We start from the raw sequence: 144179 nt of genomic DNA on the forward strand, positions 1-144179 counted from the left end.
ATTTCTCGGACATTTGTAGAGAATGGACAAAACCAGTCTAACCAGTCCTACCTGTGGAACCAAAAGGGAACGACGGCATGGATTACGGAAGTTCGTAAAGATCTAGAGAAGTCCAACATCCAGGAAGTTCAGATTTTAGACAGGAAAACATTTCAGACCATGATTTAAAAAATTTGGAAGGGTTTCAAGTCGAAAAAACTGCAAAGACGGGAAGAACCTTCACGGATGAACAGAAGAAACAGCATAGCGCCCATATGAAGGAATTCTGGAGGAAGAGGATTCAGACAAAGAAAAAATGAAATTGTATTGTAATCCTAAGCGGTCAATTCATAAATAAATAAATAATTAAATAAATAAATAAATATTCGTTTTACGTCCCATTACATATTTTTGTGCTTATTTAAAGACGCCTAAGTGCCAGAAGTTCGACCCCTGGGAGCTCTTTCATCCTGGCGTTGGAGACTAGGATACAGTTACGGACGAGGAATTACAATAAACTTTATTCAGCTTATCCCAGCTATTTCCGCGACCACGGGAATCACCCAGGCTCATTTTGGTTTCGGTCGGGGTTTAAAGGCCTTTGTGATTAAAATATTAACCCAGGATCGAGCGGGATTAGAACCTCAGCCTTCCGGGTGGGAAGTCAGCAGCTAAGCAACTGAGCTAACCACACCCTTATACAAAAATTGACAATAGCATCTAATAATTTATTGATTCCCCCAATGAAATCTGTTGTTCAGTACTTTAGAGTAAAGAATGGACTCCAGAGGTTGGAGACTAGAATACTTCAGACGATTAAATAGGGTACTCTTATGGACGTTACTGAGTTCTAACGTGTTTATTGACTACGGGGCCCTTAATTGAGTTTGGTATCCCTTCCATGTACTCGTGCCAAAGCTTGTCATATTTGTTTACAGTTATAAGCAATATTTAGCGATATATTATAGCCTATTCCTTAAATTTATGGCATGCCTCCTTGACTGAATGGTAGGGTAATGGCCTTCAGACAAGAGGATCACAGGTCCGATTCCCGAGAGGACAGCGGATTTTATCAGTGCATGGTCAATTCCTCTGGTTGTGGTGGTAGTGATTACTATTTTCAGAGGAAGTGCAACTGGACAGTCATCCTCTATTTAACACCAATCAAAAAGAAAATGGAAGAGGACAGATATTTCGAATAATGATATTATGGGCTAAAGAAGGGGAAAGGCCACGAAGTGCGTGAAAATTAAAGACTTCTTAGGTCTCGCAAACCTTATAACATCGGGGTAGGAAAAGAACAAGAGTGGACCAAGGGAGGTCGGATAGGAAAGATGTGGATGAGTAACCTGACACAAGAAAGTGGAAGTAATACGAGATTCAGGTAGACGAACCATGGCCGCCAACCCACGCTCCAAGTCGGAAACACCTCGTCCCCCTTGAAGTCGCCTCTTACGACAGACATGGCTGTATTCCATGGTATCCACTCATAGGAGGGTGAGGCCTTTAAGAAGTATGATTAACACAGATCAAGGGACTATAGTTAACAACGCGATCGGTTTGGCGGTAGGTCGACCTTATAAACCTATCCCAGAATTTGACGCATGGGAAATAGTTTCACTCCGGAAAAGCGCACACAATTCAGAATAGACCAGGATCGAAACATGCATCTTTGTCTCCTTCTCCCATTTATATTTTTTATTTAGCACCTATGACTATGCCTTTGCTGACAAGACCTAGTGTTTTCTGTGCACTATGTCTTATGGCATTACCACAAGGTTACAGACTTTTATAATTGGTGTTTGAGGTACATTTTGAGAATATGGTGGCCACAAACCATCTCAAACAAAGACCTTTGGGAGGCCACAAGTCAAAGTCCCATACAGGAACAGATAATGAGAAGAAAATGGAGATGGATTGGGCACACCCTGAGAAGACCACAAGAGAGTATCACAAGGCAAGCATTGAGTTCGAATCCACAAGGCAGTCGCAGGCAAGGCAGACCGAGGATTACCATAGACAAGGAGATTACTGAAGGTAACAAGACATGGAGGGGGGTGAAAGTATTGGCGGCAGATAGAACAAGCTGGATAAATTTCATCGAGGCCCTATGTTCCACATGGAATTAAAGGAAATAAGTCATGTCTTATGGTCTTCGCTAGAACAAGTTATTACATTCACTGTCCTGTTTCAGTCTCATCCTTGGCTTTGACAACATGAAAGTTACTGTGGTATGAGTGATGATGCTATTAATGCCATTCCTTATTCAGCCAGTCCCTCTTATGAATGATGTGAAAATGTCGCTCATAGGGTCAGTTGGTGCGTACATGTCAGTGGGCTTGGCACACTGAGATGCAATAGCAACTTCTGGCTCAATGAGAAATGTAAATGGTAAACTACTTCACTCCTCATTTCCCTAGTATGCCCCTTCAGTGACGCCTGGTCCACCTATGATGGCTGAAGGCGAAGCTGTTGAGGTCCAAACCAGTCTCCGGGCTGAGCACTCAGCACACATACTACGGAGAGAAAATTCCTTAGTGATACACAACAAACACCTGACAAGGCAGTGCTCCTGTCTCACTGCAAATGAACAAGTGTTCGGCTCATTAATAGACTGCTCTTAAATTTTTAGTACCAGTTCAGTGCGTGGCAAAAGTCTCTCCGCAGTTAGGTGGATCCGCTAGCACATTTAACTACAATCAGTTGCGTTTGCAACAGATCCAGCTAAACTTATCGACATACATACGTTATTGGGAATGAAGATGAAATTAAATTAAATTAAATTGAGCAGATGTACTTACCACTGTTACAAGAGATGCTAGAAAGGTCCTCGCTGCTGAAGTAAGAGTTCGACTCTTTCTCTCTTGTTTCAGAAAGGCGCTGGGCGTGTAGATAATAAGTGATCAATACCTTTATGAAGTAAAGAGAATGATTCTATGATTCAAGTTCTGTAAATGGCGGTCTGAACTCTGATATTTGTGCATATAGTTGCGTTCCTTGCAGTGTACGGGGTTCAGTTGTCGCCCAGACACGCGTGTTCTGGCTATTAATTAAAAAAATGATCTGTCCAGAAATTCAATTCCTTGTCGATTGATGAACAACTGGAACCACTGACAATATTGTACTCCCTTTTCATGATCTGCTCCCTTTCATTCGTGGATAAGTTGAAATATTTATAGGCTAAGGCAGGGGTTTCCAAACGGCGGCCCGCAAAGCCATATTTCACAGCCCACGAGGGGTTTAACAAACATATATTTTAAGAAATATGAGGAAAATTTACAAAAAAAGTATTAATAGCTCGTTCAAAAATGTATTAATTTTTATTCCCCTTATACACCCAAGTCAGAACTAATTCATACTTTAATACTATTTCTTCTTAGTATTCACTAGATCTGAATAGATTGTTTTTAATTAAAAAAATGTAAAATCCAAAGTTCGGCGGAAAATGAGCCCTCACAAATGCCATTATAACCATTAACCATTATAAAAATAGCTATGGGATCCATACCAAATCTTGAACTCCATGCCAACGTCACTGTGAACATTTCATGAAAAGTAGAATTAAATGAATACCAAGCAATACTTAAATTGCCATTGGTGTAAAAAGCTGTTTCAATTCTTCGTTCTTCTCTCACTGGTAGTGTACCGGGGGTACACCTTCTCTGGCCAATTAAATTGAGCGCCTTGTCTAGGGCATCTATGTAAACAAAGTTGAACGGGTGTATTACAAGATACTTTGGTTTCAACTGTTAGATGTCTCTAGCATCGGTTTAATTGCTCCCTCTAGCGGAATGAACTCTAATTATTTCACTAAGAAATGCTTATTTTTGCAGTTGGCAAAACTTAGGTTTTGAGGATTTTTTTATATTTATCAAAGTTGTCAACACTTCAGCTGGTCTCTTATTCAATAGTAATCAACCTATCAGAAACTTGTAAATATTTCCTCTAGTCAATTAAAATTGGGGATGTGTACTTGAACCTAGCCTATCAGTAAAGAGTTCTGGAAGCTTCCCCTTAAAATACTATAAAAGCAGGGCGCTTTAGGGCCGTATTGTCTTAATTGCTCCAGTGTGAGGAGGGTGAATTGACGTGAACCAGGAGGCAGGGGCGCAGCCTGCGTTAGAAAAGCCCAGCAACTCAAGGTCATGGCAGAATTTTCATAGCTATGTGATAGCTCTTGCGGATAGCTTGAGGGGAAGGTTTCAACCTCTTTTATTTAATGTAAATTTCTAAATTTGGTGGTTTAAATGTAGAATTTTTGGTAAGTCTGAGGACTCTGTTCTATTCCCGACTGGGAAATATGTAATGTAAGGGAACAAAGAGTGATTACCCTCTGTCGGTTCCCATTCACCTTGGCATGGAGTGACTACAGTCTTCAAACCTCTAAATTTCTTTAATCATATTTGGCTTTAATATTTCTTATTTAGTCACCCCGGTGTAGAATAGGTTTAGACTCTGTATCATCGGTCCATAAGCCCACTTAGGTTTTTAACTATTTCTGGAAGGAGGACAAGTGTTTCGCCTCCTAGTCTGTTGTTTATGGCCATTCATGTTCAACTTTTCTTTTTACATTAAGGCCATTTAGTATGGGCAATTATGCCCCTGTTTATTCGATAACTGATTCTGGTGTTCGTTCTCTGTAGGAACGGTGAGTATTAAATTGAGCAATATATAAGCAAACATCGGAGCAACTTGGTATACATATTTTAATTGAGGACAACCGATAAGTTGCCTGGTGTCACTAACTTAAGTGCGCCATAAGAAATTGATACCTCTGCGAGACTGGACTACGCTACCCTTTGGAGCGCAGGATCATATGTCGCATAACTGATCGGGGCAAAACATGCTTTTGTAAAACAGTGTTCCTGTCAAGAGCAATACTGCTCTTTTCTATGTAAATTAACTGGACTGCTAACAGTTGTAAATTTTGTACCTGATTTTTGGACTTTAAAGTCATTGTTATTGCTAGAGCTGACGAGCTCCTTAATATTGTCGTTATTCATTCAGATTTTCTATTTATTAACTTTTAAATTAGAAAAAAAGGAAAGAAATAAAATTTCATAGTTTGTTGTGTTAAGTTCTGCTCTAGTTAATTCCTTGTTCTCTCATTCTCCCCAGCCGCTTCTTATCCCTCTGTGATCCACGGAAACTCCGGAAAAGGTAGTATTGGCTGGTACAACGTGTTACACATGCAAAGAAATATTCAGGGAAGTATTCCTGGAAGAATATTACTGGGATTTTAGGCTCTTAAACTGTATATCGTTGCTCCCTACACACTACTCCCACTAAATTGCCCTCATTTAAGTTTTGTTTTGACTACATTATTAATTTCAGTTTGTTTTCATGGTGCTTACCCCCCTTTTTTCGTCATTTGTCAAGTATTAATTCAAATGAACTGTTAATCGTTTGGTGCTCTCCTTCCAAATTCAATTGTCCAAGGTGTAATACTGTTCATTTTTAATTTCACTCCTTTATGCAATTGTAAAATAGTGTTTTAAGCAATGACAATTATTAAACCTTCACTTCAATTGAACTATGCATGCTATTTCATACCGGTGCTCAAATTTTATAAAATATGTCCTATTATTAAAGTGCGACCCGCCATTTTGCCAATATGGCCCTCGAGCTCTTACTAATTGGAAACGCCTGGACTAAGGGTACAATTTAAGTTCCTAACGTATGGTTCTATATGCTGACCACACAGAAATGTTCGTCTCTTGTGCTAATTTCCGCATTGATTAAACGGGGCTCCTTAATATTACGTCAGAAATTTCCTTCAGTTTTTTCTCGGTTCAAATTTTAGACCCAGCACTTGTCGGAGCGTCACTTACAGATCCGCTTTCGTGAATTTTAATTCTCTCAATGTATCACGATTATGACGCACAAAATTTGGGAAACATTCACGAAATTTATGTTTTACAGTTTCCGAAAACGTATCACCCTGTACAGAAGAAGTACTCCACAAAAGATACTCCCTTCAATAGTTAATACATTGACTTCAAAAGCACAACCACTTGTTAAAAGTATAACTTTCATATTAAGCTCGAATTTTATTCATTTCAAGGATAGTACATACTCGAGGTTCAAGGTCAATGCTCCGTTGCCTCGTTGTTGCCAATGGTGGCGTTTCCTGGGCCAGACGTTCAGGCGTTGTTTTACAGGCTGCATCCGTGATGATGTTACATACTTTCGTTAAGCAAAATTCTACTCATTTAAGTCCGTTTACCTGCACAAGTTTTACAAGCTGCTAAATTTACAACAAATGTTCGAAATGGCGTCCCCCTGCTTCAATGCAGGCATGACTTTTGACTTGCCGGCCCCAGTGGTATAGTGGACACGGCGTTGGTCTACTAATCCCAAGTTAACTGGTTCAAACCCGACTGAGGTCGGTGCCTTTTATGGGTGTTTAAAGGTGGCAACCCCACATCGTTGGTTTCCGGCACGTTAAAGAACTACTGCAGGACGAAATTCCGACACTCCAGCATCTGTTAACAACGGACAGATGTTAAACAACTTTGATTTTTGACTCAAGCGTTTCCGCAGTACGGTTCCTTATCTCAAACTGATCCATTTGAAGTCCTCCATCATCCCTGAATGTTTATAACATCATCATAGATACACCCTGTAGATGACAGCAATGGATTATATATAAGCCCTAAGATATTGTCTCCCCCAGCCCATTTCTTTTACCACATTATTCAGATCTCGAAATGAATTAATGCAACGTGAAGCCATGGAGGAAAAAAAGATAAAGTCTGCAGAGTATGACGATGGTTTTTTAGAAGTGAAATACGTTATTTGGCCTTTAAATCACTTCCTTATTGTAAACTGTATACTGTAATAATATAATATTGCAAAATTAAAGCACAGAAAATTAAAAAAACCACCGTTGGCTGGCCTGAAAATTGCAGGACATGTTCAGCTGCTGTCAATCATTAGTTTCTTTTCACTCTAAGAAATCTAGTGTTTAATAATTGTTTTTCTATGTTTTCACTGCCCATATTAAAACATTTAAATCTCCAACTTGATTGCGTGAGCAATAATACACTCGGGCAGGACTCGAAGACAAAATGTGACACAAAGCACTAGAAACTGAACCAGCGCCTTGATCAGGTTTAGCAAGCACGAGGCAAGGGGAGTTAGAACGTAAACGCGCATGCGTGATTCCAGGGAGTGAAGCTGCTGAGTTGTTGAAAACAGAACCAACGCTCTGGCGGCGGGTCGGTAGATGCAGAGTGGGTCTCGGCCCTCAAGTTCCCACGGCTGGTCCGTGGTCCAACAGCTCTGCACTCTGACCGGCCAACCGAGCAGAAGAGGGATCGCCACGGCTCTACCGTGGCTCAACGCCTCTACATTCGGGAGACGGGGCAGGGTGGGACCTCATGGCTGGCTCCAACCGTCGGCTGTCCTGAGAATGGTTTTCCGTGGTTTTCCATTTTCCTACACTAAGGCGAATGCTGGGACAGTTCGTAGTATAGGCCACGGCCGCCAACCCCCTCACCTTTTCCAAGCATCTCCTTCACCGTAACAAATCTCCCGGCCTGAGAGACGTCGTCACCGTCTAAGAGGCCCGCCTCCCCCTTCAGGGGAGGAATGAAAACATTTTGGTAGTAGTAGTTGGTGGCGTGGCAGACGGTTCCGGATGGTGCTGAGAGTAACTACAATACATGGAGCAGAGCATCGAGCGATAAGGAAAGAAGAACAAACCATAATGTATCATTACATTTAAACAAATGAACTGAAATAAAAATTCTACTTTACGTCACACCGACATAGATAGGTCTTATGGTGACGATTGGATAGGAAAGGGCTAGGAGTGGGAGGAAAGTGGCTGTGGCTTTCATTAAAGTACAGCTCTAGTATTTACCTGGTTAATGCCACTGGTTGCCAACTTAAGCGCACCCGCCATACATATAGGTTCACCAAGAAGACACTTTTGCCACCGACTGTAGTAGTGGAGAATAAAACACTAGCAGGTACTATCTGCGTCTGACGAGAAGTCGCGACAGCTTGTAGGAACGGCACGAGTAACAGATACTACACTCTTAGCTACAAACATTACTTGTGACAGACAACGCGAACTCTCTGAAAAAGATGCATGTCCATTATGGGGTACTACAGTAAATGTGTACCTAAAGTACAATTGCACAACCACTTTGAAAATTCACAACAGCACCTCAGTTAGCATGAACAGCTGCGGACGGAACAGATGTTTATTGTCAGGCCTTGAGACTTGATATTGGCACATGCGCAGCGGCCATACTTACCCCTCGCACCCTTTATCCTACATCTACGCCCCTTCTCGTCAGACGACTAAAGTAGGGAATGGAAGGTATTATATCAATAATATTAATTAAATAAAACAACTGATAAACTTGAAGTATTTATTGTAGCCAATAGTCTTACATTAAACAATACCATTTTACGAAAGTGGCTTTGTAACTAGTATCAGCGTAACGGAATTTGACGGACCTCTAGATTTAGGCTTATTTCCAGAAAAGATCTTGCATTCTCAAAACCCATGAAGGCTAATTTAGGTATAAACATTTGAAAAATTACACAAATAATCAAAAACTTAAGTGGGAGGCAGGGGATTCCCTAAAAGTGGACAGCAGCGAGGATTCAGCCTCATTTAAAATATATACACAAAAGAACAGCATTTTAAATGTATGCAATGTCTCTCTACTTCCACCTGACAGAAGATCCTACAGAAACCTTCGAGTTGCCTGAACCTATTTTAAATTATATAATTAATAAACGTTTCAGCTCTTAAATGGGGTTTACTTTCCTCTAAATTACTTTCTTACATTCCAAAAATAATGCATAATCATCAGGAACATACTTTTAACACTGTAGTTAATTCAAAGACATAATATTGTGAGTTTTAAATGTTCTACACAGAAAGCTGTGTAACAAAGGATGTTACCACATTTCACTCTTAAGAAATTTACATGCTGATGAATGCTCCGAGATAAATGTTTTACCTTCACTGCTTAGGTATACAGGATGTGTTTGAAAAGGGTTCCAATATTTACGGAGGAGGCAGCACGTAACAAACGAAGGAAGAAAGGTCCTATAAACATCGGTCGCAAACCCAATATCTTCGGTGTTATGGTCCACTACCATCACTGATCACGAGATTACAATAATTCATGGAGGGTCGTATGCAACAAAAGACGGAAATATGTTCCTACCTAACCCTTTCGTGGCTATTGGGTGACCTGATTGCCACATTTGATTTATGCTGCTACCTGGTGTGGACAACGGGAAATCTAGAAAAAATTCTGCTCTGGTATATTTGCAGTTTCTAGGTTGGTGGACATGTTTATGTACATGTGTGTAGTGTAATGGCTTCCAGGAGGGCGCATTTTTGAAAAGTGAAGTGATTTTCTGCACCAGAAAGATGGATGTTAGTAAATCTAAGCTATTTACGTTTTCATAAATTATTCTGTAGTGCTTCAGACATAGATTGAGCATATGTTTTTCTCAGTATGGGTAAATAAATAGGATTCATGTAAAGGTGAAACATAGGAACATAAGTTCTTCAGCTTGCCATGATTATTCATCTCTTTTGTTATTTTATTTTATTATTTTTCTGAGTTCCAGAAATTCCATGAAAATTAAAATGTAATGTATTAGTAGCTTGTTTCATGACAAATAAATGTGTTCAGATTACCTTTCCAATATATAATTGTGGATGTATTATTCGTTTGGCTTTCACTTTGTACACCCCTTATTCTACCTGAAATGATGGTTACAGCTGTATTCAGTGTAAATTAGATATAAGTTACATCTGTGTGGTATAAGATGATTGCACACATTCTATGTCTTGATTTGTGTGTGCTAGCGTTTGGTTATTGGGAAGTATAGTTCCCACATTTGTATCACTTAGGCATGCTGACAGCCATTGGGATATATAGTTCCCACATTTTTTTCATAGTTCCAGTGTTTGATTAAAAAACTGTCATTCCTCGACATTCCATCACTAAAAAACATGTTCAGTTTCCAAAAATTAATTTCTTAAATAATTTGAGCAGGAAAGGGCACATTGGTCGTGAATCTACGAGTGTGTTGCATTATGGTGGCACAGGCCAATTTTCATCGTAGGGTTAGATGATACCTAACATGGATCTTCCATAAGCGATGGATTGGTCGGGGAGGGCCAATATCTTGGCCTGCGCATTTGCTTGGCCTTAACCCTTTTTGATTTTTGGCTTTGGCGACGTGTACAGACGATGGTGTATGTGGTCCCCATAAATGGTGTGGATACAATATGAGAACGCGTGTTCAATGCATGTGATGGAAGCCAGGACTGTTCCAACGAATGCGTGATTTCATGCGACGTAGGGTGGAAGGCTGCATAGCAATGAATGGCGGGCACATCGAGCACGTGTTGTGAAGGGTAGATCAAAGACATGTGATCATTGGTGGTGGTGGTGGTGCTAGCGGACTATAACTATAACTCCGAAGAGTTTACGACCAATGTTTATAGGACCTTTCTTCGTTCGTTTGTTGCGTGATGCCTCTCTTTAAATATTGGAATATTTTCAAGAGCACCCTGTATAATATACAATTATGGCAACACAGATCCTTTTGTATATCGAAAAGGATGGTTAGTACTTTTAAGAATCCGCACATTTGACAATATAACATTTTATAGCTCTGCAGACTACTTCACAATCGATCATACTGACGACGAAGATGAATAATCCAGAGATGCACTAAGAAAATTGTTCATTACTGCTGCACTAGTGGCACCCAGAGACTTCACCTGCGTTGATATGGGAACAATAAGATATGAGCCTGAAAATAAACATGGTTTTCAAAGGAAATACATGAAAATAATGTACACGTTTCCTCAATATGATCAATACAAGATTAGGTACCAAAATTTGCCTACATGGGCAGTGGTGAAGTTCAATATGAATCATGGGTTAAACGCTTTATGCAGAGACAAACAGACGTACTGCTAAGCGGTATGGACGGTATTGTTATATTCTCTGTATTTCAATATTTCTCTACCTCTCTGATCATGCAAATTTGGGGAAGGATATACCAACTGAAGGTGAAGAATGCGTACTGGCCCACTAAATGCCTAAAAATTGATCATGTAATATTGGGGCTAGGAGGTACTGCAGTTCCTGTGTTACCTGGTGATATCTTCTTTAATGCGCAAAGTTCTTAAAGGTTCCGCTGAGATGTTTAAATTACTCCTGAGGTGTCGAAAGTTTTTGGTGTTATACTGTAATAAGATTAAGCTTAAAATCTAACAAGGATACCATGCCATATGTACCCACCGATACGATCAATTTTCAATATACGTGCGGGCCATGTTGAGAACTTTCACAGATTCAAACTGCACGTCGCACCTCCCACCTAGTTACGAGAAAATTGAATTTTAATATTTCGAGAGCCCTTCACAACACCAGCACGTGAGTCCTTCCCATAGCGAAGGAGCAAGATATCCACTTCAAAAGCTTTTGATCCACAGATAGAATATTTCCTTTACAGTGTTTTTTCAAATATTATTGTTTTTTTCAAGAGTCCGCGGTATTTCGCAAATCCTCTTGTCGGTACTTGCAACACAACGATGTATACGGTATTGTACTATACAGTCGGCTTAAGCTTAAAGGGCGTTTATTTCCTAAACTACAAATCGCATATAAAGGGTGGTCGGAACAAACGCGAACCGGATATATGAGCGTTTCAGGGTTGGTCATACTGTTAAAAAGAATTGAACAAAATTAATTCGATATCTCACGCCTTTGTCATTTTGTCAGCCGCTGAAGTGAGCGAATCAGATCGCTTCGCAGCGAATTCAAATGGGCTTTGCGCAGCGGTGTTGCTAAATCTGTACGTGGTTTAGACTGGTTTGAGAGCCATGCCGATAAATTAGCATCAAACACAAACACAACGTGACGCCAGCCGACGTCACCGGAGCGTACTTGCTGAGGCGCGATCCTCTCAGCTCGCAGGTCCCTGTTCAAATCACTCCCATGGCGAAGATTCTTCATCGATTGGTTCTCTCAAGCCGGTCTAATACCACGTTTAGATTTCGCAACACCGCTGCGCAAAGCGCAGTTATTTTTGATTGACTCCGGCTCCATGGCTAAATGGTTAGCGTGCTGACCTTTGGTCACAGGGGTCCCGGGTTCGATTCCCGGCAGGGTCGGGAATTTTAACCATCATTGGTTAATTTCGCTGGCACTGGGGCTGGGTGTATGTGTTGTCTTCATCATCATTTCATCCTCATCACGACGCGCAGGTCACCTACGGTGTCAAATCAAAAGACCTGTACCTGGCGAGCCGAACATGTCCTCGGACACTCCCGGCACTAAATGCCATACGCCATTTCATTTCATTTTGATTGACTTTACGTCGTACCGACACAGATAAATTCTTATGGCGACGACGGGATAGGGGTAGGAATGGGAAGGAAGCGGCCGTAGCCTTAATTAAGGTACAGCCTCAGCATTTGCCTGGTGTGAAAATGGGAAGCCACGGGCAACCATCTTCAGGGCTGCCGGCGGTTGGGCTCGAACCTTCTATTTCCTTGACGCAAGCTCACAGCTGCGCGCCCCTAACCGCACGGCCAACTCGACCGGTAGAGCGGAGTTTAATTCGCCCGCAAAGCGATGGGATTCGCTGACTTCAGCAACTGATGAAATGACAACAGACCCAAATATCGAACTGCTTTTCTAATGATTTATCAGTATGACCAACTATCTAACTCTCATATAGGTCTATGCGGTTGACGTAGTTTCCGACAACCCAGTAGGTAAGGTAAGAGTTATTCTGCCCGAAGGCAGGTCCGAACCTCCGCAGAGGTGTTCCTGAGCCGGAGTTTACGTGCGATAGTGTACTGGCCGCACTTAAGCGACTGCAGCTGTCGAGCTCAGTCCGGTGGTATTTTAAGAAGCTCAAATACGTCAGGCTCATTTCGGAACACTTACGGCATATAAAAGAGCTCCTGTAGGACTAAATTCCGGCACCTCGGTACCTCCAAAACCCGTAAAAGTAAATAGTGGAATGTAAATACCAATAATATTGTTATTATTAACTATATCGCAGATTTTAAGGCTACATTTTTAAAGGAAATGAAATGAAATTACGTATGGCTTATAGTGTCGGGAGTGTCCGAGGACATGTTCGGCTCACCTGGTGCAGGTCATTTGATATGACTCCCGTAGGCGACCTGCGCGTCGTGATGAGGATGAAATTATTATACACACACCCTGACCCCGTGCCAGCGAAATTAACCAATGATGGTTAAAATTCCCGTCACTGCCGGGAATCGAATCCGGGACCTCTGTGACCAAAGGCCAACACGCTAACCATTTAGCCATGGAGCCGGACTACATTTTTAAAGTAAATATGATACTGCTAATTCGCCTAGGACAGGGATGGCAAACCTTTTTCAACTAGTGTGCCATTTTAAGTCTGGTTTATTATTCTCAACTCTCTACTGTGCCACTTGTTATTTTCCTTTCTAATTGCTACAACAACCCCACCCCCACCCGCCTTCCAACAAAATTCCGAATTATGATTCATAACATGTTATTACATACCCTTCTGCTGCCCGCCTTGTGGGTGCAATATATTGTAAAATAATACATTTGATTGCATGTTCCATGGTTGCATTTTGCCAATACCGCAAAAATACATTTTTAAACAAGTAGCCATTTTTTAAGAATACCTAACATTATTTGTAAAACAATACAACAATCACCCATTGTAACACACTTCGTAATTAAGTATTATTAGATATGGAAATGAAAAATACTAATATTACTAAAGGACTTTAAGTAAAATCACGTTCTCAACTTTAGTGTGAAACTTGTTGCTGAATCTTAGTGGCCATGTCATTTATGTTAGGTTCATAACTTTTTGTCATCAGTAACACACAAGAAGCACCTAGGTCTGAGCCAAGACGGTTTCAAACTGTTGGACTTCACAACGTTCATTGTAGAAAATAATTGCTCGCAGGCGTATGAGTAAGTAGCGCTGTAGCAAGTTTCTTCATGGCCGAAAACTTTTGTGGGAGGCTGTTCCACTGGTTAAGTACCTATTAAGTTCTCCGGTTTCTGGAGAGAGTATTCATCATCAACAGCACACTCGATTTTAACCAATGCTTCATCAGGTTGTACGAATTTGTTCACCCATGTACTGCGTTCTTGAAATTCAGTCAACACCATTTCAAAACTGTGAATATCCAACCACTAAAAAACCGGACCGTAATATAATTCCTTTTTGCAATATGAGGTTTTGAAATAAAGTGCAATAATTTCCCCAAATCTCGAAATTGGGAAATCTCTTGACAACTATTAGTCTTAAAAAATTCAAAACAGTAGACATTTACACACTAAGAAAACGTTACGCGCTGCTGGCAACCACACAAAAGCCAAACTTCACTAAATGACTGACGTGGGTGAGCGAATGGCTCGCCGACCGCATCAAACATTTATCTCACTTGACTTCCGCACCTATCAGTGTTGTAATGTTGCCTTAACGCACTTCCGAATGGAACTAGAACTTAGATTTTCTTAAACCTGAAACGCTATTACTATAGATGCACGAGATATGTATAGTTTTTGGTACAAAACGTATACACACGTTAATAGGTGCATGTGGTGTGCCACCGAAATCCTGTTTGCGTGCCATTAGGTGACACGCGTGGCATAGGTTCGCCATCCCTGGCCTAGGATGTCAATAAACAGTTCAACTCTCTATTATCGTTTTCTTCACTTTCTAAATGAGATACGGCTACTTTGATGAGGGGATAGGTAGAGTGACATTAAAAATCTTCTATGATGTTCAGTATCAAAGGTCAATTCCACGTCAGTCCTATTGTTAATATTTTTCGGGCCTCTTACCCGGGCATCAATAGCGAGACACTCGGCATGTTTTTCAACCAGTATCGTGACGAGACGTCGAGGCACTCAGCCGGATAGTGAATGTGAATGCACTGTTCCATTCAGTGCATTGCTTTTGTTTCATCAGCGATGCGGTCGTCGATGGTGATATCCATAGCAACCCATTCGGCATGTTTTCACCCTATTTTGCGTGCTGAGTTCTGCCGGTGGTTTCTGGAGGAAGTGTGTCAGAACTTTTGGATCCTCAATTTTTATTTCTTCAGATAAGGTCATTTGTAAAAACTATAACCCAAAAATCTGATATCGGGCCTACCTGCAAAAATTCGAAAACGTAATCAAGTTGTTTCTAATAAATTACATAATTTCTGAATCACATACTTAAGCAACATTTTACCTTCTTCTTAATTACATTCATATTAATTATCTTCTAAAATTACAGAAAGCACACATTTCAGTCGAGATTCCTTTTAACTCTGCTACGAGCAATATTTAGTACACAATGAAATATACATCACTAATTTAAAAAAACATTAAATGGCCTATCTTTTTGAAATGGGCAATATTTACGGGCTTAATAAAATCTAATATAGGAGGTAAAAGCTATCCACATATTTATTAGACTTCCTCTAGAAGTCTTCAATTGCTACGTGAGGTAAAACATAATTGAGAGCTGAATTTCACGATTTTCAATTCAGAAATCAAAACCGTATAATTGAAACAGTACGAAAATTAATCATAGCAACTTGCTACGTAAACATTCAGTTACTCGAATTACCACACACGCACACATACTTATAAATTAATGTATTATATTATATCACACGTTCACTGCTAAATATTCTGCTTGACACAGGTCCGTTCACAGTCTTCTTGTGTCTTGAATCTGTAACAGACGATAAGAAAAATTGCATTAATCACCATTATGTTATCTAGGCTTGCAAAACTTCCTGGACTAGCCCAGACAGTCTTGGTTTTGCGCTGGTATCCTGGATGCTGTCGGGGTATTTGGGAACCTGAACGTGAAAATAAATCTTGAATGTCAGGGATTTTTTGAAAGAATATTTTTAATTATGGGGAATTTGCCTACATGGTTTGCAGAAAAAGGTAGATTTCTACTACCTTCTGTTAAACACTTGCTGAATGTTAAAATCAATTCAAAACCCTCATGTTGTAAATTTAATGTTATTATTAAGACAAACAAAACCTATTTGCAAAAATAATTTCTACTGAAAAATATACATGACAGGTGACCTACAGCAGAAGATAGAGCAGCAAGCATCTTATGATTGAGAGAAGTTCGCTAGGAGGAAGATTGCTGCTAAGGGAATTAATTCATTTGAGCAAATGAAAAGTGGGGTATTGCAGAATAATGTTAATAATTTTTCTGTGCATATTCAATCTTCTAGCCTTTGCTGGCGGGATGTAGTGTTTACAGTGCACTATGTCTTCTGGTATGGGCTAGAATAAATTTGTTACTTTCATTGACCTATCTCAGTCTTATACTTGGCTTTGACAATATGAAAGTGATTCTAGTAATACCGTTCCTTATGCAGTCAGTCTCTGTTATGAATGGTGTGAAAATATCGCTCATAGGGTCGTTTGGTGCATGCATTTCAGTGGGCTTGGGAGAATGATATGTAAGAGAAACTTCTGGCTCAGTGAGGAAAGCAACAGGAAACTGCCTCGCTCCTCATTTCCCTAGTATGCCTCTTCAGTGACACCTAGGCTATCTATGACAGCTGTTGGTAGAAGTGTAGAGGATCAAACCAGCCTTCGGGCTGAATACCGAACAACATACATTCAATCTTCATTTTTTTCAGTGTTCCACCTTTAATAAGAGTTAGGCCTATTAAAACTTACAACATTGCTTGTGTGTCTAACTGTGAAATACCTAAATTGCGAAGGAATAAACATTTTGAGTAATTTAAGTTTTCTTGTATTATTAGGGAAATCAGTTGGGCCTTTAAAAAAAGTTGAAGTGAAATTCAGCTGTAACAAGTCAAATATATCCTGGGTTAGACCCAAAGAAATATAGTAAGCCCAGCAATAACTGAAATATAAAATCAACAGTACTTATGATATAATCTAGCGAGTGTCCGATTGTGCTTTGATTCACAATTCCGAGCATAAATCTGTGGCTTGGTTCTAAAAGGGCCAATGTCATTTTTTATCGAAATTGAGATATTAACTGATACAAACGCGTTTTATCCTGGCTTGCAACATGTTAAAAGGGCCAATGTCTCTGTTAAGTACTAAACGAACAGTTAACATTTAATTAAATAAGCCCTTGCCAATAATGTTAGATTACCAATAAAGATTAGAGACCTGGCAATTTTAAAAGAATACGATAGAAAAAATTAGCGTTTAATAAGGTGACTTCCACAAAGAAAGTTATTTAAAGTTAGTTGTTGACAAAAATAACTGGAAAACTATAAGCAAAACTTCAAATGCTCATAGCTCAAAAACAGGTTTATTGGACATTGGCCCTTTTAGAACCAAGCCACAGAAATATCTCCTTTATTGGCCAGACAGTTTGGGAGCAAACATGCATGTCACTGGCGATTGTTGATACCAAAAGATAAAAACAATGGGTATTGCAACAATGAAGCTGGGAGTGATAGTATAGTGTAGTTGTTGCTTTTTTCGTTACTGCTGCATGGTATATAGCGCATAACTGTGCATGTCAATACTTGTGAAGATTAATAACACTGATTTACAAGGGGTAGATATCTTACATGATGTTTACTGTTTCCAATGCAGTTTTTTTATGCTGATAAATCCGAAAACCTTTGCTCTATAACGTTTACTTTTTTTTTATGAACAGCGTCCATCTAGAACGGTTTTCATTGTTTATCGTTATTTTTCATACAAATCCGAAAAATCTCATTTCCTTCTTTATAATTGTCAGTGACAGTGGACATTATGGGGTCCAGAGGTTGCATAAATTCAACAGATCTGTTTTGCTACGTGTGAGGTAGGTTTACAAACAAATCCAATATGTGCCATATGGTGCATACGCACTAATGTTAGCTAAAGCCATGTTCATTAGTACTTCTTGTAACAATCACTGCTCTAGTGAAACGTCTGTCTGTGAGTTGTTTTCCTTGGTACAATGTTAAAAATATGTAAATGGTTAATGTCGTATATTTCAATAACGGTGGGTGAGATAGGCAAATGGTTTGCATATTTTGTAATTAGCGTGGACTGCAAACCTGGCTAACATACGAACTTCTGGGATAGAGGTACACAAAGGCTTGGAAGAAGTGGATGTTGAAGAGGGAGAGATGCAGCAAAGATCGATCTTTAGGTAGAAAATTGTGGAAATGAGGGATGCAACCGAGATAAAAAATGCCAAGCCACGAGATATCTCGGTGGAAGAGCAAGAAAGAGGAAGTCGAAGATTAAAAGATTGCCAAGAGTGTAAAGAAAAAGGCGTAGGTCTGAGCGATAGAAAGTCAGGTAGGTTGTGTAAAGGTGTCCTACAGATAGCCGTAACGATGGATGAATGAATGAATGAATGAATGAATGAATGAATGAATGAATGAATGAATAATAACAATAATAATACTATCTGTTTTGTGCTCGATCTACAGGCTAACTGAGAGTAGCGGCGATTAGGAAAGGCGACGGCGGCCCTCTCCCCCCACTTTGTTGAGAAAACATTAATTTTTATTCCATTTTAGCCACCTGTAACTAGGAATAATAACAATTATTAAAAAACAATTGTCAGCTAATTATTAAGAAACCGGGTACTTTTCCCCCACTTCTAATTCCCAGTCGCCACTACTGGGCTAACAGTCTTATACGCTGAAATATGAAACGTCCCATAGAAGTTGGTTTCCATCGTTTCGTAATCTAATATTTCCTTCATCACTGACTTTACTACACTGTATTCCATTACTATGTTTTGGATTTCTTTCTTTCTTTCTTTCTTTCTTTCTTTCTTTCTTTTCTTCATTCTTTATTCAGCACAGGCCCTGTTACTTTTAGTGCCCCGAGTGTTCGAAGGCATGTTCGCCTCGACCAGTAGAGTCTTTCTCATTGACGCTCATGGGTGAGTTGCGCGTCTGGGTGCGAGAAGATGATAGTAAGGTGAGGAGACGGTGACACCTGGTGTCGGCACATGGTCTACTCCTCATAAAATATCAAAATCATTATATTAAAATAGTGCTAATGGTTGTATTATTATTATTATTATTATTATTATTATTATTATTATTATTATTATTATTATTATTATTGTTGAAATCAATCGTATCAGCATGCAAGTGTTCAGTTCATAACCACTTTTTGGATACGAAGGTCATTCATCGGTTATTTAAAAGGTATTTTAAAATACTAATCCACATAGGCGGTCGTCAAGGAAAAATGGAACGCAATGGAAATGTAAATGAAAAATTCACAGCCCGCTTACAGTCATTTGACCGGGTTTGGGATGGAATAAATGAAGCGGCCTTTCTGTATGACTTGCGCCGAGTAAAATTTGCGCCGTGGAGAATCCCCGCCGGGAGTAGAAGTGGTTTGACAGCTGTCTTAAGCATCTGCTACCTGCGCTGCACCGCAGGGGGTTATTTCCAAGTTCAAGGAATGTCTGTGAATATCTGTAGTACTGAGATTTTGAAATTAATATATAAAAATATTATTCATTCTATCTTTTTTTTTTTTTTTTGCTAGTTGTTTTACGTCGCACCGACACAGATAGGTCTTATGGCAACGATGGGACAGGAAAGGGCTAGGAGTGGGAAGGAAGCGGCCGTGGCCTTAATTAAGGTACAGCCCCAGCATTGGCCTGGTGTGAAAATGGGAAAATACGGAAAACCATTTTCAAGGCTGCCGACAGTGGGGTTCGAACCTACTATCTCCCGAATACTGGATACTGGCCGCACTTAAGCGACTGCAGCTATCGAGCTCGGTATTCACTCTATCAATGTTGGTTTCTTGCACATTTAGAAAACCTGCATCGTATTTATATCAGTGGGTGAAATGTGTATAACTACATAGTTTGACTTAATTTACAAACCAAGTGTGGAAACATGGAATCAGTATTTCAGTCTTATGAAGAATATCCACAGCCTGTTTGTAGCTAACTGACAGGGTCAGGAATAGAATGAATGAAGAATGAAACACCGCTAAAGGAAGAAAATACTGTCGAATGCGATATCTGACGTGCTTTTGCGGACAAAGATTAATGGATGGCAAATGACATGTAGCGAATTTGTTGAATAAAGAATGACCAGTGAAAACAGAAAAATCTGTCTCACCCTACGTTTCCCCGACATGCACCCCTTATGAAGTGATAGGGCTCAAGAATGAACCATAGCTACTGCCAAAGAAAGGAAATTGTGTGCCCTGGCGAGGCCTGTCACATTCCCCTGGGTATAAAAGATTAATAAATGACAAATGAAATTGTTTCAAACAGTGATGCTGATATAAATATGAAGAAATCAGGAATAATATTTTGAACGCCAGCTTTGTCCAGCATAAACGCTGCCTAAAGTGATCGTAGATTTAACCCCTGGAGCAGTGATGGGAAGCCTACGTTCCATCAGCGTCATGAAGAAGCTTTTTTAATCTTAACAATAACTGAAATTTACAGTTTTCCATCGCAAATGTTCATTCTATCAGCGTTGTTTCATTCCCTGTGGAATTCCCAAACAAGACCTCTAGTTCCTAGAATGATTAATGACCACGGCGCAAGTTTTACTGATTTTTACTCGGCGCAACTCATACGACACCGAAGCGGCGATGTAGCGGATAGAAATTATGCCGGCTGCCGATGCCTGTTCGCACTCCTCTGAGGCAATGATTAATGACAGACAGATGAAATGAAATGATATCGGTGTGTGTTGCTGGAATGAATGATGAAAGGGAAAACCGGAGTCCCCGGAAAAAAAATCGTCCCGCCTCCGCTTTGTCCAAAACAAATCTCACATGGAGACAGCGGGACCTGAACCACGGAACCCAGCGATGAGAGGCCAGCGCGCTGCCCCCTGAGCCACAGATGGTCTCCAGATGAAATAAATTGTAAAAATAAATTAGTGTCAAGAAATCGGCTTGTTTCAAACACTAGTGCGCGGATACGACTGTTTTGATGATAATAATAATAATAATAATAATAATAATAATAATAATAATAATAATAATAATAATAATAATAATAATAATAATAATAATAATAATAATAGTACCGGTAGGTACACCTCTACGCCGCACATTTAAATATTGCGCCAATAAAACCTCCTCTACTGGAGGAACAGTGAACTTGGAACTAGCCCTCCTTAAACTTTTACTCAGAAGATGTCACTACCTTAATTTTGTGATTGTGAAGTCTCCAGGACTGTGTGTATTTCAGCGTGTTTTGGTTACTATTTATCAAGAAGTTTGGACTTTCTACAACAGATGTCACTACAAAAACTATGATCAGGCACCTTCGTACGAAGTGAAAGAACATTTTTTTGAAGAAATTTTGTATTCATAAGTTTTTTCTTTACTAAATTTCGTTCATTCATTTGTGGGTTCCACCAGTTTTGAATTCAGCCAATCACTAATTTTTGTAATTAATTTTCGACCAATCCTGGATTTCTTCTTCAAATTTGAGTGTAAATTTTGTATGGTCCAATAAAATTGAGAGGGCGTGGCTTGATTATTCATGAAAGGTCTCGAACCTTCCCCGAGGGTTTATAAACTGCAGATTTTCACGTCTCTTGTCCATTTGATCAAGATCTAACTAAGTGTGTGTATAGGAAGCAGGAGGCGGGAGGTGCCTCTTTCTGCAGGCAGCAGTTCTTCAGCAAGGTAATGGCCGTTTAACATCTTTATTTCTTGCTAGCTCCACAGTTTAACCCGAGGGATAGGTCCGAAAATTTAATATGTAACCAACTTCTCTAAAATGTAAATTCTGCCGGCTAATGTGAAAATTTCATAAAATATGTAACTGTAATTCGGGGATAGAGAGTGATTTACCTTCTCGAGCTCCCCTTCATATTGGTTTGAGGTGACAACGTTTTGTAACTGGTTTTTTTATTTTCCGTAATGTATTAAATTATTCTTATACAAATCACCCCCTTAGTTTAGGAAAAGCCCCTGTTTCATCGGCCTAGTGCTTTTAGGTTTTAAGAATGCATTCAATTTGGTGTTTCGGGCCATTTACTTAACCTGCTCTTTTCTGCTAAGGCCCAGTAGGTTGGGTACAAGATACCCCTTTCTTTTTTGTAAGTTGTGCCTTGATGGCAAATAATTGTAAGTTTCTGGTATTGCCTTAAATAGGCTTGAAAAACTGAGAGCGTGTCAGCTCTTTTTTAGTGTGGTAACTGTGCCTCTGGGAGGCTTGATATTTGAAGTTGGGAGCAAGTGCTCCAGGGATTTCTGCCTTTTGAACAATTTGTGCTCGCCTTTAAAAGTTGAGCTAGGAGCTCAAAATTATAATACTAGGGCTTGTAGCCCAAGAGTGTTAAAATTCTGAAATCTTGGATCTTTCTAAGTCTTGTTTCCAAATTGTTATTTCACCAAGTGAAAAGTTGTTATAATTTTGTTGTTTCTTCTGAAAATATAACCTTTGCTTAAATTTTGAATTAACTTTGACCTTGTAGTTAGACCCATTCATCCCGGCACCTTCTTTCGCCTCTGCTGGTCCACCAAACCTGAGTAATAATAATAATAATAATAATAATAATAATAATAATAATAATAATAATAATAATAATAATAGCAGCAGCCTACTCCTGTCGAATAAACTAAGGGGTCTGTCCCAAGCTGTACGTCCCCATCCGGTGGAGGAGTCTTCATCAACAGCCTCATGTTGTTGGCTTATTAAGAAAAAATGGTATCTCCCAATGCTCTTCCTAGTCATCATTTCTCTTAAAACTGGTTACGCCTCCTAGCCACATATGGATAGGCAGTCCATCAGAACAATTTTCGTTGGGTTCATTTTCCTATGTTAATGTGTAAAGGAAAATGAACCTTGCCATACCGTACAATGTTTGGGGACGTATTTACGCTCTCCTACAGTATAAGACATTTAAGGTTCATTTTCCTTCACATATTCGCATAGGGATATATGAACACAACGAAAATTGTTCTGATGGACTACATATCAATATGTGGCTGGGAGGCGTGATCAGTCTTAAGAGAAATAATGGACAGAAAGAGCATTGAGAGATACAAGTTTTTCTTAGTAAGACAACGATATTATGTCCTCACTCCATTTGATTGGAAATGAATTTGGACTGTATACTAACAGCACCTCTACAAGCCTGCTGATCAACACTCTGGTGGTGAATATTTCTTCCACCAACGGGACTCAAACCAGCTAACAGCGGTGTCTGGCCATAGAGACATCACGCCTTAACGATCACGGCCACCAGGCGAGCTACGATGTACCTGTCATTCAGTCATTTCTTCCAGATATTGTGCACACATTGACCAATCATAGTTTTGATTTTCTCTCCATGAACCGATCCTTTCTTTTCAAATTAGTTTTGAATCCCTTTACTGCTTGTTCGCCAACGGCCGTAGCCGTGTTGAAGTACCGGATTCCTTGAGATCTTCGAAGTTAAGCAACATTGGGCGTGGTCAAGATTTGGATGGGTTGCCACGCGCTGTTGGTGGGGGGCAAGGGAATGGAGGAGCGGAAAGGAACTGGCCACCCTACCGTACGTTAACTCCGGCTCAGGCACACCTCTGAGGAGGTTCGTAACTGCCTTCGGACAGAATACACTCTTACCTTACTGCTTGTTCTATATGAACATTGGAAATGTTGGGGGACCATCTGCAGAAGTACCTCACTCCCTTTTGTGTAAGCTACTCCTTTCTCATAGCTCTCGATTCTTATCACTGTAGATTGCATTTTGCTCAGATCGTAGGTAACAATTTTTTCCCGAGCACGTTGATAAATTCAAATAGCTTCATCCAATCAACGTTATAAAACTTATTTTCTAAATGTACAAATGTGACGTGGGCTTGGCCTTCTTCATTAGATTACAATTCAAATTACTAAAATATCAATAACTAGTCTGTCTCTATGGTGCAGTGGTTAGTGTGATTAGCTGCCACGTCCGGAGGCGTGGATTCGATTCCCGACTCTGCCACGAAATATGAAAAGTGGTACGAGGGATGAAACCGGGTCCACTCAGCCTTGGGAGGTCAACTCTTCGAAGTGATTTTGCGTGGTTTCCCACTTTTCGAGGCAAATGCTGTAATGGTACCTAACTTAAGGCTACGGCTGCTTCCTTCCGTCTTCCTTGTCTACCCCTTCCAATCTTCCCATCCTCCACAAGGTGCCTGTTCAGCATATCAGGTGAGGCCACCTGGGCGAGGTACTGATTCTCCTTCCCAGTTGTGTCCCCAACCCAAAGTCTTTTTTTTAGTTGCTTTACGTCGCACCGACACAGATAGGTCTTATGGCGACGATGGGACAGGAAAGGGCTAGAAGTGGGAAGGAAGCGGCCGTGGCCTTAATTAAGGTACAGCCCCAGCATTTGCCTGGTGTGAAAATAGGAAACCACGGAAAATCATTTTCAGGGCTGCCGACAGTGGGGTTCTAACCTACTATCTCCCGAATACTGGATACTGGCCGCACTTAAGCGACTGCAGCTATCGAGCTCGGTCAACCCAAAGTCTAATGATCCAGGACACTGCCCTTGAGACGGTAGAGGTGGAATCCCTCGCTGAGTCCGAGGGGAAAAACGAACCCTGTAGGGTAAACGGTTTAAGAAAGGAAGGTCAATAACTTACTTAATAATAATTTCGTGTGGCTATTACTAGCCGAGTGCAGCTCTTGTAAGGCACACCCTCCGATGAGGGTGGGTGGCATCTCCCATGTGTAGGTAACTGCGTGTTATTGTGGAGAAGGATAGTGATATGTGTGGTGTGTGAGTTGCAAGGATGTCGGGGACAGCAAAGACACCCAGCCCCGAGCCATTGGAATTAAACAATGAAGGTTAAAATCCCCGGTCTGGCCGGGAATCGAACCAGCGATCCTCTCAACCGAAGGCCAGTAAGCTGACCATTCAGCCAACGAGTCAGACACTTTAATTACTACTATACTAATTTGTAGCAATATGTCTGAATAATTAATTAAAGAATCATACTATGTTGTTAATTAACCGAAGTTTAGGTAGTTAATAACTTGTAGAGTAATATGGGCATTGGAATGATGAATTCAGTAAAATATCTGTTGTGTACTAAGGATAGGCATGCAGGCCAGGCATGGAAGAGTACTGTATTGATCGAATACGGCCGTCTGCTGCAGAAATTCCTGTGACATTTAGAATATCTGCTGTTTTGTATTCATTGAAGTATATTTCTGTTGCATGACACACATATGAATGTAAACCCCGCTTCTTCGAACAATTTGATGAGAAAAACATGCATGGAATTCTGTGTTCCTTTGTAATTCATTTGAAGAGTAAATAGTTTAGATCGTTTAAATGACTATTTCCGCTGATGATTTAAAGAAGTTCCGAGGACTGCAGGTCGTTTAGGGAGGAATTTGAAAGCGAAATGTTCTGAGTGATGTAATTTGGTATCGAACAGGCAGTCATTTTTCGCACTGTGTCTTAGCGGAATGCACAAATATTCAGTTTCTTGCCTTTGACCGGCTCTAGTCTAGGGTAGTGTTTCTCAACCAGGGAATACGCACCCTTGGGGGTACTCGGGGAGGACGGAAAGGGTACAGATTTTTTTGCCTATAATATTGCTAATAATATATTTCTAACTTTAAAACACAGAGCTTGATAGCTGCAGTCGCTTAAGTGCGGCCAGTATCCAGTATTCGGGAGATAGTAGGTTCGAACCCCACTGTCGGAAGCCCTGAAAATATTTTTCCGTGGTTTCCCATTTTCACACCAGGCAAATGCTGGGGCTGTACCTTAATTAAGGCCACGGCCGCTTCCTTTCCATTCCTAGACCTTCCCTGTTCCATCGGCGCCATAAGACCTATCTGTGTCGGTGCGACGTAAAGCAACTAGCAAAAAGCTTTAAAAGTGAATATTGGCCGCTTCGGGACATCGAAATGATGGAATTTTTCCTTTTGCTTCCATATATTTATGGGAGTCCTGTTTTTCATATCTTACATGAAAAGTAAGGTCCAAAATCGTTTAAACCCCCTAAAAACGATCTAATTATAGCTGTTACTACAGTAAAGAATGAACCAAACTTTATCACGAAAATATGCTCAGATTTCCCATTATGCTAACTTTTCTTAACCACCCTCACATTTCTTTAATACCATAGTTTGCAAAAAACGAGGCTCTGAACTTCATCATCATCATCATCATCTGTTTACCCTCCAGGTTCGGTTTTTCCCTCGGACTGAGCGAGGGATCCCACCTCTACCGCCTCAAGGGCAGTGTCCTGGAGCTTCAGACTCTCGGTCGGGGATACAACTGGGGAGTATGACCAGTACCTCGCCCAGGCGGCCTCACCTGCTATGCTGAACAGGGGCCTTATGGAGGGAGGGGAAGATTGGAAGGGATAGGCAAGGAAGAGGGAAGGAAGCGGCCGTGGCCTTACGTTAGGTACCATCCCGGCATTCGCCTGGAGGTGAAGTGGGAAACCACGGAAAACCACTTCCAGGATGGCTGAGGTGGGAATCGAACCCACCTCTACTCAGTTGACCTCCCGAGGCTGAGTGGACCCCGTTCCAGCCCTCGTACCACTTTTCAAATTTCGTGGCAGAGCCGGGAATCGAACCCGGGCCTCCGGGGGTGGCAGCTAATCACGTTAACCACTACACCACAGAGGCGGACGGCTCTGAACTTACTTTTAAATATTTTTGAATTAAAAGTGGTCGCGCTACGGCTATGAAGCCAGGCTCCGCATTCAGGAGAAGAGTGGATTCGAACCCCGTCGCCGGCTGACCTGATTTCTCTGGTTTCCCATTTTCACTTCCAGGCAAATGCTGGGACAGTTCCAGTTCATAGGCCACAGCTGATTCCTTCCACCTCCTTCCCCAATTTCATTCACAATCTTCATTAACTCGTCAAATGAGGTTTGCGCCAGGAAGGGCATCCGGCCTTAAATGCATGCCATTTAAATTCATCTCACCTCATCTACGACCCCGTATCAAGAAACAGTACAAAGGGGTAGACAAACAAGAAATGACATCGACAATTTCACATTTTATATGATATATTTATCGCGTTAATCCCACCATGACTAAAACAGTTAACATAGAGTATAATAATAATAATAATAATAATAATAATAATAATAATAATAATAATAATAATAATAATAATAATAATAATAATAATAATAATAATAATAATAATAATTGTTACCGAGGTTTGGTGGATTAGCAGAGGTGAAAGAAGGTGCTGGGATGAATAGGTCTCAATATACGAAATTAAAGTTAATTTAAAATTTAACAAGATTATATTTTCTTTTTAAGATCAAGAAATAACAAAATATAACAGGTACTCAGTAGCCTAGCAACAAATCGAGAATGTACAATTACAGTGTTACAGGATTTGGGCTCCGAGAGCCAGACACATAATTCTTGAGCAATTAGCCCAACTTTAGCCAGATACCAGGTTTGACAAAGGGGCAGAAAACCCCAATCATGCCCAGGAGCTCTTGCTCGCTATTACTCAGTAATGCCTGCTCGAGGCACACAGAAATCAAAATTTTAAGAAAGAGCAACCCGCTCTTAAAGTTCAAGCCTATCAAAGGCCACACCAAACTCCACCTTCAAGCTGACCTCCAAGCACATGAAAACAGGGGTAAAAATACCCAACCTACTGAGGCCTACTCAATAACGAAACAGGACAATTACATGGCCTCCAAAATACCAACTTGAGAGGAGGCGTCCTTGCACTCCTAATACACTTTATTTAAAACCTATTTGGCACTAGGCCGCATATGCAAGGGCTAATCCCATACAAAAGAGGTGACACGATAGGAAAACTTATTACATTACGAAACGAAGAAAAATGGTTGAGAAAACGTAGTCACCTCAAAAACAATATGAAAGGGAACTCGAGAGGGTTAGGCACTCTCTATCCCAATTTGTAGTTTAAAGAGATAGAATTTATACCAAGGGTCTATTACATTTTAGAGGAAAGTTACATGATAAAAGGTATCGAACCTGCCGCGAGAGTTAAACTGCTGAGCTAGCAAGAAAAGAAATTATTAAAAGGCCATTACATTATTGATGAACTGCTGCCCGAAGAAAGAGGCGCTTCCCGCCCCCTGCTACATAATTTACAAAATGATAGATGTTACTGAAGTGGCGCAGAGACCCGAAAATCAGCAGTTTATATACCCTCGCGGAACATTCGAGACCTTTCATGAATGATAACACCCGCCCACAAGCATTTTATTGGACGTCCAAAACATTACAAGTCAAAACTGAAGAAGACATCTAGGATTGGTGGAAAATTAATAACAAAAATTACTCATTGGTCGAATTCAAAACTGGCGGAAAGAGAAGGGTTATACAGCCAACCTAAACAATGACTGAAATAAATTTAATAAAGAACAAACTTAGGCATACTAAAATTCTTCAAAAAAAGTTATTTCACTTCGCACTAGGGTGCACCGTTGTATTTCTTCAGTAGTGCCATCTAGAAGAGAATGTTCACACTTCTCACTACAGAGAAAACAAAAATAAATCGAAAAAGACACAGTTCAGAACTCTTCAAAATTTACAGATAGCGACATCTTCTGATAACCTTTAGAATTAACGTGGTTGTTAGAGTTCAGGCTTCCTCCAGTAGAGGAGTTTCAACTGGCGCAAAGTTTGAATTAGCGGCGCGGAGGTGTACCGCCTGGTACAATAATAATAATAATAATAATAATAATAATAATAATAATAATAATAATAATAATAATAATAATAATAATAATAATTGTACCAGTAGGTACACGCGCCCCGTTCATTTAAATGAAGCGCCTTGAATGCCATCTGATTTATGAAGGTCGCAACACTAGCGCAAGAACTTTGGACTTTTCTCTACAGATATCTCTACAAAAAAAAAAAAAAAACCTTATATTACGCTCTCTAATGTGAAGAGGAACTATTAAAATCCTAAAGTAACTTTTTATTTTCAGATTTACGACACTGTGTTGATTATCCTTCATTTTTGGTACGATAAAGTTGTCAATACTTCGATCTCCTCTCGCCAACTTTGGATGCTGGCCAACAGAAATTCTTTTATATTTATTTTGTAAACAATCAAATCTGTCTTGTGGCTATTTAATTACCCAGTGAAAATTTGGGGTGTGTCGGGCTTTAGCCCAGAGCTCTCTAGCACCTTCCTGTCGGGCATAAAAGATGGCACATTTTTCGACCAGGTTGTGTTATTAATCGTCCAGTCTACTGAGTGTGTGCTAATAGAGGAGGCGGGCGCGTATCGCCCATCATCGAGTTTTCCAGCAGGTTAAGGTAATGGCAGCCATTTCATAACTAAGTGATAGGCTCTGAAACCCAGCTCGAGGGGAAGGTTTCCAATTTTTAAGTAACCGTAAATTTCCAAAACTATAAATTTCTATTTCTAATGTAAATTGCAAACTAGCCGAAAAGACCTTAGCTGAAATTAGGGAGTAAAGAGTGCGATACCCTCTCGTATTTCCTCTCAACTTGATTTTGAGGTGACTATGACTTGGTAACCGTTTCATATTTCTGTAACTTAACTTTCCTCCATCTAGTCACCTCATTAGCATAGGATTAGCCGCTGTCACTTCGGCCAGAAGCCCAATAGGGTTTTAATCTTTAATTGCGAATTTCAAGGAGTGCAATTGTCCATTTTGATTTTTGGGCCAGCAACGTTAACCTTGTTTTTTTTCTCACATAGGACCGGTACATTGGATAATCGTTACCCCTGTGAAATTCTATTTCTTTCTGTATAAATATGTTAGACTTTTGAACATCTACGACAGTAAATAGGCCTACTGTTTGAATTGTAAATGTAGGTTGTGCCTTTGATAGGCCTGGACATGTTGTTGAAAATGTAAATGATATAGAGCGAAGACGCTCTGGGTGTTAATGTAAATATTGAAGGATGCCTTTGGAAGGCTGTAATGGTATAATGTTCGGAGAATAGTCTCCTAGATAACCTTGTGGAGCAAAAGGTGCTCTTAAAACATTGTATATTTTGAATACTCTGTAAAGAAATTAGAGGCTGCCTGGCCGAGGCGGTAAAGGCGTGCTCAGTTCGCCCGGAAGGACGTGGGTTCGAATCCCCGTCAGGAAGTCGTAAAAATTAAGAAACGAGATTTCCACTTCCGGAGGTGCATATGGCCCTGAGGTTCACTCAGCCTACACAAAAAATGAGTACCAGGTTAATTCCCGGGGGCAAAGGCGGCCGGGCGTAGAGCTGACCACTCTACCCCATCACGTGCCGAGGTTAAAAATGGTGGAAGCCTTTACCTTCCACTCCTCCAAGGGTCTTCCTGGCCTGTACGGAGGTGACTTTGCTTTGTAAAGAAATTGGGAGGTTCGTCTCCTTGACTGTTTTTGAAGGAACCGCGGAGCTCAGGGAGTGTGTTATTAGGGAGCTCAAAGCGCACAGTTGTTAATTCATTGTTATTCGATTTGCTAAAATGTTTGTCCAATATTATGATCTTTTGTACCTGAATTTCGTAAAGTCTTATTTTTGAAAAAAAAAAACTTTTTGAAAAAAGAAATATAATCATAACTTTTCAGTTTCAAATCAATCTTCTGATTGTCCTTTCGTGACCCATTCATGTCCGCACCTTCTTTCAACTCTGTGATCCACAAAAAAACGGTAATAATAATAATAATAATAATAATAATAATAATAATAATAATAATAATAATAATAATAATAATAATAATAGCTTCTTTATATAAATGTATATGAGTATTCAGTCCGAAGGCTGATTTGATCGTCAACAGCTCCATTATAAGCAGCCGTAAACGGCCTAGGCATCAATGAAGAGGGACACTAGGGAGATGAGGAGTGAGGTATTTTCCCCGTAGCTTTCCTTATAACGCCAAACGTTTCTAATACGCATCAGTCTGCCAAGCCCAATGAATTGCATGCACCAACCGACCCTTTGATCGATATTTTCACATCGCTCATCACAGAAACTCGCTGCATAAGTAAATGATGTTACCAGCATCGCTCATACCTCAATCACTCATGTTGTCAAAGCCAAGGATGACATTGTAACAACAAGTGAATGAAAGTAACAAATTTGATCTAACACAGTAGTATTTTCTATAAGGGTAGTTCACAAATATCGAAAGCCTAAAGAGGTAGTCTACACTTACAGAAAAGCAATGAGAAACACTGGCCTAAAGTATAAATAGCGAAAGAATTAGCACAGGGCAACTCTGTCACGAACAATAATTGATTTGTGGGAAATGGGAACGTGTGCCTTTTAATTCTTGTTTGCACTGAACAGTGTAAGCCAGGTGTTCCCGAAACAGATGGTATGATTACCTAGAGGGATATTAAGAGGTAAGAAGATAGCAGGGTATTTTAGGCTAGAACCAAAATGTAAAAATCTTATCAAACGTTTCTAGCCGGCCCCGTGGTGTAGGAGTAGCGTGCGTACATCTTACTCGGAGGCCCCGGGTTCGATTCCCGGCCAGGTTACGGATTTTTACCTAGATCTGAGGGCTGGCTTGAGGTCCACTCAGCCTACGTGATTGCAATTGAGGAGCTATCTGATGGTGAGATAGCGGCCCCGGTCTAGAAAGCTAAGAATAACGGCCGAAAGAATTCGTCGTCCTGACCACATGACACTTCGTAACCTGCAGGCCTTCGGGATGAACAGTGGTCACTTGGTAGGCCAAGGGCCTTCAGGCCTGTAGTGCTCTGGGGTTAGTTTTTTCAAGCGTTTCTGGTTGTTGAAAGAGCTCCTCGCTACCTATCCTTCATTGCAGGGGATGGTTAAGCAGCCCTCATTTCAGTTACATAACCATATTTGGTGTAACTTGGTTCCAGTGCGGCCTAGTAACTTCTTTCGGAACAGAGAAATCGACTCCAGATAATTCAGCTTGGAGATTTAAGACCCCTGCAAAGTGATATTAAACTAGACATACGAAAACTTGCATCGCAATAAGCCCATTCCTCATATTTACGATTTTGTTTTGTTTTGCTAGTTGCTTTACATCGCACCAACACAGAAAGGTCTTATGGCGACGATCGGACAGGAAAGGGCTAGGAGTCTGAAGGAAGCGGCCGTGGCCTTAATTAAGGTACAGCCCCAGCATTTGCCTGGTGTGAAAATGGGAAACCACGGTAAACCATCTTCAGGGCTGCCGATAGTGGGGTTCGAACCTACTATCTCCCGAATACTGGATACTGGCCGCACTTAAGCAACTGCAGCTATCGAGCTCGGTCATTTAGGATTTCTTGAACATTGAATAGTTACTATTGAATAAACAAAAAGGAAGCCGAATGGCACGTCAACTCTAATGGGCCTTGGCCTACCAAGCGACCACTGCACAGCCCAAAGGCCTACAGCCTACGAGATAACGCGTTGTCAGCGTAACGAACCCTCTCGGCCGTTATTCTTGGCTTTCTATACCGGGCCCGCTATTTGAACGTGAGAACTGTAATCATAAAGGCAGCGTCGACCTCGAACAAGCCCTCACATCTTAGTAAAGATCAGATTTGGGCGGGAATTGAACCCGGGTCCTCTGAGTAGGAGGAAGCCTCATTACCCCTTGACCACAGGGCCGGCGACTACTGTATAGCATTTTTTTAAATGTTCGAATTTAAATGTACTGTAACGCTGATTTTAAAGTTTTGGTTTTGACCTAGAGTAGAATAATATATACTGTATGTCAATACAACAAAATGTAATGGCCAAGGTGGAATAATTATATATTTTATTTACTATATAGTTAATACGGAATAACCCAAATATGAGATTCTTAAACTGCGCATGCGTAACTAAGGAAAGCGATCTGATAGATACAATTTCTAGGTGTCGCTTGTTTCGTCTCCGCGAGATCTGTCGATAGAATGACATTTGTGAGAAAACTTGATTAGGTACCTGAAAATAGTCGTGAAATTCGTAAAAATTTCAGAAAAGCCTCTATATCTGAATTTAAAGAAGGTTCTTTAATCTGAAAAAGAAGAAAGAATTGATTCAAAAGAAATCGAAAGTAGAGCCCGGCCAAATGTTTTCCTAATCCAAAATTTTTACGCATTCAGTTATTTCTAACACTCGCGCCACGTAGACTATTCTACGCCCAAAACACCTGCGGCCATGTCTCCGAAACAGCTCTAACCCCCACCCTCCGTCCTTTTGTTTAATTTAAACTAAACGCAAATTTTGAATTGCAATTTGTTTGAAAACATTTATTTCCGTTCTTTGTGAGTGCTGTGAATCGCTTTTCTGAATGTAGGGGTGAGTCAAGTACTGTACTGTGGTAGTCGGACGAGAAGTCACGTGGTTGTGTGATAAGGGGTGCGAAGGTTAACCGTAGCTACCGAGCATGCGCCTATTTCAAGTCTCAACGCCTGACAATAGACATCTGTTCCGTCCGCGGTGACTTGCGAAATAAAGTGCTGTTCTGATGCTTTGGTTACACATTTACTGAACATGAACAAGTTCATTATGAACATGCATTTGTTTCAGAGAGTTCGCGCTGTCTTACATGTAATTAATCTCATAATGGAACCGTATTTAAGTTGATATATTAAAATTATAAAAAAATATTACAACCACTTATTCAATACATTACAATATACTATTTTTAAATTCGTTTTTAATAAATTTGAAGAAATTCCAACCTCACAATTTGAATTAACCCACTCTTCACGCATTGACGTACATTTTAATTCCACAACGCCTACAGGGACCGTGCGTAACAACAAATTTTCGACCGCAGCGCCCCTAGCGGAAGAGACGATTATTCACCGGTAGGAGAAACACCAGAATAACATCAGCTGTCGTTGTTTACTTATTGAAATGTGTTGTGAATACGTATAATTTGAATTAATCAGCTATGTCGAATGCTGTTATTCTTGTGGGTTTTCAGAAAATTATGTGGAGTTCTCAGTATTTTAGGAATTCTACTTTGAGGAAAGGAAGAGAGCTTAATGATAGCCATCACATATATATCAGGTGGAAGAAAAACTTTCAAAAGAAGTATCTGGTTTATGTTTGAGAGAGACAAATGTTAGTCGAACCCCATATAATATTAACATCAAGATTAGAATTTAAAAAATCTTAATTTAGATCCTTTGCTTACGTGAACGAATCCGATCCACGAAATGTCACGGTATTATTTGCTAGGGGCTTTACGTCGCACCGACACAGATAGGTCTTATGGCGACGATGGGATAGGAAAGGCCTAGGAGTTGGAAGGAAGCGGCCGTGGCCTTAATTAAGGTACAGCCCCAGCATTTGCCTGGTGAAAATGGGAAACCACGGAAAACCATCTTCAGGGCTGCCGATAGTGGGATTCGAACCTACTATCTCCCGGATGCAAGCTCACGGCCGCGCGCCTCTACGCGCACGGCCAACTCGCCCGGTACGGTATTATTTGTCCCAAATGGAAGATAATAATTGTTTTTACTCAAATAAAAAGTAAAATCTGCGGTAAATTAAGAAAAAGTACGAAATATTTTACTCGAATAGAGTAATATGGATACATACTTTAGTACCTTACAACTATTTTTTCTGCTACATCACAGCGCTTCCGTACGTGTTTTGTTTGTCTAACACCATCGTGTGTAAAATCACATTTTGAATTATCACTGGACAAATATAAATTACAAAATAGTACATTTACATTTCCCTGGTCATATGAAAATGGTAAATTATCAGTCTGAATACCTATACTACAAACAGTTAGGGGAGATTGTGATTCAGGAACAGAATTCATGTTTCCTTGCATTTCACTTTGTCTCCCTTTCCTCCTCTTGTACCTGACTGTCAGATTACTCTGTATTTCGTCCTCATTAGTTCTTCGTGGTAACATATGCAAAGTAGGTTTATATCCAGGGCTATCAGGGTCTCTGGTAGGTGTTCCATCAGTAAAGTGTCGGATGCAGATTCTGGAATTACTGGCAGGAACCCACAGTTTTCCATCAAGTGTTGAACGTTTAAAATATGTTATCCATGCTTCCCTTCTGATTTATGGGCAGCTGCGGCTGGAAAAGGAAAAAAAAATCGTTCCTGGTGGGCTGTTTTAGTAGGTTAAATTTCAACCGTACACGGAACAGTTCACGTGACATTTACTGCGTTTACTGGTGCGGTACTATGAGTATCGTGCATGCTTAGAGAATATGCTGAAAGAACCTAATCAAAATGTAGGCTACCTCATTAAGCAATGTGAACAGTCAAAGACGTACTGCTAGTAAAATGAAAAACACTATCCAATAACTCGATGGTGAAAAATGCTCCTACCAGTTACTTCAGATAAAGCCACCAGATGGCAGCACTCGCTATACGCACGGTCCCTATTGTCATACTTTAACAACCCCATTATTGTTTTTATTTCACAGATTGTTTATTGTTAAAGCATTTCACGATAAATACTTGTTTTTATTTTGCACATATTTTGTCACAATCTCAAGTCTATTGTTTATATTATGTTGATCGTTGATCATCACTCTTTTATTACGACACGGTTTCTCTTTTGATATGAGGATACTATTTTGATCATTTTTAAACTCAGGGCCCTGACCTAGTCTTTGTGTATTAATGGCTGACGATGTTCGCTTTGCCGAACGAAACATGTCCCATTATTTAAGGTACTTCATGATTATATTATAATCCAATGAGTATATTGTAATGTATTGAATATGTGGTTGTAATAAAAGTTGATAATTTTAATATTCGGGCTATCTTCACGACGAATGTTTGTAGCTTAGAGTGTAGAGTAGTATCTACAAGCTGCTGCGACTTCTCGTGAGACGCAGTTCGTACGGAAGAGCGGCATTGACGATAAGGTTATGAAGTTCAGGGGCAATGGTCCGAAAAATGTTCTAAGCATTAGAATTTGGCCCCTTAGCTGAATTGTCAACATTATCGCTGTCGGTTCAGAGCGTTCCGAGTTCAATTCGCCAGGCTAAGGATTTTAACTGCATATGGTTAATCCTTGTGGCTCGGGGACTGGCTGTTTGTGTTAATTTTAATACACTTATCTTGATCTACACACAGCATATCGCACTACAAACTACCAAATAACACACACAAAGGTGAGAATATCTGCATAGGGTAGGCGTCATGAAGGGTATCTTGCCGTAAAACTGAGCTAAATCCACATTTAACTGCCAGCCCAATAGACTGGGAAGAAGGTCAGTAAGAAGAAGATTTCTTATACTAGTTGCTTTACTTCGCAACGACATAGATAGGTCTTATGGCGACGATGGGACAGGAAGGGGCTAGCAGTGGGAAGGAAGTGGCCGCGGCCTTAATTAAGGTACAGCCCCAGCATTTGCCTGGTGTGAAAATGGGAAGCCATGGAAAATCATCTTCAGGGCTGCCGACAGTGGGGTTCGAACCCACTATCTCCCGAATACTGGATACTGGTCGCACTTAGGCGACTGCAGCTATCGAGCTCAGTAAGAAAAGAAGGTCTACGCATTAAATCCATGCACTCGATGCTAATAAAGGCGTGCTCAGGTAATAACAGCGGGAGTTTAATACGACCCATCAAGGAATATTTATAGTCAGTATGAGGAACATGCTTTTGTTAAAAAGATCGTTATGTTAACTTGTAACTTAATCTCATGTTAATTACGGAAAGTTAATGAAGCCCGCATAAAGGACGTTAAGTATATATGCGCTTAATGTACCTTCTTAAGGGAAGATGACAGAATCAGTGCCATGTGATGATTTACTGCGCGTTCCTAAGCGCACATATTACATCGTGTCTTCCGTAACTGGATCCCGCAGCGCGCCAGGAAGTGTAGATTCGCTTAATATCACGCTCGTAAGACGTCCAAGCGCCGGAACTCCAGGAGAAAGAGAAGCAGACAAAGAAAAGAAGAAGATGGGAAACGTAACGGTTGTCGAGCACAAAAGCAAGAAGAAGTCAATAGCGTCCATCGTACTGCATATCATGTAGTCAATCCGAGAAATGTACGGGGAACATTTCTGTCTGGTGAAGTTGTATTGACAGATTTCCGGAAGACAGCTTTCTCTCTCCCATATTCATTATACTCCATGCTTAATTCTGAAACTCATTCCTCGCCTCCCTGATCATTTGACTTCATGATTCGGTTAAACGAAAGTATGTTAATGAATGTTACTCGTTTTTCACCCCCATTAACTACTTTCACGGTTTCTGCAGGTGCTGGAATTTTGTCCCGCAGAAGTCTTTTACGTTCTGATGAATACAGGGTGACCGGAAACAACGTGAACCGGGTTGTATGAGTGTTCAAGGTTGGTCATACTGATAAATAATTTGAAAAAATAATTCTATTTCTCACACGGTTCTCATTTTATCACCTGCTGAAGTACACGGCTCCTTGGCTAAATGGTTAGCGTGCTGGCCTTTGGTCCAGAGGGTCCCGGGTTCGATTTCCGGCCGGGTCGGGGATTTTAACCTCCATTGGTTAATTCCATTGGCTCGGGGGCTGGGTGTTTGTGCTGTCCCCAACAACCTTGCAACGCACACACCACACATAACACTATCCTCCACCATAATAACACGCAGTTACCTACATGGCAGATGCCGCCAGCCCTCATTGGACGGTCTGCCTTACAGCAGGTGCCGTCTCGTTGGTGCAGGTGAGTATTTTTGCGTATCAGCCTGTATGCTTTGAGTGCTATTTCAGAAGGTTCTTAATTCCTGGGCTTGATTGTATGTTTTGAGGCTGGTTGTCGTAGTTGATCATGTCTGGTCAGAATATGACCTGCGCCCTTTTGAGGGGACGGCTAATGGATGAGACCTTGGAGCTCTGGTGTCGGAGTCCGAGGATGCTCTGAAGGCGGTGTAGCGAAGCAATCATAGACGTATTGTCACCCATCCAGTAGGTGGCCAAGCCCGACGTTGCTTAACTCTCATGACGCTTATAAAGTTGTAACAGTGCTTTGACGAGGAAGGTTGAGATGTTGAGGGGATTGAAAGTTGGCAGGGCGAATGCTGCGATGGAGGGGGATACTGAGCGGAGGACTCGGCTAGAAATAGTCACACGAAATTATTACCTGTTGAAGTTAGCCAATCAGATCGCTTAAGGACGAATTCAAATGGGCTTTGCGCGGCACTCTTGCTAAATCTGCATGTGGCTTGAGATCCATGGCGAGAAATTAGCCATCAACACCGTTGGTTTCGGCCCGTGTCACCGTTGCGTACCTGCTTTGGAACGATTCTGTCAGCTTGGAGGTCTATATTCAAACCCCTTCCCTGGCAAAGTTTCATTTTTCGACTGGTGCTCACATGCCAGTCTTAAGCCACGTAAAGCTGATATGAATTCGCCCGCGAAGTGATCTGATTGGCTAACTTCAGCGGCTGATAAAATGACAACAGTGCGAGACATCGAATTATTTCTTTCGAGTTATTTATCAACATGACTTACCCTCTAACGCTGATATATCCGGTTCACGTTGTTTCCGACCACCCTATATATATCGACACGAGGCTGGCGTACTTAAGCACCTTCTCATACAATCGGAATAAGCCGGGATCGAACCCATCAACTTGAAGTCCGAAAAAAAGAGCACATAGTAGACTTGTTGAAGTTCCTCACAGGCACACCTTTCTCTGTCACAATTGAACTTAATAGATATAATGTTTGTGGTGGGTATCCACAGGGTTTGTAACGACCTGCACATAGGATATTTAAAAAAAAAATGCTGATAAAATATTAAATACCATGCGCTCATGGTAACTCTACAAATTATTTTTGTCGTTACTTGAGGTGAATCTTCGGTCCTTTCGAATTCATGTGGCTAAACTTCGTCCGTTTTGTAGCCACGATCAACAGGAAGCGTAAACATAGACAAAGATAAATGCATTTATCTCCTAGGAACGAGGATTTCTCAGCTTGAGTACACAGTACGGTGAAGAGAACTGGATAGAAAAGAAAGCGAGTAGCCTATATGGTCTCTCAAAAAGTCTGTACCGGGCAAGTTGGCCGTGCGGTTAGAGGCGTGCAGCTGTGAGCTCGCATCTGGGAGATAGTGGGTTCGAACCTCACTGTCGGCAGCCCTGAAGATGGTTTTCCGTGGTTTCCCATTTTCACACCAGGCAAATGCTTGGGCTGTACCTTAATTAAGGCTACGGTCGCTTCCTTCCCATTCCTAGGCCTTCCCTGTCCCATCATCGCCATAAGACCTATCTGTGTCGGTGCGACGTAAAGCATCTAGCAAAAGAAATGTCTGTACAAACTTATTCTTCTTCTTCTCCTATCACTTTTCCCACAGTCTATAGGGCCGTGGGTGTGAACTGTGTCGCATATGTGAATTTGGTTCTACTTTACGGCCGGATGCCCTTCCTGACCCCAATCCTGTCTGGAGGGATGTAATCACTATTGTATGTTTCTGTGGTGGTTGTTGGTGTGGTGTGCTGTCTGAATATGAACAAACACAAATAACCAGATCTCGAGCCAGAAGAATTAATCACAGGCAATTAAATTCCCATCCCATCTGGGAATCGAACCCGGGACCCTCTGAACCGAAGGCATCCACGCTCACCATTCAACCAAGAAGTCGGAAAAATCTGTACAAATTAATCAAGGTTATTAATATAACATAATCATAATTTTATAAACTCACTACAGATATGTGGAATTCCCCTGTGTTGGGGGATGCTAGAATATATCCACGGTATTCCATGCCTTTCATGGAAGGCGACTAAAAGGGAAAACCGCAAGGGCTCTCAGCTACGGTACGTGGGTTGGTGACCACGGGTTGCAGGTTCCTCACTTTTATTCACATCACTCGGTCAGCTCTTGCTATCTATCGGCCTCGATTTCATTAGATGTGCGAGATCTAGAGAGTATTTCAGTTTCACGTCCTATATGCCAATTCCCTTTCCTTTGCTAATAACATATATATTGGAAAGTTCGGACTCCTTCCTTTTCCCCTCTGATTAGTGATAATTAATTAATTAATTTATTATTTAAATTTTGTTTCGAATTTGCTCTACATACGTCACACCGACACAGATAGGTCTTATGGCGACGATTGTATAGGAAACGGTGATGAGTGGGAAGGCAGAGACCGTGGCCTTAATTAGGATACAGCCCCAGCATTTACCTGGTATGAAAATGGGAAACCACGGAAAACCATCTTCAGGGTTGCCGACAGTGGGGTTCGAACACACTATCTCCCGATACGCAAGCCACGCGGCTACTCGCTCAGTGATTAATTTTAACAGAGGATGGTTGTCCAGTCGTACTTCCTCTCAAAATAATAATCGCCAAAACGTGTGAGGAACAAAAACAAATACAATATCGATAGCAATTTTAGTTCGATCAATCGTACAGAAACCTTTTCGAATTGCGTTTTGGACTACCAATAGAAAATATATAAAGAAGCGAAAAAAATATTTTACAAATCAGAACGAAGTGGATATCTAATCTGCAGGAGTGAACAACACGGTTTATTGCATGAAGTAAAGAAATCTTACCCCTGTTCCAAAGACGGAAAAGCATTTCATTTTAAGATTATGATACCAGTGTTTCCTGAGGCTCTACAATTCATAATCCTTATAGAGCTAGGTTTCTGCCGTTGCTCAGCAGTCACGGTATCGGATTACCGGCCCATAAATAACTAGCCACAGTGGAGAAAGGGAATGGTCGCGTGCTCCACAGCAGTGGTGAAGTGAAAGAAACAGGAAACAAAGATAAAGACGGAGGGCGACGAATAGACTGGATGAGCTTCAGCAATATCGCCAGTCACCCATTATCCTGGCCTTCATTTCCTGAAATTGAACTTTCACAATGGGATTCGACTGAATTGGAGGGAATTCCATTTCTTGATTACCCTTTTAACAGAAACAGTATGGTCCTTAAATACGGTCCCTGCTGACAACTGCAGGTCTATTACTTCAAAGGAAGAAGCTCAAACATATTCTCTCTCTCTCTCTCTCTCTCATATTACCTCTGAATTTTCTCATTATAAAACACCAAAAACATCTTATTACCAGTGCTGATAGTAGTACTGAATTTTGTATGTTATATTTAGTACTATCACAACATTTACCAATGTGTACCATGAGGTGCTACTTTCTAAGTTTGGCATTCATCTGATGGTTTTACAAAATCGCATTTAGATCGTCTCTGGTAATTCTAAACGACGAAAGCAGTGTGCTACAGAATGTAGTCCTTAATATCACGGAACCACAAGGATCAACGTTTGGTCCTCTATTGTTGTACTCTTTCAGCGATTCAAGTATTTAATTTCATCACTGCACTGAAGGTAACGTACAGCCAAGAAAACAGACGTTCATGTTCCTATTGAACTGAGCTTTTTAAATCCCATTTCGCTTATTTCTAGTAGCGGAATTATGTAAAATAACACATCTTTGTTACGTGCACTAATTCCTACGCAACTGTGTTAGTTACCAAGACCTGTAATGATGTGAACAAATTATTAGGCGTAGTGTGTCATTTATCGTGTATAGCGAATAATCTTATATTACTTTTATCCTACTTATACAGTGACTAGCGTATTTGAGCACCTGCCAAGAGCCACTGTACTACTTCTGCTTCTTTCTGGTTCCGAGGGTCCTGGATTCCATTACTGGCGAGGCCAAGCATTTTAGCTACATATGTTTAATTTCTCTGACTTGCGGCCTAGGTTCTGGTTTGTGTTGAAATGTCGTATGGCTTTTAGTGCCGGGATATCCCAGGACGGGTTTAGCTCGCCAGGTGCAGGTCTTTCTATTTGACTCCCGTAGGCGACCTGCGCGTCGTGATGAGGATGAAATGAGGATGAAGGCAACACATACACCCAGCCCCCGTGCCAGTGGAATTAACCAATTAAGGTTAAAATCCCCGACCCGGCCGGGAATCGAACCCGGGACCCTCTGAACCGAAGGCCAGTACGCTGACCGTTCAGCCAACGAGTCGTACTTGGTTTGTGTTGATCCCAGTACACACCTCGTTATAAATATACAACACACCACCCAGAGAAACACTAAATAGTGAGCAAATCTCTCCAATGGGGTTGGCGTCAGGAAGGGTATCTAGAAAGAGCCAAATCCACATTTGCGACACAGTTCGACACATATCCTGACAGTGTTTTGGAGTAACGGAGGAGAATAAGAAGAAGAGTAAAATAAGGAAAATGAATTCATTTTATGCAATAAAGTCATGAAAGTGGAACCTGAGCTAAAGAAGCAAGAAAACTGAGAGGAAAATATGTTGATTTGAACTACATATATCTCTACATCGTTAAGTTATCGGAGTAGAACAAACCAGGAAAATTATTTAACATTATAATAGTAAGTCTAAGGAAGGTGAGTACGTAGATTGTACGAACTGTAGTAAATGTAGGAGATATCGTATACTCTGTACGTTAGTTGAATATTGATTATTACTCCACAGAAATTCTAGAACAGCAACTCACCGGATTTCAAGGTTATAAAAGTAAATTAAAGTGCAAGCTTGTAACATTTGCTCGTAACATTTTTTTGGTAGTTAAATACCTTTAGCTGATATAACAATAACGAAGAGCGCTAGTTTTATGTAAAGGAATACGAAGGCACAGAGGCGATTTGTTTATTCACAGAAGCTTGCAAACTAAACAACGACAGGTAAATCACTTCAGATGAATGAATAAATTCATGTAATAATAATAATAAAACCCGGAGAGTTGGTCGTACGGTTAGGGGCGCGCACCTGTGAGCTTGCATTAGAGAGATAATGGGTTCGAACCCCAATGTTGGCAGTCCTGAAGATGGTTTTCCATTTCCCGTGGTTTCCCATTTTCACACCAGGCAAATGCTGTGGCTGTATCTTAATTAAGGCCACGGTCGCTTCCTTCCCACTCCTGGACCTGTCCTATCCCATCGTCGCCGTAAGACCTATCTTAGCCGGTGCGATGTAAAGCAAATTATTTATTATTATGACTATTATTATTATTATTATTATTATTATTATTATTATTATTATTATTATTATTATTATTATTATTATTGTTACGGAGATTTTCCGTGGTAGGTAGAGGTGAAAGAAGGTGCGGGTGTGAATAGGTCTCCAGCTACGAAAGCAAAATTAATTTAAAATTTAACAAGGTTATATTTTCTTTTTTAAAACAAAGAAATAACAAGCATGGCAGGTACAAAGTAGCAAATCAAAAGGGGTAGTTACAATATTTACAGGATTTGGGCTTCGCGCCCTGATTTTACACTGCTTGGGCAATCAGCTCAATTTTACCCCCAAACACGAGTTTTAACAGAGGGGCAGAAAACCCCATTCATACCTAGGAGGCCTTGCTCCAAATTACACAGAAAAGCCTCCACGAGGCATACAACACCTTTTTTTTTTTTAAAGAGCCACTCGCTCTCAAAATTTAAGCCTCTCCCAGGCCACACCAAACTCCACCTTCAAGTTGTCCTCACCGGACATAAACACAGGGGTAAAATACCCAATCTACTGAGGTCTATTAAATGAAAAGCAGGTTAATTAAATGACCTCTAAAATAACAATTTGAGAGGAGGCGAACTTGCACTCCTAATACACTTTGATTAAGACCTACTTGGCACTACGCCGTTAATACAAGGGCTAATCCCATGCTAAAGAGGTGACTTAAGAAAAGAACAATTTGTTTTACATTAACGAAGAATAGGTTGAGAAAATAAGTTCACCTCAAGACAATGTGAGTGGGTGCTCGAGAGGGTTAGCACTCTCTATCCCAATATGCAGCTTAAAAGAGAATAGAAGAAAAGATCGTTACATTTTAGGAAAAGGTTACATGGAGGAACGCTTCGCACCCGCCCCGAGAGTTAAACTGCTGTGCTAGCAAAGAAAGAATTTATAAATCGGCCATTACCTTATTGATGACCGCTGCCGAGGAAAGAGGCGCTTCCCGCCTCCTGCTATGTACTTTATACACTGAAAGATGGAACAGAAGTGGCCCGGAGACCCTAAAATCAGCAGTTTATATCCTCTCGCGGAAGGTTCTAGGCGTTAGGGGAATGAAAACACCCTCCCACAAACTTTTTATTGGCTCGGGTACAGAAACATATCCAAGTTGGGGGAAGATACATCGGATTGGTCGGAAATAACTCAAAGAAATTCAGGATTGGTTAAATGCAAAACAAGGGGAAAGAGAGGGGTATACAGCCAACTTAACCAAAGACTGAAAAAAAAAATTAGCAAAGACCAAACATTTGAAATAAAAATTTCTCCAACAAAATAGTTCTTTGACTCCGCACTAGGTTGCACTATTGTTGATCTTCAGTAGTGTCCTCTAGAAGAGAAAGTTCACACTTCTTACTTCAAGCGAAACAAAACCACATCAAAAATGACACAGTTCAAAAACTCAAAACTTTCCACGTGGTGACATCTTCTGAGAAAGTAGAGAATTAATAGCGTAGATAAAGTTCAGACTTCCTCCAGCAGAGGAGATTCAACTGGCGCACATTTTAAATTAGCGGAGTGGAGGTGTACCGCCCGGTACAGACCTCCCCCCCCCCAAAAGTTCCTCCCGGGGTGACACATGAAATTGTTTGAAAACAAGGTCCCAGTTTTGATGTAGATATGGAGATTAATTGCCAAAAAAAATTATAAGATTTTCTTAATTTGGTTTGATTTAGTTTCAAAATTTTGTTGTTGCAGATGAAGAATAGTTTTTAAGTTTGTAGAAGTAGAATTCTGAGGATAAACTTTTAATACTTAAAAGTGACGAAAAATTTTGCAATGTCCACCAAATATTGCTGTTGAATTCCCGAGTGTAGTCATTGCTTATAGTAACTGTCCAAGTAGTTGATGTTGATGAAGTAGGATGGCCAGACCGGCCGTTGCAGCTTGCGTCCAAAGGAGGCCGCTCGGACCCCTCAAGTACCCTGAGATACCGCTCGCCCGCACTATGAGGGGAGCAGAGGTGTTGAAACACGCCGCGCCCGCGGTGAACATATACAGGCTGCGGGCAAGTAGCAGGTCGTGCGCCGTACATCAGCCTTGGCCGGGAGGAGAGCTCCGGCTCGCCGTGCACATGTCGTCCTCGCTGGGGCCGAGGGGGCCCGTCCTCGAACCCAGCCGCGGCACAGCGCCGCGCGGCTGCGGGGGCACTGAAACATTAAAGCTAGGCGGCAGAATTGTGTTGGACCATCATGTTTCTTTTGAGGGTACAGGCATGTAGAGAGATAGAGGGGCCAGCGGCGTGCAGATATCCATGGCATTTCATCTAAGCCAGCCACTGTGTGTAGTGGAGCAGGAGACGGGAGCGTGGTAATGGCCGTGGCAAGGACAGGATGGCAGTTTAACAAATCGGGGGAGGTTTACAAGAAATGCTTAAATATAGAGAAATATAATAGAAGGAGCAGAAAGCCTTAAGAGTGGAACTCACAAAAAAATATAACCTTCATATTCCTATCAAATTATATGAAGCAAGTTGACACAAAATTTACACCGGTTTCACCTGGGACAGGTGAACCCTAAATATCCTCTCGGTGGCTGGATTGCTTACTAACAATGTAACCGGAGTAAGAAAATCGAGAATGATGCATGGCCCATGAAATCTGGGGGCAAGCTTGCCCGCGGGAACAAAATTCTTGACCATCACCTGGTCACCTACCTTCAAAGTGGTGGGTCTCCGTCCACGATCATACTTTTCCCTAACCTTTTCATGAGATACCTTAAGATTGGCTTTAGCCTTCTTCCAAAGATCTTTAATATTATCCGGATCTATTGTCTCGGGTAGAATGTCACTCAGAGACCAAAGGTTAGAGAGCGGCGTGTTGGGAACAAACTTGAACATCAAGGAAGCTGGAGTGAACTTATGAGATTCATGAACCGCCGAATTCAAAGCAAAAGCTAACCAATGCAGGGACGTGTCCCACCTGGAATGATCTTCATGATGATAGGCAATAAGTGCGGACCTGAGATTACGATTAACCCGTTCAGCCAGAGATGGTTGAGGGTAATAAGCAGAAGTAGTTACATGAGAGATGGATAAGTCAAAACAGAATTTACGAAATAAGTTAGATGTAAAAGCCTTAGCATTATCAGATACAATATATTGGCACGGACCAAAAGAAGCAAAAATAGAATTTAAGCAAGTAATGGTAGACTGAGCGGTAGCCAGCTTAGTCGGAAATAACCAAGAAAATCTGGTAAAACCATCTACACACACAAGGATGAACTTGTTGGCATTACCCTTTGACTGGGGGAATGGTCCTACATAATCAATATACAGGCGTTCCATGGGGCGCGACGCTTGCTGAGAAGACAAGAGGCCTACCTTGGTGGACATGGTCGGTTTACTAAGCAAACAGGATTTACAAGCCTTTACTAGTTCACGGATTTCACCGTCCATACCTTTCCAGATGAACATTTCACGAATCTTTTCACGAGTTTTAAAGATACCAAGATGCCCTCCTAATGGGGTCTCATGATAATACTTGAAGATCATAGGTACAAGAACCGCTGGAACAACAACTTTCATCATCTTATCATGCCTCGAAGGGCAATATAGAACACCATTCCTCAGAACATAAGGGACAACATGTTCCCCAGAAGAAAGGGTTTCCATTATCGGAGCCAGCGTCGGATCTTCACGTTGGTATTTCTCGATATCCCTAAAGAGCATGGGAGCATCTGTTAGGATGGCATTAACCTTAGATAGTATGGACTCGGAAGGTGATGAACTGTCGACCGGTTCGTGGGTCTCGACGTCGTTAGAAAACATACGGCTGAGTCCATCAGCAACAACATTTTCGGTACCTCTGATATGTCTAACATCAAACTGGAAGGCAGAAATACGGATGGCCCAGCGGGCTATACGACCAGTACGACGCGGCCTCCCTAAGACCCAGCTTAAGGCTTGATTATCTGTCTCCAGGTCGAATTTGACATGTTCCAGATAGAGACGGAATTTCTCTAAGGCGAATAAGACTGCCAAACCTTCGAGCTCATAGATGGAATACTTGGCTTCTTGAGCCGACAATGTCCTAGACGCATAGGCGATGGGGCGCCTCCCTAGTTCAGTCTCTTGAAGAATGACTGCAGCTACCGCTGACGACGACGCGTCGGTTTGGACGATGAATTTCTTCGAGAAATCAGGCATAGCAAGTACAGGGGCATTATAAACTGCTAATTTAAGGTCTTCAAAAGCGGCTTGTTGAGAAGGTCCCCACTCGAATTTGATGCCTTTCCTACGAAGAAGGTTTAAGGGCGCCGCTCTATTAGCGAAGTTAGGAATAAACTTCCTGAAGAAATTCACCATACCAATGAACCTGGCGATACCTTTAATGTCCTTGGGAGGTTTAAAATCACGGATGGCCTGTGTTCTAGAATGATCGACTGCTACACCATCAGGTGACACAATATGCCCTAGGAAAGACATAGAGGGCTTAGCAAAGGCAACCTTGGACAACTTAACAGTTAACCCAGCCTTACGAAGGCGATCGAGAACTTCTCGCAGATGATCTAGATGTTCTTCAATAGTCTCTGAAAATACAACGACATCATCCAGGTAGTGATATAAGTACTCAAATTTGATGTCGGAGAAGACCCTATCTAGTAGCCTAGTGAGTACAGCTGCTCCCGTGGGGAGCCCGAAAGGCACGCGGTTGTATTCATATAAATTCCAGTCCGTGGCGAACGCTGTAAGATGTTTAGATTCTTCGGCAAGGGGAATTTGATTATAGGCCTGATTCAAGTCTAAGATGGTGAAGAACTTGGCCTTACGAAACCATGAAAAACAAGAATGTAGGTCAGGAAGGGGCACAGATTGCAACACCACCTTCCGATTGAGAGCCCTGTAATCAATGACAGGCCTGAAGCCTCCTTGGGGTTTCGGGACTAAAAAAATAGGCGAAGAATACGCTGACTTAGAGGGCCTAATAATACCGTCCTTCAACATCTGATCGATGATTTCATTTAGAGCCTTCATTTTAGGTGGAGATAGCCTATAAGGTGGAAAACGGACAGGAATCGAATCCGTGACCTCAATTTTGTATTCAATAAGATCAGTAACACCAAGAGTATCAGAGAACACCTCGGGAAACGACTGACACAATTTACGAATACTATCAGCCTGCTCCTCAGGTAGATGTCTAAGGTCTAACAACATCTCATCCTGGGTAGGCGAAATAGAAGAACATGATGCCGAATTACACTTTAATAGAGGGATATTACAATTAGAGGCGAATTTGAAAGTGCAAGACCTACTCTGAAGATCGAGCACAAGACCAGTGTGAGAAATAAAGTCCGCTCCCAATATAATGGGGCAAGACAAATGCTTGGCCACAAACAATTTAACTTTCCATGTGAATTGAAAAATACGAATTTTGACATATAAGGAACCGAGAATTTCTAATGGAGAGGAATTAGCCGAAACGTATTGGATCGCCGACAAACAATAGTTAGGAAGCTTACAAACAGATTTCAATTTTGAATACCAATCAGCCGAAATAATAGAACAAACACTACCTGAATCTAAGAGAGCTGTTATAGGCTCGTTATTTAACTCAATTTTGAGAAAGGGGACCGGTGCGGGGGAATCCGCCGCAATCCTAAGACACTCTTTGGGACCTTCAAAAGATGAATTTGAAAATTGCTCGTTCCCTGAATTTACAACCTGTTTACCAGGGGCTGAGTCTCGGGAAGATGGATTAGTCGACTCAGCCGAAGCCACTAGTCACTTTTTATTATTGGCATAGGTGGAATTTGCACCAGAAGTTGAGCAGGAGGGGGTGCTATTCGAATTGGGACAATTCTTGGCGATATGTGAGAAAGCCCCACATTTAAAACAGCCTTGTGATGACCCGGCTCCATTCCTTGTCCCACTTGACTTGATCAGTGGACACTTGTTGCGCAGATGGTCAGGCGACCCGCAAGCATAACATTTACGGGGATTGACTGGTCGGCGAGGTGGAGGCCGAGTATTACTAAAGGAAGGCGGGGGTTCTTTCGCGACACGCAAAGAATCGGCGTATCTAACTCCTTCCGCTGAGACGGCCAATGCTTCAAGTTCAGAGAAAGTTTGCGGGCACGCCGCGAAACACAAATATGACCTGTAGGGTGGTGAAATCCCTTCCACAATAGCTTGTACAATCTGATCCTCAGGGAAATGAAGAGCAAACACTCTAGTATAAAACTTAATGTCCTGTATGAAATCAGCCAAGTTTTCATCCAAGCGTTGTACACGGTAATAGTACTTCTGAATAAGGGAGGACCTGGCCTTAGCCGGGATGAAGTTAGCTAGCAAATGGGCATGGAAATCCTCAATAGATGATTGCTCGGCAATGGCTCTTACGATTTTATCTGAGAGAATACCAATAGCATACGGATAGATAATTTGCAAAATTTGACATGGAGAAAGAGAAAACACAAGTGCATGATCCTGAAATTCAACCAGAAATCTTAAAAAAGAAATTACATCACTGGTGGTATTAACGGAAAACTTAGAGATTCCTCTGAGCAACATTGCCAATGGATGAGGCAAGCTGCCAAACCCGGGTGACATAGTAGGTAAAGGTTTCAATGGCAAGGAAGTTAATTCAGAACGGATGTTACTCAATGATGCACGGCGTTCAGATTCGTTGTCCAATGGGGCAGGGATAGTTTGAGCAGCAACGGTTATCCTATTAACTTCTCCCTTGGGAGGCGCTTCCTCACTACCTGCATTCACTATGGTGGGTTGATCGGATTTGGGAGGAACTTCCCCAGTTAACAATTGAGTGACCTTGCTAGATAATTCAGACATATTTTCAAGCAGCGTACTAGCTTCCTTCTTCTGAACGTCATTCAACTTTAGAGACAACAGATCGTTAACTCTATTTGAAAAGTGATATAGCCTAGCTTGCATACGCTTAATTTGATTGGGAGAAGGATCATTTTCATCAAAAAAACTAACTACAGAAGCTAGCCCAGTAATATTCTCCGTGATCGTGGAAAGAGAGTCGTCAATTTCTTTCTCTCCCAAATTGGGGATGGAAATGGGCAAATCGAGGGACTCTCTAAGCTTGTTTGTGTCTACTGCAACCGTGCCTCCAGATTGTACATTTCTAATAGTCAATTCATAGATCAACTCCTCCTTGCGCAAATAGTTAAGATGGTGAACATCGCGAAGGCCGGGCATGGTGACAGAACAATTTTGAAAAACTCAAAAAATTCCAGCAACTGGGAAAATAGTTAGAGTTCGGAACAAACAATGTTTAGCCGTCAAAAGGGGCTAAATTGAGACCCATTCAACCACGCTCTGCTACCACTTGTTACGGAGATTTTCCGTGGTAGGTAGAGGTGAAAGAAGGTGCGGGTGTGAATAGGTCTCCAGCTACGAAAGCAAAATTAATTTAAAATTTAACAAGGTTATATTTTCTTTTTTAAAACAAAGAAATAACAAGCATGGCAGGTACAAAGTAGCAAATCAAAAGGGGTAGTTACAATATTTACAGGATTTGGGCTTCGCGCCCTGATTTTACACTGCTTGGGCAATCAGCTCAATTTTACCCCAAACACGAGTTTTAACAGAGGGGCAGAAAACCCCATTCATACCTAGGAGGCCTTGCTCCAAATTACACAGAAAAGCCTCCACGAGGCATACAACACCTTTTTTTTTTTTTAAAGAGCCACTCGCTCTCAAAATTTAAGCCTCTCCCAGGCCACACCAAACTCCACCTTCAAGTTGTCCTCACCGGACATAAACACAGGGGTAAAATACCCAATCTACTGAGGTCTATTAAATGAAAAGCAGGTTAATTAAATGACCTCTAAAATAACAATTTGAGAGGAGGCGAACTTGCACTCCTAATACACTTTGATTAAGACCTACTTGGCACTAGGCCGTTAATACAAGGGCTAATCCCATGCTAAAGAGGTGACTTAAGAAAAGAACAATTTGTTTTACATTAACGAAGAATAGGTTGAGAAAATAAGTTCACCTCAAGACAATGTGAGTGGGTGCTCGAGAGGGTTAGCACTCTCTATCCCAATATGCAGCTTAAAAGAGAATAGAAGAAAAGATCGTTACATTTTAGGAAAAGGTTACATGGAGGAACGCTTCGCACCCGCCCCGAGAGTTAAACTGCTGTGCTAGCAAAGAAAGAATTTATAAATCGGCCATTACCTTATTGATGACCGCTGCCGAGGAAAGAGGCGCTTCCCGCCTCCTGCTATGTACTTTATACACTGAAAGATGGAACAGAAGTGGCCCGGAGACCCTAAAATCAGCAGTTTATATCCTCTCGCGGAAGGTTCTAGGCGTTAGGGGAATGAAAACACCCTCCCACAAACTTTTTATTGGCTCGGGTACAGAAACATATCCAAGTTGGGGGAAGATACATCGGATTGGTCGGAAATAACTCAAAGAAATTCAGGATTGGTTAAATGCAAAACAAGGGGAAAGAGAGGGGTATACAGCCAACTTAACCAAAGACTGAAAAAAAAAAAAAATTTAGCAAAGACCAAACATTTGAAATAAAAATTTCTCCAACAAAATAGTTCTTTGACTCCGCACTAGGTTGCACTATTGTTGATCTTCAGTAGTGTCCTCTAGAAGAGAAAGTTCACACTTCTTACTTCAAGCGAAACAAAACCACATCAAAAATGACACAGTTCAAAAACTCAAAACTTTCCACGTGGTGACATCTTCTGAGAAAGTAGAGAATTAATAGCGTAGATAAAGTTCAGACTTCCTCCAGCAGAGGAGTTTCAACTGGCGCACATTTTAAATTAGCGGAGTGGAGGTGTACCGCCCGGTACAATTATTATTATTATTATTATTATTATTATTATTATTATTATTATTATTATTATTATTATTATTATTATTATTATTATTGTAGTGCCTTTTCCATTACTGGAGGTTGGCCACTATCACAGTGAATTTTACACGATGTCCGGCTCTCCTTATCAGTCTTATCGAATCTGGTCCTGCCCACTCCCTAAGTTCCTCAGCCACAAGAGTTGCATCGACCACGACCTATATGTCCATCAATTTTACACTGTAATGTTACGAAGTTGCTCTTATTATTACTCATATCATGCCCAACGTAGGATGGCTTTCTTTTCGTAATTGTGCACACCAATATTCGTTCCCTCCTCATGTGCCTGAGTATGACAACAGTAGTCAGTTCACGAGATCCGTAAAATTCTTCGGAAGACCCAAACCTCAAAAGTATTTATTGTCCTAATGGTGTGACATTTCAGAGCCCATGTTTCAGTTCCGTACAAAAGCAATGATTATACACAGCATCTGAAGAAGTTGCGACCTGTCTTCAAGATGACGCTTCTGTGATAAAGTAGATTCCTCATTTTCAAAAAGTTAAAACGAGCAATTTCTATTTGTACTCGGATCTAAATTCGGGTCCAGGTCCTCAGTAATCCAAGGCACTTTCGTCCTTGTTCAACTTGTTCCTATAAATGTTCATAAGAATGTGAGTTTTACGAGTTCTAGTAATGGCCATAAACTTTGTCTTGTCTATGTTAATTTTAATCCGAGTTTATTCCTTTCTTATACATAATAATACATGAAATAATGACTGAAATAGAACTGATGCACCGAGAGCTTGAAGAGTCAGTCATATTATCCAGAATTGCAGACAAGAAAAGATTAAATGGAGCAGCTTTCCTTTGTAAATACTCGGGTGTATGGAGTAGGCTGGCATGTAATTCATCACAGAAGGAAGGATAAAACGCCTCGAGAGGAAATACTTGCACTACATTCCATTATCTCACAAACGTCGGAACTGAGACGAGTCTACATTCCAGGATCTCTCGCTGTAGCAGGAGAGAGAATGATATTACCTCTGCGCTGAAGTCTGTAATTTGCGTGGTTCCTCAGAATATATACAAAGGTAATCATGAAAATGATATAGAAGAGATACTACAGTGTACACCTAGCTGGTTTGAATAGAAAGTTGATAAGGTATGCTAATATTCCAGGCTTCAAGTCTCAGTCACCAAAATTACCCAGTTTTTTTTTTTAAACCCTATATTTTAACGTACAATATTAAAGTTCCATTTTCTGCTTCTTGATGACTGGAAACCAAGTGGATCGTATAATAATTTCATGTTGCTATTACAGCCGTATGCAACCCTATTAAGGCAGATATTCGATGAGTGTGGGTGGTGTCTTCCTTGACCTGAAATTGCGTGCTTTTGTGGTGGAAGATAGTGTTGTGTGTGGCCCCGAGCCAAGGTAATTACCACTTCACGATAAAGAACCTTCACCTAAGCTGGGAATCGAACTCAGTTCTCCAAGGCCCTAAGATGCTGACCACTTAGCCATGGAATCGGACTTCGAATGGTCATATCGGTCATCAACACTTTGTATAGATCCCATGCCTTTCCATTCACCTCCTGTCATTATAATATGCGTCCTAGCCTTTGGTCTAGTGGGTCCCTGGTTCGATTCCCGGTCGGGTCGGTCATTTTAACCTTCATTGGTCATTCTGATGGCTCCGGAGCTGGGTATGTGTGACGTTTTCAACATAGGTAGAGCCCCATCCTCACAGACGCATAGGCCGACTATACGGGGTCAACTCGAAAGTACTGCGCGCCATTAATCTGTAACAGCCTGAATTCTTGAAGTAGGTTGTTTGTCCTCAGGAACATAAGAAGAAGTAAGAGGGACTCAAACGGTGGGTAAACTATTGAAACTATTGAGATGTATACACAACTTGGATAAGGAGTAATCACTGTAAGTACCTAGGTGTTCTATGTGGCGATTGCTGCCGCTCTTTAGCTGAGGTAGAAATTTGAAATTACCGAGCTGTTCCGTCTCACATTTCAACATGACTTGGGGACTCTTAGCGCGTGAACTGTTGGTATTGTTTGGTACGTTTAGGATGTTGTATTGTTGTGTTTTTAAACCTATATTTGAGGTAGGTTTAATTAGGTATTCATTATTTATTTATTTTGGATTAGAAGTTAGTTTGCTTGGGATGAATGACAGTTCTTATGGAGTTCGGAGGGACTGGTTGTTGTAGTCACGGGGTTGAGTGTAGGGTTTGAAGGGAGGGATATATATGTGGGTTTCATTTGGGGGGGGGGGTGTCATGCAGTATTTAGGAGGGAATGGAGACATTGGGTGAATTTTACTGTACAGTGATACTGACAAGCTATATATGTTTAAATGTTCTAGGTTTCTTATTCTAGGTATGTGTATCGTGATATGTATACATTTCAATAAATATATAAAGTTTGAGTGATAAGTATATACGATGTATGTTCAGGTTAAGTTATATATATGATAAGTGTTTATATATGCAGAGGTTAATCAATTTTGTTTAGTTCCTATGCACATATGTACATATACCCTTAAGCGCGTATGGCTGGGTGTATTTGGTCATAAGTTAGAAAGTCTCTGCTTCCGTAGCGTAACAGTTAGCACTATGAGCTGTCGTCCTCGGGGACCTGGGTTTGATTCCCGGTACTGCCAGAAATTTATGAATGGCAGAAGGACTGGTATGTGGTGCATGCAGCTCACTTACATTGGGGTGTGCCTGAAAAGAGCTGCACCACCTCGGCATGAGGCTTACTTAGTAAGTGTATGTATAAATATTTGTAGAATTCCATGTTTTGCGTAGCGTCTCTCAGGCCAGAAGATTTGTATCTGAGAAGGAGATGTGTGTAGAAGGTGAGAGGGTTGACGGCCGAGGCCTGTACTAGGAACTGTCCAGGCATTCGCCTTAGTGCAGGAAAATGGAAAACACGGAAAATATTTTCAGGACACTGACGGTGGGGACCCGTCTCTCTCCGTCTCCCGAATGCAGAGGCGAAGAACCACCCCTCCTTTGCTCGGTTGGTCGGTCGGAGTGCAGACCCGTCGGACTAGCCGAAGCCCACTCTACAACCGCCGACCCCCGTATGCCATCAACTAGATAACCCCTATGGCACATTTGTTGGGCGTGTGTAAAGTGACTATGCTGTAGGAGTGGCTCGTGAGGTAGTGCCGGTGTGCCATGGCACCACAAATGTAATGAAGAAAGAACGAGAATTTTCTATCAAAAATTGTTAATATTACATTTACATTTCAAGAAAATGCATGCATTATATTATTCTGCCTGAATTTGAACGAGCGCGCAAACCGACGTGCGCTCTGCCGGCGCTTGTCTGAGCGTGTGTTCCAGACCTCACGGGTACCACCTGCGCGCATAAGGACACTGTGTAGAACAGGTGTGGAAGAATAATTTGGCTTGTGCGTGTGTGCTGTTGAAGGTGGAGGCAGTGCCAGTGGCCGCGTGACCCAACCAGGCCCCGATTTCAAGTAATTAGCGCCCTGGGCAAACAATATTTAGCCGCCCCCCATCCCCTGCTCGTTTTCCTGTTCCTCTAAAAATAATTGTTTACAAATTAAATATTACAGTTTTCAAGATTATGAGTTTTAAAACAGCACATTATGCAAATACAGTTAATTATCATAATTAAACTTATCAAGCCAAATAAAGGTAACAGCCAAATAAGAATCCGGCTGTTTTAATTTTTATTTAAAAAGCTGTTGATTTGTATGTAAGTAATTTTAGAAAGAAGACACAATTTCCTTTATAAAATTTAAATATATAGATTAAATTCACGTTTTACAGTTAGAATAGTTCAAAGTGTTTTATATAGGCTAATAAAATAATTGGAATAATTTGTGGAATGTAAAATTAATTTCAGTGTAATGAATTTAAGACGTAATTCACGCAGGCCACAATTACTCGATCCGCCAGCCGCCGCCCCTCAAAAACTGGCGCCCTGGGCAAATGCCCAGTCCGCCCATTTGTAAATCGGGGCCTGGACCCAACGCTTTAATTTTACTCACTAGAGTGCAGCATCTAACAAGCACAATGCAGACAACACCCAGCGCTACCAATTTCGCGATTTTGTCACTATATCTGACGACTATTAAATACTGTAACCTTTAATGCTAAGATACTCTTACATCTATCGTGCTAAAACATACATTTAGTGACTTGTTTTAAATCTCGTATTAGAGACATCAATAAATCTTTGTACATCTGTAATGTAACTATGTAGGATTTTTGTAATTTTGCTGTTTCTTTAATGGGAGCCAGCGACCATGTTACCTTTACCTAACAGAACGCTAGCACAAAATATCATATTTGATAAGTGTTCTGTTGTTTATTTCATGTATTTTTGAATAGCGTCGTTAAATTACGTTCAGGTATAACTATATCGGGTACGGAATATATCGTTTCGAAATTCATATACTGCATGTGAGAAAAGTAGCCTTGAAGTTTTCAAGTTGAAAATAAGTCATTCTGTTAGTTAAATTTTCGCGGCAACTTAAATTGTGACCAAGTGTTCGTGTTAGCTTATTTACTCCTGAGTGAGGCAAACATGTGTTACTTTCGGTACTGTTCTTATTAGTACATTTACTGGTTTCATTCCAGGTTTTATAACAAATACTTTCGGCGAATAGGCCCTACGTACGAGGCTTGGGGCATAAGTCATAGCAACTACATAGGTTGGTTTTTAAGATTGGGCAACCATGTTCCAGCACAGCCGCGTAACGTTGCCGGGCTCTGTTATTCTTACCAAAGTTTGCTGACCTACGTCTACTTCCCAAGAGCACATGAACTCACTTGTCCCCTGCCACGTCCATTTACAGTGGCCAGGTGAAGATGAACAGTTGTGAATAAGCGCTCGCGAAAGGCAGTCGCCATGTTTACCAAGCATGAACAGAGAAGCTGGTTAAAAATTCAGTGTGCTAGAGTTTGCACCAAGGACGCGAACGCGTGTTGGACATGTCTCGATCTAGTCACCCACCACCTACCGTGTGCAGACATTTCAACAAATGTGTCACCAGATATCTTTTACATGACGACATCGTACGAGATGGAGTGTCGAATATACTTTTTTCCGCCCTTCAAAAATCTGACTACCCCTGTCGGGTTTGAACCCGCTATCTTGGCATACGAAGTCCGACACTCTACCACTGATCCACAGAGATACCTACCCAGCAGCATGTGACGAACATGTACAGACTGTGGCCGCATTAGTGGAGATGCATCGGATGCGATCTTAACACACACTGTTCCTCCACGGCATATCGTTAATCATCATCATCATCATCATCTGTTTACCCTCCAGATTCGGCTTTTCCCTCGGACTTAGCGAGGGATCCCACCTCTACCGCCTCAAGGGCAGTGTCCTGGAGCTTCAGACTCTTGGTCGGGGATACAACTGGCGAGTATGACCAGTACCTCGCCCAGGCGGCCTCACCTGCTATGCTGAACAGGGGCCTTGTGGAGGGATGGGAAGATTGGAAGGGATAGGCAAGGAAGAGGGAAGGAAGCGGCCGTGGCCTTAAGTAAGGTACCATCCCGGCATTCGCCTGGAGGAGAAGTGGGAAACCACGGAAAACCACTTCGAGGATGGCTGAGGTGGGAATCGAACCCACCTCTACTCAGTTGACCTCCCGAGGCTGAGTGGACCCCGTTCCAGCCCTCGTACCACTTTTCAAATTTCGTGGCAGAGCCGGGAATCGAACCCGGACCTCCGGGGGTGGCAGCTAATCACACTAACCACTACACCACAGAGGCGGACCATATCGTTAATGCTGCATCTTAATGTTCATTTTTGCAAAAGAGTCTGAGAGCAACTCTGAGGAGAAAACGGCGACACTTCATGGATAACCCACCCATCGTTCAGCATGACACAGCAGGAGTTGTGTCTGAATTGTTCAAACGCTAGGGGTTGTCTATCACCCCCCATACTTTCTGGATTTAAGTTCCTATGACTTCGATCTAATCCCTAAGATGACGGAGTCGCTACGCAGGAAGCGCTTCCGTACATATGAAGACGTTTTTCAGGCCACCGAAAGCTCTCTTCACACCATCGACAGACTGGGCAGTGCCAACGGGATCCAATGGCTTTCTCATCATTGGGAACACGTTGTACGCAACGCTGGTGACCATATCGAAGGACTGTGGAACTTAGAACCATGTACGTATGGTATGTATAAATAAAATAGTTGCCAAAACTTAAAAGCCAATAGTTGTATTTGCCAACAATGTTTTGATGTTTCCCCTAATAAATATACATAAAATCCTTTATTTAAGAAACTGACCCTCAACGGGTTTCCCATAAGACAGAGTATTGCACAATTTTTATGTTTTTAAATATAAATGGTTCCTTAAAAGAAGCACGGGCCCACACGCACAGCCGCGTCGGCAATAGTGGCTAGGTAGCTTTCCCTGAGGGCAATCCTCTTCCACAACTCGGCCATCATCCCCGGTACGGTGTCTCCTCCACCCACTTACAATCCGTAGACGTGACGGAGATCACATTATATTTCTCCCTGAAATGAAATGGCGTATGGCTTTTAGTGCCGGGAGTGTCCGAGGACAAGTTCGGCTCGCCAGGTGCAGGTCTTTTAAATTGAATTCCTTAGGCGACCTGCGCGTCGAGATGAGGATGAAATGATGATGAAGACGACAAATACACCCAGCCCCCGTGCCAGCGAAATTAACTAATTATGGTTAAAACTCCCGACTCTGCCGGGAATCGAACCCGGGACCCCTGTGACCAAAGGCCAGCACGCTAACCATTTAGCCATGGAGCCAGACATATTTCTCCCTGATGTAACTGGATACTGGAACGTATATTGCCTGCTTCTCAGAGTGTACATCGTGCGATTGTTTTACGTCTGATTCTAGACGTACTGTTGCATCCAATATTCACAGAAGGATCGCTCTGTTTATCTTTTTTTATCTATTTTTTTTTTTTTGCTAGATGCTTTACGTCGCACCGACACAGATAGGCTTTATTGGCGACGATGGGACAGGGAAGGGCTAGGAGTGGGAGGGAAGCGGCCGTGGCCTTAATTAAGGTACAGCCTCAGAATTTGCCTGCTGTGAAAATGGGAAACCACGGAAAACCATTTTCAAGGCTGCCGACAGCTCTTTTTATCGGGGGCTGGAATATCTACTCTTCTCGTGCTACCGTTTTCAGCTAAGCAGTTCACTTCTTCATATACTTCCCACCTGTTATCGCGAAAGACTTTTGCAATAATGCCGCGAATTGTGTGCAGACGAGTATTCCTAAGCAATGAGCCGAATGGACAGTAACCGAGAACATGTTCCAAATATATAAGCTTTCCTTGTAACAGCAATCATCCTGAACCAATGGACTTCATCTCTGCACTTAATATTTCGCGACCGTGATATTTTCCCTACAATACATAAAGTACTAGAACTGTCTGATGTCTCACGACTGCCACGCCAGAACTCTCTTTTCCATCCCTGAAATATTTAAAAGGTTATTTTCAGAATATGACTGCACAGGAAAGATTGAATGTGTTAGCTCTTTTGTGTATATACACAAAAAACGTGAGGCCGTAGAAAATATAATCCATTAGCTGGCCAAAGAACCCAGGAAAAGTCTGCTATTGTAAATAAATTTCTTTCTTTCTTTCTTTCCTTCTTGGGGCCAATGGCCTTCGATGTTAGGCCCCTTAAAACAACAAGCATCATCATCATCATCCTAGCAGATTAAGAAAAGAAAAACGAAGTGTAATAATAAAATCAAATTTACACGGAGTAAGATGGTCCATGGTGCTTGGATGAACATGTCTAAAGAAACAATATTGTGAAATGTGTTAACTGAGGAATTTAGATGTCTCCCTGAAGTCCTCCACAGTGAACTGCGAGACTTTCATGCTTTTAGTGATTTCGATAATGTGCTGGATGTCCATGATGATATTCTTGGAAAAACTGATGGAATTATTACAAAAAGTAATTTCCTCAGGAGAAAGATTGACTTCAGCATAAGGAGAAAAAGAAGAAAGTTTTTCTCTACAAGGAGTCATTCATCCAAAAACTGTGCATTGGAACTTGAAAATAGGTGCAATGAGTATGGTATGAAAATTAGCCTCTCGAAGACTAAATTGATGTCAGTAGGTAAGAAATTCAACAGAATTGAATGTCAGATTGGTGATACAAAGCTAGAACAGGTCGATAATTTCAAGTATTTAGGTTGTGTGTTCTTCCGGGATGGTAATATAGTAAGTGAGATTGAATCAAGGTGTAGTAAAGCTAATGCAGTGGGCTCACAATTGCGATCAGCAGTATTCTGTAAGAAGGAAGTCAGCTCCCAGACGAAACTATCTTTACATCGGTCTGTTTTCAGACCAACTTTGCTTTACGGGAGCGAAAGCTGGGTGGACTCAGGATATCTTATTCATAAGTTAGAAGTAACAGACATGAAAGTAGCAAGAATGATTGCTGGTACAAACAGGTGGGAACAATGGCAGGATGGTACTCGGAATGAGGAGATAAAGGCTAATTTAGGAATGAACTTAATGGATGAAGCTGTACGCATAAACCGGCTTTGGTGGTGGGGTCATGTGAGGCGAATGGAGGAGGATAGGTTACCTAGGAGAATAATGGTCTCTGCTATAGAGGGTAAGAGAAGTAGAGGGAGACCAAGACGACGATGGTTAGACTCGGTTTCTAACGATTTAAAGATAAGAGGTATAGAACTAAATGAGGCCACAACACTAGTTGCAAATAGAGGATTGTGGCGACGTTTAGTAAATTCTCAGAGGCTTGCAGACTGAACGCTGAAAGGCATAAGAGTCTATAATGATAATGTATGTATGTATGTATGTATGTATTAACGAATTGAAACGTTATACGTTTGAGTAAAACCACCCAGAAATGACTGAAACTCTTTTTGGATTACGTAGGAAAATTCAATCAGAATGAGTACGTACAAAAGTAAAAAAATAAAGCAGTTTGTCCTTTCCTGCTCTGTCAGTGCACTTTTGAAACACCGCACACCCACCCTGCAGATTAGACACCCTACTGTACTGGACACATTTTTAATGAACTGTAGGTGTCCAACATATAGGGGTTTTACTTTGATATATTTGCTTAGTGGTTTTGAATTTTCTGGCACCACCAATAGAATTATCACCGATCACCAGAGCTATGCCGTAATTTACAGGCTGCTCACTTTCCTAATGTTAATTAAGCTTCTAAAAGGGGGTATATACCGAGACCATCCCGTGGCAACCCAGATTCGCATAACTGCAGGCTCAACACCAATAATCCACAATTCAATTAATGTATGCATCCAATCAGTAAAATAGAATTGCAATCAATCCAATTTTATTCATCAGTGAATATCTGCAACGCAAGTGTATGCAGGGAATAATGCAAATTTATACATGCAATCGTGCATTCTCAAACAGATTTCACTCCAACCAACACGAGTAATCACGAGTAATTTCACTTACAGTTTCACAACATCCATTAATTATTTTTGGAAGGGTGCATGATCCAGCTCTAAATTATTGCCACCTGCCAAAATTGAAATAGTTGTATATTTGAAGACTTTAGTTACGCGATGTTTCCAAAATGAAATGAATAATCAGCATTTACTGTTCTAGATCAACCCATGCTTCGTACCATTTCTATTAAAACGTCATTTGTCTGATATGACAAATAATGAATTGATTACAAAATAAATCCTGTTAAACATCTGATTGAAATTAAATAACATTAATTCCAATAGAACTGACCATGCATCATATATTAATTGTTGCCATCTACATGCTAACAGTCATGGTAGGGCGTAGAACATCACTTGCATCATAACCACTGATATGTTTTTTAGTCTCAAAGGAGAATATGTTGCTGATCTACATGCCCTTTCGGCCATCCGAACTGTAGGGTCGGTGGCTTGTACTTCCTTGTTCTCTGTTTAAATATTTTATAGAAATGTCTTGTCTTGTTTTAGTAAAGTTCTCATCTAATTGAATAAGTATCTGCTTTTCGTAGGCGTTTTTAATTTTTTGATATATTTATTGACCATCTTTCCGATAATCAAGAATTTTTGTATATTGCTTTCCGTTCGTTGCGACTGCCATTTGTGCCATGCTTCCTTCCATTGTTCCAACAGATTGTCACATTCTTCCAGCCACCAAACATGTTTTTTGACTAATTGTTCGGATTTGGATAATTAGTTTTATTTGATCCCAGTCTTGTTCGTGTATATCTTTGTCGCAAGATGGTATTCTTTTGAATTTAAGATTTCCTCCGGATCATATCGTTTACTTGTGTGTTTAAGGACCTTGTCATTCCTTCTGGAAATGATTTTAATCTTTATCTTCGACAGGGAATGGTCCGAGTCTAAATTAGCTCCCATGAGGACTGTGACATTTTGTATCTCCCTATTGAACTTCCGTCTAAGAGCCACATGGTTCAGTTGAAAATTACCCTAGTTAAGGTTTGGTGAGATCCACATTTTATGTTTTCTAGGAAAGTTTTTTAAAAGCTGTGGATTTCAGTATGAAACCATGGGCTTGGCACAACTCTATTTTGATTGGTTCTGTTATGTGCTGGGTATTCCCCAAGTACATGTTGATACTTTCTCTCCTTCTCTATCTGGGTGTTGATGTCTTCCATCAGTATTGAACCCTTCAACTTACCATTCCATCGTTGGTCAGCCACGGCTGCTACAGCAGAACAATCTCGAACTCTTAAATCATGGGTCGTTGCGGGAATAAATTCGGTCACGATCTTAACCACGCGATGGGGTTCAGAAGAGAGCCTAACTACTTGAAATGAGGAGCAAATGTGCTTACTAACTTTTATTTAATCGAAATAGCACAATAACATCATTAAATTAATATGCATTCTTGAAATAAAAAAAATATGAATTATTGATTTTTGAATGTCTCAAACACAGTCACATTACATAGCGTTGATTTGTTTCTTACAATATTGAAGAGTTGCTTCGGAGAAGTCAATATATTAGTGGACAGCGAAACTGAAAAACTGAAAAAGGGAAGACCTGAAAACCGGGCACCTATTATTCCAAACGAGAACTGAGAGTTAATCCACACGATCCGTGGAAAATCTGACTTTCAACAAGTAGAACGCCTGATTTTCTCTCAATTAAGGTTATCCACCAGTCGAATACCCTTCACGGATACGGAACACCCGCCGAATGGACCCTTAATCGAGCCAAACTGACTATCAGTTGCTTTGGATAGGTTGCGAAATATTATGGGAAAGCATGGTGTTCACTACGAGTTAACAGCCTCATTCACAATTGAAATAAAATCCCACCATGTATTTGTCATTCATGACACCCTTAAGTGATAAGGTAATCCCGATGCTAAATGTGCATCACCCAAACAGCTGTTCGGAAGGAACCAACAACAACATGATCCGTGAGGATCCTACGTTATGTCGTTCTAAAGGAACAAAACTGCGAAAAGCAGGAATCACTTATTCATCATGCATTTAGAAGAAATGCCAAACACTGAAGTTAATTAAAAAGTGGAAAGTCACTTGAAAAGTATTATTATCGAACCGATTTTCAGGTTAGAAATGGTTTCGTTACGCTAAATAAAATTACCAGTCCACGTTAAAAATTACTACAACTTTAAGGAATTCTTTCCCTTGAAAAACAATGCTACCAGTACAGATCTATCTATTTACTGTCTGTCCCAACACACTACTTATAAAGTGATTACTTAATTACTTTCAACTATGAATAAAATGAAAGTACGACAAGATTGAAAATAAAATATTGTCACTGGCTGACGAATCGAAACCGCATTCGCAACTCAAGTCTCACACTAATACACTGAGTGTCAATATGCACACTATCAAACGAAACGGACGTCAAACGATAAAACAATTAAGTCCGTAAAATAAATTAACATATCGAAGTTATTAAAGCTCAACACGCGCGGAGAATTACAGTAAAATATTTAATCTATATCGGGCCGATATCCAACGTTTGGGCAACCCTCACTCACTAGTGGTCCCGTTATCTCAAGGAGAGCTACACACAGACCCTCTTCATAAATCATATCATACTGTAGATGCTACCTTCGTCCAGGCCACTTCAACAAAAAAACAAAAGAAACATCTAATCTGAGACTTGAGTGTGTATAGCTGCCATCCCAGACCTATCGTCGGGCTCACTTGAAATCTGTACATCCTAACACTAACCACTATGTACATGATACCTTCCAAATTCTATCGTCGGGCGTGAACTAGGACGTCTCATCATCAGTGACTCCAAGGATAACATGTGACGTCCTAAATCTATCGTCGGGCGTCAAAGTGGGTCGTACTACGCCTCCCTTAACATATCAGGCGAACTAGCAATTTCAAACAACTCCGACATTTAATACTAAACCTGGTCAGACAAATAACGCACGACGGAACCACTTCTCTTACTATCAAACGAATGAAAGTCGAAAAATACAGTAAGTCTCTACCTCGTTACAATACGTGAACTCAAAAATAAATATACGTGACGAACAAATCTCCACCTCAAACACAATCTCAGCCTGTGCACTGAAGTTTTAGGGAAGCAATGCTAATTCCCAACGCACGTTTACCATTGTGGATGCCTTCAAAATAATAATCATCACTACCGCATTCGAAACTCTCAAATCGCCTATCGTCAATTCCAACTATTTATATCCATGACCTATCCAGTGAACAAATTCAATACACCCCAACCGTGTGTCCAAAGTGCTCTTTTATCCTTGAGGTCGCATTATCTTAATATTCATACGGGCTTTAAGTAACATATCGCTGGACGTTTACTACCAAGATTTTAACCTTTTACTAGAGTCGTTTTCACTTGGGATCTTACTAGAAATCTACGGTGCTTCACACAGTAGTCGTCTCAAATTCGGATTGGTAGCGGAAAACAATACAGCCTGCCTCAACACAGCCTGTTTCCTAAATACTTCCTCTGCAAAAATATAGCCTGTCTCAAACTCATTCTCCTCGCTTTATTCCAGCGGTATCACTTAAAATCCAGGCTTCATTTCATCCATCTCTCTCATCTCCACATACATATAAATTCGTCGCTCTCAATCCCTTTTTCTTATATTTCCAAGACCCTTTTTCATAATTCAATCCCCTGGTGAAAACAACAACCACTATAAAACACATCTCTTACTTTACTGTTATTACGACTTTCGGACCTAGAGAATCCAAGAATACACCGCGACTTTTCGTATCATTGATATACACGATGTCTCAAAATTTTACATCCCATGAATAAATGTAACTCTACCGAATTTTACTGAAATTATCTAAATATGCCTGCGATCCTTGTAAAAATATACTGGTTAAATGCACTTTTAACATGAAAAAATTTCTTTATCCCGCGGTAGACATTATTATTATTATTATTATTATTATTATTATTATTATTATTATCGACAAACATTTACGAATTCAACTGATATTTTGAAATTTAGATATTCGCCACGACTAATTTATAACTTATAACTTCCCCAGAATTCCACGCTTTGGACAATATCTCATCGAACATTAACACCAAATTTTAAGCGTCGCATTTTACCGTTTCTTGACATGAAGTTTACACACTGAAAGTTTCACACGCTGACCAAAAATTACAACACCTTTCGCCTGATAATTACGTATATCAACCCGACAATCATCTTGAAAAATTTGTTGGGACAGAACAAATAAAACTAACTACAACATAATATAAAAATAGACAGACCTGCACATGGCACCATTCCCAGTATTCTGGTTACATCGTCACCAGCTGACCTCGCTCCTTAGCCGTACATTTTCACAAAGAACATTATCATTTCCAACATCTCACTCTTACAAACACTACCCTTCTCACACACGATATTAAAATTACCACATAAACCACGCACTTTTCTCTGTAATTGGCACCACGAACTTCCCTCGTTCTGCAGTCCTCTACGACTGTCTGGATCGTTCCCAGAGTTGTCTCTCTCCGTTACTCCAATAAAACAGGTGTTCAACAGATAAAGGGAGCAGAACTACTCTGAATAGCTTCCCCAACCCTCTTCACTTTCAAACGTACATGAGATGATATAAATAAAATCTGCTGTGTATATTTTAACCAACGCCTACACTTTCCTAGTTCGTCGGCAAACGTTCAGAACTTTTCCAATCACCTTCTCTTCTTAACCGAGTATGTGGACCTTAGCCACGGACATGTATTTAGTTATTTGTCGATTAATCTGGCGCGAATTTCCAATGACGACGGGCACAAGCTCCCGCGGCTTCAAGTTCCAGATCGACACTCAAAAATATACGGTGGGGGGTTTCTTTTATAATCTCAGGAGGGACGCTATCCCCACTATTAAGCTTGATTGTGTAATCTGCCAATTTTGCGTCCAATAGACCGATTTTGATGAGATTTGTCCCAGACTTCCGGACAGGCTTGGAATTATTTTAGATGTTAATCTTATAATTTTACCACCCTCACAACAGGGGAAATAAATTATTTCTGCCCGTGCGTTTCGCGCGTTTTCTTCATCCCCTGACCTTGGCACGTGTAGCTGGTTCGCTGATCTGACGCTAACATGTACTTAGGCTTAACTGCATTTATGTTTTTCCCTCGGGGCTCTGTCTTCACGTAGGGTGTACGAATAATTTAACTTATTTATTTCTTTATTTGCTGTATTGCCAAAATCCCTCGTTATATAGAATTCCATGAATTGAAAGAATTGTCGGGCACTCGAGTTCCGCCGAGGTGTCCCGGTATTTCACGAGCTTGCCGTGAGTGAGATCCTCCCCACGCGACATCGGGGCTCTTAGGAGCGCAACATGGCTGCCCACAAACATAAAAGTAGATTCTTGAGACCAAATAAATATTGAGAAAAAAGTATTTTTTTTTCTCCGTAGAATTATGGGTTCAGTATGATGATGTGTTTTTCAGGTACCCTTTGTGTGACATCGTCCAACTGATCCCAAAAAAGTTCCACTTTCTCATTGTTCTTTCTGTTGTCCTCATTTATGGGTGTATGAGCATTCACGATAGTGTATATTCTATTGATAGATTTGAAAACCAAAGTTGATAGTTTTTCAGATTGAGATTCAAACTGGACTACGGAATCCAGGACGTTCTTCTTTGAAGCCTGTTCCTAGGTGTGGAATGTTTTTCATTACTCTTTGACCAACTTTTCCCTTGCATATCCTGAACTCTTCAGAGTCGAAGTTGTTTTCATCTATATATCGGGTCTCCTGAAGTGCCGCTATGATAATTCGATGATTTCCGAGAGTGTCTGTAAGGTGTATTAACTTTGCAGTTTTAAGAAGAGAATTGGCATTGAAGGTGGCTATGGAATTCGGGTATTTGCATTTGATTATGTTTGACGTTCGTCCCTGTGTAACGCTGCAGACTCTCCAGTATCCGAATGTCTACTTGTGCACAACGGTGCACCTGAGGTAATTTGTTTCACATTACACTTTCCTATGAACGATAAACATGAGTTTGGGGTAAATACTTGAGTCACCAGTTTACAACCAAGGTTGTGAGCCCCGGAGGTTTCTTCCAGCTGCCCCTAACCTGGAGTACAGACGCTGACCTAAAGCAGCCCAATCTGGGAACAGACGCCTGGGGAATTTTATGTTCTTCAACCAAGATTCGATTCTTGGAGGTAGCTCATCCGCCCTCTCTGCCGCAGGGAGATTCTTCTCTTCATTCGCCATTGAGACCGTTGAGCAGTTTTCACCTAGTAACCCCAGGCAAGGTTTACTCCTTCCGCCATCTCCACCGTGTCGAAGGTCATATTCTACGCCAAAGATGCCGTTGAGGACTTCACCATAACCCAGGCTAAGGTCCCTCCATATTTATGACCCCTGGAGAGAGGGTGTCCCAGTAGTTTAAAGCCCTGCATTATAAATAATTCAATTTTTCTTTACTATTGTAACTGAGCCAGCTCTTTAGTGTACTGTTCCAATACGAGCATTAGTCACGGGATCTTTGAAACAATATAATAAATAAAATAAAATAAAATAAACCAATAAATATGAATTAATTAACCAAATTAAATACACGTAATTTTCTGAGTATAATACCTGTTTCCATGTCCATGGCAGCCACCATAGATGAACTGGATACACTTGTTGTCTCTATTGATGTATGTGTACGTGATGTGTATGCCCGGACAGTACTCTGTACTCGAGTAGTAGAAGTCCACACTGCAATCACGTTTCTCGTCAGTTACAGGAACGGCCAGCGCGCCTGTGGGCATAGCAGTAGGCTATAGCAAAAGGAACTGTTAAAAAACGACTATGGACTACAATAGGCGCATCGTAGGTAGCTACGGAGAGGACTGCTTGTTTTATTGAACTTAAAGAAGTGTGGATGATAACAAGCGCTAGTAAAGCTTAGTATAGAAACAAATCATCTCATATAAACTAAGTCCGTCGAAGGGGTCGTATTGTTCTCCGATGCGTAAGCTGCAAGTCGCCTGCACGTGTTCGACCTGGCAAGCATCAGCCGCCAGTCTGCATTTCAGCTGTTAACATGATGAGACAGTTATCATTGCAACGCACCGTGTTTTCGTATGTAAAAGTCCTGATTTCATCTCAATGCTCATGTGCGTTACAACTCTCACTATTAGTGTGCATAAAATCCTAATGGTGTTTATAAAGTCCCTCGTTATGATAGGAATATTGGTGTTAGGTGTGCTGTTAATGCGACGAATAATTGGGCTTTCGAGACGTCAGTAAATGCAGAGGGGTACCAGGATGGCATCAGTTAATGGAAGAAGAAAAATTGCGTGGTTGGTTTGAGCAAGATTCAGCTCCTGCTTATACAGCAGAAGATTCCCATCTTAAAATCTTAGAAGTGTTTGCAGACAGAGTGATCAATGCTGGTCTACTCTGATTTTAACTTGTGGGGTAAACTGAAAGAAAAAGTGTATCGAAAAATCCTCACACATTGGAGGAACTGAAGGAAAATATTACGAATGAAATCACAAATATTACAGTGGCAGAACTCATTCGCGTCACTCAGAATGTGGTTACCAGATACAATGCCTGTATATCCCAGGAAGTACGACACTTCCAGCATATTTTATAAAGTAAGGTTTCATGTAAGATTGTATACACGCTTAAAACAGGGAGGCCGCGCGCGACCTAAGTTCGGTTGAGGCAACGGCCGTAGCGCAGCGTACAAACACCGTGCGATCGGTCTTAGTTTATATGAGTATTAGTATAGCCATGCCATGAAAATTTCACGAAAACGTTTTTTAAAACAATTGAGACTCGATTATTTTGAACTACGATAAAATTCATTCCCCTAATCAACAGAAACCTGCTGGAATCGCAAATCATTTTTAAGTCCTAGTGATCGTTATTTTATGGGGAAGCGCAAATAGGTAACCATCCTTTCTGAACAAATTAGGTGGAAACAAAATTCAAATAAAATTAAATGTTTGTGTTGAACGGAGGAATTATAAAATAAAAGAAAAAATGTTTTATTAAGCTGAAAAGTACATTGAAAACTTGAAATTTAGAACCCCTTAATTTACCCACGCTCACACGTGAAGTGAATAACGAAATCAGCAGGATTCTCGTCATCGGCTAGTATGAGTTCGAGTGACTCTTGCAGGCTGAGGTTCCGTTTTAGGCCAGAGAGATCGGCTCACTCTATGAAGATGTGGGCCACGGTGAATTCGGCACCTCAAGAACGCACTAGGGGGGAGGCGGGAGTCTTTCCTCTTTAGGAGGTAAGAGTGCGTAGATTTGCCACGACCTATCCTCAGCCTACACAGAACTACGACCTCTCCCCGTGAAGGCCGGAAAGAGGACTGCCACACAACAATTGTCTTCTTAATTTCTCTCAGCTTGTTGTGGGGAGTTCGGATAGCTAGGCACTCCCTGTGACACCTTTGCCATAAACCGAAGAAAACCTAGAGAATTAACAAAGACTAGGAACATCATATAGGGTAAAGGGAGGTATATTCGTGATGCAGGTAGGTTCGTGATAGTAGTTCCCTGAATTCTCAATAGATGTCTCTAACTACTTGTATTGGTATGTATCGCGCTTTACGGACACGACATGTATTCAAAGATTTATCACGAACTACTATATGTACATAATGGCCCTCTGCTCTCCATCAGGACTAGACTATATCATAGATTAGAAGGAATAAGATATTCATACTTGCGTTGTTTTCCTAAGGTGGCCTCCGCTGTCTAGATGGAAGGAGCCGGGCATATCAGGGAATTTTAGCTGGATCTGAAGGCAGGTTCAAGGTACACTCAACATACGTACAATCAATTGAGGAGCTATTGGTGGTGAGACTACGGTGCCGGTCTAGAAATCTATGAATATTTGCGAAGAGGATTCGTCGCACTGATTACGATAATCTGCTGGCATTCGGGCTGAGCAGCGGTCACATGAGAGAAAAAGGCCAATCAGAGCTGTTGCGCCATGGGGTTTGTTTTGTTCTGTTGTTTCTTAAGTGTGCTTTAGTCGATTATTGCATGGCCAGACAATGTTACCTAACAAACGTGAAGGCTATGTTTTATGGCTGATGGTCATACGAAAATAGCCGCCGTTGATGGATGACCATGACTTGGAGACATATTTATGATCATTTGATTTTCGTTAAGAGAAAAGTGGTTTCTTTTTTATATTATATCGTACCTTGTGCTGCAAACGTACGTCCTGAAAAAAATTCACCGCAAGTATAGGAGAAAGACAGTTGCTCGACTGCACTGCCTTCTGGCGGTTGGTGGTCCATGCCGACATGACCCGTGTCCAAAATATCCTCGATACACTAATGCTTAGTTTAAACGATGCCAGTTTCTGAGACAATAATTGTTGACGACAATTATCCTCTAATTATTGTGGGACAATCGCTAGCCAATCCAGTTGAACGAGAATCCGTTCACACGAGGAAGCTATTGCCATGCCAGTAGATGACGAGAAATGGCTGAGTGCGCAACGTGTGTAGTATCCCGTGAGTCATGCAACGTTTCGACCTCAGTCACACCTAATTCTTGACAGTAATACAGTGAAACCTCGGAATGCGAGTAACTTGGTCTACGAGTGTTTTGCAAGACGAGCAAACATTTTAAATAATTTGTAACTTGATAAGCGAGTAAGGTTCCGCAATACGAGCGTCACGCGTGCCTACGTTTTCCCCTCCCCTGTTCGTTTGTTGAATGGATGAACGAGGTCTTTGGTCCTGCAGTGAAGAAATACCTTTCAGAAAATAATCTGCCGCTCAAAGTCTTGCTGGTTACGGACAATGCTCCTGCTCATCCTCCAGGCCTTGAGGCTTGAGGACGACTTACTGGAGGAATTCAAGTTCGTTAAGGTTAAGTTTCCTCCTCCCAACACTACTCCACTTCTCCAGCCTATGGATCAGCAAGTCATTTCGAACTTCAAGAAGCTATACACCAAAGCACTATTTCAGCGATGAGCTGGTGGAAGAACATAGCCAGAAACTGAGCACCAACGAACTGATGGACTTGTATCGCGAACAACAGGAGGAGGTTATGGAGATCTCGTCCGGGGAAGAGAAGGAGGAAAAGTCAATGGAATGTCTCACTTCAACTGAGATTCGGGATGTGGGAAACGGTGCAAAATTTTGTAGAAAAACACCACCCGAATAAGGCTGTAGCAGTGCGAGCGATGAATCAGTTCAATGACAATGCAATGTCACATGTTCGTGAAATCCTCAAAAAGAGGCAAAACCAACAGTGATTGGACAGGTTCCTCGCTAACGTTGCACGAAAATAAAACAATTAGAGTGAGCCAACAGATAGCAGTGATTCCGTTAGTGAAATTCGTGCTACACACTAACTCTTCTCATGTCATCTTTCGTCTCCCTCACACCAACAATGATTCTATTGTAAGGAAAAGTGCATTTTAATTTGTTTTACGTTATATTTTGTTTTAGAAATGGTATGCGAATACATGTTTTTGTGTTGTGGACGAATCATCCGCGTTTCAATTGTTTCTTACAGGAAAACTTGCTTTGATATACGAGCGCTTTGGATTACAAGCATGTTGCCGGAACGAATTATGCTCGCAATCCAAGGTTCCACTGTATCAGAAGCAGCTTGATGAGCATTTTTGTCTTTGTACAAGTCTTCATGCTGATTCCCCAAACATCATCGTTCCCTACACAGCTCAATGAAACTTACGTTAGTATCGTCAGCCTCCTTTGGAGCCATAATTACGTGAACAGCTTGCAAATAATTTGAAAAATTAAAATATTGAAATTATCAAGACCACGCAAGCGGCTGCACCTCTCGGTTGACACAAGCGAACTGGCACAAAATAAATACACTGACTGACAGAGCAAATGCAACACCAAGAAGGAGTGGTCAGAACTTTATGCCAATTGCAGGGTAGACTGACGTCACTGAGGTATGTTCATGATGTGAAATGCGCCGCTGTGCTGCGCACGTAGCGAACGATAAATGGGACACGGCGTTGGCGAATGGCCCATTTCGTACCGTGATTTCTCAGCCGACAGTCATTGTAGAACGTGTTGTCGTGTGCCACAGGACACGTGTATAGCTAAGAATGCCAGGCCGCCGTCAACGGAGGCATTTCCAGCAGACAGACGACTTTACGAGGGGTATGGTGATCGGGCTGAGAAGGGCAGGTTGGTCGCTTCGTCAAATCGCAGTCGATACCCATAGGGATGTGTCCACGGTGCAGCGCCTGTGGCGAAGATGGTTGGCGCAGGGACATGTGGCACGTGCGAGGGGTCCAGGCGCAGCCCGAGTGACGTCAGCACGCGAGGATCGGCGCATCCGCCGCCAAGCGGTGGCAGCCCCGCACGCCACGTCAACCGCCATTCTTCAGCATGTGCAAGACACCCTGGCTGTTCCAATATCGACCAGAACAATTTCCCGTCGATTGGTTGAAGGAGGCCTGCACTCCCGGCGTCCGCTCAGAAGACTACCATTGACTCCACAGCATAGACGTGCACGCCTGGCATGGTGCCGGGCTAGAGCGACTTGGATGAGGGAATGGCGGAACGTCGTGTTCTCCGATGAGTCACGCTTCTGTTCTGTCAGTGATAGTCACCGCAGACGAGTGTGGCGTCGGCGTGGAGAAAGGTCAAATCCGGCAGTAACTGTGGAGCGCCCTACCGCTAGACAACGCGGCATCATGGTTTGGGGCGCTATTGCGTATGATTCCACGTCACCTCTAGTGCGTATTCAAGGCACGTTAAATGCCCACCGCTACGTGCAGCATGTGCTGCGGCCGGTGGCACTCCCGTACCTTCAGGGGCTGCCCAATGCTCTGTTTCAGCAGGATAATGCCCGCCCACACACTGCTCGTATCTCCCAACAGGCTCTACGAGGTGTACAGATGCTTCCGTGGCCAGCGTACTCTCCGGATCTCTCACCAATCGAACACGTGTGGGATCTCATTGGACGCCGTTTGCAAACTCTGCCCCAGCCTCGTACGGACGACCAACTGTGGCAAATAGTTGACAGAGAATGGAGAACCATCCCTCAGGACACCATCCGCACTCTTATTGACTCTGTACCTCGACGTGTTTCTGCGTGCATCGCCGCTCGCGGTGGTCCTACATCCTACTGAGTCGATGCCGTGCGCATTGTGTAACCTGCATATCGGTTTGAAATAAACATCAATTATTCGTCCGTGCTGTCTCTGTTCTTTCCCCAACTTTCATCCCTTTCGAACCACTCCTTCTTGGTGTTGCATTTGCTCTGTCAGTCGGTGTATTCAGCTATTGCACTGTCACGTTCACACAGCGGCAATTGTCCAGACAACTGGACCGAAGTGTTCACCCGTATCCAATAATTGTAAGCCAGTCAACGGTCTTCTGACAATTGTCTCATCAACTGGCATCGTGGAACCTAGGCATTACAGTAATAGGCACTGACTCGCGCGGAGTGACCCACAATGCAAGCATGCGAGCAGCTGTTGTCCTAGGACAGTCCAGTGGCTGAGGCCAACTATACACTGTTTGGAAAGGGTTCACATTTCATGTGTGACAGTGAGTGTGTCGTGACTTAACTTGAACCTTGAAACCAATCATATATTCGTGCTGACGCTGTGATGTAAAGTATGGATCTCTTGTATGATATCCTTTAAATCTTAACAGTATGTTACCTAGCAACCGTGGAGGCTATGTCGTACGACAGGGAGTCATCTCAAAATTTGCTTTATTATATTTAGCTCTTTCCGGTCTAACTGCGAGCATAGTAATATTTTCGCTATTTTATGATATATTATAAGTTTATGCGCAAATGAACATATTATTGACATATGAATTCGAAACAATTTGTTACATTTCATTATGAATGGAGTTCGTTTTACGGCCTAGCGCATGTTTCCGCGTATTTCAAATTTGCGTGAATACGTAAGATTGTCTACATATTACTAAAGTTGTCTGTTTAGAAGACTGTATTTTCTCTTTCTCAGAAGTCATTTGTGGTAAATGGAACAATATTTTTACATTTGAGTAACTTTTGACAAAATTTATCAATTAAAATAAAATTTCATATGAGCTCCCATTTTCTTTATTATTATTATTATTATTATTATTATTATTGAAAAATTATTATTTTATATCGTACTCATTATTGTTGTTGTTCTTCATTGCAATGCACATTTTATATTAGCAAAATAGGGTAAATATAACAGTATTTCAGAAAACTGTACTTGCTTAGTTATCCGTGAGACATTTTTCCGTTCGCAAAAAATGATAAAATATATAAACAATTTTAAAATCTCAAGTGATAGTTGACATAATAAAAACATCGTCTTTCAAGACTAGATGTTCAAACAAGCACAAAGAAAAAAGAATCATGCAAATATCTCCTAAAGGTACAGAGATATAATGTTTTAAATATCCTTAAAAATGTCCAGTCCAGAACGTTTGTTAGGGATATTAAGGCACAGACTGGAATGGGTTAAGAAACGTTGCTCAGATCTCTTGTATAAAAGATGTGTTTAATATCACGTCGTCCATGCTCAATACATTAAAATTACCACACCCAGTTTTACATTTAGGAAAACCGAGCTCGATAGATGCAGTCGCTTAAGTACGGCTAGTATCCAGTATTCGGGAGATAGTGGGTTCCCCCACTGTCGATAGCACTGAAGATGGTATTCCGTGGTTTCCACTTTTCACATCAGGCAAATGCTGGAGCTGTACCTTAATTAAGGCCACGGGCGCTCCCTTTCCACTCCTAACCCATTCCCGTCCCATCGCAGCCATAAAACCTATCTGTGTCGATGCGACGTAAAGCAACTTGTAAAAAAAAAAAAAAAAAAAAAAAAATTGTTAGGAAAGCGCCCGTGGCAGTATTAATACACATTGCCATACACAGAAAGTACTGCACATGAGCAATTTCAAACTTTCTGCTATTCATTTTACAAAAACAAAATCCCTTACAATTTAAAGAGTGCTTTAAATATAATTAAGAAAGATCTTATTATTTTATCTTTACAAGAGTGAGCTACGAACGAAATGCTTTCAAGCTTTGAGAACTTCCTCTTATAAAATGCCTACAGCAGAGTGTTATTGGTCTTCTTGAATGAAGTTAAATGTGAACCAGTATCATGCAAAACTCTCGTTGTAAGCTATATTTTATGATTAATACCACTGTTTATGAGGTCGAATGACCGGAAATGAATTAATCAAAGTGCTGTAATACAACAAAATAATAGTTATTTACGTAACAGCCACAGAGAGTTACGTTCTCCTTACGAGTGTGATGGTTATGTCCGAGATGGCGGTGAGGACCGAATTTCAAAAGGAGAAAAGTAAACTTATCACTTCAGTGGCTGTTGCGTTCAGTATTTTAATCCATACTACGGTGAATTCACTTAATTTAAGTTAAATGTTTACTTCTTTTCTTAATCCGTTTACCCTCCAGGGTTGGCTTTTCCCTCGGACTCTGCGAGGGATCCCACCTCTACCGCCTCAAGGGAAGTGTCCTACAGCGTGAGACTTTCGGTCGGGGGATGAAACTGGGAAAAAGGACCAGTAGTTCGCCCAGGCGGCCGCACCAGCTATACTGAACAGGGGGCTTGTGGGGGGATGGGAATTTCAGAAGGGATATAAAAGGAAGAGGGGAGTAAGGCCGTGACCTTAAGTTAGGTACCATCTCGGTATTTGTCTGGAGGTGAAGTGGGAAACCACGGGAAACCACTTCGAGCACGGCTTAGGTGAGAATCGAACAGCCGTCTACTCACTTGACCTCCCGAGGCTGAGTGGATCCCATTCCTGCACTCGTATCACTTTTCAAATTTCGTGGCAGAGGCGGGAATTGAACCCGGGCCTCCGGGGGTGGCAGCTAATCATACTAACCACTACACCACAGAGGCGGTCGTTAAATATTTAATCATTTTTTCTTTCTTTCTTTCGTTCTTTCTTAATCTGTTTACCTCCATGGTTGGATTTTCCCTCGGACTCAGAATGAAGTGGCCGTGGCCTTATGTTAGATGCCATTCCGGCATTTGCCAGAAGAAGTGGGAAACCACGGAAAACCATTTCGAGGGTGGCTGAAGAGGGAATCGACCCTCCACGCTTCTCAGCTGCTGACCTCCCGATGCTGAGCGGACCCCGTTCCATCCCTCGTACCATTTTTCAAATTTCGTGGGAGAGCCGGGAATTGAGCCCGGGCCTCAGGGGGTAGCAGCTAATCACACTAACCACTATACCACAGAGGCGGTCGCCAAATATTTTTTATACATAATTTTGACACGTCGCCACCAAATCATGCATGATCCAGGCGGTCGTGACTAACACAATCGATACAACAGCACGTGAATTATTTGATACATATGGAGAGGTCAATAATAATAATTGTACCGGGCGGTACACCTCTACTCTGTTTATTTAAAAGTTGCGCCAGTTGAAACTCCTCTTCTGGAGGAAGGTTGAACTTTATCTATTCTATTAATTCTCTACTTTCTCAGAAGATGTCACCACGTGGAAAATTTTGAGTTTTTGAACTGTGTCACTTTTGATGTGTTTTTGTTTCGCTTGAAGTAAGAAGTGGGAACTTTCTCTTCTAGAGGACACTACTGAAGAATTACAATAGTGCAACCTAGTGCGAAATCAAAGAACTATTTTGTTGGAGGAATTTTTATTTCAAAAGTTTGTTTCTTGTTAAATTTCTTTCTGTTATTGTTTAAGTTGGCTGTATACCCCTCCTTTTCCCCTTTGTTTGGATCTAGCCAATCCCGAATTTCTTTAATTAATTTTCCACCAATAATGGGTTTCTTTTTCCTCTATGTAGGGGTTTCTTTTCCCGAACCAATAAAGATTTTGTGGGAGGGTGTTTTATTTCCCCTAACGCCTAGAATCTTCCGCGAGAGGATATAAACTGCTGATTTTGGGGTCTCCGGGCCACTTCTGTTCCATCTTTCAGTGTATTAAGTACATAGCAGGAGGCGGGAAGCGCCTCTTTCCTCGGCAGCGATCTACTACCAGGTAATGGCCTATTAATATCTTCTTTTCTTGCTAGGTCGGCAGTTTAACTCTCGCGGCGGGTTCGAAGCGTTTTCCATCATGTAACCTTTTCCTAAAATGTAACTACTCTTTTCTTCTTTTTCTTGTTAAGTTACATATTGGGATAGAGAGTGCTAACCCTCTCGAGCTCCCACTCACATTTGTTTTGAGGTGAACTTATTTTCTCAAACTTTTCTTCGTTTATGTAATGTAAAGTGTTCTTCTCTAAGTCACCTCTGTAGTATGGGATTAGCCCTTGCGTTAGTGGCCCAGAGCCAGATTAGGTTTTAAAAGCAAAGTGTATTAGGAGTGCAAGTTCGCCTCCTCTCAAGTTGTATTTTAGAGGTCATGTATTAATCTTTTCTCACCTAATAGACCTCAGTAGGTTGGGTATTTTACCCCTGTGTATATGTCCTTTGAGGACAACTTGAAAGTTGAGTTTGGTGTGGCCTGGGAGAGGCTTAACTTTAAGAGCGAGTGGCTCTTTTCTAAAACTGAGAGTTGTATGCCTCGAGGAGGCTTTGCTGTGTAATTTGGAGCAAGGGCTCCAGGGTTTGAGTGGGGTCTTCTGCCCCTTTTGTTAAAATTGGTATATCGTAAAGTTGAGCTAGTTGCTCAAGAATTGTGTTTTCAGGGCTCGAAGCCCAAATTCTTTAATCCCTGTAATTGTACATTTCAAGTTGTATTTCGGCTACTAAGTACCTGTTCTATTTGTTGTTACCTAATTTTGAAAAGAAAATATAACCTTGTTAAATTTTAAAATTTAATTTCTCTTTAGTAGCTTGAGACCTATTCACCACCCAGCACCTTCTTTCATGCTTAACTACCACAAAAACTCGGTAACAAGTGGTAGCAGAGCGTGGTTGAATGGGTCTCAATTTAGCCCCTTTTGACGGCTAAACATTGCTTTGATTCGAACTCTAACAATTTTCTCAGTTGCTGGAATTTTTTGAGTTTTTCAAAATTGTTCTGTCATCATGCCCGGCCCTCGCGATGTTCTCCTCCTTAACTACTTGCGCAAAGAGGAGTTGATATATGAGTTAACTATCAGAAACGTTCAATCTGGAGGCACGGTTGCAATAGACACTAACAAGCTTAGAGAGTCCCTTGATTTGCCCATTTCCATCCCCAATTTGGGAGAGAAAGAAATTGACGACTCTCTTTCCACGATTGTCGAGAATATTACTGGGCTAGCATCGGTAGTCAGCTTTTTTGATGAAAACGATCCATCTCCTAATCAAATTAAGCGTGTGCAAGGCAGGCTGTATCACTTTGCAAATAGAGTTAATGATCTATTGTCTCTAAAGGTGAATGACGTTCAGAGGAAGCAAGCTAATACGCTCCTTGAAACTATTTCTGAATTGTCTAATAAGGTCACTCAATTGCTAACCGGCGAAGCTCCTCCCAAAACTGATCAACCCGCCACGGTGAATGTAGGTAACGAGGAAGAGCCTCCTCAGGGAGAAGTCAATAGGATAACCGTTGCTGCTCAAACTATCTCTGCCCCATCGAACAACGAATCTGAACGCCGTGCGTCATTGAGTAACATCCGCTCTGAATTAACTTCCTTGCCCTTGAAACCTTTAACGACTATGACACCTGGGTTCAGCAGCTTGCCTCATCCATTGGCAATGTTGCTTAGAGGTATCTCTAAGTTTTCCGTCAACACCACCAGTGACGTAATTTCATTTTTAAGATTTCTAGTGGAATTTCAGGATCATGCCCTTGTGTTTTCTCTTTCCCCATGTCAAATTTTGCAAATTATCTATCCTTATGCTATTGGTGTTCTATCTGACAAAATAGTTAGAGCCATTGCCGAGCAATCTTCTATTGAGGATTTCCACGCCCATTTGCTAGCTAACTTCATCCCGGCTAGGGCCAGGTCCTCCCTTATTCAGAAATACTATTATCGGGTACAGCGCTTGGATGAAAACCTGGCAGACTTCATCCAAGATATTAAGTTTTATACTAGGGTGTTTGCTCTCCACTTCCCTGAGGATCAGATCGTGCAAGCTATTGTTGAAGGGATTTCACCACCCTACAGGTCATATTTGTGTTTCGCGGCGTGCCCGCAAACCTTCTCTGAACTGGAAGCATTAGCCGTCTCTGCGGAAGGAGTTAGGTATGCCGATTCCTTGCGTGTGGCGAAAGAACCCCCGCCTTCCTTTAGTAACACTCGGCCTCCACCTCGCCGACCAGTCAATCCCCGTAAATGTTATGCTTGTGGGTCGCCTGACCATCTGCGGAATAAGTGTCCTCTGATCAAGTCAAGTGGGACAAGGAATGGAGTAGGGTCATCACAAGGCTGTTTTAAGTGTGGGGCCTTCTCACATATCGCCAAGAATTGCCCAAACTCAAATAGCACCCCCTCCTGCTCAACTTCTGGTGCAAATTCCAGCTATTCCAAGAATAAAAAGTGACTAGTGGCGTCGGCTGAGCCGACTAATCCATCTTCCCGAGACTTAGCCCCTAGTAAACAGGTTGTAAATGCAGAGAACGACCAGCCTTCAAATTCATCTTTTGAATGCCCTAAAGAGTGTCTTAGGATTGCGGCGGATACCCCCGCACCTGTTCCTTTTCTTAAGATTGAGTTAAATAACGAGCCTATAACAGCTCTCTTAGATTCAGGCAGTGTTTGTTCCATTATTTCGGCTGATTGGTATTCTAAATTGAAATCTGTTTGTAAACTCCCTGACTATGTCTCTTCTCCTGTTCAATATGTTTCGGCTAATTCATCTCCATTAGAAATTCTAGGTTCCATACATGTCAAAATTCGGGTTTTTAAGTTTACATGGAAGATCAAATTGTTTGTGGCCAAGCGTTTGTCTTGCCCCATCATATTGGGAGCGGACTTCATTTCTCACACTGGTCTTGTGCTCGATCTCCAGAGTAGGTCGTGCATATTCAAATTTGCGTCCAATTGTAGAATTCCCTTGTTAAAGTGTAATTCTGTATCATGTTCATCTATTTCGCCTACCCAGGATGAGATGTTGTTAGACCTTAGACATCTACCTGAGGAGCAGGCTGATAGTATTCGGAAACTGTGTCAGTCGTTTCCCGAGGTGTTCTCTGATACTCTTGGTGTTACTGACCTTATTGAATACAAAATTGAGGTCACGGATTCAATTCCTGTCCGTTTTCCACCGTATAGGCTATCTCCACCTAAAATGAAGGCTCTGAAAGAAATCATCGATCAGATGTTGAAGGATGGTATTATTAGGCCCTCTAAGTCAGCGTATTCTTCGCCTATTTTTCTAGTCCCGAAACCCCAAGGAGGCTTCAGGCCTGTCATTGATTACAGGGCTCTCAATCGGAAGGTGGTGTTGCAATCTGTGCCCCTTCCCGACCTTCATTCTTGCTTTTCATGGTTTCGTAAGGCCAAGTTCTTCACCATCTTGGACTTGAATCAGGCCTATAATCAAATTCCCCTTGCCGAAGAGTCTAAACATCTTACAGCGTTTGCCACGGACTGGAATTTATATGAATACAACCGCGTGCCTTTCGGGCTCCCCACGGGGGCAGCTGTGCTCACTAGGCTACTAGATAGGGTCTTTTCCGACATCAAATTTGAGTACTTATATCACTACTTGGATGATGTCGTCGTATTTTCCGAAACCTTTGAAGAACATCTAGATCATTTGCGAGAAGTTCTCAATCGCCTTCGTAAGGCTGGGTTAACTGTTAAGTTGTCCAAGGTTGCCTTTGCTAAGCCCTCTATGTCATTCCTAGGGCATATTGTGTCACCTGATGGTGTAGCAGTCGATCATTCTAGAACACAGGCCATCCGTGATTTTAAACCTCCTAAGGACATCAAAGGTATCGCTAGATTCATTGGTATGGTGAATTTCTTCAGGAAGTTTATTCCTAACTTCGCTAATAGAGCGGCGCCCTTAAACCTTCTTCGTAGGAAAGGCATCAAATTCGAGTGGGGACCTTCTCAACAAGCCGCTTTCGAAGATCTTAAATTAGCTCTCTGTAATGCCCCTGTACTTGCTATGCCTGATTTCTCGAAGAAATTCATCGTCCAAACGGACGCGTCGTCGTCAGCTGTAGCTGCAGTCCTTCTTCAAGAGACTGAACTAGGGAGGCGTCCCATCGCCTATGCATCTAGGACTCTATCGGTTCAAGAAGCCAAGTATTCCATCTATGAGCTCGAAGGGTTGGCAGTCTTATTCGCCTTAGAAAAGTTCCGTCTCTATCTGGAACATGTCAAATTCGACCTGGAGACAGATAATCAAGCCTTAAGCTGGGTCTTAGGTAGGCCGCGTCGTACTGGTCGTATAGCCCGTTGGGCCATCCGTATTTCTGCCTTCCAATTTGATGTACGACATATCAGAGGTACCGAAAATGTTGTTGCTGATGGACTCAGCCGTATGTTTCATAACGACGTCGAGACCCACGAACCGGTCGATAGTTCATCACCTTCCGAGTCCATACTATCTGGTGTTAATGCCATCTTAACAGGTGCTCCCATGCTTTTTAGGGATATTGAGAAATACCAACGTGAAGATCCGACGCTGGCTCCTATAATGGAAACCCTTTCTTCTGGGGAACATGTTGTCCCTTATGTTCTGAGGAATGGTGTTCTATGTTGCCCTTCGAGGCATGATAAGTTGATGAAAGTTGTTGTTCCAGCGGTTCTTGTACCTATGATCTTCAAATACTATCATGAGACCCCATTGGGGGGGCATCTTGGAATCTTTAAAACTCGTGAAAAGATTCGTGAAATGTTCATATGGAAAGGTATGGACGGTGAAATTCGAGAACTTGTAAAAGCTTGTAAATCTTGTTTGATCAGTAAACCCACCATGTCCACTAAAGTAGGCCTTTTGTCTTCTCATTAAGCGTCGCGCCCCATGGAACGCCTGTATATCGATTATGTGGGACCCTTCCCCCAGTCAAAGGGTAATGCCAACAAGTTCATCTTTGTGTGTGTAGATGGTTTTACAAGATTTTCCTGGTTATTTCCGACTAAGCTGGCTACCGCTCAGTCCACCATTACTTGCCTAAATTCTATTTTTGCTTCTTTTGGTCCGTGCCAATACATTGTATCTGATAATGCTAAAGCGTTTACATCAAATCTGTTTCGTAAATTCTGTTTTGACTTGTCCATCTCTCATGTAACTACATCTGCTTATTACCCTCAACCATCTCTGGCTGAACGGGTTAACCGCAATCTCAGGTCCGCACTTATTGCCTATCATCATGAAGATCATTCTAGGTGGGACACGTCCCTGCATTGGTTAGCTTTTGCTTTGAATTCGGCGGTTCATGAATCTCACAAATTTACTCCAGCTTCTTTGATGTTTAAGTTCGTTCCCAACACGCCGCTCTCTAACCTCTGGTCTCTGAATGACATTCTGCCCGAGACAATAGATCCGGACAACATTAAAGATCTTTGGAAGAAGGCTAAAGCTAATCTTAATGTGTCTCATGAAAAGGTTAGGGAAAGGTATGATCGTGGACGGAGACCCACCACTTTGAAGGTAGGTGACCAGGTTATGGTCAAAAATTTTGTTCCCGCGGGCAAGCTTGCCCCCAGATTTCATGGGCCTTGTATCATTCTCGATTTTCTTACGCCGGTTACCTTATTGCTAAGTAATCCAGCCACCGAGAGGATATTTAGAGTTCACCTGTCCCAGGTGAAACCGGTGTAATTTCTGTGTTAACTTGCTCCATATTATTTTGAAAGGATATGAAGGTTATATTTTTTTTGAGTTTCACTTTTAAGGCATTCTGCCCCTTCTGTAATATTTTGGTTTTAGATGTAAGCCTTATGTAAAACCTGCCCCGACCCGTTAAACTGCCATCCTGTTCTTGCCACGGCCATTACCACGCTCCCGTCTCCTGCTCCACTCTACACAGTGGCTTAATGAATACCATGAATATCTGCACGCCGCTGGCCCCTCACTCTCTCTACAAGCCTGTACCCTCAAAGAAAATAATTGTCCAACACAATTCTGCCGCCTAGCTTTAATGTTTCAGCGCCCCCGCAGCCGCGCAGCGCCGTGCAGCGACTGGGGAGGGGGATGGGCCCCCTCCTCTCCAGCGAGGACGACATGTGCACGGCGAGCCGGAGCTCACCTCCCGGCCAAGGCTGATGTGCGGCGCACGACCTGCTACATGCCCGCAGCCTGTATCTGTTCACCGCGGGCGCGGCGTACTTCAACACCTCTGCTCCCCTCATAGTGCGGGCGAGCGGTATCTCAGGGTACTTGAGGGGTCCGAGCGGCCTCCGTTGGACGCAAGCTGCAACGGCCGGCCTGGCCATCCGACTCAATCTACATCAACTACATGGACAGTCACCATAAGCAATAATTACATTTGGGAATTTAACAACAATATTTGGTGGACATTGCAAAATTTTTCTTCACCTTTAAGTATTAAAAGTTTATCTTCAGAAATACAAATTCTACAAACATAAAAACTTTACTGCACCGGCAACAACAAAATTTTGAAATTGCAACCAACCAAATTACTAAAATCTTATAAATGCTTCCGCAATTAATCTTAATATCAACATCAAAACTTGGACCTTATTTTGGAAACAAACCTTATGTTCTTCTGTGTTACCCCTTGGAGGAACTTTTGGGGGGGGAGGTCTGTACCGGGCGGTACACCTCTACTCTGTTTATTTAAAAGTTGCGCCAGTTGAAACTCCTCTTCTGGAGGAAGGTTGAACTTTATCTATTCTATTAATTCTCTACTTTCTCAGAAGATGTCACCACGTGGAAAATTTTGAGTTTTTGAACTGTGTCACTTTTGATGTGTTTTTGTTTCGCTTGAAGTAAGAAGTGGGAACTTTCTCTTCTAGAGGACACTACTGAAGAATTACAATAGTGCAACCTAGTGCGAAATCAAAGAACTATTTTGTTGGAGGAATTTTTATTTCAAAAGTTTGTTTCTTGTTAAATTTCTTTCTGTTATTGTTTAAGTTGGCTGTATACCCCTCCTTTTCCCCTTTGTTTGGATCTAGCCAATCCCGAATTTCTTTAATTAATTTTCCACCAATAATGGGTTTCTTTTTCCTCTATGTAGGGGTTTCTTTTCCCGAACCAATAAAGATTTTGTGGGAGGGTGTTTTATTTCCCCTAACGCCTAGAATCTTCCGCGAGAGGATATAAACTGCTGATTTTGGGGTCTCCGGGCCACTTCTGTTCCATCTTTCAGTGTATTAAGTACATAGCAGGAGGCGGGAAGCGCCTCTTTCCTCGGCAGCGATCTACTACCAGGTAATGGCCTATTAATATCTTCTTTTCTTGCTAGGTCGGCAGTTTAACTCTCGCGGCGGGTTCGAAGCGTTTTCCATCATGTAACCTTTTCCTAAAATGTAACTACTCTTTTCTTCTTTTTCTTGTAAAGTTACATATTGGGATAGAGAGTGCTAACCCTCTCGAGCTCCCACTCACATTTGTTTTGAGGTGAACTTATTTTCTCAAACTTTTCTTCGTTTATGTAATGTAAAGTGTTCTTCTCTAAGTCACCTCTGTAGTATGGGATTAGCCCTTGCGTTAGTGGCCCAGAGCCAGATTAGGTTTTAAAAGCAAAGTGTATTAGGAGTGCAAGTTCGCCTCCTCTCAAGTTGTATTTTAGAGGTCATGTATTAATCTTTTCTCACCTAATAGACCTCAGTAGGTTGGGTATTTTACCCCTGTGTATATGTCCTTTGAGGACAACTTGAAAGTTGAGTTTGGTGTGGCCTGGGAGAGGCTTAACTTTAAGAGCGAGTGGCTCTTTTCTAAAACTGAGAGTTGTATGCCTCGAGGAGGCTTTGCTGTGTAATTTGGAGCAAGGGCTCCAGGGTTTGAGTGGGGTCTTCTGCCCCTTTTGTTAAAATTGGTATATCGTAAAGTTGAGCTAGTTGCTCAAGAATTGTGTTTTCAGGGCTCGAAGCCCAAATTCTTTAATCCCTGTAATTGTACATTTCAAGTTGTATTTCGGCTACTAAGTACCTGTTCTATTTGTTGTTACCTAATTTTGAAAAGAAAATATAACCTTGTTAAATTTTAAAATTTAATTTCTCTTTAGTAGCTTGAGACCTATTCACCACCCAGCACCTTCTTTCATGCTTAACTACCACAAAAACTCGGTAACAATAATCATGGAGGGAAGTTCAGAAAATAAACCCTCGAGATGAAATTTGAACCAATCAGAGAAGCTGTTGGTAAGCGAACCGATGATGATGATGATGATGATGATGATTGTTGTTTTAAGGGGCCTAACATCTAGGTTATCGGCACATGATGGTACGAAATGAGACGAAATGCAATGACAAAACAAAAATCCAAAATTCTCCGCTGACCAGAATTCAAAGCGTGAGGACGAAAAATGAACGGATGAATATGAAGTTAAAACAATCAGTGGAGACGACCCGCAGTGCCTCAGTCTCAGAAACTGACGGAAAACAATAGTAATACCTACTGCCCAAGGGACTGCTTCAATAGCTCAATACTGAATCGATCATGCTTGTAAGCTAAAGGGGTCCAAAATATAGGTCATCGGCCTCTCATAATAGTTCTTATCGCTTGGAAAGTAGAACCATGGTATTTGACAGGTAATACTCACAGGTAATGAAATTCGAATCTGGGCCATACCCTCACGAAGTGTCGGACCCTAGATATTGGGAAAAAGGTCAGGATGTTGATAATGATCAATCAATCAATCAATCAATCAATCAATCAATCAATCAATCAATCAATGAATCAATCATCATTGATCTGCTTTTAGGACTGCCGCTCAGGTGGGATGTCCCCTTTCAATTAATTCCCTTGTCTTAAATGGTTTCAAATAACGTGGATATTTATCGAAAATTTCCCTCGATAAATTATTCCAATACTTATTCCTCTTCCTATAAAATAATATTTTTCCCTAATTTGTCCTCTTCGATTCCTAATTTATCTTCATACTTTTAAAATCTGCCCTTAAGTTACTAGGGTCATTCCACGGCATCTCTCCACTGACAGTTCGAGTCCTTGCTCCCAATTCTTCCCAGCCCAAAGTTTACAGCATTTTCATAAGAGTACTCTTTTGTACGAAAAAGGTAAAAAAAAAAAAAAAAAAAAAAAAAAGAAATGGCTAGTAGTGAGAAGGAAGCGACCGTGACTTTAATTAAGGTACAGCCCCAGCGTTTGCATGGTGTGAAAAATAGGAGACCACGGAAAACCATCTTCAGGGCTGCCGACAGTGGTGTTCGAACCCACTATCTCCCGAATACTGGACAACGGCCGCACTTAAGCGACTGCAGCTATCGAGCTCGGTTTGTCGGAAATCACCCAAAACAAATCGTGTTGCGTTCCTTTGGATATTTTTCTAGTTCTCTAATAAATCTAATGTGGATCTCATACATTCGAACCATACTCTAATTGGTGTCGTACCAGAGACTTATACGAACCCGCACCCCCCCCCTCCTCTTTTACATCCTTTTTATATCCCCTAAATATTCTCATAACCGTCTGAAGAGATCTGTAATATTTACTTACAACCTCGTTGATATATTAGACTACGCCTGCAATTCACAGAAAATTATTATTGGAAGTTGTTCGTTTTTCGTAGTAGTGTTGCGTGAGGCAAATGTAGGAAAATAGTAATCTAGAAGACTAATAGGCCCGGTTATGAAGGTTAGGATAGTCTTAGAAAGAGAGTAATACATGAGTATATAACCATATATCAAGGTATTTTACAATTTTTGTTTACGTCACACCGACGCAGATAGGTCTTATAGCGACGATGGGGCAGGAAAGGGCTAGGAATGGGAAGGAAGCAGCCGTGGCCTTAATTAAGGTACAGCACCAGCATTTGCCTGGTGTGAAAATTGGAAACCATGGAAAACCATCACCAGGGCTGCCGACAGTGGGGTTCGAACCCACTATCTCCCGAATACAAGCTCATAGCTGCGCGCCCCTAACCGCACGGCCAACTCGCCCGATTCAAGGCAAAAAGGACAGAATGAAAAATAAGTAAATACATCGTCGCACATGGAGATGTTTGTTAATTCACAGTGGCTTATACACCGAACTGTCCGTCTCTGTAGCATAACGGTTAGCACTATTAGCTGCCGTCCTCGGGGGCCCGGGTTCGATTCTCGGTACTGCTAAAAATTAAATAACTGCAGAAGGGCTGGTATGTGGTTAAAATGGTACATGCAGCTCACCTCCGTTGGGGGTGTGCCTGAAAAGAGCTGCACCACCACAGGACGAGGACACGAGTTTATTTATATACCGAACTTTAAAGGATTACGAAAATGTAAAAATCTAATTCTCTCTTATGCTGATAATAATGATGAGGTCCGCCTCCGTGATGTACTGGTTAGTGTGATTAGCTGCCACCTCCGGAGGCCTGGGTTCGATTCTCGCCTCTGCCACGGAATTTGAAACGTGGTACGAGGACTGGAACGGGGTCCACTCAGTCTCGGGATGTCAAATAAGTAGACGGGGTTCGATTCCCACCTCATCCATCCTCGAAGTGGTTTTCCGTGGCTTCCCACTTCTCCTCTAGTCAAATGCCGAGATGGTACTTGACATTGGGACATGACCGCTTCCTTCCCTCTTCCTTGTCTATCCCTTCCAATCTTCTCATCCGCCCGCAAGGCCTCTGTTCAGCATAGCAGGCGAGGCCACCTGGGTGAGGTTCTGGTCTTCCTCCCCAGTTGTTTCCCCGACCCAAAGTCTCACGCTCCAGGACACTGCCTTTGAGGCAGTAGAGGTGGGACCCCCTCGCTGAGTCCGAGGGAAAAGTCAACCCTGTACGGTAAACGGATTAAGAAGGATAGGAAAGCAAGTAATGACGAGACGAAGAAAAAGAAATGTACAGACAACCTAGCAAGTTGGCCTCGGAGTTTTGGGCCACCTACTGTGAGCTTACATTCGGGAGATGGTGACTTCGAATCCCACCGTCGGCAGCCCTGAATATGGTATTCCGTGTTTTCCCGTTTCACACCAGAAAAATGCTTGGAATATACCTTAAATAAGACCACGGTCGCTTCATTCACAATCCTAGAATTTTTCCGCCAGAAAACCTGTCTGTGTCGGTGCGACACAAAACCGTTAGCAAACATGCGAATCCATTGCACCAGCGGTCGATGCTGTAACCTTAAACATAGATGCCGTGCCCTCAGCCAACTAACTACGCAGCCACTCAATTAATTTTGTGCTGGATGGTTCTGTTGAAATACTGAGGACTTGGTGTTCTGCATGCAGAGGTAAGAGTACTGTGTAACATCTCCACACAGTAAGTCATTTCCGCACCGGGCACCTTCACTTGATTCCTATCAACATGAATTATGGAAGGAATTCGCATAGCCAACATGAGTATTCGTGGAATGCTAAGAATGACCGCTCTCTCATTCACTACACGTTGTGTCGGCCACTGACGAATTTTCATCCAAGTCTTCCAGCTATCTCGTGAAAGAATTCCCGTATTCATGTCTGTTGAACGTGCCAACCATACCGCGAGTCTCCTACCATTTATTCACAATGCTCGAAATTAATGCTTATCGGGTGGAGGCGTTCAAGGGATAGGAGATGAATAGAAGGTAACCCCCGAAGAATTTAAAAGATGACAACTTAAATAATGAGTTAATACACTATGCTTCGTGAATGATAAAAGGATGATTACGACGATAAATGTTTTAGAGAATCTAAACATCGCGATTATTGGTCACTACATACATTCGATTCGGAAGTACTTAAGTACCTTAAATCAAATCAAATCAGTCCATACTAATCTGCATTTAGGGCAGTCGCCCAGTTGGCAGATTCCCTATCTGTTGTTTTCCTAGCCTTTTCTTAAATGATTTCAAAGAAATTGGAAATTTATTGTACATCTCCCTTGGTAAGTTATTTCAATCCCTTACTCCCCTTCCTATAAATGAATATTTGCCCCAATTTGTCCTCTTGAATTCCAACTTTATCTTCACATTGTAATCTTTCCTACTTTTAAAGACACCACTCAAACTTATTCGTCTACTAATGTCATTCCACGCCATCTCTCCGCTGACAGCTCGGAACATACCACTTAGTCGAGCAGCTCGTCTCCTTTCCCCCACGTCTTCTCAGCCCAAACTTTGCAACATTTTTGTAACGCTACTCTTTCGTCGAAAATTACCCAGAACAATTCTAACTGCTTTTCTTTGGAATTTTGTCCAGTTCTCGAATCAAGTAATCCTGGTGAGGGTCCCAAACACTGGAACCATACTCTAGTTGGGTTCTTACCAACTTAACTTAACAATTAACTTAATTATAATTAATCCTCCTTGCAAGAACTGTCAGCGTAGTTCCGCGAGTCCCGGGTTCGACGCCCGACAGGTCCGCGGATTTTAACATTAGAACCGCCGGAATATATTATATACCTGGAACCACCGATGCGGTCATTTTGACTGCAATTGAAATTATTATATTTTCGTTCCCCATACTCACGGTTACTCATTATCGTTTTGCCGCTGTTTCTGCACATTGTTTTAGGCGTTTCGATGTTTATTTGTCAATAAAAAGACGCCACGCACTCGTTACGTTGTCTTCAGAAACATGCCGCTTTGAATATGGAGCAAGTCCTTGATTTTCTTTCAAGGGGGTATGGCGAGCAATCCAACCAGGTGTCATCTTCCCAGTCTTGTACAGTCCATTCCCTGATGCCATCAGTACCTAATGGCGCATTATCTGGCCATGGAAGGCTTTTACCTTGGTTGTCGCGTCCCCTATGATACCATGCTTTACGGGTTTCTGTTTCTACGGCTGTAATAAAATAACTGAAAACTCGTCAGTACTCAGCCTATACGAGGCATCATTATAATTTGAATACGGTACAAATCAAGGAATTTCATCAAACTTATGCTGATAATTATAATAATACTAATATCAACTTACCTTCAGTCTGAACAATCCGGTTTTTAGCGTGATCTGAATCACTTCTTTCCGAGTTATCACCTGATTGGTAGTAATCTATGTATGCATTTTCTCTTTTTCGGTCCTTTATATCCGGACCACATTCTGCATCAGACATATCTTCAAGAATTTCAAGAAATAGACTCAGCAACCATGTTTACTGTGCTGTGACAAGCTGACGAATGATAAAACTACCGGAGACACAGCGAAAATAATGCTCGTACAATTCGTAATATATCCGAGTTCCATTGTTGTGTTTTTGAAGATTACCGTTGTTGATAAGATAATTATAAGTAGATGATTGCATCTCAACGAGAGATATGTGTTATAATACTGTACATTTGAATATGATAATTAATACAGCGGTCAAAATGACAAAAATCCAATGATGCAAATTTAATTATATTTAATATGGATTTTCCTGACCACTAATCAATAAAAAGTCACTGCAGCCCAATATCCTACAATAAAAACTGTAGTCAGAATTGAGTCTGGAAAATGTGTAGCGGTCATTTTGACCACTCCGGTGATTCTAGTGCTCTGCGAATGTTCAATCCCTCCTCTTCGGGGACTGAGGATTTGTATACACGTCTCATCATCTACCACATTATACTACAAACCACAATAGAAAGATATATCCCTCCACAGAGAGTTGGCGTCAGGAAGGGCACCCGACCCAGAATTTCAGCCAGATCAGTCAAAGTGCCAATCCCCTGCCATGTAAACTTCACTAAGGCTCATATTCACTACCGCGAGGAGTAAAAGCTGTTATCTTGGTTTAAGGCTGAGGAAAACCAAAATAACAGTTACATTTATCTTCACCAACAACTTTATCTCGGATAACGGGTATTATCTTGGTTTGATATTTTCGCGGAGAAAGGTTGGCCGATAAAACAGGAAATCTAAGGGGCAGCTCGTAGATGGCTAACTGAAAATGAAAGAGAAAAGCAAAACGTCCTAGGTGGAAAAAAAAAGAACGCACTACATACTTTGAGGATTGCGATGGCACTGATTATGAAACACGTTTCGGGTTATCTAAAGCTTTGACATTGTCAGTGTTATCCATGATCGAACATAACCTGGAGTTACCAACACAAAAATACGCCTAAAATAAATAATCGATTGTAGCTTAGGCCTAAATGCTCTACGGTAGGCGACTGGTCGATTTTTTAATGAAGAGCTAAGGAATATTGCCTTATTTTTTGAGTGAAATATACAATGTATAGGCTATAATTTGTTTTCTTACTTTTTATGATGTTAATGCTTTCTGGCACCAAATTCGGTAACAATTCCTTCTCTTGGAACGTCATATTAAGCTCCTTGCTTCGTTTCTACTCAATAACGGACATAATTTATGATAAATTATTTGGAAACACGGAATGTAACTAAAATCTTGTTTACTTTCCGATAGTGGCGGCAGCAAGTACTCATTTGTTTTCAGAGCATCAGTATGAAAAATTTAAGGTTCAAATTCAGGCTCGTATTCAGCAATGTCAGATACTTTTGCTGTTATCTTCGATTTCCAAAACTCAGATAATGTCATTATCTCGGATAAGGCTCACTTCCGTATTCACCACAGAATGTATTCTCCCGGTTTGATGATGATGATGATGATGATGATGCGTGTTGTTTAAAGGGGCCTAACATCTAGGTCATCGGCCTCTAATTGTACCAAATGAGACGAAATATAACGACAGTTTAAAGTCCAAAATCCTCCACTGACCAGAATTCAAAACGTGAGGACGAAGAATGAATGGATGGATATGAATTTAAAAGAATCAGTGGATCCGACCCGCATTGCCCCACATTCGCAGAAACTGATTAGTACCGCAACATGTCAAATAGCATGGTTCTACGTTCCTAGCGATAAGTACCATTATGAGGGACCAATGACTTGGATTTTGGACCCCTGACCAAGGGACTGCTTCTAAAGCACAATCCTGAATAGAAGATGCTTGTAGTCTAAAGGGGTCTGTATTACATGTGACTAGTACCATAATGTGTGGAATACCGCGAGTCTACTTTTGATGTTCATCACATAAGTGTACTAATCACAGGGACTCGCAGTATCCCGTGGTGTTTCTCACATATTGGGTACTAATCATAAGCAAGACAGAACCATGGTGTCGCTCATATAGTGGTACTAATCACAGGTACTGTAAAAGCCGAAAGCACACACTGTCGCTACTCATCACAAACCTATTGTGTACCTAACATAGTGGTACTACTCGCAAGTAAAAGCGTCCATGGTGTTCCCCGCGCGGTGGTACCTATTGAAAATAGTCTCATGGTTCTAAAATTCGATCATCCCGTGATCGCCCGGCTCCATGGCTAAATGGTTAGCGTGCTGGCCTTTGGTCCAGGGAGTCCCGGGTTACATTCCCGGCAGGGTCGGGAGATTTTAACCTTAATTGGTTCATTCCGATGGCTCGGGTGCTGGGTGTGTGTGCCGTCTTGATCATTAGAATTCATGACAGGTAGGGCCCCAGACGCGGAGATCGACTATATGGCGTCAGCGAAAGACCTGCACTAGGCCTCTTCGGAGGCCGCACGCCCTTTTTTTATCCCTTAGTCGACCCTTTTAGTCACCTCTTACGACAGGCAGGGGATACCGTGGGTGTATTCTTCGTCTGCGTTCCCCACCCACAGGGGTTTTGTGTTCGGTCCGCGAGAGCTATTTTATTTCGCTCAAGTCCGCCGGCAAGCCGGTTAGGATCCCACTATCCGCCACTTGGGACGCGCCGCGTGGGAGTATCACCTCTCCCCCTGCTACGCCAGCGTAGTACGTTCGTGTTATCTGGGTTTACTAAAACGAAGATTCCGTTTCAATCTGAGTTTGAACCGCAAATGTTTTCGTAGTGACGCACGGAAAACAAATGACTAGCCTACGTACTGCCGCCACTATCGATATGTAAACAAGTTTTTGATTCCAATCGGGGTTTGCAAATAATTTGCATAAATTATGTCCGCTATTGAGCAGAAACGAAGAAAGAAGCCTAATATGACTTTCCAAGAGAGCGAATTGTTATTGAACTCGATGGCAGAAAGCGTTAGCAACATAGGGAATAAGAAAGCAAATTATAGCCTACACATTGATATCACTCTAAAAATAACACAGTATTTCTTAATTCTTCATTAAAAAGTCACCCAGTCATGTACCGTACAAGATATAAGCTATACTCGAGAATTTACCTTAGGCCTACCTATGTGTTGGGAATTCCAGGTTATGTTCGGAAGCTTCAGATAACGTAAAATGTGTCTGAATATCAGAGCCGTTGTAGTCCTGGAAATGTGTCGCACGTTCTTATATCCATCGAGGACGTTTATTAATTGCATAATCTTGATCATGTTACTCGCCGCTGTGATTTTATCCTTCAATTAGGTATTCCAGCCGGCTACGAGCTGCCATCTTGGAAGGCTATTACCTTAGATTTGCCATTTTATCGGTCAACAAATCTCCGGCAAAACTTAAAACCGAGATAATACCAGTTATCCCAGATAATGTTGTTGGTGAATACAATTTAAATTAAGATGAAAGCTTTTACACACGGGCCTCACTGGGTAAGAGAATTGTGAATGGGTATGAATTTAATATTGCAGTTGGCATTAATTGAAGAACGCAGCATTTTTAATACGGTCATATTTCATTCATTTCGTATGTTATATAATCCAAACGCCGCCTCTGTGGTGTAGTGGTTAGCTGCCACCCCCGGAGGTCCGGGTTCGATTCCCGGCTCTGCCACGAAATTTGAAAAGTGGTACGAGGGCTGGAACGGGGTCCACTCAGCCTCGGGAGGTCAACTGAGTAGAGGTGGGTTCGATTCCCACCTCAGCCATCCTGGAAGTGGTTTTCCGTGGTTTCCCACTTCTCCAGGCGAATGCCGGAATGGTACCTAACTTAAGGCCACGGCCGCTGCCTTCCCTCTTCCTTGCCTATCCCGTCCAATCTTCCAATCCCTCCACAAGGGCCCTGTTCAGCATAGCAGGTGAGGCCGCCTGGGCGAGGTACTGGTCATTCTCCCCAGTTGTATCCCCGACCAAGAGTCTGAAGCTCTAGGACACTGCCCTTGAGGCGGTAGAGGTGGGATCCCTCGCTGAGTCCGAGGGAAAAGCCGGACCTAGAGAGTAAACAGATGATGATGATGATGATGATGATGATGATGATGATGATGATGATGATGATGATGATGATGATGATGATAGAATCCAAACTAGGATGCATAAGAAGTAATAAAAATCTGCAAGTACTCCTCCGAAAAGGAAATCAACTTTACCTCCTCTAAAGGTCAGTTCGGTTCAAATGGAGGAAGATTCGTTCTCAACGTAACCTAACCTTGTCTTGCCACGACTTTGGTACCATTTGCAGACTTAGCCTTTCTCCCTTGTTAGTACTGAAGGTAGTGATCTAGAGTTACTTTCTAACTGTTTTGTTCCATTCAGTGTCGCTAACCACACAGTTTAGGGACCCTACTTTCCGATATAACGTCTTACAGTTACTGTTAATCTTGCAGGTTGGCACTATGTAGTCATGATTGTTTCGTGACTTACGCAATGCCCTGCCGTGTTGTGAAAATCATCAGTGTTACAATTGCGGAAGTAAGTAAATCATATTTTCTTTCTTCTGTAGGATTGTAAGTCTGTTTGGGTAACACTAGGTAAGTAGACTTATGATATACACTGACTGACAGAGCAAATGCAACACCAAGAAGGAGTGGTCAGAACTTTATGCCAATTGCAGGGTAGACTGACGTCACTGAGGTATGCTCATGATGTGAAATGCGCCGCTGTGCTGCGCACGTAGCGAACGATAAATGGGACACGGCGTTGGCGAATGGCCCACTTCGTACCGTGATTTCTCAGCCGACAGTCATTGTAGAACGTGTTGTCGTGTGCCACAGGACACGTGTATAGCTAAGAATGCCAGGCCGCCGTCAACGGAGGCATTTCCAGCAGACAGACGACTTTACGAGGGGTATGGTGATCGGGCTGAGAAGGGCAGGTTGGTCGCTTCGTCAAATCGCAGCCGATACCCATAGGGATGTGTCCACGGTGCAGCGCCTATGGCGAAGATGGTTGGCGCAGGGACATGTGGCACGTGCGAGGGGTCCAGGCGCAGCCCGAGTGACGTCAGCACGCGAGGATCGGCGCATCCGCCGCCAAGCGGTGAAGCGGTGGCAGCCCCGCACGCCACGCCAACCGCCATTCTTCAGCATGTGCAAGACACCCTGGCTGTTCCAATATCGACCAGAACAATTTCCCGTCGATTGGTTGAAGGAGGCCTGCACTCCCGGCGACCGCTCAGAAGACTACCATTGACTCCACAGCATAGACGTGCACGCCTGGCATGGTGCCGGGCTAGAGCGACTTGGATGAGGGAATGGCGGAACGTCGTGTTCTCCGATGAGTCACGCTTCTGTTCTGTCAGTGATAGTCACCGCAGACGAGTGTGGCGTCGGCGTGGAGAAAGGTCAAATCCGGCAGTAACTGTGGAGCGCCCTACCGCTAGACAACGCGGCATCATGGTTTGGGGCGCTATTGCGTATGATTCCACGTCACCTCTAGTGCGTATTCAAGGCACGTTAAATGCCCACCGCTACGTGCAGCATGTGCTGCGGCCGGTGGCACTCCCGTACCTTCAGGGGCTGCCCAATGCTCTGTTTCAGCAGGATAATGCCCGCCCACACACTGCTCGCATCTCACAACAGGCTCTACGAGGTGTACAGATGCTTCCGTGGCCAGCGTACTCTCCGGATCTCTCACCAATCGAACACGTGTGGGATCTCATTGGACGCCGTTTGCAAACTCTGCCCCAGCCTCGTACGGACGACCAACTGTGGCAAATGGTTGACAGAGAATGGAGAACCATCCCTCAGGACACCATCCGCACTCTTATTGATTCTGTACCTCGACGTGTTTCTGCGTGCATCGCCGCTCGCGGTGGTCCTACATCCTACTGCGTCGATGCCGTGCGCATTGTGTAACCTGCATATCGGTTTGAAATAAACATCAATTATTCGTCCGTGCCGTCTCTGTTTTTTCCAACTTTCATCCCTTTCGAACCACTCCTTCTTGGTGTTGCATTTGCTCTGTCAGTCAGTGTACGTACATGTACGTGTAATATATTTGCTTGTTTGTATTATTACAGCATGGTTTCATTGCAGTCCGACAAATAATAGAAACTTTCAAGAAGGGAGCTGAATTATTTACACAAGGAAAATACCCACGAATAGGGTTATAATAATGCGTATATCAAAATAAATGCAGATATATACCGTAACATCAAATTGATTGAGGGTGAGAGAGAGTGTTTATTTTCTTAATTCCTCATTGAGATTGAAAACCGTCTTCATTGTGACTACCTTGGTTGATCATTTACTGTACTTGGGTGTCAGGCTCCATGGCTAAATGGTTAGTGTGCTGGTCTTTGGTTCACGGAGCCCCGGGTTCGATTCCCGACCAAGTCGGGAATTTTAACCTTAATTGGTTATTTCCACTGACTCGGGGACTGCCTGTGTGTGTCGTCCTTAAACGGAAAAAAACAAGTAAAGAATGAAAAAGTCAGAAAAAATGCTAAAAGAGCACAAAAAAGGAAAATGCTCAAAAATTATTAAAAAAAGAAAAAATGGCTAAATGGTTAGCGTGCTGGCCTTTGGTCACAGGGGTCCCGGGTTCGATTCCCGGCAGGGTCGGGAATTTTAACCATAATTGGTTAATTTCACTTGCACGGGGGCTGGGTGTATTTGACGTCTTCATCATCATTCCAACCTCATCACGACGCGCAGGTCGCCTACGGGAGTCAAATAAAAATACCTGCATCTGGCGAGCCGAACTTGTCCTCGGACACTCCCGGCACTAAAAGTCATACGCCAGTTCCTTTCATATTTTTCATTTACTTGGGTAAGGGAACCTCCATTATTGATACTTTTATTGAGATTAGTCCCGGTCTAGAAAGCCAAGAATAACGGCCGAGAGGATTCGCCGTGCTGACCACACGACACCTCGTAATCTGCAGGCCTTCGGGCTGAGCAGCGGTCGCTTGGTAGGCCAAGGCCCTTCAAGGGCTGTAGTGCCATGGGTTTGGTTTGGTATTGAGGTTAGTTTGTTGATATTTATATCTCGTGATTTCAATGTGTAACTAGTCAAGTTAGCAGCTGTGATGAGCCATTAATAAAATAAAAAAATAGGGCGGCGATAACGCTGAGTACTATAATTGAGAAGAGGCCAACAAGAATAATTAAAAGTACGAACCACTCTACTGGATTTGTTCGTAGAGGAGGATTCAAGCAGTTCTCAAATGATATCTAACCACTTCAAGAGCGTTCAGAGTTCTAGAATCAATTATGCATTGTACCTTTCATGGACCCTAAATACAACGATGTGGAGGTGTTATCTGTAAAAAAAAAAAAAAAAAAAGTATGGCTTTTAGTGCCGGGAGATCACAGGACGGGTTCGGCTCGCCAGGTGCAGGTCTTTTGATTTTACACCCGAAGGCGACCTGCGCGTCGTGATGAGGATGAAATGATGATGAAGACAACACACACACCCAGCCCCTGTGCCAGGGAAATTAACCAATAGTGGTTAAAATTCCCGACTCTGCCGGGAATCGAACCCGGGACCCCTGTGACCAAAGGCCAGCACGCTAACCAATTAACCATGGAGCCGGACATCTGTACAGTAATACCCCGCAACTCCGTGTCGACGAAGTTCACCTTGGATCTGCCTAATTCCGTTCCTGGTCTGTTTAAAGACTTCAAGATCGCCCGTTTCTCCGTATGGGTAGGAGGTAGGCATACCTTTTGTTCCATCCAACTTGATGGAAGGAGATTCCTGAGCAATGGTGAGTAATCGTCTTTTTCATCTACTCCTGATGAACTAGAAAGTTCTTCGTAGTAGAGTCTTCCCTACCACTGATAGATTTATTACCAGAGATTCAATTCTTGTATAAGAATTCATTAATAGGTCCAAACCAAACCAAACCAAACCCCATGGCGCGACAGCCCCGAAGAGCCATGGCCTACCAAGCGACCGCTGCTCAGCCCGAAGGCCTGCAGATTACGAGGTGTCGTGTGGTCAGCACATCGGCCGTTATTCTTGGTTTTCTGGACCAGGGCCGCCATCTCACCGTCAGATAGCTCCTCAATTGTAATCGCGTAGGCTAAGTGGACCTCAAACCAGCCCTGAGATGCAGGTAAAAATCCTTGACCTGACGAGGAATCGAACCCGGGCCCACCAGGTAAGAGGCAGGCACGCTACCCCTACACCGTGGCTATTAATAGGTCCACCTGTTCAATATGAATCGTGTTGATTATAATAAAAGTTATCTAAAACATTAGGACACGTTTCAGCCTATCATATTTGACCATCTTCAGTTGTAATCAAAACTGTTCCAAACACTACCGCCAAGATTCAGAAAGAAACTGTGCAATTATTGCCGTTATTATTATAGTCGTCAGACAATAGATCATGTAATTGTAAAATGAAGTTTACTTTCAGAAATTATCATCCAGATTTTTGTTTTGAACTCGTCAAATTCAAGCAAGCAAACACTCCAAAACCCACATGTCACGTACGGAATACTAAGTTACAGCCAGAGAATCAATAAAAGACTCACCTGCCAGTAGGACGACAAACGTCAATGCGGTGCATGTATTCATTGCGACTCGGAACAAGAAGACGTCAGCCAGGAGTATAAACACAGACGGGACTGTCGACACTTGTGTTGTCCACGCAGTCTGTGAAAGGGGAATGACTCATTGGTGGGGGTAATAACCACTCCCACAGCCTTACTACTATTAGAGCAGCCAGTTCCTTCCGAATGAGGTGGCCTGTTTTACACGACCCAATGCTTTATGTTACAACGTATCGATCTGCATTCAACAATAACGTCAATAGAGTATGGTGTATACAGCATTGAACAAGAGCTATGTAGAGTTACTGGATAGGCCCATTCACCCGTGTATGATACATTTTGCTAGTCGATTAGCATTAAAAGGTACAAATATGTCACAGGTCTGCGCCAGTACGTCTTTTGACAGAAGCGCACTTCATACACGCAATCAAGAGAACTCGCCTAGAAGTAGCTGAGGACTGAACTATTCGAAAATCGGCAAAATATTTATTTCATTATAATTTAATAATTTTGTTTATATGATGTTAATCACGATGTAGTAACATGGATTATACTCAGGTTAAATAATAATAATAATAATAATAATAATAATAATAATAATAATAATAATAATAATAATAATAATAATGGGCATCTAGTGAAAATGGATGAAAACCGATTGACCAGGAAGATTTTGAATACATTGTCGGACTAAAAACAATCAGGAAGTGGGTGGAGGAGACAAGCAGGACGCAGAATAGATTTTCTAGTAAAATTTTAGTAAATTGATATTGGCTTTACGTCGCACCGACACAGATAGGTCATATGGCGACGATGGGAGAGTAAAGGGCTAGGACTGGGAAGGAAGCGGCCGTGGCCTTAATTAAGCATTTGCCTGGTGTGAAAATGGGAAACCACGGAAAACTATCTTAGGGGCTGCCGACAGTGGGGTTCGAACCCACTATCTCCCGAATACTGGATACTTGCCGCACTTAAACGACAGCAGCTATCGAGCTCGGTGCAGAATAGATTAACATAACAACAGAACTGAAGCACAACAGACAACAATAAAGAAGCGCTGGTGGTAATTACAGTCTTTTTTGCTTTTTGTTCTTTACAATTGGCATCATGTCGCACCGACACAGACAGGTCTTATGGCGACGACGGGATAGGAAAGGCCTAGGAGTGGGAAGGAAGCGACCGTGGCCTTAATTAAGGTAATGTCCCAGCCTCAGCATTTCTTGGGTGTGAATATGAGAAACCACGGAAAATCATTTTCAGGGCTGCCAACAGTGGAGTTCAAACGTACTATTCCCGGGTGCAAGCTCACAGCTGCGCGTCCCTAACCGCACGGCCAACTCACCTGGTAATTATTGTCTTAGGAGGAAGTATAACTAGGCAACCATCCTCTATTAACACTAATACGAGTTTTAAAAATTGAAAGGGGTCTGTTACTTCAAAAATAAAGATATCGGCTAAAGACGAGGGCCACGAAGGTCGTCGAAATGAAAGTCTTCCTAAACATCGCAACCTAATACCGTCGGGGTCGGAGAAGAACAAGTGTTGATCAAGGGAGGTCGGATAGGATAGAAGAAAATGAGGAGCCTGGCACACGTAAGTGGATGCAATGCCAGGACTCAGCTAAGGGCCTCGTGCTCGCCAACCACGCTCCCAAGTTAAGGGAGTGACTGCAGAAAGGTAAATTACCTAACTGCTCAATGAATTCATCCATGAAGGATAAAATAAGCAGGAGACCAAGTAGGTGATACATTCAGCACTTAATTATTTCAAGAGAGCAGCTGGAAAGCAGATAATTCAACGTAGCAATCTGCGAATATAATAGATACACTTTGATTCCTTCACACCTCTCATGCCGAAACTTACCTTGAACCTTCGATAATAGCCGATATGATAGCAAAAGACCACATGAAAATCTGTAGCTGCTTGTTTCCACTGAAAGGGCCCGAAATAAACCCCTGAATTGCGAGTATAAACAGTAGGAAAGTGATATTAGTCGTCTCAGGTTTCACTGAACACCCCTCGCCATGTTACCATATGGCTACGTACAGTAGCATTCCAGCTTCGATTCCAGGATCATGCAGAGGAAATAAGCAGCTAATTGTTAGTATGTTGTCCTCTGTTTTCTGGTAACACATTGGTTATATCATGAAAGTTTCAAGGGGATAAAATAGCATAAGGTTTTCCGAACTGCAAGGTAGTTTACCACAAACAGAGGGGGTACCACAGTTGTGTTAATATATTTTATCAACCTTGTAATCATTTTGATAAATAATCACAAACGGACATATTTATTGGTTTACGTTGTTGATGTAAATGTGGCCGCAGAAGATCCATCATGATAGCCGAAACTGTGAAAATAACTTTTATATTTCGGCATGAAGGATGAGACATTTCCCTTGTCAGTGACCTGCGGACTGAATACTGAAGGCGGCTTATAATCGAATATAATTTGAATGTACGGACCACTACGGTGACCAAGAGTGTTGCCAACTCATAATCGCACGCAGTCGCTAACTCCATGAAAAAAAAGTTGCTAGATTGTCGCTACCGGGCGAGTTGGCCGTGCGGGTAGCGGCGCGCAGCTGTGAGCTTGCATCCGGGAGATAGTGGGTTCGAACTCCACTGTCGGCAGCCCTGAAGATGGTTTTACGTGGTTTCCCATTTTCACACCAGGCAAATGTTGGGACTGTACCTTAATTAAGGCCACAGCCGCTTCCTTCCCATTCCTATCACATCGTCGCCATAAGATCTGTGTCGTTGCGGCTTAAAGCAAATAGAAAAAAAAAAAGACTGTCGCTAAACGAAACGTTAAAAGTCGTAGAAATGTCGCTAAATTTAAATCTCCTATACTATTTTTTACATTACATAATAAATCCCAAATTGAACTGACCTATTCTGCGTCTGAAAATGCATATATATCTTACTGTACGCGTATAAACGTCACTTATAAATTCCGATATATCTTACTGTACGCGTATAAACGTCACTTATAAATTCCGAAATTAACCACTGATACAACAGACACTACACTTGTGATAACGACAGCAATATCTCACATATCCTCTACACATCAATACTTAACTATTACAGATAAAAATCTCGTTGACAGTTTCAATTGGTTGGCTATTGGATCAGGGACTGCCCTGACGAGAGAACCCTGATGACGTGATGACACCTAGGCGAAAACACTGCGTGGTTGCAGCAAGATCTCAAAAGATGATAACCAAAGAGAACTTCCCGATTTTACTGATAAAGCTATGATATTCTAAAATGTAATGCAAACAGTTTCTAAAACAGAAAATAAGTTGAAGCGGCTAGTTTTGTCATCAAATGTTTTTTAGAAGTCGCTAGATTTGTCGCTAGTCGTTAAGAGTTGTATTTTGTCGTCGAAAGTATCTGGAAGTCGCTATATCTAGCGACAAAGTCTCCATGTTGGCTACACTGGTGACCAACTTTTGAAGGAAGGAGTGAGGAACAAGACAGTCAGAAAAAGGAGGACATTCCATAATTTTGGGGAAAAGCTACATTTTTAGCTATTATTTTAATTTTTTTTTTTTGCTAGTTGTTTTACGTCGCACCGACACAGATAGGTCTTATGGCGACAATGGGACAGGAAAGGGCTAGGAGTGGGAAGCGGCCGTGGCCTTAATTAAGGCACAGCCCCAGCATTTGCCTGGTGTGAAAATGGGAAACCACGGAAAACCATTTTCAGGGCTGCCGACAGTGGGGTTCGAACCTACTACCTCTCGAATACTGGATACTGGCCGCACTTAAGCGACTGCAGCTATCGAGCTCGGTGTTAATTTAAAACGATAAACATTTTCGAAAGCATTTTGTAGCCAGTTTCCCTCTTTTTCTTTGACCAAGATTACTCTTACTGAAGTAAAAACATAGAAAAATACCTTCGAGGCGCTCAGAATACAAGTGCTGGACTGTAGGTCCAAAGATTGTAGTTATCTAGAACAGAAACGTATTATTTTCTCCTCTTTTTCAGAGGACTAATGAAGAAAGTCCATAGTTGAACTTTTTGTCTTCAGATGGCAGCACTTCACGTGACCACTGAAGCAGGTGTTTATATCATTTCAGAACACAAGTGAAGCAAGTCCACACTTCATGTTGTGTTTTGATGGCTTGTTGCTATAACGCCAGCTAATCATTACTATGGACAGAGAAGAGTGTTCAGAAGAAAATGGAGGTAAATTTTAAAACGTGTAACGAAACAAAACCAACTTATTGACTAATTATATATATAAAATCTGTTTTGAAACCTATAGTGAAACATAACGTACTTAGTTTTTACAAACGGTTAGCGTGATTAGCTGCCTCCCTCAGAGGCCCGGCTTCGATTCCCGGCTCTGCCACTAAATTTAAAAAGTGCTACGAGGGCTTGAACAGGGTCCACCGAAAGTCCCACGCTCCAGGACACAGCCATTTAGGCGGTAGAGGTGGGATCCCTCGTTAAGTCCGAAGAAAAAAACAATCTTGGAGGGTAAACAGGTTAAGAAAGAAAGAAAGAAATATTTTCAACATGTTTTCTTTGTGTTTGTAACACATTTTATTTGTTGCAGGGCCGAGAGAGGAAATCGTAGAGAAGGATGATTCACCATTCAAGCAGAGAGGAAGAATTAGAACAAGAAACGCTGAGAGCGGGAAGATCAATAAAAAGAATAGTCTTCGAAATACTGGACCGATAGAACCATGAAATCCTATTAAAATAGTTCAAATGAGGCATACTGACGTCTTATCCACCAAGAAACTGGAAGAAGTGATTGTGAACCGAAGAAAAGCTGTTGATGGTCACAATGTTAATTGGCTACAGGTGCGATGGTTGAGGTACGAAAAGATATGTAAATGTTCACCAAAATACTAGAACACCCTGAATCCTGACATCGTTTGATGAACTTAATTTGGCAAAGAAAGTTGAAGGCAGACCAGCACAACCACTACCAGAACAAGATCGTCTCTACACGCAGCAGTCCGGCTCCATGGCTAAATGGTTAGCGTGCTGGCCTTTGGCCGCAGGGGTCCCGGGTTCGATTCCCAGCAGCGTCGGGAATTTTAACCATAATTGGTTGATTTCGCTGGCACGGGGGCTGGGTGTATGTGTCGTCCTCATCATCATTTCATACTCATTACGACGCGCAGATCACCTACAGGAGTCAAATCGAAAGACCTGCATCTGGCGAGCCGAACATGTCCTCGGACACTCCCGGCTCTAAAAGCCATACGCCATTAATTTCTACACGCAGCGACGTGCAGTTACTGACCGGAAGAAGAAGGATATGTTGGGTCTGCTGTCTTTTATTCCTCTCATCCACCATACTTTCTTCAAGCATTTCCCTTGCAGTTCAAACACTCGTCAATCACAGCTTGCTCAAAATGGCGTAGATGATGAAGACAATCATGAATTGTTCTACTTGTGAATGTGTGAAGAAATGTGATCAATACAAGAACTGCGAATGGAAATATTAGAATGATATAGTTTTATGATGCATTTTGGCAATTACAAAACTCAAATGTAAATTTTATATTGTGTACTAAATGTTTTTTAATAATTTTCAGTAGACAACTAATGCAATTCCACAATTTCTATTTTTAAAAATATTGTGATTTCTAATGTTTATTCCGTGTACTGAAATTCAGATGGAACGAGAACAGTACTATTTTCTCTTTGCAGATACATCAAATTGAGATTTAAAAAATATATGCTGATTTTTTAAATTCTCATATATCTTTAACCCCCAAAGTCACAAAAGCTGTTTATCTGGATTTACACCACTTGTATTCTGAGCGCCTTGTTTCACTCATCTTTATTGTACAATTTATTTTCTAGCCTGTGGGTTGAAGACCCTTCAGCTAAATGAAAACATACATACATACATACATACATACCTACATACATACATACATACATACATACATACATACATATGAAATAATTAAAGAAATACTGAATATTTGTATAGCTTAAATATTATCACAATTTTTTAAAACTGAAAATAGAAGAAAAACTGCATATTTGTGACATTTCATCGTTTTATCAGTTACATGAAATACTTTCTAAGAGCACTTGTTTTAAATCTTAACCTCTAGTTATTTATAACTAATAAATATAGAAATACTGAAAATGTCAATGTTTAAAACTATTACATAATTTATCTTGCTTGAAACTGTAGGCTATTTATGGACACTTCTTGCACAAGTCAAAATTTCTTTCTTTGTCATTCAGTACTGGATTATAGATATCTGTGCAACTCATTCGAAAAAAATATTTTGATTTGTACTTCTGAGACACATTCCCAGAGCTTCTCCAAAGATGCTATAACTTCGTTCAGATAAAAAAACGAAACAATTGCTGGAAAAATATAGACTCGCACGGGATATTTACAAATTAGCTTAAAATGCGGGACGGTTGGTCACCCTAGACACAACTGTAATCAGCAGGGCGAAAATTTTGATGACTTAAAAATGTTTTAAAACTTATTTATAAAATATTCAGTAAAATAATCCGAATAATTTACAAAATGACAAAAGTTTTAAAAGAACTTTGACTTTTTTTTTTTTTTTTTGCTATTTGCTTTACGTCGCACCGACACAGATATGTCTCATGGCGACGATGGGATAGGAAAAGCCTAGGAATTGGAAGGAAGTGGCCGTGTTCTTAATTAAGGTACAGCCACAGCATTTGCCTACTGTGAAAATGGGAAACCGCGGAAAATCATCTTCAAGGCTGCCGACAGTGGGGTTCGAACCCACTATCTCCCGATTACTGGATACTGGCCGCACTTAAGCGACTGCAGCTATCGAGCTCGGGGAAATTCAACTTCATAACTAACTGGGGTGGGAGAAAATTTCTGCCTTCAACACCGAACATCTGGAGTATGACAGCAGGAGCGGAGGCTTCTAGGGAGCAGACCTCCCGCCGCTTTAGCTCCATCGTAGGGCTGATAACGCACTTTCAGTGTGACACAAGAACAGTAGTCGAACTGGTCAAACGTTGGTGAAATGGTTGGCACTGGATTGGATCTACTGTAAGAAGAGGCCCAATGTCTAAATGTTCACTCTCAAGCACCGGTGCCGTATCTCATGTAGGCGGGGAAGAATTTATGCCATTTTAATTTTGAAAACATTTCTTAACGGACAAATTAGGGGACCCCATCCTACAAAAAACGTAAAATTAAGCAATTTCCTCAATTGTGCACAAAGTTGAAGGCCTAAAGGGCCCGAAAAGGTTTCAAATTGCGAGTCTCGGATAGCTCTATCGAACTAATTAAAAAACAAATTTCGAAAATCACTTCCGGAATAAATGCAGTTCCGGTAAAACAGTCTAAAATCACTCGTTTCTTTACTCGTGTTTTTTGGTTCAAATCCTAACCAAATTAACGTATTTACACAATTCTTTCTGTAATGTGTTCCTTGACTCAGTACCCTCAGGTATTTTTTGATTTTTTAAAAATGTCCACACCGAATGTAGTTATAAGGGCTTAAGTGAAACTCTGCATTGACTCACATTAGCGCTCCTAGTGGTGCTTAATTGAAACTATGCATTGACTCACATTAGCGCTCCTAGTGGTATTGAAGTGAAACAATTCATTGACTCACATTAGCGTCCCTGGTGGTGTTGAAGTGAAACAATGCATTGACTCACATTAGCGCTCCTAGTGCTGTTTAAGTGAAACAATGCATTGACTCCACGGCCGGCTGGATCACTCGCTGCTCTCCCTAGCTAGAGTGGCGTATCAAGTCGGCCGTGTTCACTCACATTAGCGCTCCTCGTGGTGTTGAAGTGAAACAATGTATTGACTCACAATAGCGCTCCTAGTGGTGTTGAAGTGAAACAATGCATTGACTCACATTAGCGCCCCTAGTGGTGCTTAAGTGAAACTCTGCATTAGCTCACATTAGCGCTTCTAGTGGTGCTTGAGTGAAACTCTGCATTAACTTACATTAGCGCTCCTTGTGGTGCTTAAGTGAAACAATGCATTGACTCATATTAGCGGTCGTAGAGGTAGAAAAAGCAAACTGCTAACCGGATAACGAAGATTGAGAAATGGATTGTAATTTTTAGGGTTAAATAAAGAATGTATTCTCATACATAATTATGTTTTATTTACCTAAAATTAGCTTATATCCCTAGGATGTTTTCAATATTAAGTTGCTTGCCTGAAGGGCTACTAGAACTGTGGATTTTTTGACCTAAGGAAGTCTCGAAAGTGAGTAATGACCAGGCAAAATGCTGCTTAATTTCGAAGATCCGATGTTTCAACACAAGTAGGCCACTGGGAAAAAGAAACAATTCTGTGCGTTGGATGAAATAATCTGCTGCTGACTCTACTCAAATAAAATAACTCATCCAGCAAGGTGAACCTCGACTGTTCAAATATTACAGCACGAATGTTTCTGTTATCTGTGACCGTAGAACAGAGTGCGCCAGCATTTGGTCGTGACCCCACACACCCACAGGTAATTAATGACTAGCTATGATGAATCACGCGAGATCTAATGAAAGTTTTCTCAGAAATTCTGCTGTTTACTCAGGAGAATTACCGCCGTGTGAGTCATCACTGAGTGACTCCAGATCTGGCCTTCACGTCACACGAGCTCCTTGCTGCTTTGACCTCACAACAGACATGCAGTCCACACAGTTCCCTCGGGGACACAAGTTATTAAATGTTAATATTTATCAACGTCCGTCACACTAAAGCAAAATCAGATATTTCACCGCTTACAACACTCAATAAATGCTATAGAAATTTGATCTCAGCACATAATCCTATAATTAACTCTTTCTTTCTTCCTTTTATCCTACACCAGGGCTGTCCAAACTTTTCATACACTGGTGTGCACGTGACTCTTGTATATGGAGGCGCGGGCGTCGTATAATAATTAAATGAAACGCCATGTGGCCTCCGGGGAGTCCTGGTGCAGGTCTTTTGATTTAACGCCCGTGGGCGACCTAACCAGTTATGGTTAACATTTCCGATCCTTCCGGGAATCGAACCCGGGACCCCTGTGACCAAAGGCCAGCACGCTAACCATTTAGCCATGGTGATGGACGCCGTATAATAATAATAATAATAATAATAATAATAATAATAATAATAATAATAATAATTGATCATGTTGCAATCTCCTGGAGAAACAGCCCTGAGATTATGAATGTCAAGGTAAAGAAAGGCATCAATGTGGCCTCAGATCATTATATGTCTCTTATCAAATTCAAACCAATTCCCGCAAACACAAGGAAGACAACCAAAGAGATCACACGCTTCGACAATGATAAACGTCGGCAAAGGGTCGAGGAGTTCCAGGAGAAGGCTAGACCAAATGACTGTGACTTTAACAACGCCAAAAGTCTCCTTGTTGAGGCCGCCAAAGACGTTGCAGAAATCAAGAGAAGCAAAAAGCATGCCTGGTGGAATAGTATCTCGGAATCAGTCCTCCAAGAAAGACTCAATACGTGGAAACGGTACTACTCTACGAAATCAGAAAATGATTGGGAAACCTACAAAACCCAACGTGCCCAAGCAGCTAGGGTGTTCAGAACTGAGAAACGTAAATACGAAAAATCTCTCATTGAAAAGATAGAACAAACTTTAGGAAGAATGAAAGCAGAGAGTACTACAGAGCCTTCAAACGCAAACTCACGGGCTATAAACCACCATCTCTATGCTTTGAGCGAAAGGACGGCACACTGGCGACGTCAAATGAAGAAAATTGCAGCATTCTGGCAGATTACTTCAAGAATTTACTTAATTGCTCTAAACCGCAAAGCGCCATTGAGACCAAGGAACCCTTACTGAGGTACCCAGATTCCAGACCACCCGACAGAGATGAGATCAAGCGCCATATTGCCCGTCTCAAAAATAACAAAATGCCGGGGGAAGACTCAGTAGTAGCAGAACTATGGAAATATGCCCCAGAGGAATCACTTGATATCTTGCAAAAGCAAACAGAAGAAATTTGGAACAAGGAGACCCTACCCGAAGATTGGAAAATAGCTTTGAGCCATCCATTACACAAAAAAGGCAGCATGAAGAACATCAACAAAAACAGAGGAATATCTTTGCTACCCGTGACTTACAAAATTCTATCACTTGCCATCCTGGAGCGTTTGGAAGCACAAGTCGAACATCAAATAGGTGAATACCAAGGAGGGTTCAGAAAAGGTCGCTCAACAGCTGAACAGATACAAAATCTCAAAACGATCATCAGATATTGTACACTAAGGTCCAAGCAGTATGTGTCTGTCTTTGTGGACTTTAAGAAAGCGTACGACTCCATTGACCGGGAAGTCCTGCTAAACATCTTAAATTAATTTGGAGTTGATTTGAAACTGCTAGCAGAGCCACCCTGACCGATACAAAATCCAAGGTGAAGTTCCACGGATGTCTCTCGCATTCCTTTGACATCAAAACAGGAGTCCGACAAGGTGATGGGCTATCCCCGATACTCTTCAACTGTGTTCTTGAAAAGATCATCAGAACCTGGCGGGTGAGATTACAGGAAACCAACTACAGTCCATTGAGAATAGGAACCAAATCCAAGGGGATTTCAACAGACTGCTTAGCATTTGCCGATGATATTGCTGTTCTCTCAAACGACATAGAAACCGCTAGAGCTCAAGTTGAAATTTTAAAGGAAATTGCCGAACAAACTGGTTTGCAGATATCGTTTGAGAAAACAGAAGTAATGACTAAAATCAAAGAGGCTCCACCAAAACTCCATACAAAATACGGGGACATCACCCGAGTAGACAAATTCAAATACCTGGGTGAGATCATCATGCAAAATGGACTGGACAAAGAAGCACTTCAGGAGCGAGTACGCAAACTGGAAATAGCCTACCAAACATCCCGCACAATCTACAACAAAAAATGCCTTTCCCAAAACACCAAGATACGTCAATATGAAACAGTTCTGAAGCCAGTAGTTCTATATGCAGCCGAAACCCTGTCTCTAAATGCCAACAAAGGACTCCTTGAAGAACTGGAGAAAAGAGAACGCAAAATTGTGAGAGGAATCTTGGGATCAAAGTACAGAAATGGAATCCATCAAAAGAGATCCAACAAGGAAGTCTACAGCAAAATAGAGAAAATTACCGACACAATCAGAAAAAAGACGGGCACGATTTTACGGTCATCTGAAAAGAATGGATGGAAGAAAGTTAACTAAAGAAATCTTTCACTTTTTTAATAAAACCCCAAAACTACAATTCCCTGGTTTAGAAATACCAAAGAAGACCTGCAAATGCTACATATCTCGGCTGAAGACGCCCTTAACAGAGATCTCTTCCGCAAGAAAATATTGACGAACGGGCTAAACCGAGACGAGCAACCGAAGAGAAGACACGGTGCCCTTTGGACAGAGGAGCGTAAGCAGGCCCACTCACAAAGAATGAGGGAAATTTGGGCTCTAAAGTAGGCCAAGTTCAGTGTCAAATGCAACAAGACTTAACGTGGTCCTTGATGGCCCCAGCGAATTATATGACAGCCAGATCCCCTTCTCTACCCTGAGAGAACTGTGCCATACCACCAGACTGGTCGAAGTTACCTTGACGAACACCACCTCCAAAGTCAAGTTCAGGGAAAAGCTCTCTGAGAACTTTCCCCTAGACAGGAGTCAGACAGGGAGATGACCTGTCTAGCGTCCTCTTCAACTGTGTACTACAGAAGATCATCAGGAAAATGACAGTCGCATTGTCATCAGAAGCAGGACTGAAGCTTGGGTACAAGAAAGACAAGTGCTACCCTGTCTAGCCTTTCCTGATGATCTCAGCCTAATGGAGGTGGCTGCTCACCAATTACAGAGTCTCAACCTACAGAAGACGGAGTTTATCACTAACATAAATCAAGCTCCTTCTACAATCTCATTAGGAAACAACACCATAAGTAATGTTCCTGCAGTCAACTACTTACGAGAAAAGGATCTCAGGAAGCGAGAGAGAAATTTTGGCCATAGACATCAGGTGCACCAAATTAGAGAGGGTCTATCATTCCTGTAAAAACATCTACACCTCCAAGTACCTTTCCAAGAACCTAAAGCTGAAGCCCTACAACTCGGTAGTGATGCCCTCTGTACTCTACGCCTCTGAGTGCCTGATGATGAATCGAAAGGGCCTACTCAAGAAACTAGAACTTTAGGAGAGAGGAAGATCTTGAGGAGGATACTAACTAGTACCCATACGAGAGGAGGATGGCACCTACAGGATCAGGCACAACAACGAGCTCTATAAACATAGTCACGTGTATGAGGAAAAGGCGACTGATCTTCTACGAGCACATGGCCCGCCTTAAACTCTGCAAGCTCACCAACAGAATCCTCACAGTGACAAGTAGAGGAAAGGCTTCCAAACCAAGTGCATCACCTCAGTAAAATAAGACGTAGAGGAACTTCAGATCCCATTAGAGACCACAGAGAACTGATCTCAGTCCCGTCACGCTATCCTACAGGGAGACTTCCCACTGTCCCTCACAAGCAAAAAAGAGTACAGGGAACACCAGACCTAAGTCAACAGATGGAAGGAAGCAGGCACACAGCCAGGAAATGATAGCGTACTGGGCCGATAAAAAGCAGAAGGGTAAGAGATAAGATGAGCTCCGTGGTCTCGAGTAGGCCAAACCGAACCGAAAATAATTATAATAATAAAAATATTAACATGAAGGCCAATACCGACTGAATTTGTTTGAAGTCAATCAATCAATCAATCAATCAATCAATCAATCAATCAATCAATCAATCAATCAATCAATCAATCAATCAATCAATCAATCAATCAATCACCACTGATCTGTATTTAGGGTAGTCCTAGTCCTTTCTTAAATAATTGCAAAGAATTTCGAAATGTAAATTGTTCCAATCCCTAACTCCTATAAACGAATATTTGCCCCAATTTCCTCTTGAATTCCAAATTTATCTTCATACTTCTTTCCTACTTTTAAAAACACCACTCAAGCTTATTGGTCTACTTATATCATTCCACTAGAACTCTCCACTGACAGCTCGAAACATACCACATAGTCGAGCATCTATTCTCCTTACTCTCAAGTCTTCCCAGCCCTAAGTTTGTAACATTTTGAAAACATGCACCTTTGTCGGAAAACACCCAGAACAAATCGTGCTGCTTTCCTTTGAATTATTTCCAGCTCTTGTATCAAGTAGTCCTGGTGAGGATCCCATACACTGGGGTCCTACCAGAGACTTATACGCCCTCTCCTTTGCATTCTTACTACAACCCCCAAATACTCTCACAACCATGTGGTGAGATCTGTAACCTTTCTTGACAACCTCTTTAATAAAATTTCCGCAATATGCCTTGCCCCGTACTATTCGTTAGTTTCTAGTCAAACAACCTAGTAACAACGTTAATATTACGGGGAATTACCTGCAGAAGACCAGCGATGAATACTAGTCGAGATGTGAAGCTTGCCATGTCAGTTATTTCTCTTCTATCAGACGTACAGTTTGTGGGAGAGCTTTAATATACTTTAACTTGGCATTGTGGGTGGGGACAATAGAATAACACCCACCATATCTCCTGCCTGTCGTAAGAGGCGACTCTAAAGGGCTCCAGGGACTCTTAACTTGGGAACGTGGGTTGCGACCACGGGATCTTTAGCTGATCCCTGGTATTGCTTGTGCCAGGCTCCTCACTTTCATCTGTCCTACCCAACCTTAGTTGATCAACTCTTGTTCATTTCATACCCCGGCAGTATTAGGTCACGAGGCCTAGGGAGTCTTTCATTTTCATGCCCGTAGTGAACTTTGTCTTTCTTTGACCGATACCTTCATTTTTCTAATTGTCAGATCTCCTCTACTCAACCCCCCCCCCCTGCTTAGTGTTATCGGAGGACGATTACCCAGTTGTACGTCCTCTTAAAACAATATTCACCACCACCACCGCTTTGACAACAATGGTGCGGCACCACGTTCTCTATGCGGTCCGTCCTTAATGTTATAAGTGGTGGCTGCAATAATATCCTCATTTGAAGGGGGTATGCGAAGTAGCTCCTTTGGGAAGAGCTTTCGCATTACTGGCCATCCGCATGGTCGTTTGCAAGACTACTTTTTATTTATTTATTCCCTTCCGACCACGCGTCAAAAAATCTTTTTTATTTTTTATATTCTCCATTTTCTACTTTGAAAGCCTTGCAGGCGGCCATGGACCGGGGGTGACAGTGGCTCTTGAGCGGCAGTGGTCTAGCGCCGGGGATGTCTTGGTATGACCGCGACAGGGTAACCAGTGCCGAAAGGAGATATGGGATTGCCTGGTGGGTTTAGGGAGGTTTCTCATAACTTCTCTTTTACGGAGGGGTGGAAGTAGCTGGCAGAAGACTAGCCTTTGCACCTCAAGTTATTCTGTACTCTTGTACTAGGCTATGTTCCTGCGTTAGTATTCGCTTGTCGGTCATTTGTCCAAACAGGTAGGTCACCACGGGCTGTGAGGCGGGGCGGAGCCTCACGGCACCCCCCCCCCCCTCCAACCAAAAAAAGACACATACTAACACAGCTCTAGTCTCTTTATCTCACCTAGAAAAAGGCAACCCTTGTCGAGCTCGGCTGAGCGATGACCGTCCGGCCAGGCCTCCTGTGATTTCCATCTCTTCGGATCGTTGATGAAGCTCGGGGATGAACGTCATGACGTGGCTTCAGAAACTGGAAGCAAATTTCTGTCTTGCCGACATCGATGTCTTGATGTAGAGGAACAAGAGCTTGGATACGAATAGTGAGTATGTTGAATAGCAATGTGTACTATTATGCATTCTTTTATCTGCCTGTAAAATAAAGTTTCTCCGTGCAAGATCGTGTTTCCTTATTTTTTTAAGGCACATTGTACTATGACACATGGTGCCCGTCATCGTTGAAGGGTCTACCTTACAAAGGCTGCACCACTCTTAGTAAGAAGCCATACAAAATACACACTGCGGTGTATAAAATTCCCTGTACTTGGGGCAAAGTATAAATTGGCCAAACATTCCGGTTCCATTGATACTGATATCAAGGAATACCAACGTAATATCCGTCTCAATCAGCCAGACAAATCAGCAATAGCTGAGCACGCCCTATTAACGGGTCATGATGTCGCGTTCCAAGAAGTTCGACTACAACTAGCATACGGTCATGCAGTCTCTCAGACCAGGAGATGCTTGGAGAAAGTGAGGGGGTAGGCGTTCGTTGCCTATACTATACTGCTAATAATAAGAGTTGGCGTCTGACATTTCTTAGAGGGAGGTCCGTTTACTGCCTGCCGAGGCGGGATAAAGGGAGTGGCTGTGTGGTTGCCATGGAAACGAGGGTGGGGCGACTGCGGTTGCCATGGAGATAACACTTCAGGGCAGCTTGTCTTGCTGGGAGTTGCCAAACCTGTCACTGTCACTGATAAGAACCTGATTGTTTGTATAAGAGTTATCGCAAATGGGACGACACCTCCTGGCCAGGTAGTCTACAACAGATCACAGCGGTCAGAATGAAGGAGGGAACAAGTGAGCCGGAAGCGAGGGGTAAGAGCATGTAGAAAGGAATGCTGGAATGTGGCAACATCGTGAAATGGCACGTGCAGTGCTCCTCCCTCCAACCTTACCTGTCAGACGCCAACTCTTATTATTAGCAGTATAGGAACTGTCTCGGCATTCACCTTAGTGCAGGAGAATGGAAAATTTTATTTTCCCCGAGATGAAATGGTAGTTTAGGGGAAGGCGCCTAAAATTTAATTTTCAGTACCGGTACCAATGTTATTGGTGCTATCGAAAAGTACGGTACTGAGTAACAAAAGGTATAGACAATACAATTTCCGATCATTTATGTTTCATTCAGTTTTACTGTACCGACTATGATAAGAGTGGTATTTCAGAAGGCCTACAATATCCAAAGCGTTTAACACTGATCAGCAATAACTTTACATTGACCATTGTTTGCTGTGATGTTCTTCGTTTCTTATGGTGCCGCTCAACTCCGATAGATGGGATTACTACTGCGTACCGAGTATAACAGCCTGACTGAACATTGGCGGGAAATAGCTGGGGAGTTGGAAAACTTTCTTCTTTAGCATGCCATTCCTCTGGTTCATACATTTTCTGATACTACTGGTACGTAATACACTGGTTCATCATAGCATTCGAGCTATTCAATCCCTACTCTGAGACACTGATTGGAATGAGTAGTGTGCATATTTAACGGAATAATGACAGAGGAGTGTTCATGGCAGTCTGCGACCTTGTTGTTCCAGCTCTGGAACTTTGGACTGTTAGGTCGGCACCGTAGTACTGTTCGTTGAAAGTGAGAAAGTGTGCGGTTTTTCATTTGATCGAGTATTTTTATATGATAACATTGCTTTCAATTGCTACATTCCTACTTACGTTTTTGTAATGACCTATGTTGAATTCGGTTAGGAAAACCACCAAGTCAGTCTTTCTGAGAATCCCGTAGCGAAGCACGGGTACATCAGCTAGTTCAAAGATATTCTTAAACTTTCAGCTACAGTTGATCTGCGTTTGGAGGACGTCAATAAAGTATACCAGGGGCACGTTGGCACCTGCAGGTGCTTTTTTTAAAAGGCCTGTTCTACACAGTGCTAGGGCCAGTTTTCCCAATACTTCTTGTTCTTCGGTTTTCTTCGCTATTTGTTTTACTGGTCTTACGGCGACGATGAGATAGGAAAGAAAGGAAGCGACCGTGGCCTCAGTCATGGTAGGCCTACAGCCTGGTGTGAAAATGGGGAAACCACGGAGAATCATTGAAATATATCTGCACGGTTGCCGACTGCGATTCGAATTAACCATCTTCCGAATGCAAGTTCACAGCTATGCGACTCAAACTAGGTAATATTACTTCTTGTCCCATCGGTGATGCTATTACTGTAGAATTCATCCATCCATCTTGTTTTGGGCCTGCAGTGAGATTATTTTTTTCTATTTGTTTTACGTCGCACCGACACAGATAGATAGGGAAGGAAGTGGCCGTGGCCTTAATTAAGGTACAGCTCCAGCATTTGCCTGGTGTGGAAATGGGAAACCACGGAAAACCATCTTCAGGGCTGCTGGCAGTGGGATTCGAACCCACTATCTCCCGGATGCAAGCTGACAGCTGCGCGCTCCTAACCGCACGGCCAACTCGCCCGGTGCAGTGAGAGAAGGTAAGGTAATGGATAGTAACGTGCGGTTAGCTTATAGGACATCTTTTCCTCTCCACTATCCCTTCTCTCTGGCGGTCAGCACAGGGAGTTCCCACCCTGCGCATTTTGTAAGTCATGCCTCGTCTTCTGACCTATTCGGACAGGTTTAGTGCCTTGTTTTCGTTGTAAAATGTAGTTGGGAACTGGTCACGAAAAATAAGAAGAAGAAGACTAAGACGAAGAAGAAAAGTAAATATTTGAAAACCTTCATTGTCTAGTCCAAATAAACACAGTTACGCTCACAATAACAGATAACACTTCATAGGTTCACAGAATCTGAACCTCACACGTTAGTGATAACAGGGTTTAATGCCACTGACGTCCAAAACGCTGAATAAATAATTCGCGATAATATTCTGATAATTTGCTGTCTATACAGACCATTACTAGTTAGAAAAGAGGTTAAAGAAGCATTCTTCTTCTTCTTTTCCTTCTGCTTCTACTTCTCCATGTGACCTTGACGCGGTGGTGGAGCTTGCGGGCTAAAAACAACGGGAACTACAGCCGTAATTAACTCCTGAGGACACGCATCTCTCTCCGTGTGTGAATGAATGATGTACTGATGATGGCTTCCTACTGGGTAAAATATTCCGGAGGTAAAATAATCTTCCATTCAGATCTCCAAGTGCGGACTACACAGGAGGGGGCCAATCATTAGGAAGATGGATACTGACATTCTACGAGTCGGAGCGTGGAATGGTAGAAGTTTGAATCGTTGTGGTAGGTTAGAGAATCTGCAGAAGGAAAAGCTACATTTGCTAGTTGCTTTACGTCGCACCGACACAGATAGGTCTTATGGCGACGATGGGACAGGAAAGGCCTAGGAATGGAAAGGAAGCGGCCGTGGCCTTAATTAAGGGAGATCAAAAGAATGCACATGCCAGGTGAGGCACGGGGCGAAGGGATTTTCACCAGCAGAGCCAGTGACGCAATGGTTACCATAGCAACTCCGCTACTACCCAGGCGAGTTTATAGTATCTTCTACTGGCAGCTCTTCGCTCTTGTCAGTTGTAATCCAGCAAACTGCAACGGATGAGTCAATGTTTTCGTGCAGCAGATAAGAACAGATAAGAGCCGATCTGTCTGGGCAGAACAGGAAGTTCGTGCTTGCAGGCCACATTCCTCATTCTTGCATTCTTCTCATCTCTACACAACCGGCATTTGCCTGGTGTGAAAATGGGAAACCACGGAAAAGCATTTTCAGGGCTACCGACAGTGGGATTCGGACCCACTATCTCCCGGATGCGAGCTCACGGCTGAGTGCTCCTAACCGCACGGCCAACTCGCCCGGTAGAAGGAAATGGGCAGACTAAAATTAGATATAGTTGGTATAAGTGAAGTCCGTTGGCCGGAAGAGCAGGATTTTGGTCATGCAACTACTGAATTATCAACATAAAATTAAACAGGGGAAAAGCAGTTGATTTAATAATGAATAAGGAAATAGAGCAGCAAGATGAACAAATTGTTGTTGTCCAGATAGACACCAAACCAATGTCCAGCACAATAGTGCAGGTCCATATGCCTATTAGTTCAGCAGACTAGGAAGAAATCGAAGGATTATGTGAAGAGATAGAAGATTAAATACAATATGTAAAAGGAGACGAGAATATAATTGTTTTGGGAAACTGGAAGCAGTGGTAGGCCAAGGAAGAGGAGGTAATGCCGTAAGAGAGTTCAGACTGGGACGAAGGTGCCTAGTTGAATTCTGCACTGATCATAATTTAGTCCTTGGTAATACTTGCTTCAAACACCACCTAGACGGTTGTATACTCGCACAAGACCTGGAGACACAGGAAGGTTTCAAATAGAATTCGTTTATGATTAGGTAGAGATTCAGAAACCAGGTGTTGGATTGGGAGACGTTGCCAGGAGATAATATGGACTCTGACCACAACTTGGTGGTCATGAAAAATGTCATGTAAAGTTGAAAAAATTGAAGAAAAAAAAGAAGGCATGCAAGAAAGTAGAAAGAAAATAGTGTGCGGGATTGTTTAAAGAAACAACTGGCACAAGGTCTAAATGAAAAGGCTGAAGAGAACACGATAGTTTAAGAGTGGTTAGTCGTGAAGAATGAGATCAGTATGACTCGAAACAGACTTTCAACGTATTAGGTCGTGTTACATACATGTAGTACGTGTTGAAGAGATGTTAAGAACAGAACAAAAATGGCCAGCCGGACACCAGTGAACACGACCTAATACGTTGAAAGTCTGTTTCGATTACAATGCGGTCGTGAAAATTCAATATTCACCAGTATGACTGTTGAAGAAAAGTTATGAAGAAAGGTAAGATCAAGTAAGAATCAGTGGATAACTATGTTATATCTGATTGATGAACGGTGAAAGTTCAAGAATGCGAAAAATGAGGAGGACAGAATATACACGCGATTAAAGAATGAAGTGAATAGAAATTGCAGGTGAAATAAGGAAGAATGGGTGAAAGAGAATTGTAAGAATGTTGAATGTTGTATGGTCGAAGGGAAGGTAGATGCTGCATTAGGGAAAATCAAGGAAACCTTTAGAGAAAGGAAAACTAGGTGCATGAATATTAAGAGCTCAGATGAAAAATCACTTCTGATGAAAGAAGACAAGGCAGAAAGATGGCAGGAGCACATTAAATAACTGTATCAAGGGATAGAAGTACAGTGGATACTGAGCCGTATCCTGACGGCCCATAAGAGACACTCGGATTATTATTTGCCATATTATACAATTTTATTGAAATAAATTTCAGTTGGCCACGGTAAAAAGTAGTAAAGTCAACCAATTTAAATACCTTGGATCACTCATCACATCGGACGGGAAAGCATTACCAGACACCCGAGCAATGGCTGAAGTGGCGTCAGTGCTATGTGACAAGAAAATTCCCACCCGCCTGAAAGGCAAAGTCTACAAATCTATGGTCCGACCAGTTGCAATCTATGGGTCGGAATGCTGGCCTACAACTAAGAAGCATGAGCAGATTCTACATGGTATGGAGATGAAAATGTTACGTTGGTCACTGGTTCTTACAAGATTGGACCATGTTAGAAACGAAGATGTCCGAAGGTGATTGGGAGTGGCACCTATCCCAGAGAAGATGCGAGAAGCAAGACTTAGATGGTATGATCATGTCGTCTGAAGACCTGCAGACTCAATGATACATACAGCCCTCCAATTTGATCCTGGAGGTTCTCGATCCCGAGGTCGTCCCAAGAAGCGATGGTTCGACTGCATTGGGAAAGACATAGGCATCACTGAAGCTGACGCCCTTGACCGCAGAAAGTGGAGAATAGCATGTTTAAAACCAATGCACCAATGCGGGACTAAACGCTAGGACAGAAGAAGAAGAAATTTTAACATATTTTTCAGAGAATAATGTATTACTTTTGGAATGAAAAATCAACATATTTAAAATAAATAATAAATTGCGCATTTAGAGGGTGAAATAAACATCCCTGTGCGACTGAAAGTACTACTCCAGGTCTGTCATGCAAACTTTCATCTCACCGGGCGAGTTGGCCGTGCGTGTAGAGGCGCGCGGCTGTGAGCTTGCATCCGGGAGATAGTAGGTTCGAATCCCACTATCGGCAGCCCTGAAAATGGTTTTCCGTGGTTTCCCATTTTCACACCAGGCAAATGCTGGGGCTGTACCTTAATTAAGGCCACGGCCGCTTCCTTCCAACTCCTAGGCCTTTCCTATCCCATCGTCGCCATAAGACCTATCTGTGTCGGTGCGACGTAAAGCCCCTAGCGAAACTTTCATCTCAGTGTTGTTTTTAAACCAGTCTGCCTTCACTATGTCAATGAGAGCAGTGACAAATAGCACGAGATCGTGGAATTGCTCGCGTGTGATGATTCATGTGGTTTTCATGGGTCTGAATATTTTAGAACAAGAGGGGAATTTTAAAACAGTTTGAAATACATGTCATTACTGCAAACAGTTTAACAGTCTATAAGCACATCATGGGAAGTATAGCTCCCGTCTGTGGATCATCAGTAGTGAATTGCCTCCGGGTCCCAAGATCACAGGTTAAATAAAACCTGTCAGTTGTAGCCTGGTTTTTAAAGGGAGAAATACGTCCAATCGGTTCTCCAAGTCGTACGGTAGTGTTTTCCACTAAATTATTTAAAACTCGACAGTAGTTCCTCTACGATCAAGTAGAGTAAAATGGAACATCGAAATGTATACACCGGCAGCCGATTGCCATCAAATCAAAATGCCTACACATGGTAACTGAGATCATAATATTATTACTAATTTATTAATTTATTTCAGTATAACTCTCATAGTTTAGTGTGATTAGCTGCTACCCCCCGAAAGCCCGGGTTCGATTCCTGGCTGTGCTACAAAATATGAAAAGTGGAACGAGGAATGGAAGGGGGTCCACTAAGCCTCGGGAGGTCAAATGAGTAGAGGGGTGGGTTCGATTCCCACCTCAGCCATCCTCGCATTGGTCTTCTGTGGTTTCTCACTTCTCCTCCAGTCAAATGCCTGGATGGTACCTACCTTAAGGCAACGGACGCTTCCTTCCCTCTTCCTTGCCTATCTCTTCCGATCTTCCCATCCCCCCACAAGGCTTCTGTTCAGTACAGACGCCGCCTGGTCGAGGTACTTGACCGACCCAAAGTCTCACGCTCCAGGACACTGTCCTTGAGGCGCTAGAGGTGGGATCTCTCGCTAAGTCAGAGGAAAACCAACCGTGGGGGTTAAACGGATTAGGAAAGAAAGAAAGAAAGAAAGAAAGAAAGAAAGAAAGAAAGAAAGAAAGAAAGAAAGAAAGAAGATATCCTGCGGGACAAAATTACAGCACCTCGACGTCTGCGTACACCTTAACAATAGTTATTGGGTCGTAAAACCATTATTATTATTATTATTATTATTATTATTGTGAGTCGTCCAAATCTATAGTGTCGTGTGAATAGCTGCCAGCCCCGGAGGCTCGGGTTTGATTCATGGCTCTGCCACACAATATGAAAAGTGGTACGATGACTGCAACAAGGTCCACTCAGCCTCGAGTGGTCAGTTGAGTAGAGGGGATTTCGATTCCCAGCTCACCGGGCGAGTTGGCCGTGCGCGTAGAGGCGCGCGGCTGTGAGCTTGCATCCGGGAGATAGTAGGTTCGAATCCCACTATCGGCAGCCCTGAAAATGATTTTCCGTGGTTTCCCAATTTCACACCAGGCAAATGCTGGGGCTGTACCTTAATTAAGGCCACGGCCGCTTCCTTCCAACTCCTAAGCCTTTCCTATCCCATCGTCGCCATAAGACCTATCTGTGTTGGTGCGACGTAAAGCCCCTAGCAAAAAAAAAAGATTCCCCGCTCAGCTATCCGCGAAGTAGTTTTCCGTGGTTTCTCACTTACCCTCCGGACAAATGCCGGGATGGTACCTAACCTACGGCCATGGCCGCTTCCTTCTCTCTTCCTTGTCTATCCTTTCCAATATTTCCATCCCCCATGAGGCTCCTGTTCAGCATAGCAGGTGAAGTCGCCTGGGTGAGGTACTGGTCCTTCTTCGCAGTTGTATCCCCGACCCAAAGGACACTGCTGAGTCCGAGGGAAAAACCAACCCTGGAAGATAAACGGCTTAAGAAAGAAGATTATTGTGAGTTTACGTGGTGGTTAATAGTTTAGTGTATTGTATTTGGATAAAGAAAATGGTAAATCACTCAGTCCTGAAGCCAGACGAATTAACAATCCCCAAATGAAAGCCCTGGCCAAACTGTGATTTGAACCTGGGACCAACTGCACCGAAGGCCAGTATGTTGACCATTCAGCCAAGTATTTATTCACGCACATACTGTATTGTGCAGTGTGTTCATTAGCACAGAACCTCAAGCTCCTACACATCTATGAGAATTTATAGAGAAAATCTCGATGTGTTTCATGATCATAACATACATATAACGCCGAGAAACGCGGCCCAAATTTTAAGAGTGGGCCCTTAATATCATGATAGACTCGTAAAATACGATGTATGAAAAGGGTAGACCACAGCTGTAGGTGTTGCTCAATGGACACCAGATGGTGGGCATTACGCGATAATGACAGCAATTCGCGTGAGGTTGTTAAGTGTTGGCACGGTTACAACTTGCTATAATAATAACCGATAAAGTGGGAGTAGTTCACTGCTAAATGATGGGACTTATTTCTCACTACCTTACATCGATAGTACGTTTATGATCTGAAAAGTTTTAACACACATTGTTGTAAAGACAAGGAAGTTAACAGAGCTGCGTATTTATCATTGTTGTAGACGTCACCCAGAGGCATGTTTCAAATTATCATAATTGTTCTCATCATCATCATCATTATCATCATCTGTTTACCCTTTTCCCTCGGACACAGCGAGGGATCCCACCTCTACCGCCTCAAGGGCAGTGTCCTGGAGCTTCAGACTCTTGGTCGGGGATACAACTGGGGAGAATGACCAGTATCTCGCCCAGGGGGCCTCAACCTGCTATGCTGAACAGGGGCCTTGTGGAGGGATGGGAAAATTGGAAGGGATAGGCAAGGAAGAGGGAAGGAAGCGGCCGTGGCCTTATGTTAGGTACCATCCCGGCATTCGCCTGGAGGAGAAGTGGGAAACCACGGAAAACCACTTCCAGGATGACTGAGGTGGGAATCGAACCCACCTCTACTCAGATGACCTCCCGAGGCTGAGTGGACCCCGTTCCAGCCCTCATACCACTTTTCAAATTTTCGTGGCAGAGCCGGGAATCGAACCCGGTCCTCCGGGGTTGGCAGCTAATCACGCTAACCACTACACCACAGAGGCGGTCCATAATTGTCCTACAGATGCTTATTTAGTGTGCATGGCCTCCGTGTCGTACAATAATACAGGGTAGTAAAATATTGTTATTACAGATAAGGAAAATTTCATTTATTTATTTATTTATTTATTTATTTATTTATTTATTTATTTATTTATTAAGTGAAGTCCTGTACGACCCATGCTTCATGCAAAAGTGGCAGTACAACTTGTATATAAGAGAACAGGCAACATGCAAAATATAAGATACAATAATTATATCCTTATTGTACTACTGAAAAGTCCGCCTCTATGGTGTAATGGTTAGTGTGATTAGCTGCCACCCCCAGAGACCCGGGTTCGATTCCCGGCTCTGCCACGAAATTTGAAAAGTGGCACGAGGGCTGGAACGGGGTCCACTCAGGGGTCAACTCAGCTTCGGGAGGTCAACTGAGTAGAGGTAGGTTCAATTCCCAGCTCAGCTATCCTGGGAGTGATTTTCCGTGGTTTCGCACTTCTCCTCCATGCAAATGCCGGGATGGTACCTAACAGATCCAGGTATTCTATAAAACAACGTTTCTTTTAAATTTCTCTGAATAATTTTAAGTCAGATATTACTTTCTTGACGGTAATGAATTGTAAAGTGAACATTCGGTGATCTAAACCCTTTATACTATAGTATGAATAATTATTTCACATAATATGAAGATGATGTCTTAGTTCTGGTGTTGTGTTTGCTGATGGAAGTTAAAGTGATGTTAAAGTTATAGTGGTACAGCCATTTAATCATTTTTAAGGTATTAAATCAGATCAAAGCCTCAATTAAAACTGGCTTGAAACCTGACATAGAAGACTGATGGAGTATTAATTTGTATGCTAAATAACGACTGGATAGCCCTCGTTTGAAAAATGTCTAAAGGAACGGTTAGAACGGTGTCTCCAAATAGGTAACTTAAATTAAGTGTGAAAGAATAAATGCATAGTAAATAATTTTAAGATCTCATGTGACAAGAGCTTTCTTTTAAGTTTATATACAGCGCCTATAATTATCATTGGGGAAATTTCCTTAGTGTAGCCAACATGGTCTTGTTCATTCAGCATTAATCTAAAACGTTTTGTAGACCTAACTCTCTTAATTGGTTGGGAAAATAAAAACTATACTTTATTGCGACGTCAAAAGCTTCCCGCGGGAACGGATTGCAAACTAACAAAGTAATACATCACGCACACATATATTTTAAGAAGAAGAAGGTAATATATTTCTTGCTTTCTTAATCCTTTTTAGCCTCCAGGATTGGTTTTTCCCTCGGACTCAGCGAGGGATCCCACCTCTACCACCTCAAGGGCAGTGTCCTGGAGCTTCAGGCTCTGGGTCGGGTACACCACTGGGGAGGATGACCAGTAACTCGCCCAGGCGGCCGCAAATGCTATGCTGAACAGGGGCCTTGCGGGGGGATGGGAGGTTGGAATGGATAGACAAGGAAGAGGGAAGGAAGCGGCCGTGGCCTTAAGTTAGGTACCATCCCGGCATTTGCCTCGAGGAGAAGTGGGAAACCACGGAAAACAACTTCCAGGATGGCTGAGGTGGAAATCGAACCCACCTCTACTCAGTTGACCTTCCGATGCTGAGTGGATCCCGTTCCAGCCCTCGTACCACTTTTCAAATTTCGTGGCAGAGCCGGGAATCGAACCCGGGCTTCCGGGGGTGGCAGCTAATCACACTAACCACTACACCACAGAGGCGGACTGGTGATATTTAATATATTTATGTTATGAAATCAAGCAGGTCCTTAAAAGAATGAGATCAAAATATGTTCATAGATCCTCTAATCGCAGCAATTTTATCGACGTTTTTTACAGGCAACTGAATCTCTTTACAGAAGTTTATAAAGAAGTCTGGGATGGTACCGCGTGCTCCAACCATCACTCCGACAACTTTGATACGGTCAAGGTCAATGCGTGGAAAAGGAAGACTCCGTAGGTCTCGCAAAATCTAATACTGTCAGGATCGGAAAGGAAGCACAGTTGACTAAAAGGGCTCGGGTATGAATGCGAGGAGCTTGGCACAATGTTAGAATCAGCTAGGGAAACCGTGGTCACCAGCCTAGGCATCTAAACGGAGAGCTTCCTTGGGTCCCCTTTTAGTCGTCACTTAGGACAGTTGGGAGATGACGTGGTAGTATTCTATCGCCCCTAATCATAGCAGGATTCTCAACGAGACCATCAATTATTATTTTATTTATTTATTTATTTATTTATTTATTTATTTATTTATTTATTTATTTATTTATTTATTTATTTATTTATTTATTTATTTATTTTAGGCTTACATTTTTGGGAAATTATAGCAAATATATTTTGTATTATTTGTATTATTATTATTATTGTATTATTATTATTATTTGCATTTGTATTATAATAATGAACTGTTACTGCAGCTAGTATTAACTGGGAAGAGAAGAATAGGTCACTGTTTGATTTGGACATCCTGTAGAAGAAAGATATAACTCAGGATTGGAATTGTGACCGCATTTCAAGGGAAGTAGTTCGTATCTAGTCTCTGGGCCCCCGTGATGGACGCGAACACTGTCATAATGTCTTATAGAACGACCGGAGTTCACTATATAGCAATGTGCTTCATGAGGACTTCATAAAAGCGAGAGACGCCGTTTATAGCTCGTGTTAAATGCTCCTTAACTCCAGCTCTTGGAGAACGTCAGACAAACTTAAATGGAGTCTACATCTAAGCAGGAGCATAAAGTTAGCCGTATTCAAATGCAGCTGTTGTCTAGTTATGTCTTGTAAAGGGAGTTTATTGCACACTTTCTCCCAGCGTGGAGAATCCCTATTGTGTGCAGGGTCGCTCTACGATGAGTCCCTTGAGAATGCTTTACTGGTCCTCATCCTAGTCGGTAGCAGGTTCTAACTGTCGTAAACATTGACGGAGGTGTGGAAATGGGACCTCAGAGTGCCCCGGCATGTCAAGGTACACTGAGAAATGGAGATAGCGTCTGGCACGCTGCCTTACCATTAATCTAATCACGCTAAGGTTAGGAATCCCGTAGATAAACTATGTATAACCGTAAGAATGTTGGATTTCATCCTTTTACTAACGTAGTGAGAGTTCATATCTCGGTTGATATATGTGAGGGTTCATGTGGAATTTCACGGTTTTTTTTTCTTTTTTGTTTTTTGTTATCCCCATTCCAATGTGGTTCCATCATCTTTCAGACCATTTACTATCTTTATGTTCCAAATGATGCCCAGGCAGCAGCGCACCGGCCTCCCACCGCAGGGTTCCGTGGTTCAAATCCAGGTCACTCCATGTGAAATCTGTGCTGGACAAAGCGGAGGCGGCACAGGTTTTTCCCTGGGTTCTCCGGTTTTCCCTGTCATCTTTAATTCTAGCAACACTCTTCGATATCATTTCATTTCATCCGTCAGTCATAAATCATTGCCCGGGGCAGTGCGACAGGCTTCGGCAGCCGGCACTATTCCTATCCGCACCAAAAGATGGGGGCTTCATTCATTCCCTGACCAGGTCGATTGACTTAAAACGGGCTGTAGATTTTCATTCTCATGTTCCAAATAATAATAATAATAATAATAATAATAATAATAATAATAATAATAATAATAATAATAATAATAATAATAATAATAATAATAATAATAATAATAATAATAATAATAATTTCATATAGCTATTGCTAGCCTGATGCAGCCCTTGTAAGGCAGACCCTCCGACGATGGTGGGTGGCATCTGCCGTATATAGGAAATTGTGTATTGTTATGGTGGTGGATAGTACTGTATGTGGGCTACGATTTGCAGGGATTTTGGCCCCAGTCTCCAAGCCAAGGGAATTATACATTTAAGATTAAAATCCCCGACTCGGCCGGGATTCGAACCGAGATCCCAAAAAACCGAAGGTCTTTATGCTGACCATTCAGCCAAGGAGACGGACTAAGTTCCGAAGAAAGTATGTATGCAGCATTACATCGTTACGTCTCTAATTGTATTTTTTCCTTTTTTTACAATTTGCTTTCCGTAGCACCGACACAGACAGGTCTGTGGTATTAATATATTTACTCTCCTTACTCCATTATTTTCTTCTTGAAGTTTTATGGTTTTTCTCGATTGAACACAAGGATGTATCTGGATGGTAATAAGAAAGATCTAGGAGTGGGAAGGAAGCGGTCATGGCGTTATTTAAAGTGCAAACCCAGCATTTGCCTGGTGTGAAAATGGGAATCCATGGAAAACCATCTTCAGGGCTACCGACAGTGAGGTTCGAACCCACTATCTTCCGAATGTAAGCTCACAGCTGAACGACGCTAACAGCATGATCAAATCGCTCGGTTGTTGATTGTTGACTTCCAATTAAACACAAATACAAAATCAATTAAAAGTCATCATTTAATAAATAGAATGGTCAGCTTTTCAGTTTGGAGGGTGCCGGGTTCGATTGCGGCCGGGTTGGCGATATTGACCACATCTGGATAATTCTTCAGACTTGAGGACTGGCTGTCTTTGTTCGCCTTAATATACAATTCTATTCACAAGCAATATATCACACTACAGAAACACACCATCGTGAATACATAGATCCTTTCACAAAGGGTTATCGTCAGGAAGGGAATTCGGGCGTAAAGGTCAAATTCATGTCCTACACGGATAGCACCTATGACCTAACCATGGACTGAGAAAAGTAGTAGTAGAAGACGAAGAAGAAGAAGAATTATTGTGAATGGTTCTCAGGACGTATCCAATGATTCAGGAATGCAATATTAACAAAATATTAACAGTTTGGTCCGCCTCTGTGGTGTAGTGGTTAGTGTAATTAGCTGCCACACCCGGAGGCCCGGTTTCGATTCTCGGCTCTGCCACGAAATTTGAAAAGTGGTACGAGGGCTGGAACGGGGTCCACACAGCCTCGGGAGGTTAACTGAGTAGAGGTGGGTTCGATTCCCTCCTCAGTCATCCTGGAAGAGGTTTCCCGTGGTTTCCCACTTCTACTCCAGGCAAATGCCGGGATGGTACCTAACTTCCGGTCACGGTCGCTTCCTTCCCACTTCCTAGTCTATCCCTTCCAATCTTCTCATACCCCACAAGGCCCCTGTTCAGCATAGCAGGTGAGGCCGCCTGGGCTATGTACTGGTCATCCTCTCCAGTTGTATCCCCGACCCAGAGTCTGAAGCTCCAGGATACTGCCCTTGAGGCGGTAGAGGTGGGATCCCTCGTTGAGTCCGAGGGAAAAACCGACCTTGGAGGGTAAACAGATTAAGATACCATACGATAAGATTAACAGTTTGGAAATGTTTCTCGTAAGGTAGTCTTGATAATTGGTATCGCGTAAAAGTGGGAATCTCCTTTGGAATTCTTGAATATAATACAGCATTCCCATAGCAGGGTGGATTGACTTACGGCTTGATTGTCGACCTTCTTCCACTTGATGATCACGTAGTTTTAAAGATGCGTTTCAGGTCATTAATGAAGTGGTAAAACATGAAATTCGACTAATTTATGCCCTTTAATGTCAGCACACGCTAAGTTTTAATGCACACTAAAACTTGAGGTTAAGTACTTCAGAGTAACCCAGATTTGGTCATTCTCGCTAGAGAAGATCTAGACGATCCACTCATTAAGATTTTTCATGGTGTAAATTTATATTAAGTTATTATAAGTCTGTCCTAAAGTTAGCTATGCCTAACTTCTTCATGTGGACATAATTACGACGGGATTGGGGGTGAGCTCTTCATGAAACGCGAGTGTCCGGCTCCATGGCTAAATGGTTAGCGTGCTGGCCGTTGGTCACAGGGGTCCTGGGTTCGATTCCCGGCAGGGTCGGAAATTTTAACCGTGTCAACTTCGTTGGCACGGGGACTGGGTGTATGTGTCGTCTTCATCATCATTTCATCCTCATCACGACGCACAGGTCGCCTACGGGAGTCAAATCAAAAGATCTGCATCTGGCGAGCTGAACTTGTTCTCGGACACTCCCGGCACTAAACGACATACGCCATTTCAAAACACGAGTCATTCTCCCTATATATAATTCAAATTGACCACCGAAAATTCATCTTCAGGCTTCAAAAACGTTCCAGATAAACATCGTTCCATCACATCTCGATATAGTTAATTCCCTCGAATATAGAATATTTGAACATTCCAATTATCTTTCATTCATTATTTCCAAAACTAGCAGTCTATTAACAATAGAGATATTTCTTCTTTTTCTCTACTCCCTGTCCTTGTAGCCTAACAGGCTACCGAACATCACAAGGTTATGAACTAGGTTACAATATCTACATAAGTAAAATCACAAAAGTGTCGCGTGTCTGTACATCATTTATTTCAGCGGAATTTCTTGAAAATTATCGTTTCATACTTAATACTGTTCATCTGAAGATGTTTTATTTTTGGTGTCTGTCTGGTGTTCTTAAAACTGGAAAACCTCTAGAAATTTGTCATCCGAACTCCGCATTTGGTATCTACACATTCAGGATTGTGTTGTCAGTGGTATGATATCGAGTTCATTGCATGGAGTTCGGCATATAGGTTGTTAAGGGTATACGTGCAGATAATTTGCTAGTCGGTAAAGAAAGGTACATCTCGCAACACATGCTATGTACGTTTTACCTTGTCCTATTAGCTTCCCAATAAAGAAGCAAAATATTTCAGGACCTAATGTGTTTTGAACTGCCATAGTAGGAAATGCCAGTTATGTCATACTGTCCTCGTGTCGTTGAGTCACATGTTCAACTACAGTAGCAGAGTTTAGGAGTTATTGAACCTGTTTGTTTTCGTAGGCCAACTCATGTTGCTGCGGTTTTCCCTAGTCGCTGGGGAGAGGGGTGGCAGCGCACGTGAGAGGATGTTTGGCTGTACTCGTAAACCGGTCTAGCTTTCGTAATAATAATAATAATAATAATAATAATAATAATAATAATAATAATAATAATAATAATAATAATAATTGTACTGGGAGGTACACCTCAACTCCGCATATTCAAAAGAAGCGCCTTAAAAAACTCTATCTAGTAAAACAAAACGTGAAACTGCTAATGCATGAAGTTGGGACATTAATCAGAAGATGTCACCACTGAATAATTGGGAAGGTTGTCACTTCTAAGTTTCCTAAACTGTGTGGATTCATTTTTGTTTTGGTGTACATCAAGATGTTTGAAATTTTCTCCATAGATGCCTCTACAAAAATAGTGGTCATGCACTCTGGTGCAAGACAGAAGAATGAGTAATTTAAAGAAGTTTTTTGTTCTTATGTTTCCCAACTAAATTAATGTTCATTTATTTTGTTATTTCAAGGTTTGCAACACTTCTTTCTCATTCCGCCAGTTTTGAATTTAACCAATCACAATTTTTCTGTAATTTTTAACCAATCACACATTTCTTGTTCATTTTGAATTTGCCAATAAAAATTATAGGGTGTATCCGGATTAGTCCAGAACCCTCTAGAACCGTCCTCTCGTGTATATAAGCTGCGGCCTTTGCGGCTACCTTGTCTTTTGGTCGCCGTATTTCTGGGAGTGTGTTTGTGTTAAGACAGGAGGCGGGGGCGCCTCATTCTTCGCCAGGCAGACCATCAACCAAGGTAATGACCACCAGACTTATTTTTTCTGTAGCTAAAATGTAAATTTCCTTTCGGCTAATGTAAAATTTCATAAAGTCTTTAACTGCAATTCGGGGATAGAGAGTGCGTTACCCTCTCAAGTTCCCCTTCAACTTGGTTTGAGGTGACTACGATTTTGTAACTTTTTTCCTGTAATACATTAAATGAACTTTCATTCGAGTCACCTCAGTATCTGGGGATTAGCCTTTGCATCATCGGGCTGAGAGCCCAATTAGGGTTTTATATGTAATGTTCTAGGAGTGCAAGTGTATGCCCCCTTTCATTTTGTGTTCGGGCCATTAATACACTGTTCTTCTTTCCGCGAAGGCCCAGTAGTTTAGGTAAATTATACTCCTGTGTAAATATTGTAAAAGTGTAAGACGGACCTGGAGAGGTCAGAAATAATATTTTTTATGTAATATTGCCTTGAATAGGCTGAAAGGAATTGGTTAAAGTGGGAGGGCATGTAAGCTCTTTTCTGTAATTTCTAAATTCTACTGCAATGTTGAGGAGTGCTTCTGGAAGGCTGTAAATTTGTTGGAGCAAAATGCTCTTGAATTTGGGAGATTTCTATCTTTGTCTAAATAATACCACTTTGCAATTTTAAATGTGTAAACTAGGGGCTTGAAGCCCAAAATTGTTAAATTCTCTATTCTGGGGTTCTCTATTTTTATTCCCAAATTTGTCATTGTTATTTCACTAAGTGAAAAGTTGTTAAGTTTGTTTTTGAAAAGAAATATAACCTTTATTTAAAGTTTTAATTACATTTTGATATTGTAGTTGGATCCATTCAAGCCCACACCTCCTTTCACCTCTCTGCGTTCTACAGATACCCCGGAATAATAATAATAATAATAATAATAATAATAATAATAATAATATATATTATAATATATAATATTATAATATATAATATTATAATATTATAATACTATTTTATATTATTATTATTATTATTCTCGTGTCAGATACATCAAAAGAAAAGAAAACAGTTATAATGATTTCAAGTAACATTTAAATAACCTTGGACCAATACAACGCTACTTCGAGTCCTCTCTTCGTAGCTCGATGCAGGTCATCTTGCGTGCACAAAGATGGACACAGCGGACACTGAAGCATATGCTGGATGGTTTGATCTTCTCCGCAGTCACACTTGGTGTTGTCGCCATTGATGAAGCCCCATCTTGCCAAATTAACTTTGGACCTTCCCACTCCTGATCTCAACCTATTGAGAGATTTACAGATTGTCCAGCTCTCATTGCAACCGGGTGGCAAACGTTCCTCAACCGCCATCTGCTCATAGCCTTGGGGGATCTTCGTCTTCCATAGCTGTATCCTTGCCTTCTCAGCTGGTCCTGTAAGTTCCTAAGATGTTCGTAGGAAGCTCTTCCTAGATTTCAGTCTCTGTACTGGAAGCTCATGTCCATGCAGTAGATGAGTACTTTCGTGCTTAACCTTTGTCCTTTGTTCTTTCCTCATTTGCAGCTCCTTCTCTTCGCACACCGGGTGGTGCTATCCCTGCACGACGATAGAGTTTTTCAATTGGAGTAGACTTTAGACAACCTGCAACAAGTCGGCAGGTCTCATTAAGTGCTATGTCTACCTGTCTGGCATGAGATGAATTGTACCAAACAGGGCAGGCATATTCCGCTGCAGAATAACATAGTGCCATGGCGGAAGCACAAATAGTTTTTGGTTGACTGCCCCATTCTGATCCAGATAATTTACGTAGAAGATGATTTCTGGTGGAAACTTTAAGTACACGAAATGAACCTCCACGAAGATTGCAATTATGGCAAAAAGAGATTTAAATAGTAATCGGGTGTACCCTGGGCAACGTTATTACGAAATGTGCTGACGGCTGATCCTTTCACACCAGAAACATCATCTTCACGGTCTTTTTCAGGACCACAGTTAACAATTATTTATATAATAATAATAATAATAATAATAATAATAATAATAATAATAATAATAATAATAATAATTCCATTTGCTTATGTCCCACTCACTTCTCTTTACGGTTTTCGGAGTCTTAAAGGTGCCGGAATTTTGTCCCGCATTAATTATTTAACGTGCCACTAAATCTACTGATAGGAAGCTGACGTATTTGAGCAGCTTCAAATACCACCAGATTAAGCCAGGATGAAGCCGGCCAGGTAAGGGCCAGGAAGCCAGTGCTTTAACCATCTGAGCCACTCAGCCCGTAAACCTCTATTTTGATACGGTTAATAAGCACTGCAAACGTAGCAATACGTTATAATGCTTTATTTTATCATTATGTATGATCTTTTCGTTTGAAAGGACGAACTGTAAGCACGTTTAATTTATGTAATTTAATAACATGTACTTTATCCGTTTGAAACAAAACGTTCCATGTTCACTTTCAGTTCTACACATTTGTATATCCTCTCCCATGTATTATCTCCTTGACGCATATGTCAGCATGATTTTGCCTTGTTCATTCTCCCTTTATGCAATGCAAAACGGGGATAGTAGCATACTTCATGTCCTGCAGTGCCTATACCAACCCTACGCTCGAATAATTTTAATACTACACAATCTTACAGACCCCGCCCCAACACAGATGGTCCGGCCATTTCCACACTCACTGGAGAATGAGGCTGATGGCCACAGATATCCCAATCCCCTAAAGCACCTAACAGCACCTGAATCCTCGTTAACACCGGCTATTCGAAACATCTCCATTGACCGAGATCGATGACCAAGGTCGTCTGAAGATCTTGAAACGGAAACAAAATGCTAAACATTTATCGTGGACAGGCTGCCCGTAAATAAAAAACTGGTTTAAAAAGAATGTTACGTAACATATATGAGCCAGTAGCACCAGCCGTCAGCTGTTATCTTGAACAGGATGCACATACCCGTAAACAAACCCGGTTTGGCAAGAATTGTGCGTAACTTGTCATGAACCAGTAACACCAGCCTTAAGCTGTTATCTTGGACAGGCTGCCCAAACACGTGAACAAAACCAGTTTGGCAAGAATGGAGCGTAACTTGTCATGACCCAGTAGCACCAGCCTTCAGCTATTATCGTGGACAGGCTGCCCATATACATAAACAAAGCTATCCATTCACATCAAAGAGGCGTATTAACTACTCTAAAAACACGATAATCCTTTGCTCACGAAGGTAACTTCCAACGATTATTAACAAATTGTTATACAGGGTGTTAGGGGTATACGTGCAGATATTAAGCTAGTCGACAAAGAAAAAGACATCTCACAATATATGCTATGTACTTTTTACCTTGTCCTATTAGTTTGCCCATAACTGAACCAAATATTTCAGGACCCAATGTGTTTTGAACGGCCGTAGCTGGATACGCCGGTGATGTCATTCTGTCCACGCGTAGTCCAAGTACAGTAGCAGAGTATAGAGTTTGTTGAACCTGTTTCTTATCGCAGGCCAACACATGTTGTGCACTTCCCCTAAAGGCTTGGCAAGTAGGAGAGGTTGACTCACCTGCCAGGCCACTTGCTGTACTCGAAAACCGGTCTAGGGTAGCCTGTGTGAAAAGTACACAGAATCCTTACGTTGACGTCGAAGATCCGTACCAGCACATGCATGCAAATCAAGTGTTGTGTAGTTGTGTGCGATTTATAAGACGTCAGTGGCATTAATCAGTGACCCAAGCTGACAAAATGAAAGGAAATAGTTAATAAGTAAATGAAAAATGGGCGCAACATTTCTGTGCTGTTATTGCGACAGTCTGTGATGAATTTCTGACGATAGACCATGCGGGTTGTCTATGCTTATTCATAAATATTTTATGTCAATGAAAGGACGATGGACACTGAAAGAAAAGGCTATACATATTCAGTGAAATTATTATTAAAGAGACACATTTCATAAACCGTAGTTGCATCCATGCGTGAACATTACTCGAAGGAAAAACACCTACTGTGGAATTGCCGCCGGGCATTTGTAATAGAAGTCTTATTCTTCTTTTTCCTAATCTGTTTGCCCTCCAGGGTTGGTTTTTCATGGGACTTAGCAAGGGACCCCACCTCTACCGCCTCAAGGGCAGTGTCCTGGAGCGTGAGAGATTGGGTCGGGGATACAACTGGGGAGAATGACCAGTACCTCACACAGACGGCCTCATCTGCTATGCTGAACAGGGGCCTTGCGGGGGATGGGAAGATTGGAAGGGATAGACAAGGAAGAGGGAAGGAAGCGGAAGTGGCCTTAAGTTAGGTACCATCCCGGCATTTGCCTGGAGAAGTGGGAAACTACGGGACACCACTTTCAGGATGATGGCTGAGGTGGGAATCGAACCACCTCTACTCATTTGAGCTCCCGAGGCTTAGTGGACCCTCTTCCAGCCCTCGTACCACTTTTCAAGTTTCGTGTCAGAGCTGGAAATCGAACCCGAGCCTTCGGGGGTGGCAGCTAATCACACTAACCACTACACCACAGAGGCGGACAGAAGGCTTAGTACTGGACAGTAAGTGCCGATAGGTAAAATGATGACTGTAATGGACCCGTTTAATTAGAACTTCCGTAATAATAATATTACTACTACTACTACTACTACTACTACTAATAATAATAATAATAATAATCAACATCATCATAACAATAATGTTTTTACGTTGTACTAACTAATTTTCACGGTTTTCGGAGACGCTGAAATACCAGATTTTTTTTACCGCGGTACTTTTTTAATGAAAATAAACCTACAGACACGAGACAGGCGTATTTTAGCACCTTCAAATACCACCGAACTGAGCCTCCATCCAACCTGCCAAGTTGGGATTAGAAGACCAGCGCTCTATCGTCCGAGCTACTCAGCCCGGCATTAGAGCTTGCAGTAAGTTGGTCGTGCGGTTATGGGCGCACAATTGTGAACTTGGATTCGGGAGATAGTGGGTTCGAACTCCACTGTCGGTAGCCCTGAAGATGGTTTTCCGTGGTTTCCCATTTTCACAGCAGGCAAATGCTGGGGCTGTACCTTAATTAAGGCCACGGCCGCTTCCTTCCAACTCCTAGGCCTTTCCTATCCCATCGTCGCCATAAGACCTATCTGTGTCGGTACGACGTAAAACAACTAGCAAAAAATTGTTGTTATTATTATTATTATTACTACCGGGCGAGTTGGCCGTGCGGTTAGAGGCGCGCGGCTGAAAGCTTGCATCCGGGAGATAGTGGATTCGAATTCCACTGTCGGCAGCCCAGAAGATGGTTTTCCGTGGCTTCCTATTTTCACACCAGGCAAATGCTCGGGCTGTACCTTAATTAAGACCACGGCCGCTTCCTTCCAACTCCGAGGCCTTTCCTATCCCATCGTCGCCATAAGACGTATCTGTGTCGGTGCGACGTAAAACAACTAGCAAATTATTATTATTATTACCGGGCGAGTTGGCCGTGCGGTTAGAGGCTCGGGGCTGTGAGCTTGCATCCGGGAGATAGTGGGTTCGAATCCCACTGTCGGCAGCCCAGATGATGGTTTTCCGTGGTTTCCCATTTTCCCACCAGGTAAATGCTGGGGCTGTACCTTAATTAAGGCCACGGCCGCTTCCTTCCAACTCCGAGGCCTTTCCTATCCCATCGTCGCCATAAGACCTATCTGTGTCGGTGCGACGTAAAACAACTAGCAAATTATTATTATTATTATTATTATTATTATTATTATTATTATTATTATTATTATTATTATTGTTATTATTATTATTATTATTACATATGACTTCGCTCCACTGGTTTATTCCAAAATGTATTCTTATTTTTTACTTTAAATGTACCCTTTTAGCCTCAACACACTGTTAACTCTACGTAAACTAATCACATGAGGAAACGGTTTGACGCAGCTGTTGCACATTCAGCGGTGGCGCGTGAACAAGTGAATGTGGCACTGGACGTAGGCTCCACCCACTGCCCCATCTTCATTGCGGGCACATTGTCGCTTGCTGTCCCCAAGGCGTGGAACAGTTGTAGACCTAACATCACTGTATCCAATTGATCAGATAATGGAAACATTTACGTTTACAGAATTAGCTGATATGCACCTCGTTTACGGTGCAGCAGGAGAATCGGCACATGCAGCGAGGGAGCTGTACAGACAACGATTTCCAAACCGCCGTATTCCCAATAGCCGAACGTTCGTCGCTGTGCATCAAAGGCTCCGGGACACAGGCTCGCTTCTTCCTCGGTTCGAGGGTCGTGGACCGCATTGTGATCCTGCGGAGCTTCGGCGGGAAGAAGAAATTTTACGACTTGTCGAAGAGACACCATCAATAAGCACAAGGAGCTTGGCAAGGCAAGTAGGTACATCTAACTGGACTGTTCACCGTACATTGCGTGAACAGCTATTGTATCCGTACCACTACCAGAGGGTTCAGCATCTCCAAGAAGCGGATTACCTACCAAGAGTTGAATTCTGTACCTGGTTCTTGCAACAATGTGAAGGTAATGCAGACTTTCCGCACGATGTGTTGGTTACAGATGAGGCATCTTTTACTCGTGAGGGTATCATTAATTTTCACAACGCCCATACATGGGCAGAGGAAAACCCTCGTGCCATTCACCAAGGTCATTTCCAGCACAGGTTTTCTATAAATCTTTGGGCCGGGATATTGGGAGATCAGCTTCTTGGACCATTGGAACTGCCTGCACGACTAACTGGCTCTAGTTACCTCCGTTTTCTGCAGTCTTCTCTGCCAGAGCTTCTGGACGACGTTTCACTACAGATACGTCAGCGGATGTGGTTCATGCACGACGGGGCACCTCCTCATGTCAGTATGGACGTTCGTCGATTTCTAGATCGCCGTTTCCCGAATCGGTGGGTTGGTCGGTATGGTCCCATCAGCTGGCCATCGCGGTCCCCCGATTTAAATCCACTGGACTTTTATTTCTGGGGGCACCTCAAAGACTTGGTGTACCAAGTGGAAATCGCCGATGAAGCAACTCTACGACAACGAATCTGGGATGCCGTCGCAACTGTGAGAGCTGACGTGGATGTGTGGAGGCGGGTGAGAGCTTCGTGGTGTCACCGCATGGAAGCTTGTCGTCGAGCTAACGGAAGGCATTTCGAGCATTTCTTATAAAAGAATAGAACTGTAACTTTGGACGTTCAAGTACATGTTCGCCAGCCTCTGTGGTGTAGTGGTTCGTGCGATTAGCTGCCACCCACGGAAGCTCGGGTTCGATTCCCGCTCAACCACGAAATTTGAAAAGTGGTACGAGGGATGAAACGGGGTCCACTCAGCCTTGGGAGGTCAACTGAGTAGAGGGGGTTCAATTCCCACCTCAGCCATCCTGGAAATGGTTTTCCGTGGTTTCCCACTTCTCCTTCAGGCAAATGCCGGGATGGTACCTAACTTAAGGCCACGGCCGCTTCCTTCCCACTCCTGCCCTTTCCTCTCCCATCGACGCCATAAAACCTGTCTGTGTCGGTGCGACGAAAAACAGTTTGTAAGTACATGTTCCACTAATCTCGGAGACATGTCCGGAATTTCAAGATTAATAATACGGACTTGTTGTCAGTTCACTACTTTCCTTAGTGTTTTCCGACAGATGAAGAGCTACGAAGTTTGAATTGTTATTTGAATAATAATAGTAGTAATAGACTAATACAATGATAATAATAATAATAATAATAATAATAATAATAATAATAATAATAATGATGATGATGTTGTTTACCTCCCATTGGAGACTCGAGGTGGCACTCACCTTCTGACCCCAGTTTGGGACGTTCGATCTTGGTCAGTCCGATGGTATTTGAAGGTGGTCAAATACGTCGGCCTCTTGTCGTTAGATTGACTGGCACGTAAAAGAACTCATAAGGGACTAAATTCCGGCACCTCGGCGACTCCGAAAAGCGGAAAAGTAGTTAGTGGTACGTAAAGCATGTAACATTATTATAGATGCGATGTGTTCGAATTTTGCCCGCGGGTATTCTTTAACGTGCCTGTAAATCTACGGACCAGAAGCGGGGCGTATTTTAGGAGCTTTAAATACCACCGGACTGAGCTAGAATAGAGACTTAAAACACACGCAAATCGTATAGTAAAATGTGTGTGGTTTAGCGATAAAAATGTTTACCTTATGGTATTTAGAGATGTCTACCAGACTAATCGGACGTCCTATAGGCTTTGTGTTTGCGCTTTGTTGTGCATTATAATAAAATAAAAAATGTCCGGGGTGTTTCTGCATACTGCTAATAGTTCTCCCAAGAATCCATAATAATGAAATCACATTGTGGGAGAACATCCAACGTAAGCAGTTCGAAGAAAGCACTATACGTGTCACGTGCTGGTCCGGTTGTCCTGTTCCTAGCGAGAGGGATGTGGTTAGACGGGTCCCCGCCCCCTACGTGACACCGGACTAGACGTATGAGCAGCCTGCCTGACTTTCACATGAATAACAGCTGTCAGAGCGGCAAATTATTGTCCGTACTAGTCGTTCACGAGTTACGTAGTAGTAGTAGTAGTAGTAGTAGTGGTAATAGTCGTAGTAGTAGTAGTAGTGGTAATAGTCGTAGTAGTAGTAGTAGTATTTGAATAATGCCAGTGTATGAAAATCACGAATACGCGCGCAACGAACCTATTGGGAAAGGTTTTCCAACATACGGGTGCCTAATCCAGCAACGATACTTGCTGTAGTGCAACATGTGTGCGGTATAGGCTGGGTTATATCATGCTATGAAAAGCCAAGGTCTGCACGGCCACGTGTAATCCTAGACGCGGAAAGGCCGGGCTGAGTGACTCAGATGGTTGAGGCGCTGGCCTTCTGACCGCAACTTGGCAGGTTCTATCCTGGCTCAGTCCGGTGGTATTTGAAGGTGCTCAAAAACGTCAGCCTCGTGTCGGTAGATTTATTGGCACGTAAAAGAACTCCTATGGGACTAAATTAAGGCACCTCTGCGTCTCCGGAAACCGTAAAGGTAGTTAGTGGGACATAAAGCAAATAACATTAATTTATTCGACGCGGAAGGAGACATCCTCACAATGGTAAACGATGATCCCGGGCGCAGTACGCGTAGTATAACACGTGCCGTTGGTATACCAATTTGGACCATACGTAGGACACTGCATGAAGAGCGAATGCACCCTGACCACATTCAACGAGTGCAGTGTCTTTCACCAGCTGATTACCAATTGTTTGTTCAAGTTGATGTACATCGCCACGACATAGATAGGTCTTACGGCGACAGATATACCTAAGGGCTAGGATCGGGAAAGGAAGCAACCGTAGTCTTAATTAAGGTACAGCCCCAGCATTTGAGTGGTGTGAACATGAAAAACCACGGAAGACCATCTTTAAGGCTGCCGACAAAGGGGTTCGAAGCCACTATATCCCGAATACTGGATACTGGTCGAACTTTAGCGACTGCTACTATCAAGCTCGGTGATGATTTAAGAGTGGATTTCTGCCGCTGGTTAATTGATCAAGCACGCAATCCAGAATTTCTGTCAGGTGTATTAGTGACACATGAGTCAATTGTTACACAAGGAGTTTTTAATATTTACATAACTCACTCATGGGCTGTGGAACATCCCCTCTCAGTATACCAAGGCAACTTCTAGCACCGGCTCTCAATGAATATGTAGATGGATGCTGTGGGAGGTCTGTTTCTTTGACCAATCGTATTTTTATTTGAGTTATTTTGCTTTACGTCCCAATGACTATTTTTACCGTTTTCTGAGACGCTGAGGTGCCGAAATTGAATATCGCAGGAGTTCATTTACGTGCCAGTATTTCTACGACACGAGGCTGATGTATGTGTGCCCCATCAAATACCATCAGACTGAGCCAAGATTGAACCTGCCAAGTTGGAGGTCGGAAGGTCAGGACTTCAACCGTCTCAGACACTCAGACCGGTACCAATCACCTTGCTTGCATAAATTTGATCGTTGTAGCTTTCCTTATGGTGACGATGGGATGGGAAGGGGCTAGTGTCGGAAAGGAAGCGACTTTGGCCTTCTTGACGTTACAGCCCCAGCATTTGCCTGTTGTGAACATGGCAAACCACGGAAAACCATCTTTAGGGCTGCCAACAGAGGGGTTCGAACCCACTATACCCCACTCATGAGCTGTGGAACATCCCCATTCAATAGGACAGGGCGATTTCCAGCACCGGTTCTAATTAACATCTGGATGGGTGTAGTTGGAGGTCGGTTACATCTTTTTATTAATGTTATCTTGCTCCTGTAGATACAGTACGTTACTGGAGCTTTCAGAGGATGTGTCGCTTCGACTACGCCGAACCACGTGGATTTTACACGATGATGCAGACATTTCCTCAACGGTAGAGAGGACGATGTGAAACTATCAATTGGCCAGCCCTTATTCCAGACCTTATTCCAGTGGATTGTAATGTCTGGCGGGACATGAAACACAAAGTATACTGAACTGAAGTAACCACTTCGGATGACCTCCGTAAACGTATTTTTTAGGCACCAGAGGACATTCTGAACAACACAGGTTCCTTGTCTCGAATGTGTCGCAACTGGATTCGGAGAAGTGAAGCCTGCAGAGAAGCCCAGGGTGGTCACTGTGAACAATTGCTACGAGTTTCGCTTTGGTATGTCAGATGTTACGCCATTTCTGCACCGTAATGGCTTGGGAGTACAGTACAGTATCGATATAGTATTTTGAGTCTCGATAGTTCGATATTCTCATAAATCCGAGCAGGGAAATTGAAGTACCGGTAACAAAAATTATAAATCGAGAGTTTCAGTGCGCGAGTGACTTGTACGTGCCGAAAGCTGAACACAACACAGGGAAGACGTGCTTGTTAAAACGCTAGACATTGACCTTGAACGCATTTTGGCAGTTCCTCAATTCTACCCTGCATGTGGTTTTGGTTTTTTTACGTGTGTTCGAGCAATTTATATTTTGTTTCTTATTCACTACGAGTTAAAACAAAAGACACGCGCTTTTAAGGGCCGATGACCTTAAAACAGCAATCATCATCATCATTAACACGTATAAAAATTCAATAAAATGCTTGTGTTATATTCATCATTACTGAAATAGGAAAAAATTCAATCAAATTAGTTATTTCATTCCCACACCTCGTGGAGGAGTGGGTGGGCCATCAGCTATACGTGTAGCTCTTGGGCCATGTAGTAAGGAAGTAGAGTTGTGGGGATGAAATAATTCAAGTTGGACGTATGTCTTGTACATACAATAAATTGAGTTGAATATGTTAGTAAATATGCTTGTTGTTTAAAGGGGCCTAACATCGAGGTCATCGGCCCTGTTAGTAAATACCTGACCGCGCAGAGAGATAACCGCAGCAACAACACGGACCCCAGAGGAGGCCCGCAGAGCACCCCACCCAGGACAGAGATCCCCCCAAACACTCCGTTTATTGAGTAAATTTTCATGGTACGATGTTGACATAGTACAATGTTGACATACATACATGGGTAAATAAACAAACAGAGAGAAGTAGTTGGCCTTGAACTTGCTGGGCCGAGTGAGACGAGTTCTTAGTCCAGATATGTGAACAAAATAAGCACTGAGGTCATTGACCATGCTAAAAGGCTACAGAGCAGATTAAAGGCGATGTATCACAAGGTCAAACTTAAACATGTAACAGAACGTAAGATGTAACTGTGACAGATGAGAAACGAAACGCAACCCGGGCTGGGGAAACAAACACAGACCGTGCAGCACTGTCTTGAAGCACAGTACAGAAACGTAGATGTACACCTGCACACGACACAACAGGTGAATTAAAGACGGAAAAAGTATTGTGTCACTTGAAGCTAAAGAGAAGTTATAAATGAACGAAATAAACTAAATCTAAATAGTAAAAATAACAATGATAATATAAAAATAACAATAATATTAATAACAAAATATCAAATATGAATAACACGTATACGACTTAAAAGGAGAGTAAAAAGAGGAATAAGACGAAAATATGAACAGGTGAATAATAATAATAATAATAATAATAATAATAATAATAATAATAATAATAATAATAATAATAATAATAATAAGACGAGGAAAGAGAGTAATAAGAAGAAGTTCAATATGAGTAGTAGCAATAAAAATAAGACTGAAAATTAATAATAATACCGGTAATGTTATTTGCTTTACGTCCCACTAACTACTCGTATTGTTTCTGGAGGCGCTGTAATTTAGTCCCGCACGAGTTCTTTTTACGTGCCTGTAAATCTACCAACACGAGGCTGACGTATTTGAGCACCTTCGAATACCACCGGATTGACCCAAGATCGAGCCTGCTAAGTTGGAACCAAGAAACCAGTGCTCTAACCGTCTGAGCAACTCAGACTGGCCACTTTTATTTTGATAAATTTATTAAGCACTGCAAAGGAAGCAGTAAGTTATGCTTTATTTTACCATTACACATATGCTTTTCGTTTGTAAGCACGAAATAATAATGTAATTTTTTACGTCCTAGTAACTACTTTGACGGGTTTTGGAGACGCCGAGGCGCCGGAATGTTGTACCGCAGGACTATTTTTAATGCAAGTAAATCTACAGACACGAAACTGGCGTATTTCAGCACCTTCAAATACCCCCGAATTGAGCCTCCATCGAACCTGCCAAGATGGGATCAGAATACTAGCGCCCTATCGTCCGAGGTACTCAGCCCGGCATTAGAGCTTGGAATACGTTGGTCGTGCGTTTAGGGGCGCGAAATTGTGAACTATCATTGGGGAGATACTGGGTTCGAACTCCACTGTCGAGAGCCCTGAAGATGGTTCTCCGTGGTTTCCCATTTTCACATCAGGAAAATGCTGGAGCTGAACCCTTATTAAGGCCACGAACGCTTCCTTCTCACGTCTACACCTTTTCTGTCCCATCGTCACCATAAGACCTATCTGTGACGGTGCGACGTAAAGCCAATTTTGAAAATCATCATATTTAGGACATTATACAACTGACGAGATCCATAGTTATAAACGATGAGAAGTATTTTCTGCGCAGACATTATTGGCGAGTAGTCAATAATAATAATAATAATAATAATAATGATAATAATGGTATTTGCGTTACGTTTACGGTTTTCGGAGACGATGAGGTGCCGGAATTTAGCCCCGCAGGGGTTCTATTTACGTGTCACTAAATCTACCGGCATGAGTGTGACGTATTTGAGCACATTTAAATACCACCGGACTGGGCCAGGTTCGAACCTGCGAGGTTGGAGTCAAAAGGCCAGCACCTCAACCGTCTGAGCCATACAGCCCGGCAGGAAGCACGAAATGTAGGTACGTACACCGGTAGCAGCCTTCAGCTGTTATCGTAGTTCAGTTGCTCGTAAACATAAAACCAGTTTGGCAAGTATATTACGTAACATCTCGTGGCATTGCATTAGCGTTCAGCTGTTACAGTAGTATATATTTGCTCTGAAACATAAACAGAAACCGGTTTGGCACGGATGGCGCGTGACTTGCCCGTTATCAACGGAAAGCTATTCATTCACAGAACAAGGCATACTACCTATTCTAAAAACATCGTATCCCTTTGCTCTCGAAAATAACTTCCGCGGATTACTAAAAGTTTGGTATATAGTGGTTCGTCACATCGTTCTCTATTGCTACAATAAATATCTGCACGTATACACCTAACACCCTGTATATTGGCTCGACACATCATTCTCGATGTGCTACAAGAAATATCTGCACGTATACACCTAACATCCTGTATATCTCCGCTATTATTAGATCTATCGAAAACTTTTTAACACAAAAGTTGTAGATGCTGACATTTCCGATCATTTATGTTTCATACCTACATATTTATAGAAGAGCCTCCGTAGCGCAGACGGCAGCGCGCCGGTTCCTTACAGCTGGGTTCCGTGGTTCAAATCGGGATCACTCCTTGTGAGATTTGTACAGGACAAAGACATATAATTTATATATTCCTTTTAAGTTAATTACAAGTAGGACCGGAGGTCCTATTAGCTGTAAATAACTGCCACGCAGGTTTTCCTCAGGGTAATCGTTTTTTTTTCTGTCATCTTTTATTCTAGCGACACTCCCCAATTTAATTTCATCTGTCAGTCATTAATCATTGCCGCAGAGGACTGTGACAAG

At 42.1% G+C, this 144179-nt stretch overlaps 1 protein-coding gene across 1 annotated transcript; it reads right to left on the reverse strand.

The window, feature by feature from the left end:
* Positions 1-15301: 15301 nt before the first annotated feature.
* Positions 15302-98665, reverse strand: LOC136874418 (mambaquaretin-4). Its single transcript, XM_067148051.2, has 3 exons — positions 98589-98665; positions 67705-67870; positions 15302-15735 (listed from the first exon to the last, which is right to left on the reverse strand). The coding sequence occupies exons 1-3, from the start codon at positions 98629-98631 to the stop codon at positions 15684-15686; spliced, it is 261 nt and encodes an 86-aa protein (XP_067004152.2). The 5' UTR covers positions 98632-98665; the 3' UTR covers positions 15302-15683.
* Positions 98666-144179: the final 45514 nt, after the last annotated feature.

The sequence above is a fragment of the Anabrus simplex genome, chromosome 5 (assembly GCF_040414725.1).
Source record: "Anabrus simplex isolate iqAnaSimp1 chromosome 5, ASM4041472v1, whole genome shotgun sequence".
Lineage (NCBI taxonomy): Eukaryota > Metazoa > Arthropoda > Insecta > Orthoptera > Tettigoniidae > Anabrus > Anabrus simplex.

Excerpts from the sequence above, each read along its gene's own strand:
- LOC136874418 (XM_067148051.2), bottom strand. The coding sequence starts at position 98,631 with ATGAATACATGCACCGCATTGACGTTTGTCGTCCTACTGGCAG. Across the intron at positions 67,871-98,588 it reads GTTTGTCGTCCTACTGGCAG|GCGCGCTGGCCGTTCCTGTA; the intron begins GTGAGTCTTTTA and ends CTATGCCCACAG. Across the intron at positions 15,736-67,704 it reads TGCCATGGACATGGAAACAG|ATTCAAGACACAAGAAGACT; the intron begins GTATTATACTCA and ends CGTCTGTTACAG.